Below are 141,754 nucleotides of genomic sequence, written 5' to 3'. Positions count from 1 at the left end.
AACTGCATACCATTCTGTGTGGGCTTACCAGCCAATGCAATTAGATGCTTTCTGAGAGGAAGAAAAGATTATCATCCAAAACCTTGTGCCTTGCTCAATTCATGTGAAAAAGGGAGAGATGTTTATTGTGAGTCAGATTTTGCCTGTCAATAATCCACAACAGATCTTAGCTAAAGTCATTCTGATCACACCTCTGGGATCTGGGAGAGGAAACAGGCAGAGTGGAAAAAAATTGGCCACAAATCCCATGGGAATCCACTTCTGCAGAAGTGTCTACTGAATCACCTGTTGCCCTGGCTCTCTGTTAGTACACCAACCTCAGTGTGTTGCTCAATGCATACACACACATAGAGAAAGAGAGGGGGGAGAGAGAGGCTTTGAGCTTCAATCTACATGTTTCGGTCCTGTGCAAACATAGACCAGACCATACTCATTGGGCCGTGTCTCTGGCACTCATCAGGCTGTTTGTACTGCAATTTCCTCCCTGCTCTTATCCGTGTTTTGTCCACTGCCATTCCAGCGGGATTATGGGATGCTTTCATCATGCAGGAACATCAACTGAGGCAGTGAGAGAAATGCAAAGAAGGCATGTTGTTTTGTGCCTCTCATCAAGCATAGTGTTATCATCACATGCTGCAGTCTGGAGTTATCCTCGGAGCTAATTATTATTTTGCAGGTGCTCTCCTGTCCATCTAAACAAGTACAGTATTTAAAGGAAAGCGGTTTTCATTCCACTTCTTCAATATTGCAAATATTGCACACAACATATGACTCAAGGGCCAGTATATGTACATCTAATAGATGGTATTATAACAGCTCAATGTGAAATACTGGAATAATATTATAATCTCAATAATCGGGCCTCACTGAAGTTTGTACATAACTTCTAATATTTTGTGGGATTCCAGCGTGCAGGGGTGGAGAAATGCTGAGTAGTTTTTTAGTTTGTTTTTTCATTACAGTTTTTATCACCCTTACCATATGTCAGTCTATTAACAATTTACTTTTGCTTAGATTAATTATTTAAGTGACACATTAAAGTCAAATGAGTTAATAACAATCTTATATTAATAATAATATATTTTAATAATAAGAATTAATATTAATATCTTCTATACTTTTGTGACTTATTAAATGTAACCACTTTGATGCAGGCCCTTGCTGATTTTGAGGTACAAATTGTTTTAATAAAAGAAGAAAAAAAGAATTAATTATCCAGCATGACCTAGAAATTTGTAATTGTTTGAAAGCAGATGTCATTTATGGAAAATCACTGCGCAGTCGGCTCAGTTGAGAACTTGAGAATCAGCTTTGAGGTCTGTGTAGTTCTGACACATGCCATATCAAAAAGCTTGAGGGTCCTGAGGCACACCTTTAATAGCCACTAGATTTAAAACAACATATAATCTCTGCTGCACGTCTTTTAAATTAACTGCTTGCAGAGCTCAAAGCTGAACGTGTGTAAAAACAAACAAACAACCGTTTTCTTCTGAAAACTGTTCATTTTTATTGTCAACATTTGTTTTTGTTGTCAGATAGTGTTTTTTCCCTACTTGTCTAATATTTTTAACTTTGCGATCCAAATAAACAGTTTTTTCCCCATTCAAACATATGTGTGCCTCTCGGCATTATATACTTATGAAACTACACCCAGTGATGTCAGTACACTCGTTTGCAAGTCCTTAGAATAAGTCATCAGAGTTGATTAAGGCTCTGTCTAGACACAATCTGTGGTTAGTTTAGTGTTTTCTCTTCTTATTAGTTGAGGTTCAGATTATCCTATTGCTTTGAGGCTTCAGCCGCTCGTGGTTCTAATCTGTGGGGGGACACTTTAGTTGATTTAGTCTTTGATGAGGTGGCCTCCGTCTCCAATACTGATGAGCTGTTAGTCGTCACCACTGCCCAGCCTTGCTGATGTGGTCTAGGGCTGCCGCCTCCCTTCCATCCAAGAGCTTCGTTCATCCCAAGACAAACACAGTCATTACAATTAAGCAGCGCTATTAATGGGACAGGCTACTGGCAGATTAAGGCAGGAGAAATGAAGTGGCTTTTTGTGTTATTATAAGCAGTTGACTCATTAATGGCTGGGAGTTAGGGAAGTTTTGTTTGTTGTCCGTGCGTCTTAACATACTTAAAAGCTTGCACATGTAAATGTATGCACAAAGCCACAATACTGAAAAAAAAGAGGTTTTTTTTTTTTTTCGAAGTTAAAATTTCGTCACTTTTGCAGCTTAGTGTCTGAAGAGCAAATGAAAACAAACCAGACACCGAGGGCTCAGACTCAGTCCCTAAGGGGCCTTGAGACTTGAAGGATTAAGATTATGGGGGAGGTACTTCAAATGACTGATAGCACAGAGAGAGCGAGCAAGGCAGGGCAGGACAGGAGTCTGTGTGGCGGACCAGCAGCAGCTTTACTCTTCAATCAGTGAGATGAAAATTGCCACTCGTCTCAAAGTAGAGGTGTTTACTGAAAGGAGGACAAGGGAGAAAAAGAAATGGAGAGAGACCTCTCAAGAGGGAGAGTTTTGCAACCTGTATGGTCCATTTTCCCGTGGAGTACAGCAGCTAAATTTGACCAATCACCCTCTCCAAGTGTACAGGCAGGAACAGCAGAGGCGTGCAGGATTAGGATTTATATTATAAATATTATCTTGAAATTATGGTTAATGATAGGAAACCAAACTGTACATTTCTGAGCTGTAGTTTTTCTGGAAATAAAAGTGAGATTTCAAAGTGTTGGGCAGGTAAAAATTTATTCTGGACGTCTTCGAGAAAGTAATTTTACAAGAAATCGCTGACAGTGGGGTAGAAACAAGTATAATGTCACTCATGGCTTCAGCTCTTTATCAGTTAAAGGAGTTTGAACATAAGTTTGATCCCTTTAGGAGTTGCTTATGGTTTGGTAGCATGGTGGTCTAACAAGTAATTTATGATACAGTAGGACGTTGCAGAAATGTTGCCCACAGTGCATTTTGTACAGTGTCTGTTCAGAATTCACTGATTGCTCCTGAGACGGAGATGCTGTAGTCAGGCCTGTTTTTCAGAGCTGGGATGTCATTGTTAGGGAACTCCAGCGGTGATGATGATTCGCAAAGTTTTACAACCTCAGTGGCCTTTGTGATTTGTTGTTTGTGTATATTTAAATATGAGTTCCTCTCAAATTTAAGCTTTCCTACTTATTAAAGAATGTTGTGGCGGCCATAATTCAGAGCATTTTGCAATTTGATGTCACCAAGAAAGGCCGCTACATTAAATGCTCATCCATTCTGCTTTTTAGGGAAAGTGGATCAAATTTTTTGCGGAGTGCATTTTGACATCTTCATAAATCAGCTTAATCATAGGGCTGTGGTACACCCCTGCCTTGTTTATGTCTTTGTTAATGCCATGCACATGTGACCAATGACATGCTTGCATAGATAAGTAAGGACAAGCGCACTGTCTGACCCAGTAATGTGCGAGGCTCGTGCCAGACATTGTTTGGATGTGTGGGTTTGGGAATAAAGCATGACATATGGAAGCTTGGAGGAGCAATTTTTCTATAAAATATAGAATGTGTTTACAAAATGTTTTAGTTTATCTCGCATTTGAATCTCTGACAAAGTTGTTTATTTTTTTTAAATGTTACATATCATGCAGTAGCTATATTCATCGTAAGCGTCTGTTGTGTAGATTTTGCTAAATTTATACAGCTGAATGTGAGTACATCCTGATAGAAGAGCTCGAGGAACACCTTTGTTGCAGTAATATATATTTCTAGGAAAGTTTGGACTTGCTTCAGGCTAAACACAGCTGTGCACCACATGCCTCATATCCGCGTTCTCTGAACCATTCAGAGACAAGATATTGCTTCCCACTTAATTTCACTTCACTGAGCAGTCCAGTCCAGACTGCAAGTGTATGGATATTTGCACTTTTTTATTTATTTATTTACTTAACTTTTTGTTGTTTTGGGCATGTGCTTCAGTAAATTCAGTTTGAAAGGCTTTAATAGGAGTAAGTTAATATCAGTACTGATAGAATTGCTTGAAACATATTAGCATTTTTACACACAGTGGTCAAATTGCAAATTAAAATATGCTAGGTTAGTGATTTTGTTCAAAAAGAGGTCACATGTGGCTCGCCGTGTAGTGAGAGTTTCTGTTTAGATTTGACTGTGCCTGGCTGTCATTATGATGAGGTAAAAGGTGACCATGTAAGAGAACAAGATAATAATGAGGTTCATAGTAAAACACAGCTTGGAAAGGGCAAACCACTTTATAGATTGAAGAAAATGAGTCATATGATGACCGAACCAAAATGAATTAACTGGCACTGTTAAGAAGAAGAAGAAGAAAAACAGACTTAACAGAACCTTGGATTATACAGAACAAGCTGCAAACCAGTGATAAGCCCAAAAAACAGAAAGGCCACACAGCAGTTTGCAAAAAACCCCAAAACAAACAAACATAAAAGAAACAGGTGGGGTTCTGCCACCAACTTATGAAAATAGAAATGATGGAAAGAACAAAATATGTGGAAAGGACTGCAGTTTGAGACCCTGAGCACCGCCTCATCTGTCAAATATAGCGGTGATGCTTATGTGTGTGGAACGCTGGCATTTAATGAAGACCTCATTGCGGACAGAAGCAACACAGTGAATGGAGAGATGTGAGCGTGTGCTGAGATTCAGTCAGTTTTGTCAAAAAGACACAGGACACTTCAATGACCAGCAGGACGATGATAAAACAGGAAAGTAACTAGATGAAAATATTTTGACAGGTTAAGTCAGTCACCCTACCCTAGGACTCGCTGAAAACCAGATGAAGAGGGAGTGATTCCACATGCGGCTGCGGTGAAAGCTTGGTGCAGCATGCCGTATCTTTCTGTCATGAAAGACACAAAGCTTCTGCTGGTGAAAATACGATGACACTTTAATGTGCCATTCTTGTTTTATTGGAATGTGCTTTTCATAAAATGTCAAACAAGTGAAGTGCTTTTATCTAGACAGTATTAGTGCTGCTCACTCTTATCCTGAGACTTACATTAGTATCTGTATCTCCAGGCTGCGACCATCATCAGACGCTGCATTTAAGTTCGACGTCCCTTTAAAGAGATGCATGCTGTCTAAAGTAGAGACAGGCTTTGTTCAGATAGCAGTTGATGAACGCTGGAATGCTTTTGGTCTTATCATGTTGTCATCAAGATCCAACCACAGCAGACCAAGTTCAGGATGTAGGAGCGAGACACACTGTCTTCTTCAATAGTTTACTGTATGTGAAGTCGTCGTGCTGCATATATAAACACTTTATCACATGCAAGAAGCCCTTGTGAGAACAACTAAGTCTTTTTTCTTTTGTAATTGGATGTAGACTCCTGTTGGTTTCCTGGTTCCTGATCCAGTATGTGAGCTACGTATGCATTTAAAATGTCGTGCATTTTAAGGATATAATCAAGGCATTTTTCCTATGACATGCACTCAACATTCAGTCGAATGTTCTAGCATACTGCTTGTATTTCTCCGTTTTTTTCTTCAACAGAATTTATTTTTGTATCTGCATTTTATAGGGGATAGTATTATAATTGCTAACCACATAGTATACTAAATAAAACAACAACAAAAGAAAATCCAGTGGGTGGATACACTCGAACACTACAGTCCACCATCAGCCCAGTCCCTGAAGTATGTCTAGTGTTCCTTGCACGCTCAGAGCACTGGCGGCTCAGGCGACAACGGTATGACTGGCTGGCTGTCAACGTTTCCAGCAGTTTGCAGAAGTCTACGGTGAGCGCAGATCTGGTTGTGATTACTATAACGGAGACAGTAAATCATGACGCAGCATGAAACTAATTTGTGGTGGGAAAAAAAAAAGAGAGAACTGGCCGTCCTTTATGGAGTCACAGTCAACTACAAAAGACACATTAACATGTGCAAAAGAACGGTTTAGTAAGCACCAAGGCAAGGCATGAAAATGAAAATAAAAATTTACTATTGTTTGTGTTTATGAAATATGGGCAACAGATTAAGACAAGCAGCTCCATGCGGCGACTCCATTGGGTAGTGTGGTAGTTTAAGATGCAAAATTAGCTTCAGCTTCTATAATTCCTAAAAGACAAATTAGTCTTCTAAAAGGCATTGTCTCACCTTATTTAAATCTGGATCAGTAATTGCTTTAAGGTTTTATCCCCTGTCTGGTGCTGGTGACCACTGTGGTTTAGCCCAGTTTGGGACCTTTGCTACATATACCCTCCTTTATCTCTGATTGTGTCCTGTCTTTTCATTATCCTCTATCCAGTGGAGGCACAAAAAAAATCCCAATTGCCTGCACAAATAGTGCAGCTATGTGTTAGAGCTTTAAAAGATGCAGAAATATGACATGAATGTTGGACTTTCTTGTGCATTTGCATCCCTACTAGAAAAGACTGATGGAAGTGAAGACAACATGAGACACTGAAAGGTGCAGTGAAGTGATTCTTTTTTTTTTCCAGACGTCTAACAAGCACCATTTGTTATGTTCCACCACTCATTTATAGTGGAACATAAGCTGTCCTTTAATTTGCTGCAAAAAACCACAATCCATTACTAGACTAAGTCCACTTAATTGCACTACAAGCAACAAGAAAAATTGGAAAAAATGCTGGATGAGTCATTTTTGTTTCTTACCTCACCTGTGTGGCTGTTGTGTCTTTAAACAGCAGTGTTCCTGTTTCCAAAGCATGCCTAATAGCATTCAAGTCAGAATTTTCCATTCTGGTTGGAGACCATGTGAGTCAGCATCAATAACATTTTTAGGGTAATCATGCCCTGTGTGAACCGAACCCCAGGGCTACAAGCAGAAGCCAGATAAATTGGCATAGCTTTGAATATCATCTTTCCAGGAGAGCCTAGAACGGGTCACTTACTTTTGATTTGTTTGTTTTGGAGCAAAATGAATTTTCTTTTTTTTTTTTTTAAACCACAAAATGTTTGACATGGCCCAAATGAGCATCCTTCCAGAGAGGCTACAAAGATACCTTTGTAGGTATGAGGGAAACTAATAGTTGTTGTAAAGACTCTTTATTTTTAAAGTCTCTCATGCAAGACAAACAATGTTTAAAAAAGTGCTTGGTCTGTCCCTTAATCTTTGCTGTTGAGATGTTTTTTTTTTTTTTTTCCCACTGGCCTGCTTTTCAGTTTAACTCCTTTGAATCTACCTCTCTGGGTCAAATGATTCCCTGGCTTCACAGCAGTTCTGTGGTGGCTCCACTAATGGCGCTGTAATTTTGCATCTCTTTGAAGTCCTCCCCGACCGTTGTGTTACCTGAAGTCTGCACTTCTCTGAGGTTTTGGGATGGGGCAGGCTAGCTACCCTCTGCAGCCTAATTAAATGTAATTGCTCCATTTTGTAGTGGTGCCCGTGTGGAGAGGGGAAGCCTTGTAATAAGGGAGATTGCGTGAAGGGTCCGAGGATCACAGACGCCAAAGAGGAGCCACGAGGAGACGATCGGAGACGCTTCCCCCTCTGCCGCCTCCTCTGTCCTGAGCAGACCTAGTCATTACCCCTCCACTCATCTCACTCTGGCTCTGTCTCTCCTTTTCTCTGTTGCTCTCTTTGCCTCTGTTTCTCCTTTATCCTCTCTGTCATCATCACTCTTCCTTCCATTCATTGTCATGCAATGTGCATAGAAAGAATGTTTTGTGCAATAATCCACTCAGCTTCAAGTGCAATTACTTTCTTTTCACCCCTGATCTTAAATTCTGACATCTGAAGATGAAACTGCGGGAAGATAAGCCATGAGTATGCACAGGAAGTGTCTGGTATGATCTGTATGGCATTCCCTCAGGTAGCGTCACAGTTGTGGGTGCAAATGCTGGAATTCTTGGAATCCTTCAGGCACCTCTGAGAGTCTGTAGCTGAGTCAGACACTGAAATGGGTTGTTTTGCCCCCCGACACTAACTGGTAGAGGAACAGGAGGCACATTCTTTCCGGGAAAGAGGAGAGGAAAAAAAAAGAGGAAATTACAGAGCAGGAGAGAGACAACATGACACACAGAGATGGAGCGCCAGCTTGACCGTGACCCTGCGGGATGACAGGCTGACAGGAGATGTGTGATGATGTGTGTGCTGTGGGTACAAAGGTGACTTAGATCCAGGGATAAGCATCATGCTCCCTCTCTCTTGTGTCTTTGTTTGGGGAGGTGCCAGAAAATCCAGTGGGGATGATGACATTCCTTCCTGCTGCATAAGCTCCATATAGTCCTCCTGCGTCAGACCGTCGGCCGGTTGGCCTCCCTCATCTTCCTCTGAGTCCTCCTCCTCCACCCGTCTTCTCCACTCCGTGGTGCCAGTGCGTCTGCCACACGGCCCGTTAAGGCTAATGCGACACAGGCTCCATATCACATTTCAGCCTCACATGAACAGCCCCCCTTCTTCATTTCCCTTATCCTCGTCCTACACCCCCCATTTCCTCTCCTCAAAGCTGACTAGACTTGGCCCAGGTTATATACATTTGATCGGAGATCACAGATCAATAAAAGCTAAGGATCCCAAAGCCATCATTTGGTGTTTTATGATCCAGGAAAGTGTCCGCTAAATGATTTCTGTGCTTGTTAAAATAGTTGTGTAAAGCTGGAAATGGGCGGCAGTAGCCAAGCTTCTACTTAGATGGAGAAAGAGCAGAGGGAGTGTGTGTGTGTGTGTGTGTGCGTGAGTGTCTGCTCTCACTGACAGTGAGAGTAAGGGTCTCTCATGGAGCAATGATAAAAGTTGAGGAGAGAAACATCAAAAGTGTGGTGGAGAACGAGTGTGGTGGGATCACACACAGCGCCTGGCCTGCTGTCTTTCTCATGACCTCCCTGTCATGTGGCTTCCATGAGAACCAAACATCCAGCCGCAGTTGTTTCCATACAAAACCAAGCTGCTTTGGTGATCCAAATGCTTTCTCTCTCTTTTTTACTACCACAAAGCTAATCGTTTGGATGCTTCTGCAAGCCTGCTTTTTTTCCCTTTTCATCTTTATCACGTGTGAAAGTCTCAGTATCACACAAACAGTGGCAGATGTCACATCCCCATTTGTTTTAAAGGCAAGATCAAATGTCCTCAGTGCAAACAAATCTATCTGTTCAGCCCCTGTAATACACACTACTCACACATATTCTGGTAAATGCAGTTGAAAGATGGCCCCAAAAAAATGCTTCTTCAAAACATCAGTGTTGTGTCGTGCCACTCCATAAATCTGCCAACCTGATCACACTCCCGTTCTAAACAGGGGGCATAACCAATTAACGAGGCCTACACAGTAATTAGCTGTCTGCATGTTGAATAACTCCACACTCCCAGTTCCCATTAGTGGCTTATAGCTGCAGAGGTTCATAATTATACCATGAATTGTATATGCGCTTGATTCATAATTATACCATCTATATAATTATAGATTCATGCTTCCTCTGCGACCTGTTTTGACACATATTTTGTGAACTCTTGTGATCAGAGCTATTGGTGTGTAAATGTTATTGAGTCAGGGATTGCAGCAGATCTTTTGGCAAATGTTTGTGTTGTTTCCAAACATTCTTAAAAACTGTTTTGGTATTAAAAAGTGGAAACCCTTCAATCCCTTGTCTCAGAGGAGACTATCCATGCATGCGATAAAATCTAATAGTTCTCACTCATCAAGAGGCCAATTTGTTTCATGTATTTTGCTATTCTTAACAAGTACATTGTGTTTTTTTTCCCTCCTCTGGGCTGATGCAACGTGAAGTATTCATAACATGAAACTGCATATTTTCTAACCAAGTGCCTGCTCTATGATTAGCGCCTTAAAGTATAGTAGGTGCCCTGGAATTAATGTAATTGTTTGAAGTGTAAAGCATCAGATGGTGTTCATCTATGGACTTATCGAATCCAGATGGAGACATATTTTATTCAGCATGATTCAAATATCCATCTCTTTGAGTCTGCTTGCAATTAAACCATTCAGTGAATGTTCAACAGCCTGGGAAAAATCTGGTCTTTTGGAATCAGCGAGACAAAAAGCAGGGTGAGCTGTTAACATCAGGAAAGACCACCCCTGATTTTGACTGTTAATGATATTAAACGTCCGTCAGGGCTCAAATCCTACATCAAAGGAAAGGAAACAATGCAATTGTGACTGGTTTTTGCCCTGTGTGAGAAAATCAGGAGTGTTTTGAGAGCTGAAGACTTAATCTCATCTTTGGATACACAACAAGGATGGCATTCCTCGGGAGATACACTTAAGAAACACGTCCAATCAGGTGAAAAATAGAGATAGAGCTAGAGGACCAATAAAAAGTGCATTATGGGAAACTCCAGATGTTTGGTTAGATCCAGAATAACAAGTCCCTGTCAGAAATTGCCCTCTGGCAACAAGGGGTTGTAATTTCAACCCCATTAAGATACATTACTGTTCATTTGTTTAAAGACAAGGAGCTGTTGTATTGTGAGAAGAAGGCCTATTGTGTTAAGAATGGGGTGTGGACAGGGCAAATTAGATTTATCTGCAAATGTTGGCAGATGAAAACATCAGTTCATAATGAATGGAAAATATCTGTGCGCAGTTGATTAAAAAAAAAAAAAAAAAAAAAGCAAACACACAGACAGAATTGATTAAAAATGCTGTGGCTAAAGAGAAGGAAAGCAAAGAAATATGTACAATTTCAATATTAAAGAGTAACTAGATGACAGAATGGGGACAGCCTGTGATACAAATGCATGGTTTAACCACATAATGAGATGGTTTAAATGTTTCTTTGGGGAAGACATGGCTAATCCTAATGACAGCAAATCTATTGTGTATCTTTCTCATGAAGTTCAAAAGGTAATGCTCCCGATCAGGTGATAGTTCCCTCGGAAGCCTGCGCTGAAATCTCTCTTTTATTTTCTTTCCATTACTTTATTTACTCTCCCAAAAGTAGGAAAAAAAGGGTAGATTTACTACAGCATGCATGAATGAATGAAAAACTGACAGTGTAATTTTCCTGTTTTTATCCACTGGTATGATTAGAGAGAAAATAATCAAAAATTATGATAACAGAACCATCAGAGATTTGAACACAGAGGACCGGATAGCTTCGCTTCGGTCAAAAGGGCAACGTCTAAATGAAATAAATAAATATAATGCGTTCTGACCTCTTTCATTAGAGTGCAGGCACCGTGCGGACTTCCTGGGTTAATAACTGGGATGAGGTTTGCAGTACTTTGTGTCTCAACAGCAGGAGAGGAACACAACCCTTTAATACAGCAGCTTCAATTACACCACATCAGGAGAATGATGTCCCCTTAGATCCCATTAACAAAAATAATATTCAAGCAGTTGTGCATGTGTGTGCAAGTGTCTGATGCTCTGTGTGCATTCGTGCATGCACGAACTTTAAGTATCTTTTGGAGGGTTGATCTTCTGCTCCTGGATTTATAAATTTGTTAGAAGTGCCCTTTAGTCTGTGCTGGAAAGACTGATGTGTTTAAAAGCTCTAAATGTGCACTAACATCTGTTAAATTGCTGCCATTGATAATCATCACAACTACTGGCAAATTGCTACATCTTATCTGGGCAATTAACAAAATACGGAACTTCTAAAACACCCTCCGGCTGTCTTTTTTCTTCCTGAAACTCTCCTGTTCTTTCTTTGTCCCTCCGTCAGCTGCTCAGACTTATGTGGCCTCATGTCAAGGGATGCTTCTTCTACTGAATGCCCATTGAAGGAAGCTATTTTGTCAAATGCCAAAGCCATTGGGTTGCTTCATATCCTGTCAGATAAGCAACCACAAAGAGCTCCCTTTTTTCCCCCCGACTTCTAACTGCTCCTAACATCTTGACATCCTTCTCTCTTCCTCCCTGCTCTCTTCCTACTCCTCTTGTTAGTTGATAAAGAGTGTTGTAATGTCAGGAAGGACACACATTCCTGACAATGTCCTCAAGGATCTCTGAGGAGCTGGGGTTCACTTCCTTGCAATTTCTGTGACAGATCAGAGGGAAAGTGAAGCGGAAGAAGAAAAGGAAAAGGCATGGGATGATGAGAGGAACAACTCAACTTTTTCTTTTCTTTTTTTTAAAGGACTGAACCGCAAAATACAAGTGGTAAAATGAGGGACAGAAACTTGAAATATTGGTTTCTGAGGACAGACTTGTATAAATATAAGAGACTGTCCTCCCTTAATAAGAAAGTAAGTTTGACTGAAGCAAACTAGGAAGATTACATGCTTGTATGGGGGAGGTCAGTGTGGATTGATGGGCTGGCAAAACACTGACTTTAACACAAGAGACTATTTTCACAAAAATACACTCCGCTCGCTCCATTTGCAGCTCATCTCAACATATTATTGAAACATTTTTGGAATTTGGCCTCTGTGCACCCTTTGATTTTAAATCAATCAATCAATCAAGATATGACAGAAGTGGAGAGTTAGCTTTAATTCAACAGTTTAACAAAGGTATTGCAGTATTTGTTTAAGAATTGCCGTCATTTTTGTGAACTGGTTTGTAGCTGTTTGCTGAAGCTCTCAGTATGGGATCCAAAGAGCTGCTGATGCAAGTGAAGTTCATCATTAGGCTAAAAGACCAAAATAATCCTATTAGAGAGATAGCTAAAGCTCTCTAATCAAATCAACAGTCTGAAACATTCTTAAAAAGAAGGAATGCACTGCAACTCCAACTTAGCAACACCGGAAGTCCCAGAGGAACGTGTAAGACAATTAAAGTGGATAACGACAGAATTCTTTCCTTGGCCAAAAAAATAAATAAATAAAAAATACCTTTACAACACAACACCAAACTAAGTCAAGAATACTGGTGAGGAGGTAGGTATGTTATTGTCAAAGTCTGCAATCAACACCTTCATGAATTTAAATACCAAGGGTTCACAACAAGGCACAAAACCAGGAGTAGATTCAGGAGTAGGAAGGTCAGATTAGAATGAAAGAATCTAAGAGATCCTGCATACTTCAGGCTTGGATTCATCGTTGGCCAGATTAAACAAAGTTTAACTTATACCTGAATGAAGTGAAAAGGAAAACATGACTTTAAGCACACCACATTGTCTGTCAAACATGGAGGCAATGCTATAGCATGACCATATATGGCTGCAAGCGGAACCAGGTCACTAGTGTTTATTGATAGCGTGACTGCAAATAGAAGCAGCAGGATGAATTCTGAAGTGCACAAAGCTATACACTGTGCTCAGATTCAGACAAATGCTGCAAAACATGAAGATCAGTCTTCACAGTGCAATAACCCGAAGCATACTACTAAAGCAACTCAAGAGTCTCTAAAGGCACAGAAATGGGGTACTCTTCAACGGCCAAGTCAATCACCTGAACTCAGTCAAAGACAGCATGCTTTTCAGTTACTGGAGACTAAACTGAAGGCAAACAGAGCCACATACAAGCAACAACTGAAGGCAGCTGCAGTAACAGCCTTGCAGAGCATCTCAAGGGAGGAACCTCAGCTTTTGGTGATGTTCATATATAAAATAGATATAAAATGTATGTAATTCTTAAAGAGTTAAGTTAATACTTTTGTTAAATCCCTTATAATTAAAGCTGAAACTTTGCACTTCAATCACACCTTCATTGTTTGTTTAAAATCAGCTGTGGTGATGTAAAGAAGCCAAACTAGAAAAACTGTTTCTTTGTAAAAATATGTGATGTGAACTCGTAGGTCACCTCATTCAGATCAGAGGACTTGATGCAAAGTAAAACGTGAGAAAGGAAATGAAATGAGAATGAACCTTTATGTGATTGCACTGCAGGAGTCAACAGTAGCAAGTTTTCTTCGTATATCAGCTTGATTGTAAATTACACATACAGCACAACAAAAATGCCTCTCGTCTCCAGCGAGCCAAAGTTTCCACACCTCTCTTGAGGCAAAATTTGGACGCTTCACAAGCAGAAGGCTCAATAAAAAGCAGGCTTGGTACTTGGCCTCAAACCATTAGCAGTGAGCTGAGGCGCTCAACGCAGTACACAGGCGTTAATTGCCTCGTCGCTTGTAACGCTGAATCCTTTTTTTTTTTTTAATGCTGGTGTTTTTGTAAACAAGGCCGTTTGAAAACGATTGTTAACACCTGTGTGCTGGGAAATATTGTATGGGAGCAGGACACTTGATGCTGAAGAGTCTGTCCTTGGCTGATAAGAGTAATGCTGCCCATGTGTTTGCTCACAGACTGGTGATCTGTGTTATCTCACACAAGCTTGTGGTTCTTAATGTCCATTTGAAGATCTTTCATCACTTAATACTTTTTCATCTTTTTTGCAAGGCTTTGGTTTCTTACTCATCCTCTCATCCAAACTTGAAACTGGTCTGGAAACTCTCTCCAAATGCCCTCAGCTATTGTCAGTGAAAACCGGAAAACTACAGGAAACTGTGTGATAATGATGACAAATATGAAAACAACAAATCTATTATAGTCTCTTCAAGCAGATTAAAAAAGAGCTTTTTCCCCTTTTTTTGCACAAGAAAAATAAAACTTGTTAAGTAGAATTACTTTTTCTAATACTTTAAAGTCCACAACTGAATTGAGTTTATTTTCATTTTATATGCACATTTTCAGCTTGTCAACATGAAATATGTCAATTTAGCTGCCCTGCTGATGCTGCAGAAAATGCTGCTATATGTAGGACGAACAAAAACAGCGTTGCATATGAAGCCATTCCCAGTTTGGCTCCTATCAAAATGGCTGAGATGCTTGTGGCTTTGTGATTAAGCTGCTGCAAGCCACACAGCCCAGGGAGAGTAAACCCAACATTTAAACCAAAACCCAGATACAGGCAGCCTGGGCAACAACAGTGGCATATTAGTAATTACCCCAAGACAAAATGTCCGTCATTTGTGTGTAACCCACATTCAGGCAATTCAGCTTCTCAGCACATGGAATTATGTCTGGGAGGCTTGGAGGGGAGGGTTGAGGTAGTATTATGCAGCCATTTGACAGCCCTGGATTGTCTGGAGGAATTAAGATGACTTGTTGTAAAACATGCTTCTGTGATTAATGTTAGAAGTTCCAGCTGGGTTACTGCAATGACTTTTTCATGTTTTTCTTTGTGTGTGTGTGTGTTTCACTGCTCTCTCTTCCTTTTTACCCATCTGTCGCTCTATCTCTCATCAATGGTCAAATACAGATCACCTGGTAGTTGGACTTCAAAGAGAGCAACAATTGGATATCAACAACACCATTACTTACCGTGTCCCTGTGAATCCCTTTCTGACCAGTGGGACCTTGTCTAGAGGGGAAAAATACCCCATCTGTCCAGCAAATGCTTCCATGTGGACACAAAGAGCGGGGCACATTCTTGTGGAAATGAAAGCAGGTCCTTTAATCTAAGAGACATAATCAATAATTGATAAGGTCTGTAGCTGCAGGGCAAAGTGGTAGTTTGAAGATAACCTAAGACGAGATTAGTGATGGGACAAAATGGGGTGATGGGGTTTATGCTGAATTAAAACATTATGCATGGAGGATTGGCTTTGTAATCATGGGTTCCTATCAGCTCTTTAAATCACTTCCTGCAACCTTAGCTTACTCGTAGTCAAGTGATCATTGTTTAATCTGGAAGGAATGCTAATTAGAGTGGTGGAGAACCAAACCCTTGCCGACGTCACCAAAATACACTGTGGTCAGCTTAAATGAGACACAATGAGATGCCTTCACAACAACTATTATGCAAAGGGGTACCAATTCAGAATGCAATATCTGTCCACCAAATATTTACCAACACCCAATGACAAGCGGAAAAACAAGCCAAAGAGACAGCTAGAATGGGAAATGTGCATAGAGAAGGGCTGAAATGTACATTTCAGAAACAGGAGGCTAGACTGAGGCTTCTGAGCACAATTCAAGCCCCTTGGGAATGTGCTGAGTTGGACCTTTGATGCGCAAGATAACCAAAATATTGTGCATTTTCAATCAACATGTCAACCCGAATTTTAGCAGAGTTTCAAAAATAACACCAAGGATAGAGGGAGGTTTTACGCTTGGTTTTGGTTTCACAGTACTACAGACTTGAGAAATGGGATCACATCTGAGTGCCAGGAGAATTTGTTAATCTCTGGAGCTCTTTCTAAGGATATGGAATGACCCAAAAGGGTGCCACTGCTTTTAAAGTCCCTAAAAATAGAGATGCTTATTTGCAATACCGCACGTGGGCCATGTGTACAGAGAGTGGCAAACTGTGACACTAAGCACAGTTTGCCACAGTTGTTTTTTTTTTGTTTTTTTTTAACATATAAAAACAGAATGCAATGTAAATCTCATAAACCCATATTTTATTCACAGTAGCCCACAGAAAACATATGTTTAAACTAATTTTTAACTAACATTTTGAGTTGATGGCAGCAACACGTCTCAGAAAAGTCAAGACACAAGCATGTTTACCCCTGTGTAACCTCCCTTGTTCTTGATTCTAGCTGCTCAGACGTACCGGGTCTTCTTTGTTGTATTTTTGCTTCATGATGTGCCAAATGTTGAACGGTCTGGACTGCAGGCGGGTCAGCTCAACACCCAGACTCCTGTACTCTGATGTGCAAGCTCCCATTTGCATAAGCACTAATACATCCTCATACTATCAGAGAGCCAGGTCTTGTCCTTTGTGCACATCTTACAATGACATTATGAGATATTCACATTTTAAATTAGGATACATTATTCTGAATTTATTCACAATTTGTAGAACTGGTGTTTGTTGTTGTTGTTGTTTTGTTTTTTTGCTGAATAGTAACCTTTACTTCTCTGCCTTTCCAAAATTATCTTTTTATACCCAATCATGTTACTGACCTGTTACCAATTAACCTAATTAGTTACTAAATGTTCCTCCAGCTATTTCTTTTTAGTACCACTTACATTTCCAGCTCCATTTATTTCTTAAATGGTGCATTTTCTCAGTTTAAGCATTTTATGTTTTCTGTGTTATACGGTGAGTAAAATACCAGGTTGTTTGATCTGTATTTTCTCTTAAATATTCCCTGTTCATCAAATTAGGGGAAAAGATGTCACACATGCTAAATTTAACTCTTCGTCTTTAGCTGCGGCTGGGAGTGGGCGCTAGGGTGTTTGTATGTCTATGATTTATACCTTTCTCTTAAAGTCAGCTGTGAGAGTGACAGTAATATGATGTTTCCCACCCACAACGGAGGAACACACACAGTCAGCAACCTCAACATGGTTGTTTGCTATATCTATAGGGTGTTCCCAATCATTTCCTTGCCCACAACATAGACAATGAGCATACTGTACTCTTAAGATTTGGTTCTATGAATGGAGGAACCAGGCAGTAAATAACAAAATAAAGCATATTTGAGGCAGGGTGTAAATTATGGAAATTTTAATGTTTCAAATTAACACTGGGTCTTTTTAACTTCTCCACTCTGGACAGTTTTAATAGTAAAACCTTGCAATGTGGAAGGGAAGAGTTGTCACATCTACAGAGTAAAGTGTACTTAACTAGTTTGCTCATTTACATTTGTTTGGTGTTTCCTTTTGTTAGACCATTTAGGTGTCCTTAGATGTTGGTGTAAACAAATCAACATTTAGATAGCGTACTAATGTGCTGCTGAGAAGAGTGTCTGAAGATAACTACCTTTGATATGGCCCCCTGCCATTCTCTGTCACCAGCTTAGCCCCACCAACAGAGAGGCAAGACAATCCAATCCATTTGCCCCCTAGAGAGATCAAAGTCTGTACCTCCTCCACATCTTTATCTATTACCAGGGACTCCACCTTTGAGAAGTCTCTACACAAATTAAATTGTGCATCGGCCTTTGTCTTTGGTGGGGTTGAAGGCAGAGTTTTTTGAAAGGATGGAGAACAAGCAGGGACGTTAAAGACTTTGGGTGTTGAAGCAAATGAGATTGACTGGGGGAGCCAGGGTGGTATGAAAGGAGGTGGCGAGTGGCAAAAAGCTCTGAGTAAGGCCTGGCGACTGTTAAAGGGACAATGGTTGAACCACTGGGGTCATTATTGTGCCTTTGTCTGATAAGATGCTTCCCCGTTGAGCAAAAGCATGCCATTACAAAACAACCGAGGCTTTTGATGCTCCTGCTTGGGTACAGAGATATTTTTTCAGGACTCATAAAGACATACTGTTCCCTACTTGAAGATTCTTTATGGAATGAACTGAGGGATGAGAGACATCTATTTCCTGCCCCTCATAAATGTCTGTCTGCTGTGCGCATACTGGATTAGACACGGTCACCAGCAGTACCTACAGTTACCCTAGTACTTCGGTATGCCAGTCACTGGTTAAACTGTCTCTCCTCAGTACTGTAATTCATTTTTCAAAGTATGGGGTTTCTGTGGTTACCTTCATTCAATCAGCTGTGCTAATTGACTGTGACTCCATAAGCCTGCCATATTTCAGCGTTATATAACTAGATATAATTTTATTCTTCACTGAATGGCAACTCAGTCTGCATTAATTTTCCACCAGCTCACTCAACTGCAATACTTTTTTTTCTGAATTCTTTAAAAACTTTGTAAATAATGAGTAAATTATATGTGTGAAGCAGCTTTGCACAGTGTGGTTGTGACTGAGGCAGACTGTACACAGCAGCCAGGAGCTGAGCCAGCTCTGGCCCTGGCCCTTGTCCTAGTCCCAGCCCCAGGCCGCCAGCAGCAAGCCTCTGGACCAACCATAATGAAGAGTAGGCATTTTTATCCCCAGCTGCAATTCTACCCCCCTCCTGGTGCATCTGTTCACCGCCTGCTTGTCTGGCAAAGTGGGTAGATATTACATATTGGGATATAATTTGTAAAAACAATGGGCAGATTATTTGTTTACACTGAAGTGGTCACAGCTGCGCAAGCTGTGGATATGCTGTGCATGGGGAGAATGGAGAGTGAGAGAATACATCTGAAAGAGACAGGTGGTCGAGGAACCACTGTTCTTTATTAAACAGCCAGTAGCAAGGGGAAAATAAACATGTGCGTAGGTCCAGAAGGCAGTAGAGCCAAGCAAAAACACTGGGTATTGTGGTCAGGTATGTCTCTTCTTGCTTTGATTCTTTCATGTAGTGTTACAGTTACAGACAGCAATGTAACACAGCCACTTGTTTCTGGTTCAGCCCAACACACTTACAGATTTTAGGCCTTTATAGCTGAAGTCAAAGGAGAGAGGTTACCTTCATGTGGTAAATGACGGACTCAAAAGTAGTATGACTTCATCACAGAAGGACCTGAGACCACAGCAGCAGTAGCAGATGGAAGGAACACCAAGATGGATCAAACTAGTCATCCATTAGCCTCCCTGGTGAGTACACTGTCTCTCACAGCAGTAAGAAACAGGCGCCTTGGTGTCACCACATACACTTGCCTACGCAGATCTCTGAATAAAGTAAAAATAAGCATAACAAAGATATTACAAATGAATAATTCAGCTAAAAATATGTCCCTACCCTAAGAGAACCTTGTTTCAAACCAATGTTTCTTTCTGAAAGGCTGCAACTATCTGGTTAGCTTATGTAAGACCAGCATGGGGAAGCATAGTAGGCAGGTATCTAAAAGTAGGCTACATCATGGCAGTGAAGTTGATCTTCTCATCTGCATCATCGGAAGATAGCTAATGAACCTACTTCAAAAAATGTGAAATTATGACTTTTGGTGTAGAGCTAGGATTTAGCCTAGCTTAGCATAAAGACTGAAGGCCTGAGAGGCTAGGGTGAGTTTTAAAATGGCTCAAAAACCTTGATATTTGAGTATTTAACTTTTTATATTTAACAAAACAGCCGTTTGAAATCCTGTGTTCTGCTTTGTTTTTCTCACTGTTATATGCCAACTGTGCAGAACTTTATGAAGTCACCACAATACCAAATTTAGGCCCACAGTGCTTGTTCAAAGACCAGAAAAAAAATCTGTGTTCTATCTGGAAAATTACACTATAGTCTTTAACACTGCCAAGAATAACTGAATGAATAAGCAATTAAAATTTGGATGAACACATAACTGTTCCTACATTTATATATATGTATTAAAAAAAAGAGAAAAGCTTTCTGCTCTGTAGACAGACACAGGCTAACTGGTTCCCTTGCATCCACGCATGCTACAGTGACTCTAGGGAAAAGAGTAGTTGGAAACGGCAGCACGACCAAAGGTCTTGTGACCATGTGCAAAGAACGTATGATCTTGGTGTCTTCAAAAGGTTTGCTTTGAAGACATGGATAAGGTCTGCAGTACAGTCAGCCTTCACAACAATTTTAGTGGATCAAAACACCAATAAAATGGGAATAAGATGGACTAAGTTTGTGATGGATCTGCTTTGAGTTTGCAATTGAATGGGGAATTGAACTGAATTAAAATAACAAAGAAAAGTAAATCTGCTTGTGTAATAATGTTAATATTTGTAATAAATCTGCAAAAAATTGCAAATCGCAACTCCATACACAGAAAACTTCAGTTCAAGTAATACTGAATTGAATTGAAAAATAGGGACATACACGCTGCAGGATGTGAATTTAACCTAAAAAGACATAGGCACACTGCAACCTTGCTTTTATATAGTAATATAACTAATTAGGAACCAGTTGAGTTGTTGTCTCCTGCTGCAAAGAGAGGCTCATGGATTAAGATTAGGATTGACTGCAACATCCTGGGAATCTGCATTTGGTCTTCAATGGAAAAACAAAAAGTACAGCAACCACCAATTTTTCCTAGTCGTAAGATAGTCAGTGTCTTACTTTTACTCCAGCTGGACTGAGCCATTATACAGACTGAGCAAATCAGATCCTCACTGAACATTAACATAGCAACGTGAGTAATGGTGACCTTTTCATCTCACTCGCTGAAACAATGCTTATGCTTTTAAATTAGGTTCAAATCCATGCCACGGGGAAGATCGGCTAAGAGAGGTGAAACGCAATATATAAATAAGTGAGCGAGAACAATTGTCTCCGGTAAATTACCTGGAACGTAACATGAAACCCAATCAAAGAACAGCATGTCATCAACTCACTCTGTGAAAACCCTTGTTTCCCCTGCTGTGTTGACATCAACTAGGAGTTAAATAAGTGGAACAAACCTGCTCTCCACCTGCATTCACACACTCACCACATTGTGCTGAATGAGTTGTCTTTTGTTTAATTATTATTTCCCAAGGACAGGGAGATTTCCACTTATTGCTCAACTCGGCTGATTGTCATCCCACAAAGATGAATAGTGAGCATTGTGCTTCTCTCCTATGAAGTGATCAGTGCCAGCACCCAGAAGTTTGACACCTCCCTGTGAAATGTTGTTTACATAAGAGCTTGGGTTTGATCCGAATGCTCATTCCAGAAGTATGCCATCTCTTTCATCTGACAAAATAACATGCATTCCGTCTGTGTACTCTGCTTCATTTCTTTACCCTTTCATCTCTTGACGGTTCACTCATGAGTTTGTTAACTCGGGGATGTCTGTCGATGGTGTTTGGCAGCAGAGCTAGAATAACAATGGTTGATATACCAAATACTCAGGCAGATAAAAGCTTTTCATACTTTTTAGATTGTGACGGTAGATAAGCAAATCATTTCTGTTTTTATTGCCCATGAAGTTTTATTAAAAGACTTGAAGAATGTCTATCTGCCTAGATCATGCTCGAGTTCGCTTTATGTTTGGGTTGTGCAAACACACAGGAACGCGTAAACAGAAATGAAAAGTGTTAATCAGTATTTTCATGAATTGCAGCCTGGATTTGTTCTGTTAAGATAAATGTTTACTGTAGTTACTTGTTTCCAGTTTTTGGAAGCATACAGTAGCATGAAAACGCATGCCAGTGGACGTGCTGATTCATTCTTGTGGTATGACAACAGCAAATGTTGTTGGTTAGGATGCCGCGGCGTGGGCGAGTGTGCTGCTACGCCAAACGTCTCACACCCGAAATTTCACCCCTACAAGGTTTTGCGAGTCTGTGTGTACATGTGCGCTGCTGTAAATGTGTACAAACTGTTCAGCTGCATGTGGGGACATGACTGTGTGTGCGTGTGTGTTTGTGTGTGACAGTGTCTCAGCGCTGCTGACGTTGAGTTTGTTTCTCCGGACTCCACTAAATGTTCCTTAGCTGCCTGTGTAAAGTGAACACACACACAAACAAACACACACAACCTGGCCTTCCTTGAGTTAGGGCACATGCCTGTGGCCTGTGTAAGTCTGTGGTTGGTGTAATGATGACAGGCTCACACACATACTCACAGATTCCAGGACCCCCACAAACATGACTTGGCTGAGCCTGCATGGTATATTGTGCTGCTGACAATGCTACCATTATTCTTAATTACTCTCAAGAATGGACGCTAAATTATTTAAATGGAGTGTGTCTCTCTGAAAGTCTGGCTGCCTCTTGGTCAATGTGCCTATCCTCAGCAGTGGTGGAACAAATACCCAGATCCTTTACTTCAGCAAAAATGGCAGCACCACAAAGTTACTATACCCTAATCATAGAAAATGTGAGTAGTGTAGTTAGTAGGTAGGATTATAAACACTGTTCTCGTTATGCTGGGAAAGTGGCTTCTGGCTCTGTTATACTATCTTACTATTATTAATTTCCATCAAAATGAGAGCTTTCTCGTGTTTTCTGATGTTTTTTTAAATACATAAAAAACTGTTTTCCAAAAGGTTGAGGTAAATCTAAATTAAAATTAAAGTAAATAACTAGAGCGAGCCACACAAATACCTTAGTGCAAGATTTGAGCCCATGGTTTTGTTTTTCCACCACTAATCTTCAATGACAGCCAGAGTAAACCTCACCTTGTCTTCTTTGGACAAACTTCAAGCTAATGTCTGTGGATGTAAACAGATGAAGAGGTTATCTGGCTCGGTCAGATATCAAGAGTGTCTTGTGCGTCTTTTGATCTGACAAGAGAATCAAACAAAAAGTATAGTAATTTCCTCACCATCTTCTAATCTAAACATGTCTAATTACAGGTACCAAGGTGTATTTGAGTGGATTCATAGCCTACATATTAGAGCACATCTATTGCGCAACAGCCAGGAAATGGGGTGTGCTGTGCAATTGGAGAGACTGAGAACTTTTTTTGTTGTTGTTGCATCACAGAAAAAGTGCTGTGGTGCACCTCATTTCATGAAGCCTTGTGTAGATTGAGTAAGATGAAATAATTAAAGGCTTTAACTTGGATAGCCAGCTATCTGCTCTGCTGCACATGAAGGCAGGAGCATCATAATTAGAAACTAGCCAACACCAAAGGTGTAGGTGGCAAACACATTCGTCAGGACACAGATACTTAGTTATTACCTCTTTGTAGGCATCATTTGATATGGTGGGTTGCCTTCATCTGATGATATAGCCTTGATTGACCATTCTCTGCTTTCACAGCAGGACCTGACGTGTTGAGGCTCCAGTAGTAACTCATTACAGTTGTATGTTTGTTGTAAGTCTTTTTGGGTCTGTGTATTTCTTCCTGTAACAACTGTGTTTAGTGATCCTGGGCCAGGTTAAGCACCGCAGACATCCTTCAAACAACTTTTGCTTTTCAGAAGGGGACAGTTGTTACTTTTCTGTGTACCAGCTACTATATGAAGACTAAATCATTTATTTTTTAACTTTTGCAAGAAACCTCTACAAATCCTACATAAAGCCTCCCCCCCCCTTTTTTTTTTTTTTACTGCAGTAGATTCAAATATAAAAAAGAGGAATATAAAGACTGCGTTAAGATTATCACGTGACATTTAATAAAACAAATATATTCAAATTTTCAATAGATAACATTTCTTATAAAACTTTATATATAACACATTTACAATGCATGCAGCACCATGTCTTTATAATACTGGTGTTGACAGAATGTAATAGCTCATTTAAGTGCCACATCCAGGGAAATATGTACAATACAGTAATTTACTGCAATAACCGTGGCATGAAGTTCCATAAAAAGAGAAACAAAACAGCTCTGCCATTACCAATGACATGCATTGATCTTCCTAATACTTCTGAAATGTCACTTCCTAACTTCCGACTCCTCATCTGCTGAAAGGGAATTGATTCAGTCCATCTTGCACTCTTGTATCCCTCTGGGTGTATCACTTTTCCAGGAATCATGTCTACCCTTTCGGCTGATGTGTTTTTGTCAACAACTTTGGCAGGAAAGAAAGTCTTAGGTGTCTGTGTGCATGTGTGTGTGCATGTGTGTCAGCATCTCTTGTGTATGCAAGTGTTTGTCAGTGTCTGTGACTGAGTTGTGGGTTTTGCTGGGCGTGTGAATGTGCAGGTTTCTCTTTCTGTGTGCGTCCACTCGTTCATGTCAGCGTCTCTGACAGGTGTGTAGGTTCCGGGCTGCAGTCCTGCTGACAGTGTGATCTCGCTCTCCTTTCTCTGGTCGGCAGGCCAGCCCTTCGCCGCAGTCACAACGCTGGAACAGCTCCAAGCCATGGTTGCCTTTCCTGCGGTGGCGCGTACACACCTGGCCCTCTGTCAGAACAGGCTTACAAATGCGAGACCAGAAGTGTCTGGCACAGCAAAGACCCTCGGAGCAGTCTGCAGATCTCAGGCAGGCATCCCCCTCTTGGCCTGAAGATGAGGGGGGGAGAGAACAAAGTGAAAATATGTTACATGGAACAGACCTCCCTGAAAACTTCCTACTGCTGCTACTTGAACCCAACAGATAAGACCAGTGATTTTTAACAGCACACTTACCTTTGACAGCATGAGGCTGGTTGCTATGGGCAGTGGGAGGCTTCTTGGCTCGATGCTCCATGGTACTGTTGTGTGTGTGCCAGCCAGTTGTGAGGGCTACATCTGCGACATCTAAGTCATTTGCCTGGCAAACACCTGAAAAGGTAAAAGAGGAAAATAAATAACTGCATTAAGGGTTTGCAATTAACACTACAGAAAAAAGCCCTTAGTTAATTAAGATATAAATAATAAGTAAAAAGTGAAATTAAAAACAAAAATACAGATACAAGATGACTAAAAGAAAACCAAAAGTCATTACTGATTTGAAATGAGCTCACCGTTGCTGCAGCGGTTTCCTGCACAGCACATCGAGTCCCTTGCGCAACGCTTTCGGTTCTTACGGCAGGGTAGGCAGACGCCTCGAGCATCGTTGCAGAATTCCTCACCTCCGCACTCTTCATCATCCGTGCAAACATTTGAGGTCTATATATGATTAAAAACAAAAATATTATTTCAGGAAGTATATTGCTATGATTTCTGTGACAACGTATACAAGCGAACCACTATTGTGGTGCACAGACTTGACTTTTACGCACGGCTGAGTTAATTACCTGCAAGGTGTCTGCGGGTAATTTGTGTCCCATGCTACCAGAAGGTGATGTTCGAGGACTCGGACTGACACTATCGGTATCTTTAACAATCGGGGCGCCGGGCAGGTTTTTGATCGCGTTGGAGTTCGTCAGGACTGTGCCCGCGTAAACGTCCCCAAGGTATCCAAACAGCGTGAGATACACAGCCAAGAAGCCGCGGACTGAAGGCATCTTCATGATTCCTTTCTTAAATTCTCCGGCAAACACACGATAAGAATGTTCCTTTTGTTTTGAGAAGAAGAGTGACAAAGTCCAAAACGGCCTTGAATCCAGAATCCTAAAGTTTCCAGAGAGTTTCGGAACGATGTTTGGAGGTCTCCTGACTCGCAGTCCTGGGGTGATCTCTCTTTATACATGTGGACCTGTTTGTCTTCCCGCCCCTCGCTGTGCACTACAAAGGCGGAGGGGTGGAATTTCAAACAGAGACCCACTGTACGGAAATGGCCATCTCTGCTCCCTGCACAGGACAACGTTTCAGTGTTTGTGATGATAATGACCTGCAAAGTCTGTCTGAATACCCATCACACAGTGTCGTACACGGGAAATAACCCCACCACCACCAGTCAGTACTTACTCTATCCAGTCAGTATAAAATAAATAAATAAAAACATAAAAAATACAGATGACAAATAATGTTTTCTTTAATATTTTTTCGATGTGTTTTAAAAATATTACTCATAAATTCATCACTCTTTGTTTAAACAATCACTCAACAACATTTGACAAAATAAAAAAATATATTTTAAACACATAAATCACACATCGGGAAGAGTTTTTTTTCTCCATTTTATTGATCACTTATTTTAATTTTCGCAATTACTGTGAAGTTATCAAAATAGGCGGGTAGTATATTTTTCAAACTATTATAGGTATACTTTTAGAAAATAAAAACAATGACGTTTTTCTAAATGTGTAGCACATTTGATTTGCTGTTGACAACTTACCTGCGCATCTTTGTAGAAGCCGTTTGCTTATTCCAGTTTCTATGACATCCTTTGGCTGCCCTTTGGCTGTGTGAATACAGCGATTGAAGTTACTTAAGTCGATTAACTACTTCATTTGATCCCTCTGATTGCAAAGGGGGCAATTATCCCCCAACGTGTGCTTGATTACACCAGTTGCGGACATCAATGTGTAGGATATGCAGACCATTAAGGGGTGTGAAAACTTTGCCGAATTAATGGACTTCCGTGGAGAGGCCTTTCAGGGTTGACTGGCACTTTGAGATTAAAGGGGACTCTGATCTACCCTGCTCTTTGACCCTTTAGGCTCCACCACTTCTAGAAGGAGAAATGTATTTGAGAATATTCAAATTAAGTCTCAATGTTGTTTTTCCACGTGAATCTGCTGATAACCCCACGTCGCAGTAGACTTGTCTCCGTGTTTGTCCTTAAGTTGTTATCTCTCGTCCCTTTCCTGAGAGACGTGAGCTCTTATGATTTATTTATTCACCTTAAACCTTTAGTGACACTGATTTCAAAACTTTTTGCACTCTGTGTGTGAATAGTCAGTTTTCGCTGTGCAAGAAGAGCTCCCTTCAGATGCTGAAGTGCGTAATAAAAAACAAGAACTTAAGTTTCTCCTTGTAGATATTTTAGCACTTGGACGTCATCTGCTGGTCACGGAGCCTTTATCCGAAGTTTGAGTGTGAGAATGTGTCTGCGTATGTAGAATAAGCGATGCGCCATAGACACCTGACAAACACACTAGCACTTTGCGCATTTGAATTGCTGCATATCTTTTGAAGTAGAGCTTTTATCTCCACTTTACTGAATGTCAGTACTGGTAAGGTGAGCTCCTTTGATGCACTTTGATCCCCTTTGATCTTACAGAAGTGTCACCCTGTTGTTATGGCTGAAGCCATTTCGCTGTGCCCCAAACAGATTTGTTGTGCGAACAACACGGAGGCCAGAAAAGCTGAATCATCCGCACTTACCACTAAGTGGATGACATTAAACTCTTGGAGTGATTATTAGATATCTGGGAACTTTAAGCGGTTCACATGAGGCTGAGGCACTTGCGTGAAGGGACGTTTTAGTCTTACCATTAGCTCCCCCTTGTGGCAACTACAGCGAACTCTGCACAGCACAAGTTTGAAAGAACACAGCACACACGACTCAAAAGTATTGTTTTTACTCTATAATTTTAAAAATCGTACACGTGGCACTCTGCAAAATAACTTACAGCAGAAAAATAACAACACAAGGCAAATATCAGGTAACTTTGCAGAAGGCAGTCAATAAAAACTGAAAACCAGTGGTTTGGTAAGATATGACATACATAAGGCTTTGTGAAAACATACCGCCCCACCCTCCCCCGACACAGTAAAACACTTATGGTTTAGAATTAAGATTTCTTCTTGTGTTTAGTTCTCCATCAATAGATTCATATAATATGTATGTTTGGCTTCCTGGGGTGAATGCACATAGGAGAATTTTGCCTTCAGAACTTTCTGCCTAGAAAGGCTTTGCAATACATGTTTAATATCATCAAAAGGATGAATTTTAACTGTTTCTTCAAGCTTTACCACATAGATTTGCTGCCTAGACACAAGCAAACAATGACCGTAAACTACAACGGATAAGAAAGCTTTTGAAAGGCAAACTTCTCCTGCTAGTGGGGTGAAATGTGACTTGAGCTTTTGAGCCAAACAGTGAAAAGAGAATTTGAATCGTGATGAGATATGATTAATGCTGACGTTCTGTCAAAGACTGTCAACAGTGATAAAAATATTTCCATATTTGTATTGGCAAAATATTCATAACTGCAAATCATTCTTGCCGTCTCTAAAAGCTCAAATTTACTGACTGAAACAAGTGATGGATGGTCTTTCTGAGCCATGGTTAATGCTCACTGGTGTTTTGTATCAGGCCAGTAGTGATTGACTTCAAAGGATCACATTAGATATGTGGAGAAAAGCATGTCATTGCAGCTATATCAGGTAGGATAGCTTTTAATCATTTTAAATGTTCCCGTGACATAAATCAAAGGCGTAAGCAGGAAATTTATTTCATATATTTTGTCAGCCATCAAATGACTAGAAATTCTTTGTGGTGATTAATGTATTTATTAGATATAAGAAAGGATGAAAAGCAGCCATCTAAGAGGACACATACGTTTTTGAGGTGTATATGTGTTCATGCAGCATCGAAAAGGTCTTGTGATGTAAATTTTATATGCCATTGACTTAAGGCACTTACATTCCTTTTGACTTCATGTTCTGATTTTTGGACGCAAGAGGTGACGAGCTGGGCGAGAGATCATGGTGATCAAAGTTGAGATTTCACAAAATATAACCTTATTTATTTAGCTTCTTTTTGCCTCTAGGAGACACGTCAAGATTCCCACACGATTATGTTAAGTCAAGATAGTCTTATGATAATGCAAATGTGGTAAATCTGAGTTCCAAATAAACAGAAGGATGATTTTTTTTTTTCCCATGGCTGAACTCAAACTGGTGAAACCTGTTTAAAAACCTCGACAATACCACAAGTGATAAATCATCGATCAAGTTCACAAATTTATACAAGTCTCCAATTTTCTCTAAAGAATGCTGTCAAGTACGTTACAAAGTAATCAAGCACAAAAGAAATCACAATACAAAAACAAAGAACCAGTACTGTCATCTCAACATCGCTTATTATAATTTATCAACAGCACCAAAGACATCAAAACCATGTTCACAGTTATGTCAGTACTATACAGGAGAGGACATCCGGTTTGGGTGGATTCAAGAAGTGACTGAAAAACAAACTGAAGATGGATGTAGGCAGAGAAGCATTCGTATGCATGATTTTTTTTAAAGCCTATTATAGAACAGAAAAGTGTGACCTCGACTTAAGCTTAAAATGAGCTATAACTGTGGATTTTCTCAGTTAATGGTCTTAAGTGCATAAGGACACATTGCTTCATGGAAATACTAGCTGACATTTCACGTGTGCCGGTGTGTGATTCATTAAAATTTTAAGGAGGGCACTTTAAGAGTCACATCTCTTTCCACTGAATGCACTGTGTTTGTGCTTTTCAAGGTAGATTAATCTCACATAAATTGTACTAAGTATTTGATTTCAGCCCGGTAACGTTCATGTGTGACAATAGATCTCGTAAATTCAAATACTATGTACCATTCATATTGTGTTTTTTCAATAAGAAGAAAAATCTGTGACATTCAGATTAGTCGTGAGCACTTGGTACCAGTTGCACTTGCCATCTGTAGTGTGTAGATGTCTACAAAGCATTACAGATTGCAGAAAGCAGCTGCATGTTGATAACCAGGGACCAACTGCAGTATCATCATATCCCCTCCCAGAGTCCACCAAATATTTCACTAACTATAGCGGAAAAATGAATCTATAAAAAAAGAAAAACCAATAACCATCCCCTTCCTCTTTTGAGCGGTTGTCAACATATAGTTCCTTTTTCTAGTCGTCGAAGCAAAACTTCGACAAACTTTAAAACATTCATCCATCCACTAAGCATCTCTTCATGATACATGGGAAAACCTGGCTCCGTTATCAGCCTCTGTTGTATTTGTGTGTGTATGTGTGTGTTTGTATCCCTGCACTTTCTTTGCCTTTTAGACCCAAGTGTAAAACAACACCGGAGAAGTGCTACAGCAGTCCCGTTATAAATGCTTGATCCAGAGCCACAGTGAAATAAAGGCATATCGGTGACCCAGAGGGTTTGCCATCCAACTATTAATCTTCTTTTCCATATCTTCTCTTTCATTTTTAATGCAGTTTTGTTTTTTACAACACAGCCATGTCCTCCATTAATGACCTCCAAACCATTAAAAGCCAACAAAAGAAGAGTTTCTTCTGGTTTCAAGAGAAGAGAAGGACTTCAAAAATCAACGTCCCAGCCGGAGTTGTCATCAGGAGGTGGGTCTTCATTGTCCTCTGGGAAGCTGTCAAAATTACTTGTGTCAACTGCTGATGTGACCTGGTAGAAACACAAAATAATCTTTCACATAAAGAATAAGCAACAACTGAGTGGCTATAAAACAAAACAAAACGGGCACAGCGTGCACTTACATTAGGGATAATAGGTGGTGTCAGTGTCCCCTTCTTCAAACCTTCCCAGTTAAAGCCCTCAAACCATCTAAAAGAAAAAATAGCATTACTTCATCATTGTGCAGCGAGCAAATTAATACAAATGTCTGGACTGAGTAATGCGTTTTCTCACTTGTGCTTTTGGATGTCTTTGACACCGTTTTTCAAGTTTCCCAGTCTTTCAGAAGGATTATCCCTGAAGTAGAAAAAATAATGTATGATTCAGCACGCAGACCACTTAAATGAATTACTATGTATAAATGTCTACAGGCACAAACACTTACCTGCATAGCTTTTTGATTAGGTTGGCAGCATTTTTGGTAATTTTCTTTGGAAACTCAATCATGTCGATTCCTCTCAAGATGATGTTGTAGGTTTTCATAGGATCAGGGCCAGAGAATGGAGGACTACACAACAGAGGCCAACATATTACTTTGAAGTAAAACGTGCTTAAGTGTGGACAATTATGTAATCTGTATAAATTGTGCAATGAGCTGACACATTTTAATTTTCACCAGGTGACTCAACATTTCCAAAAAGTTTTGCACGTATTACCGCAAAATAAGTTTGTTAAGGACAAGCCCGGGCCTGTGAGTACCTGCCAGTTAAGAGCTCAAACATAAGGATTCCTAGAGACCAGTAGTCAGCTGAGATGTCGTGGCCCTTGTTCAGAATGATCTCTGGTGCTACATACTCTGGTGTCCCACAGAAGGTCCACGTTTTCTTCCCAAACCCAATCTTCTTGGCAAAGCCAAAGTCCACCTAAAGAAAACAACGATTTTGTTGTCAGATTGTAATAATCAGGCAAAGAAAAATTTGACTTAAAATCCTTCTCGTGGTATTTTGGTTCCTATCAGATCATGTTCACTCTTATGCATACTAATGGTGGAATGAAAATGGTGGAAATAGTGGCATTGGTGGGTTTGGAGCTGAGCTGAGTAGCTGCTGGCTGCTCTGCCAAAAGAGACAAGCTGGTTTCTCCATGATGAGAAAAGGGAATGTTGGTGTACCTCAAAAAACAAAACCTAGCATAGCCTTAGTTATACTTCTCTTCACACTGTGATTACTCTTGTATTTAAAGCCATTGTGTGGCAGTATTCAAAATGATTTTTGACATTTCACATACATCAGAGAAAGATGGCATTTGTCTTTTCTTGCATCATCTCTCAAAAACACACAAACATCCAAGTTAGAGGTTTCTGTGTTTCCATGTTGATCTCTTACCAGTTTGGCATAACCCCTGTGGTCCAATATAAGGTTCTCTGGTTTAAGGTCTCTGTAGATAATGCCTTTGGAATGCAGGTAAGCAAAAGCCTCAACTACACAGGCTGTGTAAAACCTGGTGGTCGAGTCCTCAAATGAACCCCTGTAAACACAGCAGGACAAAAGAAGATGAAAATTGTAACTTACATCAAATAGTAAAATGTGATACACTTCCTATAATGTAGCTATAAAATCACTAGATATGTTGGTCAAAGCGGGACTCAAATATCATTTTACCAGAATTAACTTAACTGCCACACCTTTCTTTGCCATATAATTGTGTGTGTGTGTGACATTAATCCTTTATGAGTTTACCGATCTCTAAGAATGGTCCACAGTTCTCCGCCTAAACATGCTTCCATCAACATGTAGAGGTATTTGCTGTCCTTGAAGGTTCTGTACAGTCTGAAAACACACAGAAGTGTTTGTTATGACAAACTGCTGTAAAATTCATAACCACACAATTATTATTTGGCAGAAAAAAAAGCAATGAATTCATCTTCTTAACCAAAAATCCTATAATCTATTTTGAACACATGATAATACTGAAATAAAGCAGTCTGTTGTTGGCCAGGGATTTCCTTTGATATAATTCAGTATTTAAACCGTTTGTTAAAATATACACAAATAATTTTAGTAAACCACAATAAACGGTGTACAGCAAAACACTCCCACAGTGTTTAATTGGATTCAAGTGAGGGGACAAACCTCTCCAAACAAAGTGTTTTTTAAATTGTCATGTTGCTAAACGTCTCCCGGGCCACGCATCTCAAGCCTGTGAGTTATCTTGTCATTCAGTATTCCAGCACACAAATTAGCATTCGTCTCTATTAAAACCTTCCTGAACTGTTTGTATCACCTTATCAGCGCTCTCCCACCTTCATGTTTTATAGCCAGTACCAGGGTGCTCCTGGCCACAAGCACACCAATGAAGCTGGACCGAAATTGGCATAAATAAATGTATTTCATCCAACTAAAGATTGCCCTGCCAGTGTTTGTCATGCTCCTTTTCATGTTTTAACTGTGCAGTCTTGTGCCACATCATCAGAAAAATGACTTCTGAAACACTTCCACAGATAGTCTCTGTGCCAAGTCAGAAGTACTTAATAGAAAGCAAATTGTGCGTGCCCTCATTATTCAAGGGTGACTATTGAACCATCTGTTATTGGTAGCACAGTTTCCCTAAATCTCCTAACTACTGCTGCAGCTGTGTTTTGTTAGCCTGCTGATGCTTGTATCACCCATCTTTATTCTTGTTCAGGCAGTTCTTTATTATTGTTAAGCCACGCCATATTACATACAAACCAAGCCAAAATGAGAAAGCCGTGATGATGACAGGCTCTTTTTGTGGCCACGTTCATTAAATAAGTCTTAATAGGGAATGTCATTTTTAATAACTCTTACTTTGATCACCAGAATTAAACATTTAGTAAGATAAGCAAACTTTATTGAGCATTTGAAGGAAGCTAATGTTAAGAAGCTACCTAACAATGAAGTCCGAGTGGGCCTCTTGCATGATGAGCTTTTCTGAGCGAATGTGCTCTTGCTGTCTCGTGTCGACGATGTGCCGCTTCTTGAGGATTTTCATGGCAAATGTTTTGTTCTCATCACTCTTGAGCTGAACCTGCAGTGATAGGGAAAGAGAGAGATTCATATAGCAACGTGTGCAGCTTGTCAGACAAGTCCAGAATATTGATGTTAATGTCACACTGCAGCGCTTCATACCAGCTCAACGCGTCCAAAGCCACCAACCCCCAGAGTGTCGATGATGTTAAAGTCAGCTAGGTTTAGATTGAAGAAAAACGCATTCTCTGCTTCATACCTGTGGGGCCAGGAAAAAGGGGAGGAAAGAACGAAGGGGAACAGGATTAGAGATGAGATGAAGGATGAAAGAAAACATAATCCACTTTCAACAACCTGAGACAAAATATCCGTCTCTCCTTGAGCTCATTTGTTTGCAAATCTTAGAGGATTTAACTCATAGTAATCTATCAAGGATGTTGTTGAGGATGTGGAGTATAAATATGAGCACATGAACAGGATGTTTTTGAGTTTAGTCTTCTGGCAAATTACTTTGACCTCTCTTTGATCACAGACTAACTGTCCCCAGCTTGTCCCCATTCTTTATAGGAAAGAACAAAGATGGGACATCCGTGACACAGGCTACTCACTACTCAGTTGGCTCAGAAGACATGCCTTGGCTCTGCCACTGAACTCCACAACATGCCAGCATGCTGGCAGTAGAGATTGTTTCCACGTGTCCACCCCTTATCCCCAGATGCCCCGTGTCTTCTTTGGTTATTGTTTGATCCAGACAGAGTTTCATCAGCTCAGTTTCTGGATCAGTGGGCTTAGGACAGATCCAAGCCTGGATAGGCCTTTCTGGGTCACTCATAACAGACTATCGCCTCGACGTCAGGCCTCTTCTCTCTCAAAAATATTTCAGCTGTATGTTTATGTAGACAGCGTCTTATCAAAAAACACCTCCACAGAAGACGTGTTTAGATAAGTCAGCAGCCTTCTTTCGCAGAGCTGCAGGGATTAAGATTATTTACAAAAATGTAGGTTAAACACTTTCAGAAAAAACTGTTCCAGGTTTGAATGTAATCAGTAAAATGTCAAATTATGTTTGCTTTATGCCATTCTAGCTTATCTGGCTATTCCAAGTGTTAAAAAACCAACCTAACTGTACTTGTTTCAGATCAGTTACACTGGAAACCTTTTCCCTAAGCTACGCAGCAGTGGACACTTTGGTGGCACGTGTTGGCAGGTTACTGAGCACGATGTTTCTCAGAAACACATCAGGTTACCAGGACACTCATGGTTTATTTGTGTATATGTATACACTATCACTATCATGGGAGATTTGCAGGTTATCCTTTCATCTTTTCTCCCCGACCCTGACCTGGATGCAGGCCCAGAAAACACTCCAAATCCTAAAATAAGTGCTGCTTAAGAAAAGGAGACAAGTAACCAAGATTACATGTTTAGTGTGTGTGGTGCAGTATTGTTAACCCTTTAAAGCCTGAAATAGAAAATAATTGCAGGAAAATTACAAATTTTTCAAAATTAAAGAGTTTATTGAACCATCTGACAAATTTGTTTGAAAAATTATTACATTTTAATTTCAGTATATGAATTTTAATTTGTATTGTAGTTGCTTTTTTATCTGGCTTTTTGAAAAATTGCTTAAAAATGTACAATTTATTTAGGTTTTTCAGGTGGGGGGGATCACTCTGATGATATAGACGTCTCAAAAACCCACAAAAAACTGCACGCATCAAATATGACACACTAGGATGTGTCTGGGTGCAGTTAATTAAGGAGTGTTTTGCAAATTCTGTCAAGATATAGAAGAAATGAGAGTAAGGATATAATTTTACACTTTAGAATTTTACACTTGCTAAAACGGTTGACTAGTAATAGAAACATACAACCAGCAGATGGCAGTGTTGCTTCATTATAAGGAGTCAGTATCAAAGCGCTGACGAACAAAAACTGTGCTATTCACAGCCGAAGCACAAAACGAGCCCCTTTTCTATTAGATAAGCAATGAAAGAATAAATGTCTCTTCTATTCTCTACAGATGATGAACATTTCTTCAAGCGGGTAACAATACAAAACCATTAAGCTACTTTGCAATGTAATGAATAATTTTGTCACAGGCAAAACACAATGTCTCAATCAAGGACACACAGTCTCTGTAGGAATCAATGAATGGTGGAGATATTCACTAAAGCAGCGACACACAATACAGTTTTTTCCAGATAAGCAGAAAACTACACTCGTCTGTCGCTATAACTGAGCCATGATATGCTGGAAACTGGAATATGATACCAGAGAGAAGATCCAGTGAGACTGAAACCATACATCCACCTTAAATAGATGTCTAAACCATGACCTTGAATAAAAGTGAACACAGAGAGCTTAGCAGCATCTGACACAGTTTCCTGGACAGCATATGCATTATGAGGTTGCAATAAGATGTTACTTATAACTGCTAACATGAAAATCCATTACAAGCTCAGCATTACAAAGTGTTCCTATGCAGGTCAAGTAGCACCCCAGTGGGTGATAATCTGTATCACTGAACGAATGAGGTCATAAAAATGATGCAATCCCCGTGTGTCTAAAGTGTGTGTCAGTATTTGTGTGGGAGTGTGTGTACGATTATCCTCATTTACTTTGCCCCAGTTCTTCTTCATCAGACTGACTCAGGGGAGCAGAAAGAGGAGAAGAAAGCACTTCTGACCTTAAACCAGACTTAAATGTCACTTTTATTTATGGGTGATTCCTGTTTATTGAACATCTACACTCCCAAAAGACACAGGACCCACTGAGTCATAGTGGGTCATATTTTCTCATAGATTTTTAGTTATTCAGGGTTTTTTCACCAGAAGGGCCCAAATTGCTGATTAAAGGTAAGTGAAAATAGCTGCTTGAAAGGGCAATTAGAACATTTTAATAGCAAAGAGTGGGGAATAAAACTGGTGCATTTAAATGACGAATATAATTTTAACGACAAGAAGCAGAAGATTATTTTTAGATGATTTTATTCCTTTAAAAATAAAGGGTAAACATAAAGCTTCGGGATATACAGGCAACATAATTTCAGATTTCTCTATAAGACATTTTCTGTTAAGTCTGCATCGCTGGAGAAAATCAGCTTTTTTCTTTTACTTTGTCTTATCTTTAAATTCTCCCCTCACCTCAGAATACATAAAAGTTTTTATGAATGCAGTAGCAGTGTGCAGAATGTAGCATCTCCTTCTCAGAGAAACAAGGCCTTGATCAAAAACAATGTGTGCATATACAGTAGCATGTGACAGGGAGCTAGTCTTTGAAGAAAAGACCTGTCAGCCCCGCAGAGAGCAGCTGTAATTTCCTGTACAGCAACAGCACTACTGAAATATGCTTATCCACTGTGACCAATTAGAGACAGTTTCCATCTCAGAGGGATCCTGACTCAGGCTTTCCTCAACAAGAAGCAAACGTGCTCTGCTGAGTGGGGAGTGCCAGCAAGAGACAACACAGCACGCAGCAGGGAAAGCTGCCCTAATCAGGGTGATGAGACAGATTTGAGAGAGCAGAGAAGGTGAGTGGGTCTAATTTGAGTTAAAGTTCTGGCTCGATGATAAAGTTATAAACATTTGTCATGCAAAAGTACAACTTGTTACTCCTTTGCATAAAATCTAACTTGCTTAAGGAATCTTTTAAGCTGTCTGCAAGTCGCACTGTGTGACATAGACCTAATTAACTCGGGTACCTTATCTAGGTGATAGAATGATAATGTAGAACACTGTAATTCTCTCCTATCTTTTTATTTTGCCACACAAGATGCCGTACCCTTCATGGTGGGTCATTGTAAAGGCTTGGATCGTAAAACCAAGGCTTCTGCTAATACAACACAACAATATTTTGTTGATCATCATTTCATGCTGACAGCCACTGGATATTATGTTATCATATTATCATAGATCTACTGGCAGGCCAAACAATCATCAGTGGAGCCATAAAGTAGATCTGGCCAGGGCCGAAAGCCAGAGGTAGGGCACTATACGCCCCCTGTTATACCCATCGGTTTCTTGTTGCCTCTTTCCAACCCGGGTGGTATGTTTTGCTCTTGACTGCTCTGCTGATAACATGCCACTGACTTGCAAAAGATCACTGGCACTCTCAGCTAGAAATCCACAGCACCGGGCAGACGTCTAGTCTGTTTTGTCACCCTCTTGTTCTCTCTGTCTCTCTAAATCTATCTACATATGGGATAAGCTGTTCCTGCTCTCTGGCTCCCTGTAAACTGTCATTACTGGGTTCTTGTTTCTACTCACCTTGACTCTCAACATAGCGCTGAATCAGTGGGGTATCAGATTATGCCAAGAGATGGCTAAAAGAACCTCTAGATTCCCACCTCAATGCCAAAGTGCCTTCTATAGAGCCATTCTCTTATTCCCATAGTGAAGATAAAGTACATATTAATTCCTCCAGAAATAGAGGTGAAGGTTATAGCACATTCTTTCTGTTTCCCACAGAGTGTTGCATTATTATATAACAGAAGTAACGGCATGAAGCATTAACAGCCGGCCAGCATGTCTCTTTGCAAAACACTGCAGGCGCTAGGCAGTCACATTGAGTATAAATGATTTTTTTCTTTGTCTTACTTGGCTTTGGCATCAGCATCCTCATGGCCTTTGCTGGATACATCCTCCAAACTCCCAATCAGGTGCTTGAATGAACTGAAACACAGACAGTAACAGTTAAAACAGCACCTGGTGAAGAATTTTTGACACTGTTTTGCTTGAAAATCTACAGACAATGCAGGTCTAAGTAACAGAGCATAAGTGTAAGGAACAAAGATACATATATTCTGATTCGTTCTATGAGAATATTTGAATCTGTTACTGTTAGCTTATGTTACAGGGAACAAAGCACCTTATATCTGTATAAGAAGCTGGCACACAGTATGACCAATCTGCCATACACACTCCCAGTTAGTATTAAATATTCATCAGTCTGCTTTTAGAGACAAGCCTCTAAAAATCGCAGACGAGGAGACAGATGAGAAGACACATCTACCCCAAAGAGGTGTAAAACAGTGTGATAGCAGATGGTGGGTGAGAGAGATTTTTGAGACAAAAGTAGACGCTTTGCATGAATATTTAGAGAATAAATAAAAAATTTAAAATGCACTGTGTTGAGTGATAAAGAAATCATTTGATATTATGCAAGGTAAAACTCCTCCCATGACAATATTTTATATCTTTTTCAGTACTAAATAAATCCGTTATGTGATTTAGGTGATAGAAGCAGAGCAACAACATATTTTTATTCCTCTGTATTTCTAATTATGATAAGAAGAAAAGTGCAAATTCTGAAAGTTAAAGAATAAGTTAGAGCATATTAGATGGATCTACAGAACAATAAGCTTCACAGCATAATAACTTGCTGAAATAAAATCCTCCAAATTTCTTGAGAGGTTTGGTACATGAAAAATAACTCCCGTGTTTCGCCTCATTTCTCCCTGAAGTATGGGTTTCTATGCAAAATAACGATTCCAAACATCCTGGAAGAACAACTAGCTGACACTTTTCAAGCAGGGCTCATCAAGCTGTCAGCTAGAAGATGCACTGCATCTGGTGTTTTCTCCTGTTGAGACCATAATGCCTGCTAGCTAGGGCTGTTTCTGAGCTGAGCTTTTCTCTAAATTTTTTGCTGCTTACAGTGTCTATTGGACTGAGCCAGTAAATCCCTGCTGCTTCTTTTTTTTATTCTCTCTCGCTTTCCCACGGCTCCTGTAATTATCCTTATTTTACCTCTTAGCGTGCACACTGTTTGATTTCTAAGCGTCATACATGCACGGCTATCAAGAAAATAAACAGAAGGGCACAGAATACCAAAAGATTCAAAACCAGCCTGATTGAGGGACACAAACACACACACTGAACCACTTTTGTTGTGGGCCGTGGCAGCATTAGCTGCTTGCATGAAAGGCAGCAGTAATCACCTGCACTGGATGACTCACTCACTATCCCCTCTGCTAGCTTTGAGGATGGCCCATTTGTGCCTGCTGTGTTCCCTAAGGCAACAGGGAGCCCCTTGGAAAGCTGATACCATTTCCTCTCCCCACACAGCCTGTCTCTTTTTAATGCAAGAGACAGCGATGCTACTAGACAGGCTGTTTCCTTACAAAGTAAGCGGTTATGAACTTTTTAAGATATACAATAGCTTAATCTTATTATTAAACATTATAAACACTGTAATTAAATGTCAAATTGCATTATTGCAACTGGGGGAAAATAGCAAATGTTTGAGCTCAGACAAACATAGTTGTGCTGTGGGGTGATTAGGTAAAAATCAGTGGAGAAAATAGCAGCTGTTAGTCATTCCTGCATCTAGCATATATTTAAATTCTTGGATTCTGGACACGTTACACCTGATTTTCCAGCATAACTGAACAAAGCAAATGCAAATAAGTTAATTTCTTTGTTCTGTGTGTGGAAAATATTTACATGACAATCAAGCTGAGCCCTGAACATAGAAACTGAACAGGCTTAGATGATGGCGTGATTACATTTTTGTAACTTTTATCATCTCTAAAATTTAATGTAGAGCAGAACTATTTAACATCGGCTGACATGCAGTGCCTGTAGAGACTAAAATCGTACATTTTGGATTGCAGTGTAATGCAATAAAACAAGAAAGGAAGACTCATGAAGTTAGCAATCTTAAGCAATAATATTTGTATTACAGAATACAAATGCTTGCATTATGTAACACCAGCTAACATAAACTGGTCATACCAAACCAAATATGGCTGCAACAGCACACCCTCTGAATATATTAAAGTTTGTAAATGTATAATTTAATGTTTGTCGTTTAAATCCACCTTTTAAGCTCTAAAATATAAAAGAGATACCAATTAGGCTGACTCATGACCTAGTATAGGACCTTTTTACACATTTATTGAATTTATTGAATTTTGGAAAGCCTTGATGTTTTGAGCCAAACACCAACTAAATGTGTCGTGGCCACTTGTAAAGGTTGATACGCTAGTTAACTTGAGTCATGACCCAATACACAACCTCCTTCTCAAATTTATTGAATTGTGCATAATGCACCAGAAACACAACCATAAATGTTGATGACGATGTCAGCCGCTTACGGTTACGTCAATTGGCACTGCAAAGATTCATTGCAATCTAAAGTCTAAATCAGTGGTTCTTAACCTTGTTGGAGGTACCGAACCCCACCAGCTTCATATGCGCATTCACTGAACCCCTCTTTACTGAAAATAAAATGTGATTTTTTTTACTGGTGCACAAAATGAGCTATGCATGTCATGGTGGAGGCTCTGCCAAACCCCTGAGACCGACTCACTGAACCCCTAGGGTTCGATCGAACCCAGGTTAAGAACCACTGGTCTAAATCAAGCGTACGTCTGCCGTGGTCACTCACAAATGAGGAGAAGTGGCCTCAGATTGATGTTTCAGCAAAATCAAAATTTGTAGGTTTGTTTCATTGCTGCTTCCATTTTTTTATGTAAATGAGTACAGACGGTGTAGAAAAGTCACTAGTTCCCTTGAGGATTGATTTTATTGATACTCACTCTCGATCGATGACTAGACAGGTGACTGCGCCCGCAGCAATGACACTGGCTGTCCTGATGTCCTCCCTGGAGAAAATGAACACACAACACAATCAGGCACAACTTCAAAACTAAAACTTTGATCAAATCCTAAAAAAGTGTGTTGCAGTTATAAAATAATATTTTCATTCATTTTAAAGACCATATCATGGAGGTGATTGAAATCTGTCATATCACTTCATATGCAAACTTGACACATAATAAAAATACATTAAATTCACTGTCAGGAAACATATCACTGCAGAATTTGCATTACTCTATATCATATTTGACATCAAGCTCATCTTCCTCTGATGACAGTCCTTCTTCGGACGAGTCACCCCAGTCGCACGAATCCTCTGAGTCCGTATCCCAAGACTCCATCCTTTACTGTGAAAATTCTTTTCCACACCGAGCCCCACAGGGATTAGCTCTAAATCTGAACCAGTGCACTGCCCAGGGCACCCCCCTAACAAAGGACACCTGTGTAGTAATTCTGTAAAAGTTTCCAATTTGAGGATAGTGTTATCCACTTCAGTACAAACTAAAAAATGTAAACCAGATGAAAAATTCTTCGGGTGGTTTCCCATAAGCAGATTAGTTCAAACTGTATCCATAAGTAAAAAAAGTAATAAAATAAAATAGAAAGAAGATTTGAAGATTTGGTTATAAGATTGTTATAATATCCCAGAAGGGAGCAAATCAAAAGCCAAAAACTGTCTACTTTCTAGATTTAAAAAGAGTCGATTCATTTTAGCTGGGGCACTAACAGAAGCTAGCCTGGGACAAACACTGTCTGTGCCTGGTCTGAACTCAAAGACATATGGCAACCTATTTCAATGAAGTGAGGTGACAATTCCTCCTCGTGCCATGTGAACTCCCACTGCTGCCTTCCCTCGTCCAAACTCACACATCCACAACCCCCCCTCGCCCAACACACATGCTCACGCACATGTTCACACACACTCTGCCTCGCTCTTGCTGCTGACCCATCTGAATAAAGGTCACAGCTGGTGGAAGAACAAAAAAACACTGAAAGGTGAGGACTACAGAGGAGAAGGGAGGCTAGGGATATATTAACAGACGAGAACTGAGGCTCTCAAGCTAGCTGTGTTACAGAATTTCATTCACCTCTGTTAAGCTCCAAGGACCTCCATCCATGCTCTTAATGCAATACCCTGGCCAACACTTCTCCACCTGTTCTCCTGCTTGCCCCCAACACTTTTCAAAACAATTGACATAGACATACTTGCAGTATTAGCAAGCAGTTTAATGGGTAAAAGAATAGTGGTCTGTAACTCAAACCGCCAATGATTTGAAAACCTTGAAAGTATAATTATTTTCTTCTTCTTCTTCTGTCTGCTCCCTTTAAGGGGTCACCACAGTGGATCATCTGCCACCTCCCCCTATCCCTAGCATCCTCTTCTATCACACCAACCCTCTGCATGTCCTCCTTCATCACATCCATGTATTTCCTGTTTTCTTCCTGCTTGGCACCTCCATATTCAACGAACTTTGTCCATTATATCCAACTTTGTCTTTAAAACATTTGATCTTTCTGTCATAGTGCTACAAAGATTGATGCTAATATTAAACATGACCAAAGTTTCAAATAATGAGGTCAGCGTCTGTGCAAGTAGTCCCTGTGAGCAAGCTCCAGCTTCAAACTTGTCTAAACACAGTTTCTGAACATGTATCCTTAGTATGGCTTTCTCAGTGCTCTCTGCTCTACCTTAGAACACAAAAGCCCCACCCACCTAGTGTTCAAACCTTCTGTTTGAGAAGACGAGCCAATCACAAGCAGTTTAACAAGAGCATGAGCAAAAATGAAGAGAAACCTGAGTGGATGAAGTCAAGGTAAGATAAATGAGGTCAACTCATTAGAATTACACACAATTCAGCAGTTATAACGAGCAACTGTACACAATGTTTTACAAAGGCTTGTCTCATAAAAGGAAGTGTACAATGTATGCGTCATTCACTAACCATGGTGATACAACGAAACAACATAACGCCACGGGCTATATTAAAAAAAAGTGTTTATGTAAGCATGAATCATCCTTCAGAGACCTCAAGGGTTTCATATTAGACGAAGCATTTTACACCTGTCCCCTGCTGCTCGACTATAGCTGAGGAAAACAACTTTGTGCGCCATGGTAGTGATACTGGCAATGTTCTATTTGAAACACAATCCCTAAACAATATCTGTCAGTGTGATTCACACTGCTGAGCCTAAGCTGAGCCTAAGCCAAAGATGGCTCAGTACTTGTTAATTGTGGCACAAGAAGAAATGCACTGGAAAGCAGCCACACACACACATTTCCACAAGTAGTGTCACACTAAAAGCAGCTGCATGCTGTGTCTGGAATGTCCTTTGGACTTACACAAGAGCCTGTGGTGTTGATTTCCAGTAGACAGTTGAAATGAACATGGTAATTGGACAGTGATCTGGTGTCCTGGGAAAGGGGTTATGAAAATAATTTATGGTTGGAGGCATAGAGTGGGGCAGTAGCTATGGGCAGGGTGGGGGAGAATAAAAGCCAGGTTAAGACTGGGTCAAGAATTAGAGGTGACTGTGGAGGATGCAGGCACTGGTTTGTGCTTAACCCTGCAACACCAAATGTTCCAAGTAAGACCTCTACAACATCAGTGTGTGTGTGTTTCTTTTAGTGAAAAACCTGAATAAATGTTTAAACAATAAATTGCACAAAAATACATGTAGTAAAAATGACTTAAATTAAAAGTCATACATGCAGAATAAAATTTAATGCCTTCTCTAAAAGAAAAAAAAAAAACACTGTCAGAATGTTCAATAAACACTCCAGATTCATAAAATGAGAATTTTGTGACAATTATTTAATGGTTCAGGCTTTAATTTCTGTGGCTGAGGTATTTTTTGAGATATATTTATATATCTATTTTAATTCAATTCAATTTTATTTTATTTATACAGTGCCAAATCAGTCGCCTCAAGGCGCTTTATATTGTGCAGTACATCCTACAATAATAGATACAGAGAAAAACCCAGCAATCATATGACCCCCTATGAGCGACATATTTTAAACTAATATATATATATATATATATATATATATATATATATATATATGTGTGTGTGTGTGTGTGTGTGTGTGTGTGTGTGTGTGTGTGTGTGTGTGTCTATTAAAGTTAAAAAATAGATTTTATTCGAATAATAAAAAGTCTCACTGTGATTAAAGTAGCAACTTCTTTTGCAGAGGAGTCAGGCAGAACAAGTGGCAGGCCAAATACAGCATCTATTTATCCACATACCTCTAATCTGGGGAGAGCAATCTAAGCAGAGATACCTAGACCTCTCTCTCCCCTGCCACCACCTCCAGTTTTTCAGGGGTGTTCCCTGGTGGGTGTGGTCCTGGGGCTTTGACATGCATGAAACACATCACCTTGGAGGCATCCAGGAGGCATCCCAGCCAGGTGCCTAAACCACTTCAGTTGGTTCTTTTGATGTGAAAAGTGTCTCTACCCGAAAGATCAAGCTTGTCACCCTGGAGCAAGTTCCAAAGGGTGTCTGCCAATTATATTGTTAAATCTTATTCTTTTGGTCACCTCCTGCAGTCCATAGTCATAAGTGAGGGGAGGAACGTGGATTGATAAATAAATTGTCAGCCTTTCCTTTGCGCTCAGCTCCCTCTTTACCACAACAGCTGTCTGTACCGATTTAAATTAAAAAGAAACACAAAATCACACAAATACCTGTATCAGTGGTCAGACAGAACATTGTGAATAAATCGAAACATATACATATGAATGTGTCTGCTTCCAAATCAACAACAAATACTGGGCAGAACAAATGCCTGGTTGTATGCCGGGTGTCTCTTTTGATGACTTAAAAATGCTAAATTTAACCTGGATTAAGAAAAAGTTGTAAGTCACTTGCATCTTAAAACATAGTGTGTGTGAAACTCCAAAAGCAATTTTCATTATTCAACACTAAATGAGTCCCACAGTATCTGTGCAGCTACAGTACTTCCCATTAAGTACAAATTGCATAACAAAGACTATACCTACTTTCAATGCATGCCACAACTTTTACATTCATGAATATATTTTCCTAGTATTCCAGGACGCTGCTCCTCAGTTATTGAAATCAAAATATTTCTCTGAAACACTTCCTTATTGGTGCATGAATTGTCTCCTTTGAAGTTATATTTCAGTCATGGGCTACAGTATTCTGTTATTAAAAAAAAAAACACGGACCACACACCCCATGTTTGATTATTTTAACAAAGATAATGTGGGAAGTCTCAGATGTCTGAGCTTGCCATAAACACACTCAGAGCTTGTGTTTCTCATACAGAGCATTTATTTTTGAGGCCTGTGCAAAAATAAACCTTTTGTGGTTGGCCTTCTATTTATTATTTCACACTGTCAAATCTCTGCTTGGACACACAGTTTGCCAGACTGGCACATTCTTAAATATTTAGTCATTTTGTTGTCAGTGCAGTGCAGTGCAGGGATCCAGCAGCAACTGAGTGCTTCCTTACCTACACCCAGAACAAAATCTGTGGCCTGTGGGAAATAACAAAAGAAGCAGTACTATTTTTTTTTCTTCGTATCTGCACTGCTACACAACAAAGGGATTTTCCTCCCTAAAATAATGATTTAGAAATAAAAGCAACATGGGATTTGCTTTGATAAAGTGCTTCTGAAGCAGCAGCTACAAAAAAAGTATATAGTATAGTTACCAAAATGTGAAAAATTTGAGAGAACGTAGACAAAGCAATGTAAAATATTCAGAATTGTAGTTAATACTAAATGAATGATAGAAGCTAAAGCGGTGACTCGGGGGAAATCTATTAATAGAATGAGGCTTGGAGTGAAGGGAAAGTGATGATTTTGTGCAATAGTGGCAACATATCCACACTATTACAAACTCTCACAGTGAATTATCAGAGCGCTATTGTTGGTCTGAAGGTGTTCTGACACCGATACCAATCAAACTTCTCCCAGTTACATCAGACTTCTTTTTTTAAATAGCACCTTCAGCTGGAACATTCCCACAACCATACCCACACAAAATACACTCAGGAGTTGGAGGTCAGGTCACACATTGTCTATGCAGGTGATGGTCCAACTCCTCCAATGAAAGTTAACACATCACAGTGACATGAGGAATGTGATATCAGATATGTTCTCCTTAAGTACAAACAACATATCACCCTCGAAGTGCGTCTCTTCCCGGAACATCCATCACTGCGAAGAGGTACATATATATTGTAGTCATTCAGGGCCTATAGATGTGCAAGCCCCTTAGAGAATAATTTGATATTTGTTCTACTGCCTTAACGTATACACATCTCACGCCAGCACTCACACAAGCTCTCGCAAACCATTATAGCTGGCAGGGGAACTGACTTTGATTTGTAAATATGTTGTTCTCACAGATCAAAGGCAACGTCTTCAGATGGACAGAGTAGCCTTTGAGTATAGGCTATTGAGTTTCATGAGCAAGGACATGCACAGTTAACTCCTAATTAGAAAGATTAGAAAGCCCAGCAGAAGAGCCCTCTGATCAAAAGCCTAGTTCCAAGATGGCTAGCATCTCCATCATTTCAATTCGCGAGACACCCTTGACCATCAAAGGTATAGTCAAATAAGCTTCTCCAGCTCAAGACACTCTAAGACAAAAGGTGTTTATAACAAGAGACAGTGAGCCGGAGATAGCAGTTTGTTGAACAAAAGTGTTTCTCTTGATTAAACAAAGCACAAGATGCTCTTAAGCATGCTTTGAAGAGCTTTCAAAACTGCACAACATTTCAAAGTATATTGTGATAACCACTGACTATTTATCCTGCTGTATAGTCCATGTGCAAAACCCTCACTCCCAACAAATGAGTGATATGAGTAATGAATCATGGATAATATTAATGCTAAGCATATGCTGCACTTCAATTAAATCCTGTTAAATTAATTTAAAGTTACATCAACAGTCACCTCAAGGTGCTTTATATTGTAAAGTAAAGACCCTATAATAATAGAGAGAAAACCCCAACAATCAGACAGCTCCCTATGAGCAAGCACTTGGTGACAGTGGTGTCACGGCCAGCGGGGGCAGACCGTGTGGAGAGTGTGTGTGGTGGACCCAGGCGCGAACACAGGCGAGGAGACGGGAGTGAACTTAAACTGAAAGCGAGCCTTTATTTGGGCTGATGCAGAATGGAGTAGACAAAACATAACAGGGAGAGACTGCAACTAACCAAAAACCTAAACTGGAAAAACACTAACCTGACTGAAAGGAAAAACTATGACCACCGTGAACAGAACGCTGTGCAGATGCATGGAAACTGTGAACCAAATGGCGTGACGAAAACAGACATGAACATGACCTGCACGGAACCTCATCATGCGGCTGCATGAAAAACAACATAAACCAAATGGCAAACATGAACTGCACAGACTCCTGAAAAACACCTAACTTGACCAGAGGGGAGGTACACAGACGACACGACAACGAACAAAGGAAGACTGAGGACTTAAATACACACATGAGGTGATCAGGGGAAGTGGAGACACATGAGAACACACAGGGGAGAGTAACACTAACTACAATGAACAAAGAACACCAGACTCTTACAAAATAAAACAGGAAACACGGAGACATAGACATGGAGATAAAACATGACATGAACTTAACATAACCACATAGACATGAAACATAGACGCAGGAACCACGGAGACTGAGTACAGGCAGAGATGACAGAAATAACTAAGAAATAAGGTCTGAACAGCAACCTAGAATTTAACTAGATTGAAAATGAATACAAAAAAATAAATAAAACTCAAACACTGGGTCACACGACCCAGTACCGTGACAAGTGGGAAGGAAAAACTTCCTTTTAAAAGGAAAAACTCTCCAACAGAACCAGGATCAGGCAAGCGAAGCCATTGACTGCGACTGTTTGGGGTTGAGGCGAGGAGACGGGACAAAAGACACGCTGTGCCAGAGACCCAGAGATTAATAATAACTAATTATTAAATGGTGAAAATCATCAGGGTGATTAAACTTTTTTTTTCCATTACATAATTTTAGCAGCACTTAAAAGAAGTCGCCGAATTCCTCAAAATCAGAATAGCTGCTACATTCATGATGTGTTAGAGCTTTGTGTTTGATTCTTACTCAACAAACAGCACTTTTAGCTTTAATGCATGTGCGTAAAACATTAAAAAATGTCTACTTCAAAACAACAACAGACGTGTCCCTCCCCTAAGAAATCAAGCTTTCCATGCCTAACATGTCCCACATGCATTTTAATGCTCTGTCATCTTTTATCTTTTAGTCATTAGCTTTTACATTTAGGGAAAGCCCAACCATCTGTGCAATTCAAGCTGCTGTCTGAATATCATCCAGCAGCCAGTGTTCTCAAAGTGCAGCCTGGAGGCCAATGACAACCCTTGTTAACTTGTTATATGTCTAAAAGAAAAGACTTTTCATTTAAATTTAAGTTTACATTAATTTATTCACAGGTCATGTGATACTTTGATAAAGCACGGGATCAAGGCATCTTCAATTTTAACTCCTCTGTTCTAGCCACGATAGAAACAAATGACAAATGTGTGCAGTCAGGAAAACCCCCTTATCTTTATATGTTGGCACACCATCAAAACTCATCAAAACCTGATTGAAATTATTTCTTTTAATAATAAACATTATATTTATTATTTTGACATAAAATCTCTTTTCCACAGCACGCTGCTTTGATTCGGTCTGTGTTTTCAAGTGCCGATGAGTCTGAGCGCTGATTTTTATGTGGCTTTCACATTCAGCAGCCACAAGATGGCAACATCTTCATTATTTTTCTAACTCTGCTGTCTAAGTATGGACACACTCAAATGTGCATGCATGAATGCATATCTTCTCTGTTTCTACCTGACCCTCATAGACATAATACACTTCAGACTATTTTCCATCTCTTCACTCCCTGATGTTAAATAATCCATTGTCCATGGAGAGGTGCAATCCTGACAAGGAAGAGCAAACAGCAGGGTAAAAATATCACTTCAGCACAACGGTCTTGACGCCAGGTTTATAAAATACTGTTATAACATCTAAGTGTCTACAGTGAAAGTATTTGAGCACTTTGAGCAAACCAAATGTTAGAAACAGACATGAATCATTTTTAAATATAGTTACTTAAAACTGACCTGTGGGACATCTTCACAGCTAGAATCCACACTGCTGGTTCAGACTTATAACGTACAAAGTGGTGTAATGTTAGAAGTGTGTAATCTCGTTTTATATCTGTTTGTTCCAAGTCGACATACACTGTGTGAATTACAGCTGCTAATAGCAAATGTTCACGAAAGAGTGCAGAAATTCATTAATACAGCCAAGGACATCATGGAGATATCCTTGATAACAGAATGGAGAGGAAAAGAAGCTAGATAATACTGTTCAAATGAAATGAGACTTGAATTGGTAGTGCATACTTTTGTGACAAACACCACCCTACTCCCAATAAATGATTTTTCCCTGTTGTTTTTCTGAGTGACATCAGTGTGTGCAAAATAGCACAGACAGGCTGTCACTCGGTGTTGTTGTGAGGGATCTCCGCTGTCACTTAAACATACCCCCTTCTCGATTTAGGCAAAAATAGAACTTGAGAAACATGAATGTGCCACAGTCACTGCATGTGCGCTTATTTATATGGTCTTCAAAAAAGGGGCTGGAGGTGAAATAGCTGCATCTGCAGATAGTTGTTGCTGTTTACGCAGATGGGAAAATTATTACATAACCAAACAAATTAGAATGCTCACAGTAGCAACTGTGGATCAAAACGCGCCTTAATATAGACTGAAATTTATAAAAAAAGACATGTGGATTTAAACTCTTTCTCATATCATATTTAACAAGCTTCCTTCGGTCCAGAGAAATAATTCTTCTTTCATGCGTGGAAAATTTGCCTTGAACAGCTAGAGTAAATCAATTATCATAATATGGCCTAGCTTTAAGCAATTCCAAACATTTGCCAAGTTATCAAGGCTGTTCAAAAGAGTGAGTTGCGGAAAGAAAGGAGATTGATAGGAGTTGGAGGCTAAGTGCCAAGTTAACACTAAGACAAAAGATATAAAAGACAGGTTGGGAGTGAAAATTAGAAGGAAAGCAGTGAAAGAATGGAAGACGGGAGATATAAATTGGAAGCGGCAGAATTATTAGGAACACTCTTACCCTTGCAGTGCTTTCTCTCCAAACCAGTCTCCTTTTCCGAGGCTGCGGAGGTAGACAGGCTCTCCGTTGGGCAAGTCTTCTCTGGTTACATTAACCTAGCAAAACAGAAAGGAAAGTTAAGGAGAAGAATAGTGAAAATGTATGTCATGTAGATGTGTAGCAAGAAAAAAAGATGGATAACATTTTAATTTAAAGACAAGACAGGGAATCATGTCTTAAAATGTCAGGTTCATCACATTGCTACAAACAAAAAGGAAGCACTACTGTAACGCAAGTCTGTTTCAAACAGGTAACTGTCATCACCATGAAGAATCTGGGAAGCGCCACGAGCAAGAAGAAACATGAGTGATGGGGCTCTGCTGGGCCGGAAAACTTTACAAATCAAAGTGATGGCAGCTGAGTAGATTTTAGAGGAAGGGAATGAAGGCGATTGTTTCGTCAATTGAAGGATCTTGTCTTCATCCATTAGTCAGCACAGATGTAGCAGCAAATCCTGCACCGGCGCACTGTCTACACCTGAGTGACAGCGTAATTATTCACGTGGGAGCAGGCACAAAACAAAGAAAGGAAGTACAGGAGGTACAAAGTGTGATTGTGTGCGCGCTGGGTGACGTCCAATCTGGATGAAAGTCCTATAGGTAAAGTAGACTACACAGAGCCAAAGTGAGCGATGTGGAAATAACTAAGCAGAAAGCATTGACAAGGTCAGGTGTGTATGTATGTATGTGAGTTCATTCCTGCACCCACACATCCATGACCATACTGTTGTGCAACGTGACTTTACTGACCTTGTGAAATTTACAGCTTTTGTTTACTGCCAAAGTAAGGTACAAAGAAAAAGGACACAAAACAGGACGGAACAAAAGCACTCACATCTCACATATGTGAACTACTGGAAAATACTAGGATTATAAAGCACTAAAATATTACTAACACATTCTTATTACAGCATTACCCAATTTATAAATGATACAAATGATGTATAGGTGAGATTACAAACCATGTACCATCTACATTTTGTGGATGTAAGGGACCAGACGAAGGAAACATAATTGGATAAAACAAATTCTACCAAATTATTAATCGAACCAAAAAACAAGGTGATAGTAGGGGTTAGAGGACGCGAACTGTTGGACGAGCATTATAAAACCCTGTCAGGTGTCACTGATTGATCAATTTGTGGTCATACCTGCTGAAAACAAACAGCATGCGAGCTTGTGGATGTAACAGACAGGAAACAAGCTGTGAAGGAAGCACAGGAAATGAATGGAGAAGATGAAGACAACAAGCAGAGAGAAAATGAGGAGGGAGACTTGCAGCCATCCTGGCATCAAAACATGTTCACGAAAAGTATGTGAAAGCACTCCAACAGTGTTGAAGCCAGACAGGACAGTGCTCAGTGTGAAACTCAGTGCTGATTACTGAAAAGTGGAGTCAAATGACTCCATTCTCCTTCCAAGATACCCCCGTCGCTGCTGAAAGAGATGATGAAAGAGGCAGCGCTTCTTTCTGACTTCTCCTTTAACCTATGGTGATTGATGACAGCCAACTTCCACCCAAAAATTCCACCCCATTCTATCAAAAAATAGGGGTCTTTTATTCTCCATGTACCACGATGCCCTGCATTGTGATGTCAGCTGATGATTGTTTTGGTGGTAGTCTGGACCGCACTGTCCTTACCTTTCCTTTACTGATGATGAAGAAGGTGTCTCCTCTGGCCCCCTGTCTGATGATGTACTCTCCGTCTTCATAATGTGTCTGTCAGAAGAGAAGAGAAGAGAAGAGCAGAGAAGAGAAGAGAAGAGAAGAGAAGAGAAGAGAAGAGAAGAGAAGAGAAGAGAAGAGAAGTGAAGTGAAGTGAAGTGAAGTGAAGTGAAGTGAAGTGAAGTGAAGTGAAGTTCAGGTACAATGTAATTAATTTGTCTCTTTTCTTATACTGGAAGTGAAACACTCTCACCAGAGACAAAAAGTACTCTTCAGAGGAGGAAAACCTGAATTGGGTGCAGTGATATAAATCACAATTAGATATCTTTTTTTCTTGTTAAAAATCACAGATTGGCAAACTATCCAGGGTATTTTGCTTCTTTCCACCCACTACTTGCTTGGATATGCTCTGTGACCTTGAATATGAAAAAGCAGGTAAAGAAAATGAATGAATAAATGAATGTTTCTGCAGTGAATATGAAGGGAAATCACATTTCCTTCCTGAGAAAAAAATTAATACAGAATATCCGTCCATTAATCACATTTTTTCTACACCTGGTAATCCTATTCAGGGTTGTGGGTGCTGGAATGGTTGCAGCATGAACTGAGTAGGCTCCATCTCACACATGTAGATAAGGACTTTCACACTCACGTTCATGGCTTGTGTTGAAAACCTCTAGAGGAAGATAATGCTTCTTCTCCAAGGCCAGTTTCTTAGGTTATACTAAATACTTTATATAACAGTTGGCATCATGGAAATAATTGAATATCAAATTATGATGTTTGCTGTATGATCCAGAACAATAACAGAAGGACAATAAACTGTTTCTCCAGCAAAATACACACAATGCTGCACATCTGGCCACAAGTCTAGACAAAAGACAGAGCTCAATAGTTCCTGTTAGATCATAAATAGACTCCACAGTGGGACTGACATTTGCCAGATTTTCATTCTCACACAATTTTACCCAGGAAAGGTGCCTAACGCCTTACACTAAGCAGCGACATTCCTGTCTGCTGTGTATTATTTAAGGAAGAGACATTCCTGTCTGCCGTGTGTCATTTGAAAACAGTTTGTAGTCCGCAGCATGTTGAAGTCGTTATGCGTCGGTTAGTTCAGGTTTATTTATTATTGTTGAGATGAAAAAAAGAAATAGATCCAAATAACCAAAGCTCAGTCATGAACCAAAGCAATCTTTCATAACTAGTCTAAGCGGTAGGGCAGGATAATTGATTTAATCAATATGTGACCCAGTGAAATATGATATTTGCTTTGGCCTGAATGGGCCAAATGAAATATGACACATAATTTAAAATGGTAGCAAGACAGTTTGTGCCTGTTACATAGTTGTGATTTGATCAAAGAGATGGAAAGGTTCTTTGACAAGGCTGCGTGGATCACCACAGATGTGCCACCTGTCACCACATAGGCTTGGTTTTCAATTTAAATATGGTGTAAATAACTACATTTCAAAATAGTTATTCTTGATCAAATCAAGACTGCTGTCTGTAGCGTTAATCCTAGCAGCATTTCTTTCTGTTTATACACTGTACACTGTAAAAATAAATAAATAAAACACAAAATATTAAGTTGATATGATTCAATAGAATTTCGAGCTTTCTTAACTTGTTGCTAGCTTTGCTTTAGAACCTGATTTTTTTTATTGTTCACCTAAGTACAACATTCCTGCGAGGTTAGCCATAAAATTCTGTATCAACAAGCAGAAACGTCTTTCCATGTGCTTTTTTATTTCCAGCAGCAGGCTGATCTGCATATTTGATTTGGCACATATCTTTACACCAGATGAAACCCTCCCATTTATCCAGGCTTGGGACAGCCTGGGTTGTACACTAGCTTGTTACCCCCTGCACAAAGTTGGCTTTGTGCTTCCTCCCAACTGTGAATCATACCTTTTGCTTATGAGGTGAACATGCTAACCTTTTACACTATGGAAGCACACAATGTTTTTGCCAACTTTCACAGGTTTCCTCACCATTTTATTTATCCAGCATTCCTTAGACAAAAATATAGCAGCATAAATAGACGTGAAAGTTGAATGTATTTTGATAGTTAGAATGTTTAGCTAGCACATAAAAGGTCCCAAGTTCACAAACAGTGTGCTCTGACTGCTGGTGCAGGCCAGATTAATAGATAGCATCAGGAGGGGTGTCTGGTATAAAAATCAGTGCCAAACCTAAAATTTTATTAGCAAAACATTTGTAAAGTCAACAGCTGCAGTCACAAGGGAAGAAAACTCAAAACCGTACTGGACCTTGATATTTTCAATTTTTCCATCTTTTTTTTCTTGTAAACTATAAATTCGTGCAATATTTCTTATTGACTTTGCTGTCGTAGACAAACTGTCTCCTTACTCTTTATTAGAGTTTAATTTATCCCTGCCTTTCATCTTGTGATATTGTTTCGGAGAATCTTTTCCCGTTACTCTCCACATATTTCTGAACCTCCAGAAATGTTTTGTTAGGACTACAATCCATTCAGAGTCATATATCCCACCGGTTTCTTTATTTTGGAAACTGGAGGTTCTTATTATTTATTACATGAATATCTATTTTATGTTTTTTTTATTCATGAGATATATTAAAGTGAAGGAAAATATCGCTGATGTTAATGTTAACTCACAGGTGCATTCTCATCTCATCGTCTCTACATCTTTATTTTCCTACATTTCTCACTTGTAGAGGTCAGTTTTAGGTTTAGAGGTTATAAATTCTGGAATGATTTTTATCCCATCTGTTAATATTTGCTTTGTAACTGCTTTGCAGGGCAATGTTGTTCATGTTTCAGCTATAGCAACAAATATCATTTCTACTGAACAGCTATCAGCTGAGATGCATGAACTAATATTTCTGTTATCAACACACATACCTACAAACAGTTATATACTGTATTTTATTTTCGTAATTGTTGCTATATATTTAAAAAATATTAATTATTCTTATTATTCTTAGCTTGTTGTCGCATATATTAAGGCATATTATCTACTGTATGATAATTTTGCGTTTCTGCATAATATTTGCAAACATTTACATTTTAAGTAATAACAACAATGACTATAATTACAAATGAAGTGGAGGCTTCAAAATAAATACAATGCACTGTTTATTTGTTATGTTTGTTATTTTTAGTGAATTTCAAATGGTACGAAACAATAAATTGACACTGATATTAAAAGTAGTTCAGTGTTTGACAGCAATTAAACACGGGTTTAAACAAAAATTAGTCTGTGTGCAGCGCTACATGGATGATTGCTTGTCATGTTGATTGGAACTAATTTCTAGACTTCATAAACAAATGTATAATTGTCAGCTTTTGGATGCTACCCAACTAAAAACTCTACTAAAAACTCCAAAAAATTCTTGCCCATCCCTTTCTGTGCCCCACTCATGTATTGACCCATGTGCCTGTTCATCTTAGCCGCTATGATGCCTGACAGGAGCTTCCACGTGGTGCTGAGGCAGGTTATTGGTCGGTAGTTGGAGGGGACCGGTCCCTTCTTGGGGTCCTTGGGGATCAGGACCGTCCGACCTTCGGTTAGCCATTCTGGGTGTCTCTCGTCAACTAGCAGCTGTTTCATTTGTGCTGCCAGACGCTCGTGGAGTGCAGTCAGCTTCTTCAGCCAGTAGGCATGAACCATGTCGGGGCCTGGTGATGTCCAACTCTTCATATTGGAGACCCTTTCTTGGATATCTGCCACTGTGATGGTTACTGGACCCTGTTCAGGGAGGTTGCTGTGGTCTGCCCTCAGATCCACTAGCCACTGAGCATTGCCGTTATGTGTTGCATCCTTCTCCCAAATGCTGTTCCAGTATTGTTCCGTCTCCCGCCTTGGTGGTGCTGTTCTCATATTGTTCCCCTGCCACTGAGAGTACACCTCGGCTGGTTCTGTGGGAACAGCTGGTTTATTCTCCTGCCTTCTATCTGTCTGTTGTACCTCTTTAAGCGGCTGGCAAAGACTATGAGTCGTTGCTTGGCAGTTTCCAAGGCCTCAGGTATGGACAGTTTCCTGTACTTCTTACACACCTTCTTCATCGCACCTTTCTGCAACTCCAATAGTTGGCGAACCTCCCTCTGTGCTACCTTGATCTTAGCCTCTAGCCTCCCTCTCCATGGAGGGTACTGCCCCTTGTGGCTGTTCAACTTGTAGCCAAGCATCTCACTGATCATTGCTGCCGTATTGTAGATCAACTTGTTAGTCTCGGTAATGGTAGCTGTAGGTATCGTCCGAAGTGCTGCATTAACATCATCTAGCAGACCTTCTGAGGGTACTTCACGTAGTCTTGGTAACCGGCTATGGGGGATCCAGGTTTCAAGCTTGGCCATGATCCTATCCTTCAGGTCAGCTCCTCTCGCACTCAACGATCCTTGGATCCTCCTATCCTTCTCATATATATATATGTCTTCATGTGAGAAGACTGAAATGGTTTCTACTGGACTGATTTCCAGAAATTCCTCCCCTAGTAAGTGAAAAATTTAGATAGTCATCTCACACCGAGCAGGTACCAAAGAGCAGCAGTACTCTGAAGTCCCAGCTGTGTACAGGTTGTCCCACCTAGCACCCAAAATAATCTCTATTGTGCACATCCTCTAGAATCATTTTCACCTCCCCCCCTCTCACCACAATAGGAGAGTCTGAATGTATGAAAATCATTTGACATGTCAGAAGTAGGCTGCAGATGTCACACACAACAAGGTACTTACCTCCTCAAGGACATCAGCGAGCTTGCTCAGAATATCTTCCTGTAGGCCGTGGAATGAGGGGACGCTGCAGAAGAAAAAAGAAGGGCTTTTATATGAGAGAATACACAGCTTCACGCATAGTGAATATTACTAATTAGCCCTCTGTTTTTTTCTAGATAAAAAAAAAAGTTGTAGGAAGCAGTGTAGCTGGAGGCTTAGTATAAAGCTGAGGGAAGAAAGCATATCCTTTTGGAAGCTGTGAGCAAAAATAAATAATAAATTTGAAAAATCTTGATCCTCTTTGAAAAAAAACCCCCTGAAACATAAAGTTGTCATTTTCATATTTTACATGTCTTTTAAAAAAGCAAGAACTCAAAAATTTCATGAAACATTTGACAGGTTTGTTGGTTGCATGTGCCTACAATCACAATGAGTCTGCATAAATTTGCATTAACATAAATAACATTAGAGAGAAAAGTCACTTTAACTTAATGTTCCTGAAAGGTTTATTCGGGCTCATTCAGACATACCTACACAGTCAGGAAGAGCACCTGGGATCTCCTATAAGGGCAATATTTGCTAAATGTACAAAAGACAACTTGCACTTGGGGCCTTGAAAATCTCTTACTTTTATCACAAGCTACAAAGAATTTGAACAATGACGTTTTTAGTGAGCTGTGCAACTCATATTCATCATTTAAGGTGATTATGTGCTGTTCAGACATGCTGAAAGGGACACAAAGTGTGAAAAAGTTGAACTGCTCTCCTGACTTTTACAGAAAAGTGGCCAGGGTGCTCATTCAGACATGAAGGTGACACATTCATATGCTGTAAGGGGATTGAAAAAGAGTGCAGGTGTTTGGGTACAGTGGATACGTGTCATGCAGCCCTAGAATGTTCACAGAGAAAAGCTGTCTATCATCTTTCAAGCACAGTGTTGAAATTGTTATGATTTGCTTTGCTGCTCCAGGGATTGATTCACTGATTCAGTTTTGCATCAAATGAAAGAGTGCTTTAAGATAATGTGCTAGGCCATCTGTCCAAAAGTTGAAGCTGAAACTGCCCTTTTCAAGAGGATGCTTATCCTAAGCACGCTAGCATATTCACCAAAGAAAAGGTGAGTTATGGAGAGCCTCAGTGAAAGATCAATTGTGGGTGTCTTGATTCTGGTGCATGCACACAAAAAAACGCCTACTTAAATGAGTTATTTCTGTTTAAGAAGAAACTATTGTAATACTTCTTAGGCCAAGGGTGTACTTCCTTGGCCACAGTATTACAAATTATAAATATGACTTGTTGCCAAAGCTAAATGTTCTATTAGTGTTAAGTATTTCATTTTATCTGTAGGCTCCTTGTCAAATGTTTGTTCTCCAAATATGTCATATTGTTTCAACAGTGGATATCAACAAAAGTTCACCAGAAATAGAGGATTTGAGTAGGAGTACTTCCAGGATTCAGACTGTTTTTGTTTGAGGTGCCCTTTGGATAGGATACACATAAGCAACCAAAGAGCTCAGAGACACTCTCTTTCAACTAAGCATCAAAATGTCTTCATTCTCATGGCATGATTCGGTTTAACCTAGAAAAACAAAAACAAAAATCCATCTTGTTATACAAGCCATCAACTAGATGTTAGTTTTCCTGGAAAGAATTGCTTTTATTTCTGCTAGTTTTTCCACCACTTTAAGCAGAACATAAAACAGCTGCATTGGTCCAACACAAAACATGCACTCAAATAAAGGCTCTAAAATTGTTAGTTGTCAGCATATTTTTTAATGTTTTATTCTATTGGCTAAATGCTATCATGTGACTGTCAAGTTTTTGCTTTTTATTGCTTCCTGTGTGGTATCATTATTTTTTTTCATCCTATTTTTAGACATACTTTGTTCAATCACAGCATGACTTTGATCTGAGAACCAACAAACAAATTCAGATATAGGCAGCAGGAACACTCAAAATCTGTATTTTTCTATTGTATGGCCTGTATTTTAGTACTATTTTCCAGCATAAATGGGCAGCATGAGTAGTTACACAGCTGGGCATCACATCCTACGGTTGAATACGCCAGTATGAGCCCGTAGTGTTTGTTCCATTACTTCCTGGCAGCCTGAATGAATGCTGCCTGCTATCAACCCTGCTAAATAAAACTAGCCTAATGTTTATCAAGGAGGAGAGAAAATAACCCCGCGTTGGTGAACAAAGGGCTTATCTCCCCGTATCGTCTCACTCTCTCGCTCTGCCTCTCTGTTTCTCCATCTCCCCTCCCCCTTAATTTTCCATGCTTTATTACAGTAATCTAAACCATCTTGTCACGGCCACTGTGCTGATCCTTGTGTTACTGCTTCCCCGACAAAGGCACTAGTTAACCAGCTCAGCAATGAACACATGACACTTACTGTACATGCAACAGAGAGAGTTTCAATCCCCCGAGCTGAGAAGCTGTTGACACAAACAAAAGGCGTCTGTCGCAGTAAATTTCTGATTCAACAGCTTAATTATGTTACAGCTGAGTAATTACACAAGGCCTGTGGGGAAGCGTGGATCTGCCATGCTTTAGGGACTGTGCAGTTATAAAGCATACCATTTTAAACAATTTTCTATTAGAATCCTGTAAACACCTACAAATAGGTACTGTTTTCCTGATAGCTGGACTTTTATCTGAAGTGAAAGGGGACAGAGATCTCAATAAAAGCCCACAATACATCAGTTCATAGAAATGTGCATTTTCTAAAGCTGGGCGAGTTTTTCAAAAAAGCTAAGCTTTGAAATTACTTTTCCTGGAGCGACTCAATAAGAAACTTAAAACACAGGCAGGTAACGAATTAAAGGGCAAACTCACTTAGGTTGAGAAATACAAAAACACTAAATGGTTTGATGGGAATAAAAATAATTAATGTACTATGCACTTCATAGTTACCAGACTATCCACAGAGACTAATATGTTAGACAATGCTCTCTATAGCATTATTATTAAAACATCAAAAGGAATTATCTTCTGAAAAAATGCAGCTCATCCCTTCAGTAAAGTACCAGAGATTCAGAGTTGTTCAGAATCATTATCAATGCAGATTTAAGCTTTTGGCTCATCATCTTACTTAAACATATCATTTTGTTTTTCCTTTCATTTGTCACCTGTCTGTACATGTAAAGAAAAAATAATAAAACAATCTTCACAAGCGCGCTCAATTCCCCCGTGCACAACGTGGGGCTTTCTTTGCCCGTTTTTCTTCTTCTCTGTTTGTCAGAATAATTCTATAATTTCACAGCAGTTAAACGGGTGGGCACAAAACTCACGGTGACCAATATGTGTTTATTACTTTCATTAGATCTGTTTCTAGGAAATTAAACAGGAACATAATTATCTGTGTGCTGTGAGTTTGCAAACACTGTTATAAATCTCAGATTTCTCCCCCCAGGTATCCCTTTACAAACCAAACACACCAAGGGATCCCAAAACAACCAGTACGTACACCTATTAAATATTTACTTAGTCTATCAGTTGGACTGTTACATAAGTCCTCCTGACAGGCAAGAGCTGTTATACTGAACAGTGTGTGCTAATATACTCAGCAGAGGGACTGCAGATGTTTGCGGTCTTTATTAGTAAACGATATCACTAAAATAGATTACATCTTAGATGAAATATTAATAGGGCTCCATATGTGGTTAAAATAGATTCTTGGTTGTGTTTGTCTTAAAGTCTGGCTTTATCATGAAACTGCACTCCAGATAAGAAATGAATTTATTCTGAGTGACCAGCGGGAGACTGTCCTTAAAAAAAGAAAAAAAGTCATGCTCTTCAAAAGCTTTGCTGACTTGCAATATCTTTGTGACTGCAGGGATACTGACTGTCCTATTTTAAGCAGGGAAAAAAAGCAGTCGTTACAGTTAAGCTGCAAAATGTTTTTGGTTTAACTGAAACTATCAAAGAGACTTCCTGTTCAAAAATTACATTTTAAATTAAAATTAAAAAAAAGATTTCTTCAAATAATTATTCACTGAGGAAAATATGCTTTAAATAACCTGAATGTATACCAGCATTGTGTCTATGTTGCAAAATTTGCATCTAATTAAATTTGTTAAAGACAACATTTTCTACCTTTTTTTAAAAAAAAAAAAATTTGTTTGTTTTTATCCAAAACATTGAGCCTTAGCTAAAGATTATATTTAAAGTAACTATACTTCCATTACTGTACACTGTGAAGTTGCACAGTCATAGTTGAGTAAATTCTACAATAGCAGAATTGATTGTTTTGGAACATACTGACATACAACTTGCTTTGCACTTGTTAGAAATACCTTGTAAAAAGCTTCCTTCCTGTGCACTGTGCCCAATACTTAAAATAGCTCGTACTGCATCTCTCTCAGGACTGACAGAACCTGATCATGATCACAGTGATTCACAAGGTTTCCTCGGGAGAAAAGTCTTTTAGAGAGAACATGTGCCTTCGTGATTTGGAAGATTTATACAAAATTGTGGCAGAGTGAATGGATGAGAGGACACAGATCAAATACCAACTCTGCCAAAAAAGTCATGATAAAAAAACAAAAAATAGTGTGGGGTGCACGCAGCAGAGTGAAGGTATGATATAATTTTAATAACTGGGTTGATGAAGCTCAAAGTGGATGACAGTAAAAAAGAAGCTGAATGCAGAGAGAGTGAGAGATATTTAAAAGGCAATTGCATCTCATGCATTTTGATCATTGGCTGTCTTTTGATGCCTCTTCCTTTTATCCTATACCTCATGCAGGACCCCGAAAAAGCATGCGCAGGTCTTTTAAGTGTTAATAGGTTTGGCAATAGAGAAGTGATTATTGGTCAGGGCCCTCTGATACAGATAAGTACTGAAAACGATGATGGTGATACAGTTACAAGATATTTTTCTAGTATGTTGAATGACATTCCCTATGCTGCACTAGAAATAATTGCTGAGTTATATAATTATTGGCAAAATGGAGGAGTAAGGGATCATCTGCGAAACAGCTCACACACATTTTCCTGAATTCATTTTGGTAATTCATTCATTGCTTTGCAGATCAAAGACCTGTTCCACTCTTCTGCCGCTGCTGGAAAATTTGCCTTGCTTCCTTACCTTTTCAGAAACTCCATATACTCTGTGTGCTTGATTAAACCCGTCCTCATCATGATCGTCTGAAAACATTGTCGGTCAATGGCCCACAATTTCACATTTGTTAGAGCTGGAAAGAAGAACACACATGATTAAAATGAACATTAGCAATGTCGTGGCAGACAGTTTTCATCCTCCAGCAATTAGAATAATAAAACAGCACACATAATGCAAGGCCTTCAAAAGCTTCATGCTCTGTGCGTGCAACATGATTATCACAAATGTTGTATTCACTTGAAATGAGGAAGGAAATGTAGGTGTGTTGAGGTATGTGTTGGTAAATTTTAACTAGCTATAGCAATTTATCGGTTGTTAAGCTTAGTTACCTTAGTGGAAATAATCTTCATCCAAATGTTTTATCTAACCTCTAATCTAGAAACAGCAAATGGCAGCTATTCTGCACAATTACTCTTTACTCAGCAATTTGGAGTTAATTGGTATTTTTGGAATGCCTCACATGCATGGCTTGCTTGAGGTCATGCTGCAGGAATTTAATTGGTTTAAGGTCAGGAATGTGAATGCCCTTTTTTTTTTTTTTTTTTTTTTACTTTAAGAGTTACTGATTGCTCTTTGTGTTAAGGGCAATTATCAAACTGTAAAACAAAAGTTACAACTTTGAAATTACAAGCAGCTATCCCAATACCCTTCCTACCGAAACAGTTTAGACTCAATTAATTGTTTCCGAAATGATTGCAATATGCGCAAGCCCTGAGGCTTCAATGCATGGAGTGAAGGTGACATGTTGGCATGCAGTTTTTTCTTAAAAACTTTAGAAATATGCTTCATTTGACCACAGAGCTCTGTTCCACAGAGAATCCAGCTCTTCTGAGACTAGGATAAGGTGAGCTAAGATGATTTGTCTTTGGATGGCAGTGGTTTCAGCTGTTTTATCTTTCCATGGGTACTCTGATGTGTGTAAGAGATGGCACAAATGCAGTACAATGCAATGCTTTTTGACACTTTTTTGAATAATACATGCAACCTGACAGAACTTTTGCAGAATATCTAGACCTTCAAAAAGCAAAAGTAGCATCAAATTGAATTTTTCTCCACTTTTTCCATGTTTATTCCTGGCCGTTGATTGATTGAGGCCTGGGTCTTTCACCATTCCTGTCATTGACATTTTCAGTGCTTTGAGCTTCAACGCTTCTTTCTCTGAAGTCCTTTGTAGACACTTTTGATCTGAATATGTTTTACTTCAACAGATCCCTGTCATGAAGAGGAGTCTCTGTTGAAAACCAGGCCATGAGGGATTTCATCACAGCAATGGACCTCTAACCCAATGAATGTCATTATATTTTACCATTCAGACCCGTTTCACAGAAGAAATGAATTGTTGGGCCAGAAAATTAATAACAAAAACTAAAAAAAAAAACCCCCAAAAAACACAGATTTCATCTAGCTTGGCCACATTGTGCAGTCACTCTCAGGATTCAATACTTCATTTTGTAAATAGCAGTTCCTGATAATTATTTCACAACTGGTTTCTCATGATTGCAAGTATCATTATCTTCTGCAAGAAAAGACTTCAGTGCTTCAATTGTGCAGCCGTGCAATTGATTATGAGCACTACAGAGAAAGAAATCCACAATCTGGCCCATCCAGAAATAGTGTAAATCTCCAGGGAGCCCTCCGGCCACAGGGACATGTGGTAACATTAGAAAAGAATACATCAGATAACAATCGGCTTAGTATTTTATCAGTGTGTATGTGTGTGCCTGAAAATGCAGTGTGACCCTTCTGTGCAGAGATTTAAAGATATAAGATCAAGTTTTGTTAATAACGGTGTTGTGTTTATTGATTAGAGACAAAATACTTTTCACTTACTGGCACTAACAGAGAAGTCAGTGTGCAGGCTTAGCTGCAGAACAGCGCGTCTGCAGCTAATAAGGATTCAACGTGTCACTGCAGGAGTAGTTTAACACGTACAGTGTATGTGTGACACTTAATAAATGTGATATGCATTCACTCACACACACAGTCACACAGACACACACACACAGGAAACTAACGTTTTGTGTCAACAAAACAGTGTGCTTTTTTAGGGGAATATTTTATAGATTTTAGTGTTTTTATATGAGGAAAATTGCTAGGGTACACATCACAAGTTAGGCAAGAACTGCTGAGAATGATTATTAGGATGATGAAAAAAAGTGACTTCAGTACAAAGGCACTTGCAGCAATACAACATCAATCTTTGCACTGCTGTTGAACTGTAAGTGATAAAAACATGTAAGTTTATGAATTTACTGACCCAAATTCAGATTTTTATACCCACATTCGAGCTAGCATACTGGACTTCTCTAACAAATTAGAAATTAATAAAGCATAACCTTTAACTAAAATTAATTTGTCTGTTCAAGAATGGAAGAAAATCACTGTCAATTTACATATTAATCAAAAAATAATAATGTATTAACTGTTTTTTCTGCTTTTTTTAATGAATAGCAACAATGACGATGTTTTTGCATCAAAAATATAATTTCAATTAAAGAGCTCACTGGTGGATTAACCATTAGGGAAAGATGAAAAATAATTTGGGTAATAATCAATAATGTTACTTTAGTTAGGGCATCTCTTTGTGTGTGTGTGTGTGTGTGTGTGTGTGTGTGTGTGTGTGTGTGTGTGTGTGTGTGTGTGTGTGTGTGTGTGTGTGTGTACTTGTGGGGACCAACAGCGTTATGGGGACAAAATGCCTCTCCCCATGAGTTTGAAGGCATTTGTGGGACTCACAGTGGGGTTTTAGTGTCAGACTTACAATTAGGTTATGGTTAGGGTTAGGCCAAGGGTTAGCATCAGGCATTCATTTTTATTTTTGAGGGGAAGCAGCTTGGGAAAGCATTATGTCGATTAGATGTCTCTACTAAGAAATTAAAACACGATTGTGTGTGTGTGTGTGCGTGTGTGTGTGAGAGAGAGAGAGAGAGAGAGAGAGAGTTGACTGCTCCTCACACCTTAATTTCTCTCATTAACATTAGACACCAATTGAGAGGTCACTAGTTTGATCCCTGGCCCATCCAGTCTGCATTTCAAAATGTCCTTCGGCAAGATGCTGAACCCCAGGTCGTCCCTGATCCATCCATCAGATCAGAGTGTGAATGTTACACAAAGCTCTCAAAGGAAAAAGCCTGTCTTCATTTGTGTGCCAACGGGCGACCAAGTTGTGTAATGGAAAGTGATTTGACTGCTCTGCTAGAGAGGCAAGTCAATATGTAAGTATCTGTCCATTTATTATTTACCATATATACACAAATGTATAAACTCTCACATTCACCACCAATCTGCAAACCAGGAGTTTAGCAGCCATTTAAAATCGGGCCAAACCACAGGAGAGGTGCCCTCATTACAGAGCCTGACACTTTTTTACTTCGAGACTTAGAAACTGTTTCTACAAGTAGAACCCTCCTAAACACACAGCGTGAAATAAAAAAATATATATAGAAACACATGTCTATAATTATGTAACCATACTGTGCAAGAACAGATTAAACCTAAGATGTATATACTCAAAGAAACACACAGGTATGTCTATTTATTAATACACATACACAAATGCAGTACTGTTCACATAGATGCAAACACACTCACATAAACACGTACACTTTGATAAACTTTTGGCATCGTGGATTTAATCCTTGATGGCAAAATATAAACAGAATTTTTTCACAGCACTGCGATTCTTCTTGTAAGAAGAAAGGTGTCACTATATAACATTTTAACCATATTTGGAAGAAACTGTGTCTTATCCAGATGGTAATGTGCTCATGAGGTGGGGACAAATGCCTCCAAAGCAGACCGCAAACGGGTCAAATCTGGCATATGGAAATAGGTCAAAAGAGAAATTATTAGAATAGCCTTCTAATCTGACCCATAAGCAGCAGCAAGAGTGGGAAGTCTGAAATCATTGCCCACTGTGCAATAGAGTGGTTTTGCAGTAAGTGGGAGTATAGGGCACTGGGAAATAAGATATGTAAGAGGCCCGCAGCAGACTGCAGTAGGTAAACTTATTATTTGAAGGCTTGGCTAAATTGCGGTGAGACTGAGGGAGCTAGTTATCCTGTACTCAGGGTGAAGATGAATGTCTTAATGCTCATGGGTGGTCGACCATTAGCTTCACCGCTTTCTGGATGCACAAAGCTCCCCAGGCTGTACTGGAGACATGCAAGGATGATATCTGGGAATTGTTTAGAGGAGTTTAGCCGCAGCTCACCATGGCTTCAGCAGTGTTTATTCAAGAGGTGGACAGCTGAATTCAATTCAGTTCTCTGACCTGACAAAAATGACTGCCTATAGGTAAATTTAGACTGTACATCATAAAAGCCTGTTGCTACAGTCAATGCATTGCTGTTATGTCATCTGGCCCACTTATTGTGATCATAGTCTTGGATTATATCAACATCTGTGAAATCCCCGTCTGTTCTCTTCTAGTTTGCAGTGGATATAGTTCTGAGAAGTTTAAAATATGGTGTCTAAGCATCCAAAAAAAAAGCACTGAAAACATTGTCTTCAATACACCACAAAGGCGGTGTTTGTGGACTATTTCATGTGTGTCAATTGACACCCAGAGCACACATGCTGTCATGCAGACAGTGGAGGCACAGTTTCCAGGATATGCGGATGTGGGGATCAAGTGTGGTAAAATTTCTGCTTTTGTGAAAAACTGAGTCCTGTCAACACTGTGGAAGTGGCCTCTCAACATGCACAAACCTGCAATCTGCCAGTGTGTGGGTTTACACAGGGGGGGAAAAAGACATATTTGCTGGTGCAGATCACATATATGTAATATACAGCTGATTTGTGTTGCACTGTATCTAAAATTATACAGTAGCTGGCTTTTGTATGTATTGATAATTTTTTGAATTAAAAGATTTTAGATTCTATATTTTTTATTATTAAACTAAACTGCTAACCTCAGTATAACATACTGTTGAATATTGCTGAACACATATCTCCTGTGGAGCAGGGAAATTATTTTACTGCTATTGTTAAATAATTGTCATTATTACCATTGCATTAATAATATAATCTGGAGTTTATATTGCATTCAGGGGTTGAACAGTGTGTGTCTTTCAGAAAGACTAAGTTGCAGGCTGACAGGAAGTTGCAGGTTTGCAGAGTGTGCCTTTTGCAGAACTGAAACCGAAAGCAGAGTCTAAGTGCAGGTTATTTTGAGGAGCATTTGAGGACGAGACACAGACAGTAGGTGAAGAGGTGACACAAAGAGCATGTGAGGTCAACACATACACACACATTAGTTAAATTTATTTAGAGGAACCGTCCTTGTTGTCTCGGCAAGAAAGAGGAACAATTCATTTTAAGATAAGAACGGAAAGTACCAAGCCATGAAAATAGAAGATGATTTTCTGGGTGAAAAGTCATGATGATGTTGATCTGATCTATGTATAAAATGTACCGGTGACGCATGAAGGGGCGTCAGTAAACAAACCCTGATGCTATAAAATATCTGTTCATGCTTTGATTAAGTCGAGGACTACTGGCTGTCTGCGTATAGAGTGTCTTCCCACACGTGTGTTCATTAAAATCATTGTTTGACCAAAGACCTTCTGGACCATGGGTGGTGTGTACTCTCCTTCCTCAACTTTGAACCTTAACACTCCCTTTGCCCTTCAAAGCTCTTCTAAGCTGAATGCAATCCGACCTCAGAATAAAGGATGACCATTTACGCCCCTCCTGGCCCACAGCTGAGGACGTTATCATCCGATCATGCTCCTCCTTTCCTTCCTGTTCTTTGATGGAGTGATTGTAATCCCACACCCTTCAATTATTTGTGATAACAGATGAACAGTTTTGATTGTGAAGATTTGCAAAACTGGCTAACTACCTCCTCTGGCATGCATAATCCCAAAAAGGTGGATCTGTGCTTGAAAACTCTGAGAAACAACACATGTATGGATACCGCCAGTAAGATAGAAGAGAAAGCACATAAGCAGCGGAGAGACTCATTCACTTGGCATAGCCATAATTCAATGTAACTGAATTTCAGCCTGGGGCATTATGCAAATGCTCCATGTGTGTTTGTTTGGGTAATCTTTTTTTTTTTTTTTGCCTCATTAAATTATACATAAACATATGATGAGAAATCTGGTCATGAATCTGACCAATCCATAGCCAGACAGTCTAGGGTTTGGGAAAATCAGAACTCTCCATTTCTGTGAATGTAGTCTTGAATTGTTTTAGTATCAAGTATAAAGCATTAGCTATTGGCACTGCAGAAAATCCACATTCCTGTCCAAAAGCACCTCAGGACTATAAGAAAGTGGTACTTAAAGATTAGACCAGAGTTTCAAGCAGTGAAGTGTGACAGGAAATATATCTGCAGAAAGCACTGCTCAATGTAAAGGGCCATGTAAACAGCACTGGACAGAAAAAGAGCTAAAATTAGCTTTCTTTCTTTCTTTCTTTCTCTTTCTGTCTTTCTATTTCTTTCTTTTTTGTGTTAAATCTGCATTTATAATCTACACTTTCTAGCCATATTAAGATCAGGACAGATGATGATGATGTGTATTTTGACACAACGCTCATGTATACACAGACACAGATTTGTTTGCTTGTCCTTCTTGCAGTTTCACATCGCTACCATACCTATAATCAATTTATTGTCACACTGCAAAGAAACTGTGTTGGAAAACCTGGGAGATAATAATCATAATATGGTTTTGCTTCCATGTGGGATATTAGGGCGTGCTCGCCTGCGATGTGTCATTTTAGCACTTGTAGATAATCAACCTGGGGTTATACTGCTCTGAGAGAATAAGCGGTGTCTCTAAACTAATTAGCGAGAGCACCCACCATAAGAATTTCCACGCAGGAATGCTGTGGTAATGTTTGGGTTTGAGGGCAATCGAATTGGTTTTCACCATGACTCTAAAAATGCTTCTGTCATTGACATTTTCTCCTTAACTCCCTGTCTTTGCATACCCAAACATGCAGATTAATGATTTTCTTTTCACTGACTCACACGTAGTCACAGGCACAGTTAAAATCCCAACATGACGTAAGGTCTACTGCTTATGTCTTCCTACAAGTCTTACGAGAGTAATGCTGTTAAGGCTTCAGGGTGGAAGAGTGTAATCTCTTTCCCCCCCAAGTCATTAATAACATCAGCCGAGTCTGATTACATCTAGATGAGCTCTTTAGAGCGTGAGAAAACAGGACAGGTCATTTATGCCAGACAATGTCACTGAGCCTAGGGAATAAGAAAATATTAGAGGAATTCTACTCATAATTATGGTTAAAATCCTAGTTATCACTACAGTGGCATAAAGGAACACAGCAGTGCAGGAGAAGCAGGAGTACTGTGTGTCTGTACTGCAGGCTGACACTGTGTTTTCAATGAATCTCAACACAGAAAACTAACTGGCTTGGCGACCTCCAGCTGCCAATTCTGCCAATAGTCGCGTCATGTGGGAGTCTATAGACTTGGAGCAGCAGCTGCTTGAGAAATATTGAGCTCATTCCACCTGCCATCCACCCACAATGTTCACTCACCCCATGCTGTATAGAAACCAGAGGAGAGCAAATCTTTTTTTTTTTTTTTTGTTCTTTTTAAAAGAACGATACATTTATTTTCTGCTATCTCTGTCTTTTATTAAGATAAAAAGTACGTCTGGCACCTAAACATGTGGGAGTCATGATATTGAAGAGGAGTATTCTTAAAAGCGTGACTTTATCTTTCTCTGTTTTACAGAGAAAACATTTACCACTTCATCTTCATAACAAACCTCACCTCCAAGCTTTAATCCTCAGGCACAACTGATCACGTTTGTTTATCATTTAAATTAAAATGACTGGCGTTTCTTCACTTTAAGTATTCTGTTATATCATTTTAAAGTTGTCTCTCTTTTTGCAGGCTTCCTGGTATTTGTGCCTGAAGCGAAGCAGTAAACCTTCTGGTACATACACTAAAAACTTTGACATCTTAAACTGGAAGCCTGTGATCTCATCACCTCATCATACTCTTTGAAAGACGTATTACAGCTTCTAGATGGGCTGTGCTGTATATGTGGACAGTCAGTCATGACGGATGACACTGTCATTCCTTACTATTTCCAAACCATGTTTAGATTAATCAGAGGAAAAGAAGTCTATATTTGTTCCAAGAGCTCTGTGAGCACTTGGCATTTTGTTCTGCCCATCTAGCAGCTATAATGTTTCACTGATTTTGAGGGTATTTGGTAATAGAGCATAGTATTGGCCAATATAAACCTTAACCACGCGATAGCTCTAGATAAAAAGTTGAGAGAAAAGGTTACTACTTCCTCGTCAGAAACAAAGGCAGAACAACTTCCAAAGCTGTCAAGATAATATTTCCATTAATGCATAAATGTTTGTAATAAGGAAAAGGTCAGGGATCACTGAAGGCTTTGGAACATAACTGCTAGTAGCTATACCTGAATTTGTGTCTTTCCTTATGGTTGACTTTTGAATTTTCTAAATATTTAACAAGTTAATGAAGAAACTTTCTCTCTGACTACAGAACCACAGTCCACAGACATGCAAGTGAGTTTAACTGGTCACCGTAAATTGGTGAAAGTGAATGTGAATGGTTGTCTGTCTCTCTGTATAAGCCTTGCAATGGACTGGCAATGGATTGACGGATGGAAGTCAGATCATCACAGAGATGCTGGAACTACTTAAAGGGCTACCTGCATATACTAGACAAAGTGAGAGGATTTTAGAGGAGCTTACTATGGGATGAAAGTGATGATATGAGTCATATGCTTGAGCTGTGCTGACAAACATCACTGGTGGCAGGTGTGCACGGTGGAGGCCGAACAAACATGCAGTAACCTTAAGCCTGCAGTGAGGAGGAAGCAGTGCCTTCAGAAAATGCAAAAATGAAGTATCTCACATAAGAGATGAAAAACCCCATCAAATTTAAGATCTGTCTGCTGTCTCATACACATTCTTTAAAATAACTTCATCGCCTCTTTTCTACACAGATTTCTCATGATGACACAAGTGCTGTTACATAAGTTGCAGATGTCACTGCATACATATTTATTTTCATTCCCTCACTCTGAACTCCGATAAAAGGAAACAACCTTTTCTGTGTAAATTGCTTTTTCGTTCGTTCGCGATATAAATTTTAATTGTTTGTTGCCTTCGTCATTACAGACAATCAACCATAAATTATTCGCCGCAGAGGAAATCAGTTTGAATAACCTGATAAATTTCAGTTGGCCCCGCTGCAGAAAATCAAATGGAGGAAATGAAGTGTGTTTGCTATTCATCAGCAAGTTATTTTTAGGCAGTTGTCCAGGTTGTATCAGACACTTTTCTCTATATAGCTAGTTCTCTGAACTGCACAATGGAATATCTTTTTTTTTTTCCAGGCAGCAAAATATCCTGAGAGAAAGACATAACAATAACTATTTTAGTCATTTTACAACACAGTATAATTTCCCACTGAATGAGTTACAATTTTAGAATGTACACAAAAATTATTACATTAGCTCTGACAACAACAAGGAATTCATAAGGCTTTCTGTCAGTCGAGCCTGATGTTTTGCATCCCACTGAGGCAGGAACATCGACTCCCTGCACCCAAAAATATCAATCGAAAAAAATACCAAGTGATAATCCCCCCACCCCTCTCAAAACCCACCCCTCCTTCTTTGACTGAATGTTGTGATGAGTACTTGTATGTGTTTGTGTGTGAGAGACTGCCTGAATGGCAGAAAGTGTGTGCGCAGTCTGCCTTGTGTATTTGTGAAACCATTCGTCCTCCTTTTTTTTCTGGATGAAACTGCAATTATTTTGATAAGCAGAGTCTTTACTCTGCAGGAGTCCTGCTCACGTCCTGTAAAATCTCTGAAGAAGTTGTTCATTATAGGGGGAAAAGTATAATCATACAAACATTAGCCAAACTAATGAGCTGCCTTAAGATTATAAATGTCTTTCTCTGTTTGGGCAGCCTATCTGAAAAAAACAAAAACAATTATCGTTGTTTTAACTGTTATAACATCTAAACATTTAAATGACAGCTTTACTCTCTACAACTCTGTGTGTGTAATTATCTTGCCCTCAGTCCTTTGCACACTCCATTTGCGCTGCTATTTCAAACATACTGGTAAACTCATAAGATGTATTATCCCTCTGGTTAGGTTTATTGCGATGCTAGTAGCAGCCAGGGCAGCTTTAGTTCTTACACTGTTTTGTTGTATTTCTGATTAATCGCCCTCTTTAAATGCACTTGTTTACCTGCCATTGAAAAAAAAAAACCCAGTAAGCTCTGTTATAGAGAGATAGATATCTGTAGTAGTAAAGAATGGATGGATGTATGTATGGATGGATTATTAGCAGCACTTTTCACATGAAATATATTTGGGCCAAATGAGCCAAATTTCCAACTAAATGTTAATCATTACATAACATACATAATCATTTGCCTAATTAGAAAAGATATAAAATTCCTTAAAATATAAATTGATTGAAGCTTGCTGGAGAAGACATGTTGGCTATGCCTGTTTACATGGAATAAAATCTAATGAGCAAATTAAGCTTATGGGTGAAGAAATGTATAGTCTTCATGTCCTTTATTATTATTACTATTATTATTTGTTTGGCTCTATGATTGACAAGTACATTTGCTACAAACCTCCGCTCACCCTTCTTCCATTTGTCATTATAACCTATGAATTGTTTTTAAAAATGTAAACGGTACATACTTTTCAGTTTAATATTTAATTCTCATCTTCTACCTCTTCTACAAATTTTTGAATATCTTCCAACCAGAGACTAATTTTCATGCATAGATAAAGAACTTCAACTTTGGTTCAATAATTCAAAAATGCCTAATAATGTTTTTACTGTCCATCCATTTTCTTTTACTGCTATCATGGGGCGGAAACAGCCCGTGTAAGCCCAGAGGGCGATAGGTGGGGAACATCCCAGACAAGCTGGCAGTCCATCACAGGGTTAACACAGAGAGAAACACACCTACACCCAATTAAGAATCATCAGTTAGTCTTTGGACTGTGGGAGGATAATGCATCACCCAGGGGGAACCCATATAGCTTAACTCCACAGGTTGGCAGCACACGGGGGCAACAGATGCATCCTCTCTTTTTGATGGTTGTGTTTAATCTGGGCAGATACATATATTCAAATTTAGGTCATTCACTTTGTCATTTCCAAAATGTTTTTCCCTCTCTGCATAAATCACCTTTAAAAGCAGAATTTTTGCTCCACACTGGTCGGCTTTTATTTTGTAGACCGCATTTATTATTTTCTTTTAAAATTTATTTTCCATAGACAACATGCTCATAGAACTACTTAGACCATAACATAAGCAAGGGCATGAGTCATATGCTTTGGTTTGCTCTGAGAACAATTAGCTTTTAGGTTTCCCTAAGTTTTGTGCAGAGAAATAAAAGCAGCAGCTTATAAATCTGATCTGTGCTGTGATTTTCTGTGCTGATAATCCATCTGAAGAAACTTTTCAAAATGCCATTTTTAGAACTTACACTGTCATACAACTTCAGCAGCAAATAACTAATTTGGTAAATCAAATTAGTTCTTTGTATAATAAAGAGAAGTGATGCAAATGTGACCTGATAACGCAAAACAAGTAGAAGCTGTCCTCAATCAGCCAAAATTCCCTGGAAGCAACACTGACGCCGCCTGCCTATAATGTCACAGGAGACTATTAGGATAAAAATGTTCAAGAAAAGCAGCTGTCTGAAGTCACACCTGCAGAGCTGTTTTCTTTCTGACTAAATGCTGCTGTCTGAGGTTTCCTCTCTGGGCGTTTTAACCTTTTAAGCCATCTAGAACCCAAGAAGAGCATCTAGCTCCGGGCTCACACCTGCGCTCCAACAGAGAGTCAGGAAAACAACACCAGCAGGGGCCCATAATCAAAACACACATAAAAACAACCACAAACTCCGGGCGTCCATTAACACACTGTCCGTCAAAATTCAGAGGGCTTCATTCAACTGAAAGAAGTCACGCTGTCAAGTTTTGGATACAGACGTCAGGGTAAAACTGCACACAGCGCCCATCGCAGCAACTGTGATCTCAAACAGGTAGGCGGGGACTTCCCAGCCAGCCTCACCATTTCACCATCACGTTTCTTGCTGCACTCTGGCAACAGTGTTACCATGGCAGCCATGGAAACAGAGAAGATTTTTCCCCACACAGTCCCACAGGAATTTTATCTGCCAAAGCCATTCTTTCCATCTTCTTCTCAGTGTCCCCATTTCTTCCTTTTCTTTCATTTATCCAATGAAATGCTTTATCCCAGCACAGTGTGGCCTGCATACATTGCCATGAGATGATAGCGCCTTAACTTTTACAGAAAAAATAATTTGCTTGACGTTATTATGAACATGTCAGTCTTACCCCCTTTCATTTCATTATTAATTGCCAGTCACAATTATTTGTGTTACGTTTTTCTGCCTGTCTAATTGCTTTCCACATGCCTGCATAAATTATACCGGTCATTTACCATTTCTTTTTACATTTCACGTTTTTATTTTGATTTATATGCCTTTGTCAATGGATGCACCTTTAATTAGTACTCTGAAGCACAGAAGACAGGAAAAACAGCAGCACAATAGATGGCACTTCTGCGTTCCTTGTTAAGAACGTGCTCACTTGCTGTCCTGATTCAAAGGACCCTTGTTATCCATCCTTCTCTTTCCAGCCATGCCTAATGATGGTGCTCAGGCTCAACACCCTCCCCGTTTGTTGTTCCTCTTAAGAGGTGTAGCAATTCTTCATGTTATAGATTGAATGCATATAAACATACTTCTATTGCTCTCTGAGGTCACCTCTGTATTCAACGCAGCGTGTAGCATCTTCAGCAAATGTGTGTCTCTCCTCACTTTCCAATTTCAAATACTAAAGTGTGAAATAACTTGGCAGTGGACCAGGTCCATATTTTACCCCATATTTCGGTGCACTATAGGATACATAACCTCAAAGCGACACTCTGCCTCAGAAAACAATGTGGAGCAACATATTTTAACAAACTTTACATCACAATCTATTTTTAAAAAAATCCCAAGAGCCTCTTCAAAACAAGATAACAGGTCATATTTAACTAATTCAACAGTATCCTCATGTTCCGTCAAATACATTATATTGCCAAAAGTATTCAATCGTCTTTTGAACTTGACTGACACTGCGTTCTTAAGTCATAGGGTTTAATAAGATGTTGGCTGACCCTTTGTAGTTAAAACAGCTTCAACTCTTCTGCGAAGGCTTTCCACAGGGTTTAGGAGTGTGTCTATGGGGTTTTTCAGTGTTCTTCTACAAGTGCATTTGTGAGGTCAAACACTGATGTTGGATGAAAAGGCCTGGCTTGCAGTTTCCACTCTAACTCATCCCAAAGTTATTTTCTCAGGTTGAGGCCAGGACTGTGCAGGCCAGTCAATTTTTCCCACACCAAATTCGTTCATCCATGTCTTTATGGACATTGCTTTGTGCAGCGGTGCAGAGTCATGCTGGAACAGGAAGGGGCCATCCCCAAACTGTTCCCACAAAGTTAGGAGCATGAAATTGTCCAAAATGTCTTGGTATGCTGAAGCACTAAGAGTTCCTTTCACTGCAACTAAGGGCCCTGCCCAAGTCCTAAAGAACAAGCTTACACTATAACCCTACCTCCACCAAACTTTACACTTGTCACAGTGTCGACTTCTCCATCAGGTTGCCATCACGTCTGCTCCAGAGTCCAGTGGCGGCATGCTTTACGCTCTGCATTGCACTTGATGATGTAAGGCTTGGATACAGCGGCTCAGCCATGGAAACCTATTCCATAAAGCTCTATATGAACTGTTCTTGAGCAAATCTGAAGGCCACATGAAGTTTGGAGGTCTGTAGCAATTGACTCTGCAGAAAGTCGGTGACCTCTGCACATTATGCGTCTCAACATCGCCTAACCTTGCTGAGGTGTAGTGTATATATTGTGTGTGCTTATATTAAACATAACCAAAGCCCGAAATACTGAGGTCAGCTTATATATGCTCAATCCCTGGGAGCCAAAAGCTGAATTTTTATACTAAACACTTTAAACACTCTCTTCCAAATTTTTTTTCTACTCTCAGTTCTGTTTGATGCACATATGAACCAGCTATGGCTATGAGCAATGCAACCCATCCCACATGCTGTTCAAACCTTCAATTTCAGAAAGTTGCCTCAAAGGGAAATGTGTCCTTAAAGGGGGAGAAGCTAAAACAGCTTGTTTCAGACAGTGGATAAATGGAGGGGTTGCACCAAGGCCCAGCATAAGAGAAAGGATTATTTCAAACTTTTATCATGAAAAGTTGTTGAAGCAGAGGCCACGGATAAAAGTGTGAAGCTGGAAGTGATTAAAGCTTCATGTTTAGTTTCCTAATGCGTGCCACCACATAAACATGCAGAGGATGCCTGTCCTCCTGCAATAAATCCACAAACCCCATTAACGTCTTCATCATTTCCTCCTGCCTGGCAGCTCCATCTTCAACTTCCTTTAACAAATATATCCACTATCCCTCCTTCAACATCCAAACCATCTCAATCTTGTGTCTTTTTAATTCTGGCTCCAAACTCCTCAACCTGAGTGGTCCCTCTGATGCCACACTCATGTGTAATTTTGTCCATCCCAATGAAAATCAAAGAAACTTCAGCTCTGCCTCCTGCCTTTTTGTTATTGCCAACCTCCCCAAACCACACATCATAGGCAGGTCTCACCAACATCTTCCTTTTCACTCACGCTGTGACCCTTCTGTCACAAACTGCCCCCGACACTCATCTCCACCCTGCCCGCACTCTCTTCTTCACCTCTCTTGCACACTGTTGCTTTGGATGTTTTGACCCAGGTATTTAAACTCATCCACGTTCACTTCCTCTGCTTCTTGCATCTTCTGAGCTTTATTGCAACTAATCTATTATCATATTTGGAAATTATATTTAAACCATAATGATATGTCAAATTTAAAATCATGGCTACATAAGACAAACATTTTAAGAGAAAAAAAACCAAACACTTAGCCCTCTCAGTTAACTGTGTTTCTTTATCTCACACAACAGAATCATAACCTCACTGGTTACTAGATACAAGCAACTACTAAAAATAGGCAGCCTCGATAGCAAAGACTATAACAGCTAGCTGTGTCTAAACATCCGCACAGATGAATGAGGTTATAGTTTGTCCTGCATCGAAACCTGTCTAGCTCACTACGGAGAACAGAGTAGCACTTACATCTGCCTTATAAACATTTGGGAAAGGGAATAAGAGAGAAGCTATGTGCTACTACTTCTAAAAACTAATGACTATGCTTGTAATATATCCCCAGAAAGACAAAGCTATTCACTTAGATGCCAAATATGGCTAATGCTGTTAACATTTGTAAGAATTATTGAAAAGCCAACGCTAACACTTGGTCCAACATAATCTTTGTATTAGCATGCAAACATACTTGCCGAGTCGACTGATCACAGCTGTGTCAGTGTTTTAGAATTAAACAGGACTTATAGAAAAATTACCATACATGAAAGCACTCTCACTCTTGCTCTCAAAATGCACACCAGTAACGATTTCTGTTGCACGGGTGCTTTTAAATCCTGCCTCCAGTTGATTTTAATCACAACGAAAACACACTGAATAAAGACGAAATGAAAACAAGTGATGCCACGCTTAATATTCCGTGCCATGTGGGAAATGTTTAAATGCAGCGAAAGCATTGTTGGTATTTCTCTGTGGTGCACAAAAAGAAATGGTGTGGAAATATGAGACGAAAAACACAGGAAACAATTACAGAAGAAGTCAAAATACTCACACACTGTAAGCTATCTCATTCTGCCAAAACAAGAATCACTCACCTTGGAGAGGGTGATTCCTGAGACTGTGCAGGCACAGTCTAATAAACACACACACTCACATGCAGACTGATTAGAAGGACAACTGTTTGCTCACTCGAGGCGGAAGGAAGGGCTGTTATACAGCTAAGCTATCACTCTTTCACAAGATTCTCAGAAGTCTCTAGAAAATTGCCCCCTAATATTTTATATGTAATTCCATTATCATGTGCTGTTTTTAGCACTACACATAAAACGGGTACAAAAATCGCTAATTATTAATCCCCTGCTGACTGTCTTGTTTCGTCTGTATTGTGTGCAGACAGTTTGACCTCTAACACAGCACCTGTAAAAATGCACACTAGAATTTGAACACCACTGAGTACACTGTTAGGCAACTCTGTGCTTTTTTATGTGTTTAAAGTGGCTTTCAGAAGGTCTGCACACAGAGATGAACCCCACAGAGTATAATTCATCCACTTGTTGCTGAAAAATAAAATGATCAAGGACATGTAAACAGGCTTAAACACCTAGCAGTAAGATCACTGGAGTTCTACATTCAGAAGTTATTGGTGAGAAAAAAAACAATCAAAGACCCACAAACCCAACACACAGACATGTGAAAACTGAGCCTTTAATCTTAAAGGACAGATTCAGGCTTGGCTGTCATTCATGAGGAATGAAAATCTTTTATCATATTATGATTTGTGCTTTTATTTTTATTTTTTCATATCCACATTAGCCGGGAAGAGGAAAAAATCAGCTAATGAAGATTAAGTGAAAAGAAATGTCACTTTGAGATGAATATCTAAAGCCCGGCATATAATCTACACATATGCATGTAATACATTTATACATTAGAAAGGCAGAGTGCATCAGTGGTTATTAATCCTTTTACTCTAATGCCACAGCTGCTTCAGATGAGCCTTTCAGTATAAGTCTTCATTATGTGTTCTTTTGAAATGATAATAAGCAGTCTTATTTTAAAGTGGCTGGATTTTCTTGTAATGGTGTTTGTAAAATATAGATGAGCAAAGGAATAACGTTGGAATACTTAAAGTATGAATAAATTAAACCAGAATAAAATACTCAGGTTTTAAGTCTAAAGGTACTCTGCCTGGTGGGCAGGAGGGACAATTATATTTCTATAGGGTTGATACCCCCCTGTGCCCCCCTTTTGGATCTGCCCCTGCTTGGGCACATTTTAACAGCACTTAATATAGTATTTAAATAACTATAGCCAACATCAGTACATTAAATGTCAGTCACGCCTACATAAGCACATAATAACTAAGGTCTCTTCCTCTTCAAAGACAGTTTAGCTAAGTGCTTGCTCATAAGGGATTGTCTTATCGTTGGGGTTTTCGCTCTAATATTGCAGCTCTTTAACTTACAATATAAAGCTCCTTGCTGTTTAATTCAATTGAAACGACAGGATTGAGTCACCAAAAGACAGCAATTTTACCTAGAGGGGTTTGTCAGACAGAAAGAAAAAAAAATAACAACACATCCATTTCATGTGTCATCCCCGAAGGTAGTGATGTCTCAGCCTGGTCACCTCTATAAAAAATGTCAGGCTACAACTCTGCCCGGAGTTACTGATGTCCATGCTCTGTTTCAAATTAGAGCTTAAACTACAAGCACTTGAAGCGGTAGCAGTTGAGTATTTCAAAAGTGTATCCTCTTTCTTATGAATGTCTATTTTTAACTTTTTGCACGCCTATTTTAATATGTAGTTCACCATGTAGATGTAATAATAATAATAATAATGGATACTTTATTGATCCCCATGGGGAAATTACTTGTTTTTCTCTGCATTTGACCCATTCACTCAGTGAAGCAGTGGGCAGCCCACTAAGCAGGCGCCCGGGGAGCAGTGTGTAGGGACGGTACCTTGCTCAGGGGTACCTCAGGGTAGCCGTTAAGTGGATTCGAACCGCCGACCTTCCGATCATGGGGCGACCACTTTACCTACTGAGCTATCCCTGCCCCTTTATCGGGGGCAGGGATAGCTTGGCCCCTTTATGTATCGGGCCAAAGCTCTGACACTTTATCATGGCTGCTAGTTAGTGATGTGCGACACCACTGATTTCCTTTCCGATCCGATACCAAGTAAAATTCAGAGTGGTATTGACGATATTGATCCGATAGCGATACTCTGTACAAAAACTTAATGTTTCATTGTATTTGTATATAATTGTATTATGTAATCGTAATAATATAGCTTCATAATGATTACAGGACATCAGACTACTTGTTCATATTGCTTAATAATGTAGAATTATCATGTAGAAATTTAAAAAAAACCGTCATATGACTCACATGACTCCGTTCACACTCAGCCATTGTTGTGAGTGCGCATGCCAGGGGCTGTGACACATTTATACATTTATATTTCGCATATGAATGTGAAAGGCGTAAGAGGAAGTAGTTCCTTCCAATTTAGACGATCCGAATGATATAGTTTCTTTCCACGGTGTTTCTGTTAATGAAAAACTACAAATTTACCCCAAAGTACTAAAATATCTATATTTTAATATGAGAGTCAATTCTAGAACATAAATTACTGGTATCGGAAGAATCAATATTTCAATATCGATCCGCACACCAGTACTGCTAGTTACTCTGTTATTGTGGATATATATACAGTCACATTACTCTGTTTGTTTTTAAATTTTCTAAGCATTAGTTTAAACATTAAAGTACTGTCTTGTAACTGTGAAAGTATCCACTGGGGTACACAGCAAATCCAGCATGTCCAAATTAACACTGTCGGATTTGATTTCAACACTATTAAAGTGTCTATATGGGTCCACACCAGAGAGTGTTAATTTAACTCTTTTTGGAGAGTTGGTACGTTAACTCTGATTTAGTGTTAAACACCAAATCTGTCTGGAGTTGATAATTTAACACTTGGTGTTAAGAGTTTATATATTAACTCTCAAAGAGTATTTTAGTTTAACTACGTAAGAGTTATCTTCTAATTCATTCTAAAAAGCGGGAATTTTACTGTTCTGAACTTCTAGAAATTTCTTTTGGAAATAAACATTTACTAAAAACATGCAATGGTTTTTGAAAAACATTTATTCTGAACTGTGCACCACAATTTCAAAACATTTTCTGAAAGACGTAACAGTATACATGTTCTCACTTTCATTAGAATTTTGTTTATCAAAAAGGTCTGACATGGTAAATGCAAATAACAGCATTCTCAACACTTATTTCTTCAATACAATATGCATGTCCTTCATTCATCACTTTGTGGAACTTCAACGCACTTCTGCTCTCCCCCATATTCCATCTTCACAAGCATATCCTGTGCGGAGATCGAATAAAAATTAGTTGAGACTAATTAATGGCACAAATAATCCAGTAAACAATTGCAGCACAGTAAAAAAAAAAAAGGAATCCTCTTTGAGCCATTACTTGTGTAAAGTATTTTCCCAAAAGACAAGGACACAGGCAACAGGTAATACTGAACTAAATGTAAAACCTCAACCTTTTTAATTTTTACCTAAACCGTGTGCACAAAACTCTGGAGGGATCTATGCTAACGTAGAATCCAGTCAGGACATCTGCTACTGCTGTTTGCTCGTTTTTTTTTTTTTTATGGGCGATCGTTTTCATTATACCAACATTTCACATTCTAGACATTGTTTTAGGTGTATTTGACCAAAGATTTGACTGAAAATTCACATGCAAGCTTTTTTTCAAGGCTGTGGTATTTGCCCGCAAACAATACCTTTCAGCTAGCTAAAACAGAATATTATGCTATCAGCGAGCAACATGGCTAATGCCTTTCACACAGCTTTGTCTCAACTCCAAAGAGCCACAGAAGTAAAAGCTAATAACAATTGAAACAATCTTTGAAAAAATGACTTACCAAGCATGGCAAACAACTCAAATATGTAGAGTAAATGTTCTGAAACGGCTTCACTTCAGCTTCGATTGGAGCCGTGCTGAGGGCGGAGTCTGCGAATTTACTCTGTTGGTGTCATAGCCCCTCTAGGAGTTCAGAGTTAAGAGGTCAAGAGTTAATGTTTCCATTTTAACACCTCCAGATTTGACAGAGAAACACTCATTTTTAACACTCGATTTTAACTACTATCATTTTACACCTCAGAGTTACATTAAAAGAATGTGACTCTACTTAGAGTAAAATTAACTCTACTTTTGCAAGGAGACTATTAACGCCAAAAAATTTAACACTTTTGAATTTGCTGTGTACAGTTACCCGCTTGATGGCAAACATGAGGCCTATATATTTAGTCTTTAAATTTATTTAGTTCAGCCTCACTGGGAAAGTCTATGCCAAGGTGTTGGAAAAGACAGTTCGTCCGTTAGTCGAACCTCAGATAAAGGAGGAACAATGCAGATTTTGTCCTGGTCATGAAATACTGGACCAGCTCTTTACCCTCTCAAGGATACTTGAGGGTGTATGGGAGTTTGCTCAACAGTCCACATGTGTTTTGTGGAATTGGAGAAGGCATTTGACCGTATCCCTCGGAGTGTCCTGTAGGAGGTGCTCCGGGCCCCAATCGGGTGTTTGGCCCATTGCTACGGGCCATTCGATCCTTATACAACAGTTGCAAGAGCTTGCCGAAAGTAGAGCAGGGCAATATGACCAAAAATATTTATCACGATATACATTTGAAAATTTGCGATAACGATATAACTGACGATATAATTGACACTAGACAAAATACTTTACAACTCCACAACTTTATTAGTGCAAAAAAAAAAACATCAACGTATTTTCACTTAAACAGTTTTTTATGTGCATTAAAGTTATATAAAGATTTAACAGTGCAAATGCAAATTCCTTGCTGACAGTTTAACCACAACGCGTTTCCAGCGGAAATTGGCCGACATATCCTCAGCATAACCATGTATAATATCCACAAAACGTAAAAAGAGGTTATACTGTCATGCGCCGCGGCGCGCGCGCACAAAAGGATCCAAACGCAGAAAATGACACTTTATTATAACAACAAAAGGCGACCCGGGAAAATCACGGACCATGACATATACACACACACAATACTGTAATACTATGCTGAAGCACAGTACATATCACTCCGCGAGGCTCCTGACTATGGTAGCCGTAATGCTCTGACAATCCATCAAGCGGTGCAGGTTCGTAGCTTAGCAAAGTCGTACTAAAACATTTGACAGATTTTCGAGCGCTGTGTACCACATAAAATCATTTCAAGGTCAGAAAACATAACCAGAATTCATACATAAGGCACACGGGATTATAAGGGGCACTGTCGATTTTCAGAAAAATCAAAGGATTGATTTTAAGTGTGCCATATTTTCCAATAAACACGGTAATAACGATGGCCCGCTAGCATGCGCTACCAAAAATAGTGCTTTGTTGTGTATCTGACGGACGAAAGCTAAACCAGTTCCACACCACTAAAGCATTTTTACAAACCAATTCTGGTTCATCTGTTTCATTCAACGATCCGCTTTCTCTCTTCTCATTCTCTGTCGCTGGCACGCTTTTTCCACCATGTGCGTATGAAAACAAAGGCACTGCGCATGCGCGTTTTACCCATGTTCTATCGCGATATTTCATTTTCTTATCGTTGCCCAACATTATGATATGGCCCAGCCCTAGTCAAAAGCAATAAGTTGGACTTGTTCCTCGTGGGTGATGGGCTTTGCCAGGAGTGCCCTTTGTCCCAGATTCTGTTCATAATTTTTATGTACAGAATTTCTAGGCACAGCCAAGTGACAGAAGGCTTTCACGTCAGTGGTCTCAGAATTTCATCTCTCCTTTTCATGGATGATGTGGTTCTGTTGGCTTAATCAGGCGATGGCCTCCAGCTCTCACCGGAATGGCTCGCAGCAGAGTGTGAAGCAGTGGAAATGAGAATCAGCACCTCCAAATGTGAGGCCATGGTCCTCAGCTGAAAAAGGGTGGTGTGCCCACTCCGGGTCGAGGACAAGGTTTTGCCCCAAGTGGGGGAGGTTAAGTATCTTGGGGTCTTGTTCATGAGTGACGGAAGAAGGAAGCGAGAGATCGACAGACGGATTGGTGCTGCCTCCTGGGCGCCTCCTGGGTGAGGGCATGTCCCACTGGGAGGAGGCCCCGGGGCAGACCCAGGACACGCTGAAGAAATTATATCTCTCGGCTGGCCTGGGAACGCCTTGGTGTTCCCCCAGGACAAGCTGGAGGAGGTGGCTGGGGAGAGGGAGGTCTGGGCTTCTCTGCTTAGGCTGCTGCCCCCGCGTCCCGGGCCCGGATAAGTGTAAGAAGATGGATTGATGGAATTTATTTAGTTGTATCTTTAAATTATTATTTCTCAAACATTAAGAAGAAGCAAAAAGGAAGGCAGAGCCAATGTAAAAATGGCAGTGCCATGTTTGAGATATTATTTATATTTAATATTTATATTAATTATATTTGCATGAGGTATTTTAGAAAGACATATACTATGGCGGCAAATACGCACCACTGTACGTATCGTTCCTTGCACACATGCATTGTTCTGCACCCTTTAAATGATTTATGCACCCTGATACTTCTCAAAATTAGTTATTATATAACTGTTATTTGAAAAGAATGATATTATCCAGTGTTATGCAAAAGCATTCATGTGCGTTATAACTGTAAGTGGAGAGCACAGCTGAGTCTTTGAGATGACGTCTGATACGGCCTTTTCCACCAGTGTCATTAAGATGGAGCATACAGATAATCAGTCACACTGATTATGTTAGTAGTGACCTCACTCTTTCAGATGACTGGTCTGAATCAATTTCAAGATTCCCAATAGTCTTTTAGAGCCTGAATATAGAGCACTTTTGGCTTTTTTTTCTACTGAAAATCAACAACACAACAAATAAACTTTAACTAAGCTATTCCTGAAATCATGCTAAACAGAATGTAAAAACTCCTGTGAAAATCTGAAGCTTTTTTTTGTTTCATATCATCGTAAACTGAATTTTTGGGGTTGCAAACAGCAAAACATTCGATGTCACCTTGAACTCTGCAATCAGTTGAGAAAGATTGAGACATATTAATCAATACTAAGCATAGCTTTTTGTTGCAGTCTTATTATCAAAATATTTTGACATCGTTTTCAGGCATCCAGTTTTGAATATTACAGATTAATTACGCATTTTCATTTATCTGAGAATCATAACAATTTTCCTCCTGAGTTTGCCTCCTCTTCTTTTCAGTGCTGTACTGTTGAGCTCTGCAATTTGCTCAATTGTTTTATGCCAAACCATGGTGAATGGTGTCCTGTTATGCTGTCTTCAAGAAACACTTACATTGTTATGCTATAAACATTTTTTTCCAATTCCTCTCTCCTGTCTGCAGACACAAGATGAGAATTTGTCTAGCCTCCTTGAAGTGGTTCCTTCATTTTACTGTCACTGCTGCCCTGCGTTTATCACCTGTCTATTCTCTCACTCCTAACCCTTTCTTCCTCTATTTCTTTGTCAGCCAGCCTTGGCCCAGCCTTGGCCCAGCTGCTGTTATATATATATAAATGTGATATAGAGTTGATTGCAAGAGGACTGTTTCATAAAAAAATTCTCAGGCAACATTTTTTCTCTCAGGCTGCATGTGAAATCCCACCTCATTTGTCCTGACTGGCAGAGCCAAACCCCAAATGTGGCCATAGCTCCACACATAAGTGTCTGTATCCTGAAAGTATACATAACATATTGATTTTAGCAGTTCATTGGGGCACTACAAAGCCTGGGAGTAAGTGCTACTTGAAATGCTCAGTTTACAGGATCCATTTTTTATTTTTTATTTTTTTGTAGGGGTGGGTGAGAGTGCCACTGAGTGATCAGAAATGAAATCACCTAAAGATGCAGGAGGACTGATGGAAATATCCTCATTGGCCCTTCCGGGAATATGTAATCATGATCATACAGCAATAAAAACAAAATAAACAATGCTATTACTTGGATACGCTTACAATATTGTCCAGATTTAGCAATAGATCCATATAATTATCCATAACTGCACAAATGGCTGCCAATTAACGTCACTTCCCCTCATATTTTTATATATTTTTTTCTTTAAATAAAAGGCAATGAATAAAACCTGTCCCATTGATTTTACTGAGTATTACTGATTTGCTCCTATGAGTGTATGTAAATAGGCTTAAGAAAAAAGCCCAAAAGGTATTTTGAAGTTTTATTCTCAATTCCGAATTGAAATTCAAGTGAAATTTAAACACGTGTCAGTTTTATTGGAAACTCATGCAAAACTAAATGCAGCTAAATTCCTGAATAAAACATGTGCAATAATTTATTATGTCAGCGATCTTAAGCAATCCTTGGGTTTATCTTGACAAGTCTGACTGTGATGAAAGAACTGTCATAATTGCACACATTTTCTGTAAACGAATCATTGCACCTAATGGCTCTTAATTGTTTCTGAAATTCTTAATAGGTGCCAGACTCTGGGAATCTCTTCATTATCACAGTTGGCAATGGTGTCATTATTTTGTGAGTTAGCAGTAACAGTAAAAGGAAAGAGGTGTAGACAGTTCATGGATGAGCTCCCATGAGTCAACATTAACAGGTTCCTCAGATAAATTCTGTTAAGAAGTAATTAATCATGCATATGACTTAGGAGACCAAGCAACGTAAACTGAAATTGCTTCAAGGATTTATCCTCCTACTGGGTTCCATGCAATGATGAAATTAAATCTGCTGATTGGAAGCGGGATCTCCATGCGCACTAGCAGGTGCACGATTTCCAGTCGAGTCTGTCGGCTCTAATAGCCAGTGTGGCAGCTGAATTCCTCACTACATTCATGCGTAGCGACATATATTAAAACAAAGACAGCAACTCTCAGAGACAGTACCAATGACCCTGTTAGACTGTAAACACACTTCTGTCTATGTAGACAATTACATCATTTGTTCCATGTGTGAGTTTTTATTGAGCAGCACTGACGTACATCTCTTAAGATCGTGGCAGGAAGTACAGTCCGGTGGGCAAGAGAATATATACAAAAGGAAAAAAAGCAGACACTCTGTCGCCAGCAGGAAGGGGAATATTTTAACCCGTAAGAGATGGCTCATCTTGCTATGGGCACTTGTTCCCATAGCAACAGGAGCTGGGAGTTTCATCAGGTTGGCTGGTTAGAAATAGGGGATCACGGGACATAAGAGGGGTCAGCACAGGGCGTGCAACCTAGTAGCCACCATCGTCAACCTTCTTTCCTTCACACTTGAACTCTCAAGTACAAGCCTGAGTAAACCCTTGTATTCATTCATTCATTCATAAATAAATGCACAGGGAAACATCAGCTAGCCTGCAATTACTACAATTACTGCATTTTCAAGGTAAATAAAATGATTTACCATATCTGAGCAATAATACACTATATTCCTTTTTGCTAGATAAAGCAACTATACACTGTCTTACATTTATTTATTTAAATTTAAACCGTCTTTATGTGGACGCTAACTTTAACTACCAGGCCCATAAACGGTAAATACAGTTAGGTTCGTTTGGAAACTTGTAATTTTGCTTCCACCATTATGGCTTTTAAATCAAACTTTCAGGATCTGATTGAAGTGTAGACCTTCAGCTTTAATTTAAGGGGTTTAATAAAATTGTCGTGTTAACCGCTTAAGAATTACAGACATTTTTATGCATAGTCCCGTATTTTCAGAGGCTCAAAGGTAATTGCAAAATTGACTGACAAGCAGTTTCATGGCTAAGTGAGGCCTGTTCCCTTATTATTCCATGACAAATTAAGCTCTTTATCAGCCTGTTTCCTTTGCCTTGAGAAACTCTTGGGTTGCTTTTAGAATGTGCCTTGGGTCATTAACCATATCTGCTGTGAAGCAAAGTCTGATCAGTTTTGCAGCTATATCTGAAAAGAGAGTATAGTCCTGTACACTTCAAAATTACCCTGCTACTTCAGTCATATCATCAATAAATGCTAGTCATCAGCTTCCACTACCAGCCATACATAACATAACATGGTCTTCGCCAGTTTTGACAGAAAACGTGATATGCTTTAAATCAGGAGTTGTTTCTCTCTCTCCTTTTTTCTTCCCATCAGCCTGATACAAGTTAAAAATGGTTTCAGCTATCCAAAGTTTTTCCAGAACTATGTAGGCTCTTTAAGATGTTTTCTGGAAAAGTCTTCTTCTAAACCTTGTATATTTCCATTCATGTGCATGTTTTAGTTGTAGTCTTTGACACTAAAAGACCTCCATGCTCCAGAATATGCTTCACTTGGCTCAATGTTTTGAGCGAATTTCCTTAACCATAGAAAGAATTCTGTGATCCTCCACTTTAATTGTCTTCTGGGTATTCTAGACTTTAGTGTAACTGTGCTGCCAGGTGCATTTATTCTTTTTAAGATTATATTGATTTGGCCACTCCTAACATTTTACTCTCTCACTGTGATAGGCTTATCTGAGCAGCTGGATAGAGTAGTGGTAAGACAAATGATAAAGCTTATTTGTTGTTTGTTGGGGTTTTCAGTCTCCTTCACTTGGATTGACATCTTATTGGACCTCATATCATATAAATTAAGAATTCCAGGGGACAGATACAAAATACAAGTTCAACACTTGGAATAAACTCCCGAATCTTTTATCTTCTTGATTTGTCTTGTAATAATCAGGGAACAGGTCTCACCAGGCCATTAAACTGCTTGCCAGTCGATTTAGTTTTGGGCCTCTGAAATTGGAGGACTGTGCATAGGAACAGCTCATGAGTAAGAAGTGAAGAAGTGACTCAGAAACTGAGAACACTGCATGCTCATGTAGTAGCACCTTGTCAAAGTTAAGAAAACATGCCTGACAGCATACACTACTTTATTGCCTGTTTTAGTCTAGGCTTTAAACTGTTTCTGAGAAACTCATTAGGAAACTGTTTACTGAGGTCATAGACTAAGTGAGCAGATGGGTTGTTTTCTCAAATGTACTTTTTCACTTCAGCTCTGCACATTGTTGGGAGAATCAAGTTTGGGCACTATCCAAAGTTACCCTTTTGTACCAAGAAGATACACCCCCTGCTGGCCATGAGAAAGAATCAAGGTTTAAGGAATTCCTGGAATGGGTTCATTTTTCAGCCTCAGAGGCTACGTCCATCATTCAAATACAACTTATAACAAGATCTCAAATCAAATTTTAATAATCTATAATAATCTGTTTCCTACCCTACTTAAACACACAATTCATCCTGACACACTTTTATAACACACTAATTCTCAAATGTGATTAAACCATCTATCCTGTCTTCTCTCAGACACCAGTCTTTACTCTTTTAAACTGAAATTTCAATCACGAGTCTGATAGACCACCTACTCACCCCCTGTGCATCCCTCATAGCTGGAGCTTTGACACATGAAAGAGCAGGCTCGGTAAACCCTGACATTTCACTTCACCTGCTTCACAAGAAACTTCACTGGAGTATTGTGAAAAAAACCCACTGCTGATATTTCACTGTAAACAAGGCACAATGCTGTTGCTGTGTTCCAAACATTCATTCATATCGTGACAGTGTGATACCTGTCTATATTTCAACAGAGGAATGACAGCTGGAAGCAGAAAGACCCCTAATCCTCTAGAACAAGCAAACAGATTTCAGTGGATGTGTGTAGATGCGTGTATTTGTGTGAGAACACGGGATATTATCTGTCACCTGGGCAACAGGTGTACACTGAACACAGACACGTTCAAGCACTTTGGCTGTTTTTACGGGTGGTCTGTGGAGACTCACTCTTGACAGTAGCAGTCCTGGTGCAGTTGTACAGAATAGCCAGCTCTCCAAACACCTTTCCTGGCCCCATGGTGCAGAGCTTCAGGCTCTCCTTCGTCACCTCCACCTTCCCATCTGAAACATGCACAAAAATGGAAATAAACCATTAGTAACAATGATATTCAAATTTGACACTTATTTTCTTGCCTGACTACCCAAATCTGTAAGTCCAATACTACATTAAATATGTGCTGCAAATAGCGATTCAGTGATGAAATGGAGTGGCTGATAGATGTCTAAGGGTTTTTATCACATTTTTTAGGGGCAACCAGGCTGAATGCTCACTCGGCTAGAAAAAAAATATGATTATTTTGCAGTGCATGCATCTCAAACTACTCCCGGACTCATGCCAGAGCCTGTGGATGAACAAAAACAAAAAACTCTACAAACCTGTCAGCTTATGTTACCACCACTAACAGAATCACAAATAATCCTGTATGTAAGGATTAGTATGATCATTGTCCAAATCTGACCTCTCATCTAGTAGGATTAATGGTTAATTAAACAATGGTTGCATGGTTGGCTACAAAGCTTTCTGTTTTTCTATTAAATTTTAGGTGTATACTGTATCTCATCCTGTAGTTTTGCTTAGTACTGTGTTCTGTGAACAAGTGTTCTGCCAGAGCAAAGGAAATTAATCAACAAACATGATGTTACTGCTAATCACACTATTGTCTCATTCTCCAGCATGTTAAAGATTGACCATGAACATGATTCTATCAAGTTCATTTCAAATGCAGAGGTTTGGTTAAACTGTTGCAATAAAAATTGATTTCAGTTTCCTGAATTCCTTTTGATCTGTTTACACTAAGGTTTGCTAAATGTAGCTCTGCTTCCTACTATTTGCATTGATTTGTTTTAGTAATAATGAGAAAAATGCTTGCTGGCTGCATGCAAAAAAAATTTGGATTTGGTAGTTTTCTGTGAACACATACTTTTCTACATGAGTGGCACAGGCTTCATGGAAAGACCCACAAAGTCACTTCACTATCACAGTTCACAGGACAAAAAGACCAAAACACAAGGACTCAAAAACAGGCAAGATAATGGCGGTTAATTGTAGTACAAAAGAGTTCAAAGAGTACAAAGATTGTAAGGCAAAATAACAGAGAAATTGCAGGTTCGCACAAGAATGACAGAGTCGCTCAGAAAAAAGCAAAGTCGGGCTATTTAATACACACATGAGGCAATAAAAGGAAGTGGAATCATCAGGGTAACAAGACACTGCTGAAAAAAATCAAGAACAAGACAGGAGGAGAAAAACTAAATACTAGACACAAGAGAGTGGTAAAATAACACAGGAAGTAACATAAAAGGGAAACTTTCTATACCTAACACTTACACAAAGAGTAGGTGACAAGATACAAGGAGGCTAGATTAACTCTGAGTAAAAAGAAACATAAATAACAACAAAACTCAGGATACAAAAGTAACAAGGCAAAGCATAGAGGCATATTATGTATACAAAAGAAAAGACACCCCTAAAAACCAGGAATTCCAAACATTAACTAATAGAGTACAACCAAAATATAAAATGGTAATAATAAACCAAAATTCAGAGGCAAGAAAACACCCCACAAAACATTGGGTCCAAAACACAGGAACACTACATTTCCAATGTCCAAGACATTTTTCATGGTGTATAAACAGCATTATTTAAGTGTCAGCACTCTGATCTACACCATTACTCCATGACCCAACCCTTCACTCAGTAGCTCCTTAGTAGGTCCTGTTTAAGAGACCAGTTCGAGTGACACCAGTGAGCTTCAGATTTTTCTAGCCACTTAATTTAAAAAAGTATTGTTGGGGAAGGTAAAAGTGCAAAACCGTATGTCCACATTTGAAGAAAGTCTGAAAATATGAAAAAACTATATATATTAATTCACAAAGAACACTCATAAACTTGTAGCTAACTGGAACATTCAACTGCACATGATAAAAAGCGAAGCAGGGGAGTATATATGCACAGAGCAATGACTGAATTGTCATGCATTTTAAAATAAAACAGGAAGTAACTTACACAAAATGCCAAATGCTGTATATTACAAAACAAATGCATGTTTTAAACTAACATTATCATGAAAATTAATAGCACCCTATTGCTTTAACTGTATCAAATAAAGATTTCTAGACAACAGGAGACATAACTACCAGCTTCAGATAAGTGAACACATTTTTCTTTCGCACTGTAAGAGCCTCTGTGCCTCTGTGACTGGAGGGGTTTGCTCCTGCTTCTGTGTTTAGACAAGCCTCATCAAGGATGTATGTTTTCCTGAAAAAACTCAGCATTCCAGCAGGACCATAACTCTGATTCACAGAGCAAAAGCCCAGAGAAAACATCTAAAGTCTGCTCTAGGCAACTGATGAAATACAGCATGACGATGAGAGCAAGCACAAAGATAACCATTTGACACGTTATCTTGTTAGCGGGCCATGACCGCATTTGACAAAAGGCCTCAAAAAACACCTCTCATTATTCCAGGGCTCATTCTTTTTTTCATTTTGTACTTATTCCTGTCTTATTGGTACTATAGCACACATTTTCACTATGGCTAACAATACATTAACCATTAACACCCAGCATGAAACTACACGGAGAGAAAATCTTTAGCTCTTAAAATGTGTCACCATCTTAATGCCTGCTCCCCTGCTATTTCCAGTGTCCCTGTTTAACAGCCTTATTTTTTCAGTCAGAGCTTGCAGTAGCACCCTCCTTGTTTTCCATTCAAAAGAAGAAACAGCTCGAAATGGGGGGAAAAAATGACATCTTGCTTTTAAAGCCACATTTATATTTTTTAACAGTGCAATGCTTCATTATAAGCAGCTTAAGAATTCATAAGAGGATTCTTAGACTGACTGAAAAACAAATGTGCAGAGTTTCTTTTTCAGAGTGAATTCATGATCTACTTCCTGTACTTCTCATTTTCCTAAATGTATAAACTGTGAATTTCACAGAGAGTAGCAGGCACAATTTTTGATATTAAGCCGACTGCCTGATCAAAAAATTGCTTGGATTTGCTTAAAAATGTTTTGTACAAATGGTGTCAAAGTAATGTTGCTCACTGCCAGACTTTTGAAATCTGATTCTCAGCACACATCTACTCATTTCCTTAGCTACCTATCTAAATTCAGGGTCACGGAGCGGCTGGCGCCTATTCCAGCTGACATGGGCAAGAGGTGAGATACAGAAACACACAATCAACCTAGCATGCATGTGTTTGGACTGGAGCACCAAGAGAGAGAATAAAAAACCTGTTTTGACCCCAGAATCTCCTTTTTGTGAGAGTGTGAAGTGACAGTGATAGTGATAACTGTGCTCCCCAGTTAGCACACATGAAAGAAACGACTGCTTCTAAAGTACTGTGCAAAACTCTAGAGCCACTGCTCGTTTCTTTATATTTTAGTAGGAAAACAGGAAATAGCTGTAGCGATTTACTCAAACACTGGCAAAATCTGAGTTTGTGCGATTCTAACAAGCTCGAAAGAAAAGTATTTGGTATCACAACCTTTATTCTTCAACCAGTCTGAATTCCATTAGGTAAGTGTTTTTCACAGGCAAGTGAAATTTCTTACAAAGTCTTCAAGAATAGTACTCAAGGCTTCTTAAAGGACATTCAGAGCTCTTCTTTCGATGTTGGCTGCCATTTATTCTGTTCCCAATAAAGATGATCCCACACTTCTTCAATAATACTGAGGCCTGGGCTTTGGGAAAGCCAATCCATGACTGACCTCAGGAATTCGCATGATAAGGTGGGGCCAGGTTTCACAAAGAGCTCACCTGAAACCCTGGCTGATTGGGACCCACACCCAGTTTCACACCATCAGGGGGTCCTTTTGTCCCTCTGTGGGGGGACACTCCCACTAGGTTTAAATCTGGGACTCCCCACCATTTGACCTTAGAACTGAAGAAGCTTCTTGGATGAGAGGTGAAACATCTTCAAGCAACTTAAAGAAGTCCAGACGCTTTTCTTTGCAAGCTCCTTTGACCCCAATCCATGACTGATAGTGTTGTGTGTTTTTTCTATCCAGGTATGCACTTACTGCAGGGGCAGTGTGTTTGGGATCACTGTCATACTTGTAAATGAAGCCATTTCCAGATAGTATTGCATGGCAGATCCAAATTCTGATGGTACTTTTCTACACAACTCGATAATTTTTGACAAAATGCAGCCCAGAGCTGACATACAGCATTGCATTTTACAGATGCTTTACACACTCACTGTTGTACCTTTCTTCTGAAAATGTTCAAATTTGGATTTGTCACTCCATCAGACCTGCTGCCACTGATTTCAGTCCAGTTCTTATGTAACTGGGCAAACCTCATCCTGCTCTCTCTGTTTCCTTAAGAACATCTTACTGACAGCCAGACTCAATTTTTCCCCCCTATTTCTTAAGGACATGAAATACAGCTACTTTTAATTTGTTGTAGAGTTTTAGGTCTGTAGTGTTTAGGTCTCCCATTGCTTCTTTTGTCCTCCACTTGTCCAATTTCCTTACATTTGTTGAGGACATACTGCACACCATGCCAAGTTTTTGTCTAATATCTCAAGAAATGGTACAAAAATAGTTTATGTCAGTCATACTGTGCTATATTTGGCATTTTTTTAAATTAACCTAAAGAACTGGAAAGAAAATGCATAAAGATACATTTTTTTCTGTTATGCGTCATCACAGCAATAGTTTACCCTCAATTTAAGTGCCTTTCTAATGCCTGAATGAGTCATAGGTCGGTGTTAAGTGGCTTGAAAAACGTAAAACATTCCTCTGAAAATGGTCACTTATAGGGACTGGGCTAAAAATGAGTGCAAAAGCAGCCAATGGCCGAAGAAAAACTTTGAAAGACCTTCAAAAAAAACCCTGGAGAATTGAGGCTTCATCCCACGAACTTAGAAACTCGCAGTAAACATTTATTAACTTAATTTGGCTGAAATAAGTGTTTGTAGTGTCAATCTAGCCCTACAAAGTCTATAAAGACCACAAATAATGTGCTTGTTTCTGTGTAAGAGTTACGTCTGGAATAAAGCCACTGAGGATCAACCGAGCTTAACAAAACTGTGCCAGACTAATCAGTGAACTGTGCTGAGGTAACGATGACTTGTCACCTCTCAAAACTCCTAAGCCCTTATTATACCTGGGTGTCAGAGATAAGAAAATGGAAGAGGAATACTTTAGAAGAAAACTGCTAATAGTTTCACAGCAGCTGCCATGTCTTTCGAATTTGAGAAACGTAAGGGAAGACCAAAGGCAACACTGTGTTTGTTACCTCTATCTTATCATAGAAACAGCTTATCTTGGTCTCTGAGCGAAGGAGGGATCTGTCTGTTATTAACCGCACACACCTTTTAAAGTATCTATTGAGCCTTGCCACACGACAATACGTGAAGAAAAATCCCCTGGTTTTTGATCCATCAGCAGTAGAGGAGGCTAATGGAGTTCAGTGGGAAGACACTCTGTGCTGGAGTGCAAACAAAGAAAGTGTCTGCAGACGTGTATAGGGAGAAAATGATGTAATAGGTGCACCTGTACAGATAACTAGTGCTCTGAATAAAAGGATGTAAGACACAGAACTTTATTAAGTGCAAATATGGGCAATCTGTGTGCACGTCTTTTATTGAGTAGTGCATGTAAGGACAAAGACAAGCATACGTCAGGTAGCAAAACCTCCACTAAGGATAAATCTAATAATTTCCTGTGAAGAACCATGTAATTAATTCCTGAGAAGGATGAGCAGTGAAACACAGCGTTTATTTTGGACAGCTCAATAAGTGAGGCTGTGAGGGACTTGCTACAAAATTAAGTAATTCAATTATTCATTTATTGGAAATACACAAATGATTTATTCTAAGAAACCTTTCGTTCCAAGGGGCCCCTTGCATCCCAGTGTGCAGACAAGCACACTGTCCAGCTAACTCCCTGCATTTGTGCGTAGTAAAAACTTGTCTTATCACACTGCTCTTTCACAGCAGCTCCAAATACACTTGAAATTCACCTTTCTCATGCAAGTGCTACTCAAACCTCAATCAAATAACACCACATGCAAATACACTCTCCCACCAGACTGGCAATATCATATCAATGTGGTACTCCACAATGTCAACATACTTGTTGACATTCATTGATCCAGTGTGCTGTGTGGAAAGGCAATCAAATATGGCATGAGGGGACAATGAGTTAACTATCATTAGGTTTCCCCCGAGTGTTGTCTGTGCTTTCTTATCTGCATCTCCATTTATTTATGTTTATGTTGTGTCTCTCTCTCTCTGTTACAGTAACTTCCTGTTTGAGCTTGTTAACCAGTTTCCGTGTGTGTGTGTTTTTATTTATATCCTCTTTTTCCTTGTTAGATGTCAGCAAGTCTGCTTTTCAGCCTCCTTCCATGCATGTCTCTTCGTGTCCCTTTGCACATCGCAGAAGTTTTTTTTTATCATTAATTTTGCTGTTTTTACATCTGTTGGACATTTGCTTGACTTTTCTTACTTGAACTATGCGACTGAAACCATTGACTTCGAGTCAGCTGTTTACATGGGAGCTGATTTAATACGGTCTGGCATTTACACGTGCTAACGAAATTAATCGGAGCAGCACAGCGCGTAAAAGTGGCAAATATGTGCTTCGCCCGTCTTCTTCAACAGATCTCTGTTTCTGTTTGGCACAAGTTTAATCAGCTTCCTGCAAATTGATATCTTGTTGTCTTTTTGTCTCGCTCTTAATTATGTTTATTACAAAGAAACTCTCTGCAGCAGAGGACCTGTTTGGCTTGGAAGCTGCCAATTTTGGAACGACCAGTGCAATTAGGGAAGGCTGAATCCAGAGTGCAATTTTTCTTTTGATCGGTTTACGAAAACTCTGCTTTCCAAACCCTAAACTAGTTCAGCTTGGACATGTTTATTCAGTCTGGGGTGTTTATGTGCATATTTTTCTTTTTTCTTCTGGCAAATCTGGACATTTTTTATTTCAGCCCTTTTTTTCTTACCTTCTTGTCTCAGATCAGCATTTGGATCATCATTTTAAACTTACTTTGAGCACAACAATCGATTTATCGCAGCATGTCTTCTTCCCTTAAGGCTCTGTAGCTGTGGTAATGGTTGTTCATTTGAATGCACACAGCAGTGCGCTCCACATAGCAGGGCATGAGGACAGACCTAGGAGCACACTTCCCTCTGGCTCAAGATCAGATGGGATTCTGGCTGCTTTTCAAATTAAAAAGGTGCCCCATCTTTTAGACTGACTTTATCTCACTCTGGTGACGAAGACCTCACAGATAAAAAAAGAAAAAAAAAAACACAGCATGAATGTGCTCCTACGAACCCTCTAACAGGAGTGATTTAAATTGTCCCCTGTGGTCTGCAAAAATATCTGACCAAATTATAGACCATTTATATTAAGAAATGTGTCTTTTGGCGAAAGATAAATGCATTTCTGTAATAAGCTGACTTGCCTGTGCACCTGTAGAAAACACATCGCACACACTTCTCTATTACAGCATTTACTCGAGGACACTGAAGAAAATGAACATGTGATTGTTTTCACATGGAGTTTTTCACACCGAGGACAAAAATAACGTTGAGTTTCAGGGGTCAGGCGCAGGATACCGCTTGACTTTTTTTTTTTTTCAAGCCACGCAGAGCGGACATTAAGAAACAGGATGTGAGGGAGTTCAAATCCCAGTGAAAACAGCATACAACCACCATCCTGTCATGATGGGCCTTGTTCTTCCGGCTTTGCTTATGGGTCAAATTACACAGTGCTTGCCTGTCCATTAGAGCAATGGAGGAGCACTAAGACTAGTTTCAGGTGGTACAACACTCAAGTTGTCACTTCGGTCTTCAGCTGGGCAATAATGAAAAACAGCCACCATGTGCCTGACGGTTTTAATGGTCTGGTAAAGAAACAGCCGCGGGAGAAACAGGACTAAAGCGAAAAGCTCTCTTTTTTGGTCAAGCTTGGGATGTATTCAACAGAGAATGAAAGAGGTTTAGAAAATTCCAGGTTTTTAAAAGACATCACCATCTGCTTTCTATTTGGAAAAAGTTCATAATTTGCAGTTCACTGAAACGGCCTGAAATGGTAGCCTTTAGTAGTGCGTCAGCTCTGAGTTATTTATTTTCACCTTGGTTTTTTTATTTATTTATTTTACTTTAAGCCCGTATCCTGAAATCTTAAAAAAAAAAAAAAACACCAAATGCCTTCTTGTGAAAAATAAGACAAAAAAATCAATCGGAAAATAGAGAAATGCAAGAAATGGACTTCATTACTAAAGCTCTGTTCCAAGAGAAAAAGCTACAAGTTAAAGTTATTGTGTTTGCTTTAAAAGCTAATTAATAGCAGGCCTAATTAATTAAGAAATAACAAGCGTAAGCTTTGTTTCGGAAAATCGCTGCGTGTATAACTGTCGCTGAAAGAATACAAGCAACGGGATGATACAGAGCGAGTGCCAAAAACAACAATGCAGGAGGTAGAAAGAAAGATGCTGTTTTTGTAAATGTTAAGATGTTTTTCAAAAAATGAGTGGTTAACTGTGCCTTCCACCTGGTGATGTTGTAGTGCTGTATTCTGATTAATGAGCAAGCTGCAACCACAGGTTCCACAATGCTGGAAAATGTTTGGATGCTACTTTGTCAGGTACATCCACCTGTCAGCCTTGTTGCATACCAGAACAGCCTCATGCCAAACACATTTCCCGATGGCAGCAGCCTCACCCGGCAGGACAATGTGACTAGAGAAACACGATAAAAGGCTCCAGCTGTTCATCCATCAAATTCATGAGATCCCAATCCAGCCGATAATCTGCAGAATGGACCAGCTCAAGCCTGATTCTGCCCACAACCCATCGAACCCAAAAGAACCGGTGCCATCACCTCGTTGCCAGACACCACAGGACATACTCAGATATCCTGTGTCAGTGCCAGCTGTTTTGGCAGCAGGAGGTAGGCAGGTGGGTTTAACACTGTGGCTTATCTGTAGATACAGAGTGTACAAGAGGTCTGCGCACACCCCTGTACAATATATCCTAAAAATGAAATTCCAGTACTGTTTATCAGTTAAAACAGCTTAGACATATTAAACACATGATTCACAGTAGAAAATCAGCACTCCAAAGGTATTTTTTTTTTTATTATTCACTACTGTGCATGATCAGCTTTTTCTTTTCTGATAACAGACTCATACCTCCTCGGCACAGAGGACACCACAGACTTCTGGAAGGATGTTCTGCCATTTTTTTCAGCTGCTTTCCTTTGGATGGGGTTTGTTACTCTACTATTTCTTTTTAAAATACCAAAGAGTGCTCTATTAGATTCAGCCAGCCGGCACACTTGCCAGGTCCTATTTTTCACTTTTTTTCCTCCTTGTTTGATTTTGGCAGTCTTGTGTTTTTGGATCGCTATCAGGCTCCAATATTACTCTCCTGCCAGGCTTCTGGAGACTGCGACTCAGTTTGTTTGCCAGTATTTTGGAACATCCGCAAGCATTCATGCTGCCCTCTATCAATTTCATCTCCCCAGCACCTTTCCCTCTCATGCAGCCCCGTATCATCACACACAAACCTCCGTGGTTCACTTTAAAGACGATGCATTTACTGTGGTAGTCTCAGCCAGGTTTATGCCAAACATGTTTGACCTATGTGAAAGCAATGATCCACTTAACATTCTGCTTCCTTTCATGTTCTTTTGCAGCTTTGTGCCGAAGAGCAAGGTTTTTGTTGTTTTTTTTTCTTGGATGCCATCAATAGAAGCTGACGTTCTGTATGTCCTTCACACTGTTTGAGTTATCCAAGAAACTCCATTTCCATTGATAACTAGTCTACAGCCCTTGCTTGTCAGTTTATTAAAGCTATTTTGTGAAAGTAGCACACTGTGTTGACTTATTCTAAGAGGACACCACTGTGACTTTGATTTACTGGAATATGGCTCGTTCTATATCTCCCAACCCAAGCCTGTTTTCACTTATTTTTAGCTAGTAACCACAATCTTAGTGGACTCCTCATTGTTTTTGTTATTTTTCCCAGTAATTTACTTCCATCTGTGCCTGTGATACAGATATGCATGTAAGCAAAGTCCACATGAAAAGTCCAAATTTCATAATTATATTCATGCACTTAGCCTAACTGCAAATAACAGTATTCAAATTTGTTTCATTTCATACCGTATGTGTCGCGGGTGTTTTTACTTTTCTTACATTGAGTTTCTACTATAGGGCTTCAAGCCCTATAGAAACCTTTTTCTGGTTGGAATCAGGACCTATTCAATTTGAGTAGTGGAGAGAAGTAGGGGATTGACACTTTAAACTGGTCAGGTAGCCCGGTTCTATCTTTTACCCTGGTAAAAAATACATAAATAAATAAAAATTTAATCTCTCCATTATTGCCAACTAGGCCTTCTTGCTCATATGGTGACATGTGGATTGTTATTTCTCTAGCCACTTGTCAAGTGATGACACATCAACCCTGTTTCTGGATCCAAAAATCTGATGATTGAGACTGTTTTAATGTTTTTTTTAATCCTCTGTGTGTTGTTTTATTTAACAGAATAAATAATAATAGAATTTATCTGCACTGTTCATTTGTGACACATCCTTAAGTAAAGTTTTTAAAGGCCTGTTGTTGACTATAGCACATGTACTCACAGTGTCCTGGATACAAAATATTTATTTGATGTCTTCAGAAAAGAACACTTCACTTCGACATTAAGCTTGGGATCAAAACCTACATGCTAATGTATTTATATTAGCCTAACCACAGGAAAGACGTTTACTTACTACAACAGCCCTCCAAACATTGCTGTTTATTAGCCTTTCATCTTTCTTTATGTCAGTCGTAGTAGAGCTGTACATTTTAGTTTTGCTTTTGCTTTTTTTACAAATTCTTCCGTCAGAACATTTTTTATCATTCTAAGTCAAAACTAGCTTAGCTAAATTAGCTAAACTAGCTAATTTCCTGCTGATTTGTAACTTTGCTAAATGTAAATATTTTTTTTCACGCATGCCTGGACATTAAACTTTATTGTAACACGTGAGATAACAGCCACACTGGTCATTGTACTGGAGGTGAAACAATTTCTAGGTAGTGCCTCAGAGTTTGTTTGATTTTAAAAAGTGATAGGAGTTTTGGACTCGGAAATAGCTAACAATGTCAAACTGTATGGTTTCTCTTTTTGTTGTTGAGATCTGGTGCTACATAAATAAATCTAAATTGGAAAATAACTCAACTGAAATTGGTTTGAATCCAGTATGAGAATAAACAAACATTTAAAAAAACATAAAAAGAAATAATAATATTAGAATGGTCTGAAGAGTTGATAGTCCAGCTCTGAAAAGTACAACATAATTTTGGTAAACAGAGAATTCATTAAACATGCTAACAAGCATCAAAATTCTCTCTGCCTATTCCACTCACAAAAGATAACAACTGTCATTACATCACAACTGATCTAATGAAAACATGCGAAAGGAAAGGGGAAAAAAAAGGCTTGTCAATCAGACCAGTCCCATCCCCACATATGCCCCTCTTTAGGGCCTAATATTTACCTAATTATGAAAATTTACTCAATACTAATGCCATCACATAGACAGGGAGTGGATTTATCTAATGATATCACAACCACCTGTGGAAACGTATTAAAATAAGTATGTAATGAGAGAAGATTGCAAAGCACTTAGCGATCCTCAGTGGTATTTATAGGGGTCCAGACTCTATGCCTTGTTTTTTGCAGCTTGGCTGAAGCTTTATGCTTGACCTTACTAACATGTGGCCAAATAGATCCTGCTGGGATCCACTCCAATCGCATCCTGAAGCTAAATAAAAGAGGTTGTAGCTGAAGAAACTGTGAATGGCTGGCAGTATAAGGGTATCAGGACAGCTAAAATATCTTATACGCTGAAGAAATGTTCAGTACTTTGGAAGTATTTCAAACCTGCTACACCATCAGCTTTTGGTTGTATGTTGGCAAAGGGTTTTTTTTTTCTTAACCACAAACTGCGGGCAATTTAGAGATAAAGTTTTCCCTTTCTTTTTCTTGCTTGCTCACTTGTCTACTTTCATTCCTCATGCTGGTCAGAGAGGCATTATATAAGATAGTTGTTCAGGGTCAAGGTGGGGATCAAACCTATCCCAGCTGTCATAGTGCGAGAGGTGGGGTATACCCTAAAGAGGTCACCAGTATTTCACAGAGCTAACATAGAGAGGCGGTCACACTGGCGACAAATTTAGAATCACCAAGAATCTAAAATCCATGTGTTTGAACTGTGAAAGAGTGAAAGATACTCTGAGTATCTGCGGGGAACCCACACATGAGAACCAACCTGCCATCACACCACACCACTGTGCCACCATTTCAAACATTTTGACTCTTGGATGTATATTTCTTTCCGATTTTATTCTACAGATTTCAAAAAGCAATATTAAAGTCAAGCATGACGCCTTACATGAGGAATACAGCTTATTAAATATTGCTAGAATTTCTTTCTACCATGCTGTAAGCTAGAAATGTGCAGTAAATCTTTAATACAGTTCAACTCTGACAACACCTTTAAACAGCCTGTCAACTGCCCTCTCTCTGTCATTGCCTCCAGCTGTCACGTCTAAAAAGCTTGCCCTGAATCCTACAGCCTTCTTTGGAAACTACATCATCGACACAAACGACGCGTGTTGATTATTATCAGCCTTCTTTCAGCAAACTCGTGCTGCGGTTTCCTTCTGCAGCTTTGGAAGCCTTAGCTTTGAAAGCGGAGGGTGGAGATTGCAGATAGCAATCCACTAATGCTGTTGTTGTAGGAGGTGATGCCAAAATCAGCCCTGATTTGAGACGCTTTGAAAATCACAAATCTAGTTGCATAAGGTGTTTTACTTCAAGACTTCCTTGTTCTCCGTTCTCTTGAAATTAGCTAAATAGGTAAAAAGAAATTTCAAGTAAAGTTAAATCAAAGCTCTGCTGACTAACTCGCAGCTGTTGAGGCTGAAGTACACTCAGTTCACCTTCATTTTTATTCATCACCTTCATGATGCATTAGTTAACAGCTTTGCACTGCTATTTGGATCATATTTGGGTACAACCTACTAGAGATGGCACGATACCACTTTTTTATGTCCGATACCGATACCGATATCATAAATTTGGATATCTGCCGATACCGATATGAATCCGATATAGTGTTTTTTAATCAACAAAACTGTTTTTTTTAATATCTTGCTGCATTTTGTATAAGTTCATACTCAAGTTTAAAACAACAACTACACTAAAGCTATTCTGTTATACCTGTATGCAAAAAAAAATATTTCATAGTTCAGCAATACTGATCAATCTAATAAACTTAAACCTACACCATCCTCCCTATTCTGGTATTTTAAAGAGTACTTAGCATAAATATTAAGCAGCCTAACTAATAGGGTTCCAACTCCCAGCAACAACAAAAATAAATAAATAAAAAATAGGGAACCACCCCTCACGCTCCACCTCATGATGCTTAATCAACGTAATCAACCTTAATTTGATGCAGTGTGAAAAAAAAATGCACAGAAATCAATTATTTTTCAAGAAATATTAAATAGATTCAACATCTTTCTTCAACAAAATTGCAGACTGCACAGATGGTACCTTCCCAAAGGAAAAAGTACTATAGCTTACTAGGGTATATATATTAGACTTAATAGTTACTATATACAGTAATGGACTTCTATTTATTTTGCATCAAATTAAAACTTTGGGTGTCAGATAATTATTTATTAAAAGCTAGACATTTTAAATGAGAATAAGAAAGAAAAGTATGTCTTTGTGCCCCCTTTTCCCAGTTAATGCCCTATCGGCCCCCCTGGCTAAACTTTGCTAGATCCGCCCCTGCACAGTTACCAGCGTCAGCTACGTAGAAAAAGATCCTCGAGTAGAAAGTAATAATAAATAAATTCTAACAACAGCTGATCAAGCTTAAACGTGCTGCTGTTGTTCAGCCGCTGGTTTCCTCTTTCTGGTGCAAAGTGGGCCAAAAACAAACCAGAGAGACGGACTCGCGACAGAAAAGCCGATCAGCTGATCGTTAAGCAGTTTCATGATTGAAGTAGCAGCAAGAAGAGGCAGTCGCTCCATATATCGTTTGTTAAGCTTAATGCAGGAATGCTTTACAAACATTCAGAGATGGACTTACACACTTGCTTTACTTCTCTCGGGAGAACTTTGTCGGAGATGAAATGCCGGGTTGCTAGCGAAGCTCCAAATGCTATCCAGACCACCGACAGGTCCCGCATGCCACAGCCGCTCTATCACGTGATGCATACTGCCCAGACGTGCTAACGTTCTGAGGCGAGTTACGGCGTGTTGCAAGTTTTGTGAGGTGCTTTCGTGATATTTAATGGATCGGATTACATTTTTTATTTTTCTCCGATATCCGATCCAGTAATTTAGGTCAGTATCGGACCGATACCGATACGTAATATCGGATCGGTCCATCTCTACAACCTACACGATTTTTGCAACAAGAAGAACAAAAGGAAATGACAAATGGAGAGGGGGGAGCAGAGAGAGTTGGTTGAGAATGTAAGAAGGCAAACACAAAGAAAGCAGGAGAAAACAGAGGCACAGCACGGGAGAAAGACTGGCACTAGGTGGGGGGTTGTTTCTCTAAAAATATGAAAACATAAGGTATGTTTTTGAACATACAGAAATCTTTGAACATGAGCAGGAACCTAAAAGTTTTTAAAACATTTCAGACCTTCTACCCCAAGTGAAAGATCCCCCAGTCACCAGTGCTGAATCCTGCTTATTCTGTGTTACCTACATTTAAGGACCAGTTGGATGCTTTTGAGTATATTATAGTTACTGAATCACATGAGGATATTGCACCTCAAGCATTCGGAAGAAGTACATTGTAAATGTCAGGACATAACAATATAATTTGGAGTGCATTTAGTATTTTTTGCTGAAAATTACACTGCAATTTTATATTTGACTAAGAGGCCTAAAGCCACTAAAAAGTGTGTTGCCAGCATGACATGGAGGACAGTTGGTTTCACCCTTTTTACATCATTTTACCTTGGAGACGGAGATTCTGCAAGAACATACTGTAATGCCACATGTCTACTTTCTTAATCTTGCAGTCTCACACTGAAAGTTACTTTTATTCAGCGGTAATAATGGGAAATGTGAGCTCAGATATGACAGTTAAATCCACTTGTCTGGAGCCCCCTTCTGTGTTTTCATTAAAACATAATAGCCCTGGTTCCATCCCTGCTACTCTTCTACTCATCAAACTGAGATTATTGCAACTATGTTGACAAGCTGATTGAAAGCAGGGGTTAGTGACAATGATCATTCTATATTCACACACCAAATCACCGCCTTGTAATTAGCAGTTAGCATCCTTGCCGTGTGAATATACTGTAGCATTTCTTTTATGCAGACTGGACTTAATTAGACAGCTCTGACAGCGGAATACAGATTAATATGGCATGCAAACTGCTACAATACTGGGCCCTTTTCATTTCCACGGTATGCTCTCATTTCAGTAGCTTGCCGTTTCACCAGACAGGAGACACAAGCTATTTAATGTGGATTCATTGTAAGTCTCATTTGGGTGTTAGACACACAAATGCTTAACCAAATTACACATACTGTATCGCCACATGTACACGTGCATAAAAACCTGAGACCTGACATGGGTGATGGTACAAAGATAAATATGCTTTATTTTACAAAGACCCCATGTCTTTTGCCACAGATAAATTGTCAGGGGCTGCATTTTGTGTTAGTTTGTATTGTTGATTTCTCATGTTAATATTATGTTAAATTCATGTGGTATTCTTAAGGTGAGGGCATAGTTGAGTTATTTTGTATTGTGTATTACTTATGTGATAATGTTAAGTTCTGCTATTTGGGTGACCGTGGCTTAGGGGGTTGGGAAGCGCATCTGTAACCAGAAGGTTGCCGGTTCAATCCCCGGGCTTGACATCCTGGTTGTTGTGTCCTTGGGCAAGACACTTTACCCTACTGCCTACTGGTAGGCTCATCTGTGCTTCTGTCAGTCTGCCCCAGGGCAGCTGTGGCTACAACCGTAGCTCCACCAGTGTGTGAATGCGAGAGTGAATGAATAGTTGAGTTTGGTTTATGTTTCTTCTATGCCTCCTTGTTTTTGTAGGTTCCCCTTGTGTCTCTCTCCTCTATGTTCCTCTCCCTCTCTCCCTCCCTCCCTCCCTCTGTCTGTCTCTTGTGTCAAACTTGTGTTGTCATGTCTACCTTCCATTATGTTTCCTGTTTTATTTTGAAAGGTCTTGCGTTCCTTGTTCAGTGTGTTTAGTTGTACTTCCCCTGTGGCGTTAAGGTTTATTTGTATCAGCTCTTTTTCCCCAGGTGTTTTCACTTCCCTCATTACCGTTCTGTATATTTAAGTCCTCTGTCTCCCTCAGTTCAGTGTCAGGTCGTCTGTTCACCTCATGTTCCATGGATGTCATGTTTTTCTCGTCTCAGTTTTCTCATGTTCTGGTCATGTTTAGGTTTATCAACAGAGTTTTTCCATATCCTGCGTTAGTTTTTCCCCAGTTTAGGTTAATGTTTAGTTTTTCACCTTTGTTCGTCTGTGCTTTTGTTTTTGGGCTAGTTATCAGCCAAAATAAACAGCTTGCTTTTTGTTAAACTTTAGTCCTCGTGTATGTGCTTTTGGGTCCATGCTCCTCAAACATTCCAGCCGTGACATAAACTTTGCTGTTTTGCAAAACACCTGAAGTTTCAAAAAAGTTGGAACATGGGGCTTGTCTCTTCCTTGAACAAATTTCTGCCAGCATTTAGAATCTGAGGACACCAATCAGTGTAGCCTTGAAAAAAAATGTTTTCCCATTGCTGCTTTATGTGATCCTATTTTTCTGGTGCCATGGTGCACCAAAGGTTTTTTCAGTGGATAACAGATGGAGGCCTTTATGTGTTGTAAAATTTATGACCAAATCCAAAAACCACCATTACTGAGAGAGAAAGAAAATAACTGACTCAATAGCATCAATTTCATGGCTCACTGCTATTCAGAATTTAATGTTAATTAACAAGTTGTCGAATCAAAACTCAGCCTGAGTAACATAAGTAGTTTTCTCCACTCTGCCTGGCTGTGACGTATTCCCTATGTCTGTTGTTTAACTCTTTTGTTAGAAAACTGCATAAGTAATACACACCTTTTCTTTTAGCTGTTCCCTTTAGGGTTTGCCACAGCAGATCGTCTCCATCTCACCCTATCCTTAGCATCGTCCTCTGTCACACCAACCTCCACATGTTCTTCTTCACTACATCCATGAATCGTCTTTAGGGTCTTCCTCTTTTTCTCCCGCCTGGCAGCACACTTCTGAAATCAACCTAAATGTCCGGTTCTTAAACTGTGACTGGTTAAAAACATGAAACCACTTTTATTTTTGCCTGACCTGGAACCTGTAGGGAATGCAAATCTTGGTCTTTATCAGTCTATGCAAACCTAGTCTTTCTTGGTTTTGCATGACTGATGAAGACCTCTGTTATCTGTCTGGACTGCTGTGTGGCCAGTTTACAGAGAGTATTTTATTACAGTAAAAAATGCAGTTAAAATTTGTACAAACAGGAGATGGAGCACATGCGACTCCATTGTTCAGCATTAATGGTGACTTTGCAGATGTGCGGATAACTCGTTCTTGTGTTCCCATGTGCTCCACTTGTTAGCCAAGTTGGAGGCGCTCTCTGTAATTTTTCAGACAGTTTAAATATGCAGAACAAAGCCCAGTTTATTACTGCTAGAGCTCAAAGCAGATCAGGGCCAGTGAAGGTGGCTTGAATTCTGGATGTTGATCAGGTGGATTCAGTGATTGTGTTCAATGACAATAGTTTTTAGAAGTGTTCCAGAGCCCGTGCATTGATTTTCACTTCAAAATCATTTCTGTTTTTATTGCAGTGCTGCCTGAAGGTCATGGCTGTTCAGTGTTGTATTTCAGCTTTGGACCTTGTGTGCAGAGATTTCTCCATATTCTGTCCCTAGTAAAGACTCAGCCTCTCCAGGAGACTATTTTTACTCTTAATATCCAGTCATGTTACAAATTAAAGTGCTTTTTTTGTATTCTATGTTTTTATTACATAATTTTAACAGCCTTTTGCACCCCAGTCAGAGTTTCTTCAAACAAATTACTGATATCACAGCCACATATTCGCCAGCATTCGATGTAATTGGTTGATTGTGGGGTTTAAAATATTTTGCAGATCATTGGATTCTGTTTGTATTTACACTTTTAGATGGTGCCTGTTGTCTGTTGGGTGGCACTTACTAAGATTTTTCTCGACCAAAGTGGTGGACGAACAGATTTTTATCTGGTTATTAAAAGATTAAATGGCATTTGATGAGCTGTGAATTGTCTAATCTCCTTGGCTGATAAAATACTTTGAAAACATCTTAGATAATCTACAAAAATGCTTTGTATTCAAGTTTAAAACTAGGCTTTTTTTTGAGAAACTGCCATTTGCTTCTATCGTACAGAACATTAAAGCTCACAAACAGACAGAATACACACAAAGCTGGTTTGTAACACTGCTTTGTACCTTGCAGAAAACCACTGGGAATTCCCACGTCGAGGCAGAGGGTAATTGGCAAAAGCAATCAAAGATCAAAAGGAGAACAAAGAAATAAATTTTAACTCAGGGGAATCAATAAAAAAAAGTTTGCAGTGAACCAAAATTTTAATAAACCCTTTACTCTAAGTCCTCTGAACCTTGACTCCACCAATACCGACTGATGAATCTGCCTTTCCTAAACTCACAGGCTTCTTCATGTAGGTGAGTTAACAATGACACACTAGAGAGTGATACAATCCACAGGTGGCAATATGGTTGACAGTCGGAGAGAGCCTTTTCTATATACTGCTTCAGTGTGGATGTGTGTGTACTCACAGAGACACCCATGTGTGTGCATGTGTTAGTCTCGGGGTGATGGAAGGATTACTCTGTCACTGTAGCAGAGCAGATTACTGGTGCCCCATTTTGTAACCTGATTCTGAACCTCGACAAACACAGCTTATCCTGTCACACTCAGCATTACTCCAAGACCACCAGCGGTGAAATGTAACTAAATACATTTACTTGAGTACGGTACATAAATAAAAACTCTGATGTAGTCATATTTAAAGTTTTCCACGTTATGCCAATGTGTTCTTCTACTAAAACGTCTTACTAAATCCTCAATATTATTATTGAAGCTACCCATAAGTATATGAAGTGATTAAAATTAGCTCTATCAGTAACACTGAACTGATATCAATAATCCAAAACAGTTGTGTTGATTGATTTCATCCATAAAATGTCTAAAAATCTAAACTGCTTTCTTTATGGTTTACTTCTGGACTTGCAACTCCTACAAACTGAATTCTGTGTTGGTGAAGATAGTCGGAGAGAGCCAACTCGAGTAAGTGGGTGGAAATCGATGATTGCTTTGTCAGCCCAAAAAACTTCACTGTGAGTGAGCACAAGCGATGAAATAAGAATCTGCATCACAAGTAAGGTTTGCAGCAAATATTCTTTCTGAGAAGCCGAAGAACATTACAGTAGTATTGTACTCTGTCAATCTATAAATCCATTTTCCTAACCTTTTATCCACGGCTGCAACAAGACTGGATCATGTCTCCGCTTTTGCAGTGTGAGGGGTCATATACACCTTGGACAGCTCACCAAGCTTACCCTGGAGACAAATTCATAATGTGCAATGCCAAAGTAAAAAAAAACCCACCAACAACGACTACTACAAGTAATCTTCAGATTTCACTCCTTTAGGCAGGGACGAAACAGGCTTTCATATTGAAGAATGCTGTTTGATCTACTGTTTGCTGTGTGGGAGACCTGGATCTTAACACCAGTGATAAACCCTCCACATCAAGTCTGGGAAAGTTTGACACATAAGTTAATATTTCTCTCTGTTAGCTCTTTTATAGCTGTAGTAAAAAGGCAAATCAACTACTGCAATTAGTCAGAAAAGGGCTTCCAGGAAACAATCCAGACAGAAGCAGTCCAGAGGTGCACAGGGACACAGCCCTGAAGGGGGTAGCAGTTATTCAATCAGTCCATCAATCTGTCAATCAATCTATCATCCATCCATCCATCCATCCATCTATTTGAATGGCTGGAATTCACATGCCTTGGGAGGCATTCCCAAGCCACCTGAAATAAAATCTCTATAGCATGTCCTGGTCTGCCACAGTAGAACATGCCCTGAAGACTTCATTTAGGAAGCACCCAGGAAACATCTTAGTCAGATGTCTCCTACCAATGTGGAGGAGAGCCACAGCTATTAAATAAAGCAAGGTTTTTGCTTTTTGTGGCAACGTTTTGGAACTTTTAGACTGAGATGGTAAAATTATAAGAAAACCATGATTATGCAGGCAAACGTTCAAACTTTATAAATGTTAATAACCATCTCAATAAAGTTTAAATAACTATTAAAGTCTTACTTGAAGTACTTGATGGTAATACGTTTGCTTAAATCGCAGTACTTCTGCTCTCACTTTTATTTAAAGCTCCACATGCTTCTTCCATCATTGATGACCACCACCTCCCCATGCACTCTCAAACATGGACATCCTTTTACAGCAACAAGTTTACAGTACTCTGCCTTCCTTTTCCCAACATGAATGTAATTTCAAGCACTTGCATAATATTCATCTCATCGGAGGCTTTCAAGCCCTTTTTCCTCCCTGTCTCTGTCAGTACCACCTGGTTCCTTCTCTGCTTCTCTTATGTCACACACAGACTCTGCTTTCATCGTCTTTCCAGATGAGGAACACTCGAAGCGGGGTTGGCCACAAAGGGGATAAAGGCTCAGAGATCATCCACAAATTATTCACTAATTCTTTCTCTGAGCTGGATTCATCGGCCTCAGCGGAGTTAAAATGAGGATCAATTCCTATTCTAAGTAGGGAGAAAAAAACAAAGGCTTTTACAGACTAATCGGAAAGATAACAAAAAACCCAGAGAATATAGAGGGAATGGCTGAATGAAAATAAGGTAAGATGGACAGAAGGGGTGAAGAGTAGCAGGGAGAAAAAACAGTACAGGAAAAAGAAGCTGTGGACAAGTGGAGAGGCGTAGTGACAAGTGGACAGATTGGGGTCAAAGTTGGTAAAATGTGAGAAGGAGTGATAGAAGGAAATGTGCATGTGTCTGGTCTCTTGTAGGAGCATTTGAATAGATAACTTTTAGCAGTGTGTCTGTGTCTCTGTGAGAACACGTGAGAATGAAAGAAAGTGGCAAAGGGAACCACTTAGATGCAGGGAGGGCAAATGAGAAAAGACACTTGCCAGAGAAAGAATATTTTCATTTGGTGTTCAGGGCAGATGGTGCTCAGCTCAGCGCAGATGAGATTATTAGTCTGTAACACACTCAATCGCACTATTTGCACATAAATTACACATTAGCCAGAGTTATATTCTTCTTGATAGACGTATTTCAGATCATTAATCTATTGTATGTTAGTAGATAGACACCGTCCTGAAAAATCAGCAAGCCATCTGAATTTTGTGCAGTTTTTTAAACCCACATCCGTGCCTCTTTGCCCTCTCCTTTCACTGCTTTTCATTTACAGTGTTGCGCTGCTGTATAGCAAGTTTTGAATCTGCTTTATTCACCATTAAAATGTCAGCTTTTAAATTATGAATAAAATGATGTTTGTAAGAGGAATACTTTTCTGAAGGCTCTTTCACAGGACTTGATTTTTCATGCCTCGCTATTGCATCAGCAATGCCATCCGTGAAGTGAAGAAGCAAAATAATACATAATAACACAGCAGTCGCAAAGAATATTGTTATTACACATATATCGTGCAGCATACTTGACTACACTTACTTCTATGCCTGTATTGATAGGCGGGGGGATTTGGGGGATGGTTTAAATGTGCAGGTACAAAGCTACAGGACTGACAGTTCTTTTGGACATTATTGCAAGTACAAATCTCTAACCTTTTCCCCAGATGACGCCTTATTAAACCTCCACTGAGAGCCTCATTAAAGTTATCATGAGAGCTGATAGCACATATGTGCAACTCAGTCTCCTGTCAGTGATTGCATTTCACGTCGTGCTACAAAAGGAGGGTGCACATACACCCAAATGGTTGAATATTGAGTTTTGAAAGACGCCTTTTCAGGCTGTGCACGAGCCTCAGCAGTGTGTTATGTTTGATTATTAACCTACTACTGGCTGCTTTTCAGTGTAGCAGTTGTTGCATCAAATATTAGCTTCATGCTGTATTCTCAGGGGGCAATCAAACCAAAATTTGTGCTCCTCCACATTTTACTTGGCTGAGCTGCCCTCCCTCAAGATGCACTGACAGCAACAGCGGCAACAATTTTAAGTCTGCATTATTTAAGTTGCCAGGCAACAATGCAGTGCAATGGCTTTGTGCACTTGTGTTTCTGTGACCAAATGCATTTGGTATTTTCACATTACGTCATTAATATGCAAATAATTAAAATGACCAGAAGTAGCCTCTTTAGTCATTACTGAAGGTATTGGCAGTTGTAGGGAAAGCACTGAAAGCAGTGGTAATACTGAAAGTATTTGCCCTAGATCTTGTGTCCTCTCACACCTGTGACACTGAGTCACACTCAGGTGCCCCTGGTGATTACGTCTCTAAGCCCTGCTCAAAATGAAAGAGGAGTCCATCTCCCTCATCTCTGCCTCATTGGTCAGTTAGAACAGAGAGCAGCTCTTTGAGGACCGCTGGCTATCGCGCAGCATAAAGTCACCTAAACCGTAACATCTGTCTAACTTTCAGACAGCAATAATAATTAATTGAGAGTCCTACAGAAATTGGCCAGCATGTTACTTGGTTAGCTGGTACGCTGGTTGTTTCTTACGTCCATTCATTTTTGCTTGACTTGCTTGAGGAGACTTGTTTACATTGCTTCTCACAACAGATGTGCTTTTTTTCTTGTTCTTTTTCTTGTTGGTCATTATTATTACTCTTGTTTACGTTTAACTTATCTTTAGCCCAATTTTGCTTCAATTTGGTCATGCTGTTTCTTCTGCTTGCCTGCCAAAGCGAGTTATGAAACAGATGTTGGAGTGATATGTTTTCACGTCGTGTTTCAAAAACACAGCATGTGAGCTCGTGTGCCAGAGAGGCGATAAGGTGTCAGTAGAAGCTGAAGGGAGGATAAAATATGCCATAAAATTAAAATGCAGACAGAAACCTGTGTCTCTCATTTTTCTATGCTGCTAATGTTTCATTAACGCTACATGCAAACAGATCGATTTCCAATGTCACGTCATAAGGAGTGATAAAGCATCAGATGCTTCTACTGTAGAGAGAAACTAGTGTCTCGCCATAGCAGTAAACATTTCTGTTCATTGTTATTCTGAGGTATAGCTCAGTAAAAGCAGAAGAAAAAGAAGTGACTGTCAGAAGTGGTTCGGTATAAGCTTCAAAACAGCACATTGTTCATTTCTGTCTTATTCAGGCTTTCAAGTATGCCACTTAAACTTAAACACATTCTTTTTTTCTTGATCTGTCAGGATATTCTACTTGCCTCGCCTAACAGCAGGTCAAATAAAATAATTGGGAGCGTAACGTATTTGTGTAGAGAAAATGTCAAATCCTGGGTGCGCTGTGAAATCCCCTGAACACATCCACCTGAATAAAATGGCACACGGTGCATCAAGTGCTGCCTTGACTATGTTAGCTTGTCAAAGTAGCTGTCAGCGTACCATGAGCACTCCAGGTTTGGAGCTGAGTCTACTGTAACGTTACCTCTCCCCTCACTTTCCTCACTTTTCTGTCTGCGATCCATGAACACTCAGTAAAACTAATAAAATATACAGCAAGGGCAGTCATCTAGTTGTACCTAAAAGATGACAGATAGAGGAAAAAAAATACATAATTCAGATTCTTTGCCACGTATGTTTCAATTTTTCTTCGTTCTCTTTTTTTCATTTTTTTTCCTTGGATGCGCTTGTTTCTCAGACAGGGTGAAAGATGCAAGACCAAGAAGGAATGTTAAGTAATATTCAAATATAAATGCAAAGTTGGCAAGATGAAACGTAGTAAGGAGAGGTTGAATATATTTTGTTGTCTTAATAAAAGCTGCCAAGTGGAGGAAACTTGTTCTGGTTTGTAATTCAATTCAAATAGTAATTATGTGCAATCACAGAAGAAAAACACAATTCTTTACCATTCCATTAAGCACCAAACCATTAAATGTAACCATGTTAAGACTTATATCTAAACTAGCGCACCTGTTCAACAGAGATCTGCAACAAATTTGATAATTAATGTCTTCTTTTAGCTATTCTTTGCAAGTCTACAGATTTTTGGACCAGTGGTGAGATTGGACTTTATGTCACCTTTTGTGGCCCGAATGACAGATTGAGACCAGATCTGACAGGTTAGTCAATAAATGAAAAAAATAATCATTACTTGCAGCCCTGAAAATATCTTTAATCTTAGAAACCACAGGTAACCTTCAGATTTGGCAGGTTTGCAACTTCTCGTGATTCATGTGTGACCTTTGGTGAACAACACAAAACCATTTACTATGTCACTTTGAAGAATCCCTCACCTGGCAGCTGAAGTAATCAATAGTCACATTGTAAGCCAGTCATGTGATCTTAATAGTCTTTGCTTTAGTTTTGCTGTGGCCCACTATTCAACTGTTTAATTTAACAATTGTATTCTCGAAATTGTACAAAATGTCACTTTTTTAAAGTTTTTGGTGATGTAGATTTCATCTTGTCTTTTAGCAATCCTTGTAAAGGACCCATTGGAGTTATATTTAGACACGTCCCACAAAAGCATCATTTGTCAGTATGCCAGAACCACATTTTAACCCCAAAAATTACACAACAAAGCAAAAACAACACAAGTCTTTTTTTGTGCCCAGTCTCAATCAAAGTTAGACTACGAAACATGCGCTGGAGTGTTCTTGGTCCCTTAAAAGAGGGCCGTCACCTCGCCCACCATCTGACAGTATCTGATAATGTGGGAATAAAATGCTTTTAATGATTCAATCTCTATTCTGGAAACTAGAGACTAGACTCTGTTCCATTTTGCATTAGGCGATACTTGAAGTCCTTGATCTGCATCTGTTTAAAAGTTTCCACGTCTCCACCTAATAAAAAGACAGACAAAACGGCAATGCAAGAACCTACTTAACACTGCTTCCTACTGCAGCAAACACATAGTCATTAGATTAAGATGAATGAAATCTATGAAAGAACTCAAATGGCTTTTTTTCCCCCTCTCAAGTAAATACTTCATAGTAATTGGACGTGATTGTGCGAGTTATTATCATTACAATCCACCTGTGTGGGTCTTTGCGGGTGACACAGCCAATCAAAAATCTATCCCATCTCCATGGAAACACGAGCTTTTGTCTCTGTTGCAATCACTGCTTTTAAAAGAGAACTGATGTCAATTATAGCCCGGTAGATGTGAGCTGAGCGCAACAAACATTCATGAAGGCAGCCATTGCTAAGCAGGCAGACTCATCATAGAGGCAAGCCAATGCCAGGATTCATTCTGTGTCTGCAGCTCTTATTATTTTCGTCTCATCTCAAATTATCAGGTGCATCTGCAACAACAGATAACTGTCCTGTTGTTGTTTCAGCTGGGAAGCTGTGAAACTGTCTGCAATTTCAATCTATAACTAGTAGGCGAAACAAGTTATGCGCCCTCATAGTTAAAGCAACTATAAACTAGGAGTGACGTTTAAATGCATCATTCATATTACCACTGTTATTATTGTTATTATTGGCATAAGAGTTGTTTACTTGTGCCTCATATCCCTATATGATGCATAATGGATATGTCAGCCCTGTGGCAAAACATTAACGACTACCCTGCCAACTTTCAATAATAAATGACACAACTGCCTGAGCGGCGAACACTTCATTTGCCAGGAAAATGACGAACAGCGCTGAGTGGATGCAGCTATGTGTTTGACATAAGACACCGACATCCCGTCAGCGTGGATTAAAATGTCACCAACCGTTACGGGCTTCTACAGATCTTGGTACAAAGTCGTCCGCCTTGAGCTATTGGTTTCAACATTTGCTTTTATGCAAAATAGATCAAGGACAGGGACAGTCGGGGTGAAAGCTGCTGGCAAAGGACTCGCTGGGACACGAGAGAGGGGAACAGAAAGGCGATCATAGAGCAGAACGGAAGTCAGAGAGAGGCAGTAATGTTCACTAAAGATAAATATGTTGAGCCTACCCTAAGGATTCAAAAATGCAAAATAATTTAATTAATTAATTAAATAACATGTAATATTAGTGTGACACCGCTGAACTGAAGCCCTTCTACCAATTACATCGCAGCTTTCGCCTCTATCGCTGTCAAAGAGGAACCCACAAAGCCCCTTACAGATTTGTATCTTTCTTTTTTTTTTTTCAGTTGTGCTCGACAGGAACCTATTCATCAAGTCAGTGTGGCGCTTGCTCATTTGTGACCTCACACCTTTGGCACGCAGCATTCGTCAGGGACAGAGTGAAATCTATTGACTGTGACCGCAGACTTTTGTAGACCTGTGTTCAGCAAGGCCACAGTGGTTTATCACACATATAGTTTCTTTTATTAAAGGTAAGAGAGATGAAAAATTACAATTCCTAATGTTGTTACAGCAACCCAGCCCTTTCCCAGCACCACTGTTATTTCTGGTTACCAGTGTATAGTCCACTGTTGGGTTTTGCATATGTTTTGTATGACTCTTTACATATCAGAGATACAGATAAGGGCAACAAGTGGTGTTTTTTTTCTCATGACGGGGGTGTGAGCTAGGATAGAGGAAGTACTTATGTAAGCTCGGCATCAGTGAAAAAATACTCTATTTTATGTTGAAGTCACCATATAAAACTTTGGACAGTACACAGCTATTATCAGAATCATATACAAAGAGAATCAGTTTAGTTTAGGTTGAATGAAGTAAGTAGGGTTTTATTTGTGGGAAACAGAAGGAAAGTTCTGTAAAAGCTGAGGTATTTCTTCCTGACATGACAAATCCCACCTGCCTGAGTTTTGAGACAAACAAGCAGAATTATAGATTTGTGGCATAATTGAATTCTTTTCCATAATTCCTTCTTTGAAATACCGCCTTCTTATTTTAGTCCTCCTTTCCCACAAATCTATTTTTAACAATGTTTGGCCGAATGGGGATCCGGGAAATGTTTCTCTAGCACAATTATAAAAGTCGGTGGCCCACAATAGAGCAAACAATCAATTTTCTAGATTCATTCTTCATAGTTAAATATTATCCTTTAAATGCCACAGTCCGCACAAGCCCACAAGACTCATGCTCACTGCCTCTTGGTTACTGCCTCGCTTCTCACTGCTCAGCCGAGTTTTAAAGTGAAGTTACAAGGAGTCGAGCGGTTAAATACTAATATATTCATTCTATAGTTCAGCCTTTGAATGTCCAGATTTACCTCTGCATTGGAATGAATTATATTGGGCAGGCACTAACTGAGGCTGTTTTCCCTGAGGTCAACTCTATTGTAAAGGATGATGGCTCCCTGAACGTTTCACCGCTGAATCGCTTGCCCTTTCACAAATCCCATCAGCGCCACAGTGGACGCTGTGTTGCTGTTGTTGTCACCAACTCTTAGTTTTATGAAAGAAAAAAAAGAACCACATGCTGGTCAGTACTACTAAAAAGAACCTAATTAAACGGACTCGGCAAGCACACCAGAGCACACAAAATGACATCGATGTGACATGAGTGAATCATGCAACATAAGTCCCTTTCATTTATCCTCTGTGAATGCTATAATGGTTTATAAGATGTACACTTCTTCATAGATTAGGCAAAGTTTTATAATAACGGTCTTTTTAGAATCATTGTACCTGTGGTTTCACAGTATTTTAAGAATACCCGTTTTAGCAGCGTGCATGTGTGCGTTTACCTTCCATGACGTACACCAGCGAGCCTACATCGCCCTCCTTAATGATGCAGCTGTCCTTCCCGTACTCGACAGGATACATGCAGTCCACGATCTCTTGGATCTGCGACAGCTCCAGGTTCTTCATAAAGTCATTGTCCAAGATGGCCTCCTTTATCAGTTCCTTGGACCTGGAGGCAAAGCCAAGCAATGTGAGACAGTCACTGTACAAGCACTGACTTGTGCATTCTTCATTGCAGAAGGACAAAATGAGACACAATAAGAGGTTTTGCAGGCGCACATCTCAAATAAAAACTGTTCAGCATGTCTCTTATTTCCAAGGCTATTTCATTCTAGCTTTAACGGCTCAGCGCCTTTTCAAAAACATACCCTCAATTTAAATATGTCAAGGTGAAACCATCTCACCCGCCTCCCTCCCCTGAAAATTCTGAGGAAAGTCAATAAATAGCAAAATCAATGCCTAATGGATGCAGATTATTTCCATTCAGGGATTTACTTCTGAAAGCCAACTCGGCTTTCGGTTTGCAGAGTCATTAGGGCATTCCGCAGGTAAATAGTTTCTGCATTAACTATGCAACTGTCGGGAGAAAAGGTAATAAAGTGCAAAGCTAACGCGTGGTTGTCAAGGTGCAAGAGTGCTTGTCAGGTGGGCTGAAAGGAAACACAGGGCAAACGGAGAGGCAAGCGACATTATGAAAGGAGACCTGATAAATTATCTTCTAAATCTAGCAGCAAGCAGTGGATGCAGCGCCAGAGGAGAGTAGAGATATTTGTTCAACAGGTGATAGCAAATCTGAAACCTGAAAGCAAGCATCAGTGTGACTGTCTGAGAAAGGTAGACGCGTTGAAAGAAGTCTGACGCGGGCCAGATCGCGAACAACGAGTCAAGATCACTCATTCACCGAAGCATCGCCACAGTTCCATTTGCTCAGCTGCACGCTGTGTATGTGCTTCTCTGGCAGCTAAATGAATGAGGTTATGTACCAGGGTTAAACCATTAAAGAGACCTCTTACACTGAGAAGAGAGGCCAATATCCTAATTCATAAAAAAAATCCACAAAAGCAGCCCACTATGCCCCGCAAGTAGTATTCAAAGGCACTGGGGAACTGCCTCTTGCCTTTTTTTGCTCAGTGCCCTTTTCAGAAACGGATTTCTTAGTGCATTGTTGATCACCTGGAGAGCTCATTGCTAAAAGGGCAAATAACCTAGAAGGCATTTATGAATCAGTGCTCCCACAACACGCAGGCTTCTCTTCTCCACTGCCAGCCTGCAGCAAAGTCCTCGCCAAGGAACAAAAGTGCATAAACAAAACTTCAAATTACAACATCAACAGTGCCCTTTTTTTTTTACTTCTTTCAGATTTATGTTTTTCAACCTGTCTGTTATTTTGGAACAGCAAACTCTACAAACCTCCTCTGCAGATTCAAGTGTATATGAGGCCATGTTTCACTGCACAATGAGTGTTTTATTTCTCTTTATGCTGAACTTTTAAGGTCACTCAAACGCTTCTTCAATAAATCCTCAAACACATTATTGAGTCTGGGATGAGACAGTGGTGCTGTTTCAAATTTCTTTTCTTTTTTTAAATGCCAAAACACTTAAAAGAGCGATGCCAGTCTCTTCTCAGAAGCAGCTACCATTTGAGCTTTCACCAACATCTGCACATTTTATTGCACTGTTTTTACACCAGCTGAATTATTAGCAGGGCTCTAATAAATTGTGCTTTTCATTCATGACCATGAATACCAAATTAGGGTCTGAAGCCTGTGGATTCCGACCAGCGATGCTTTTCACACTCGCATATAAACGTGAGAAACTAAATTACCAGAGAACAACATTAGCTACGTGTCGTATTTCACTGGAAAACCCAAATAACGTTTTGGGGTTTTTTGAAAGCACACAAAAGAACCTTAATTCTCACATGTGGCCTCTGGATTTCTATAATCTTAAAGACAAAGATCATGTATGTGCATTCCTATAGATGTTCCACGATCCCTATACGTGTCATCTCTTCTCAAATTTTAGATCATTTACAGAATAACAAGAGCAACCAACCAACGCGAGAGGCTTCAGGCTAACAAGCTTCCAAATCCACTGGATTTTTTAATAGACTTGAATCGTAAATGGAGCTGCTCTAACTGAGCAACCTGGATTATAAAGAAGTTGTTTCTGCCCTTGAGAGTCTAAACATGCTGCTGTGCGAATTTTAAACAGGGAAGATTGAGGTGTTGCACTTATTTTTTTATTCCCACTCCACAATCTATGTTCAGATCTGACTCCTTGCTCCTTGAGTTGTAATTTTTTTGGGGGGGAGTTGTCTGCAGGAAGAGAAGATCTCATTAGTTTGAAAGGAGCATAGTAATGGTGTGAAGCGCAGTTTTTTTGGACTGATATTTCATAATAGATTTCATTTTATGAAAAGACAGCACACTTTACGCATAATTAACTCGAGGCATTTTCACAGACTAACTTAAACAATTTTAGGAGAATCGAGCCAGGATATTGTCCAGCTCACGTGTAGCGTGCAACAGAAGATGATCTGCTTCTCAGAGCTGGCAGCACTCCTTTGTATTAGGTGAGGATGCTGCATGAGTAGGGTGCGCAGGTGGCAGGACATATGACAAATGACAGTGGTTTCACTATGACCTGAGCTATTCTCACCTGGGAGCAATTAGACGCTACATGGCCTTTGTGAGCTGGTAGAGACCACTTGAGGTCTGAATCTGACATTTTCACTCACACATACAACTGCACTTACCTGTCAAAAGTTTGGACACACTTTCTCATTTACTACTTTCTACATTGTAGATAGATGCTGAAGACATAAACATATGAGGCAAAATACAGTATATGGAATTATGTAGCATACAAAAAATGATAAATAATTGTAAATATGTCTTATATTTTAGATTCCTCAAAGTAGCCACTCTTTGCTTTGTTGACAGCACTGCAAACCCTTGGCCTTCTCTCAATGAGCTTCATGGTGCAGTCACCTGAAATGGTTTTCACTTCACAGGTGAGCTTTGTCAGGGTTCATTATTGGAATTTCCTTCCTTGTTAATGGGGTTGGGACCATCAGTTGTGTTGTGCAGAAGTCAGGTTAGTACACAGCTAACAACTGTTAGAATTCATAGTATGGCAAGAACCAATCAGCTAAGTAAAGACAGACAACAGTTCATCATTACTTTAAGAACTGAAGGTCAGTCAATCTGAAAACTGAGGATAAATTCATGGAGTCAACAGCCTCAGAAATACCAAGTTAACAGCACCTCAGATGAGAGGCTAGATAAATGTCACACAAAGTTCCATTAGCAGACACATCTGTACATCAGCTGTTCAGAGGAGGCCTTTATGGTCAAATAGCTGCTACAAAACCACGACTAAGAAAAAGCAACAGCAGAAGAGATTTGTTTGGGCCAAGAAACACAAGGAATGGACATTAGACAAGTGGAAATCTGAGCTTTGGTTTGATGAATCCACACTGAACCAGCATGGCTACCACAGCATCCTGCAGCGAGATGCCATCCCATTCGGTTTGCTTTTAGTTGGACCATCATTTATTTTTCAACAGGACAGTGACCCCAAACACACCTCCAGGCTGTGTAAGGGCTATTTGACGATGAAGGAAAGTGATGGAGTGCTGCGCCAGATGACCTGGCCTCCACAGTAACCTGACCTAAACCCAATCGAGATGGTTGGGGATGAGATGGACCTCAGAGTAAAGGCAAAAGGGCCAACAAGTTCTCAGCATCTCAAGGAACTCCTTCAAGACTGTTGGAAAACCATTTCAGGTGACTACCTCATGAAGCTCATCGAGAGAATGCCAAGAACGTGCAAAGTAGTAATCAAAGTAAAGGGTGGCTATTTTGAAGAATCTAACATATAAAACATGTTTTGAGTTATTTCACACTTTTTTGTTTGCTACATAACTGCATATGTATTCATTCATAGTTTTGATGCCTTCAGTGAGAATCTACACCATAAATCATCATTAAAATAAAGAACCATTATATGAGAAGGTGTGTCCAAACTTAACTTGTAGTGTATGTCAGTTACATCTACCATCTACAAAAGTCCAGGCCTGCAGTACATGTGTGAAAAAGGCTCAACAGGAACTAGCTGGAAATCTTTTTTTTTTCCAAGGCTGACCTCCAGTCCACTGGAAATGTGCCTCATTGACCCTATTTCTGTTCGATTTACACCCAGGAGATTTAGGGCAGACATGATCGTGGCCATTCTTGAGCAACATCTTCCAAATCCAACCCTTATGAAAACATCTGCCTCCGTCTCCTTTGTGAGAGCGATATATTTTCTTTCATCCACTACAGAAGTTTAGACTGAGCAAGTTCAGTCTTCCTTAAAAGGAGAAACTATGCTCTTTAAGGAGGAAAAAAAAGGCATGGCAGAAAAGTGGGAGAGGCCAGGAGAAATAAAAGTCAGAAAGAGGGAAAAGAATGGATAGCATACGAGTAAAGAGTGCTCTATGGGCCTTGTAAAGAAGATAAAGAGAGGGGAGAATGAAAGAAAAACACAAACACTTAGCCAGATCTAACAGATATTATCAGTAAACTTCAGTAACAAAGGAAAATAAAGAGTTAGTGAACTTGTTTTAGCCCACAGTATAAATTAACATGCACAAAAAAACAACAACAACAAACTCAATCTAAATGAACTGCTTTTCTACAGAAAAATATAAACTTCTCCAAATTACTCAGGCAAAGATGTCCAACCAGTTTGGACATCTTTGCCTGAGTAAGATAAGAACAGTGCTCAACTAATAAGAGAACAAGCGCAAAAACACACTACAGTCATATGCATTCAACACTGGCTGTTTTTCAATTATTATTTTTTTCATCTCTATGCTTATTAGAAGAGCAATATTAGAGAAAATGCCATTCTCTAACAAATGAGGAGTGTGAAAAGGTGTGGCAGACGTTTAATGGAAAATTGAAGCTGTCGCTGAGAGAGGCTTGATGGAAGTTCAAACAGCCTCATTGTAATGAGTTAATTTTTAGCTTTCCTTTGAGGATCATCATCAGAAATTATTTAAGAAACCGCTGCCACTCATCTTTTCTTTCTTTTGAAATCTTGAAATAGTCTTTTCCCATCATAATTGATATTTTCTTAACTGGAGATTCTCTCTGATCTGTTCCAATATTAAATCACGGGGTAATCAACCACTTTTTGAAGTAAAGTGCTAAAAGTCTTGACAAGAGTCTCAAGAAAATCACTTAATGAAGTCTCAGAATTACGCCAGTTATTAAAAGAATCGGTCACTCTGGTGTTTTCCTCAGCTAACCTTCCAAACCAGTGTTCAGGATCTCAGACAAACAAAAAAATACACATAAGAAAAGAGCGTTTTGTGTGCTTTCACAAACCCAGGGAGCTGACAGGTATAACAAAGACTAATGGCTTTTTGCTGCTCAGATAAATAAATCCCTTCATTTTTTGAATCTTCTTAGATGAAATCTTTGTTGTTGAGTTTGTTTGCGTGTCAGTCGAATAATGACATTCGTATCTGACGTGACTGATCTCACTGTAAAATCTGAAGGCTGTAATCTTTTTTCCTCTTAGGCTTAAAACATCAATATGAGAATAGAAAAAGATAACTTAGCTCCAGGACTCGTAATATTCCAATCACTTCCATAGGAATGATCCCTTTTATTTATTTTTGGGAACTCGAGTATCCCGCTAAGCATTTAGGGCAATATTTTCTTTTCATTAAATTCAATATGTGCAGTTTTTAATATGTTTAAAGAAATGTTAGGTAAATATTCTCCCTGTCAACCAGGGGAGTGTTGATTCATAATAGCTCAACCTTTAAACCAACAGAGAGATGGATTACTTCACAACAGAAGGCAAATTTAGTGCCAGCCTACATTTAAGATCCAGACCTCCTGTTTCAGACCACGTCGAGCAGGGGAGCCGTATTTGCGTAAGAGTTTGGAAAGACAGAGGGAGTGAGAAAGACAGAAATCATAAGGTAAACATGCACAGAGAGCCTGTTAAGACTGCCTGTCACAGGATCACAGCTTGTATAAAACAGGCACTGATACATTACACAGAGTCCCCACCACCAGTTCTCCAAACCGGGATGGCATGCAAATTCTCCCTCATATTTGACTATGATCAAGTTTATGTACAGTCAACTTTTGATCGTTATGTTGCTCATAATCCTGCTCATGGGCGTCACTAGGGACAGCTTCACGGATTCTTGAGGTTTTAATATTTGTCTCATTTTGATAGTTGAAGATATCGTGTCATTGCAAAAACATCCGCTGTGTGTGTGTGTGTGTGTGTGTGGGGGGGGGGGGGGGGGGTCTTGGTGCGCGCGCATGAGTACGTGGAGAGCACTGCCTCATTATCCCAGTGTGCGCTACAGGTGAAGTACCTGCTGCGCCACAGTACCTGCTGCGCCACACGCATCATTACGCACAAGAATCGAAAAGGTGACAAAGACTGAATCAATTCAGACGGAAGCATGACAGTGAATGCAAAAATATCGAGCATATTAAATATAAAGACTGTGGGTAGAATTTGAACACCTACTGCTGGCTTTTGGGGTAGAACGGTAGGGTGACATGGCTAAGATCCTGGATGTCGAAGGCAGTGGGTTCGGCCGAAATTGCCTGCCTCTTCGTTCGCTGCTGCTCTTGCAAGTCGTTCTGCTTGTGGACCTGCTGGGTCGCCGGTTTGATGACGGAGCGGTATTTGTCCAGCTCGTTCTGTAGTCTCTGTATAAGCTCGTCTTTCTGGTCGAGCTCCAGCTCCAGCTCGTCGATGAGGGCATCCCTTTGGCGCAGCTCCTCAATCTTCTCCTGGAGCGCGTACTGGAGGTCGCGCAAGGTGCCCATTTTAATCGGCGACAATGAGCGACTTCCCAGGAAGTTTATCTCAAGGTATGCAGCCGAGTCTTTATCCTTTCTGCTCTGCCACGCGGCTCACAAACTTTATTCGTCATGAAAAGCTTGAGAGGAAGGAACCCCTGTCTCTGCTGTGGCTGATTCTGTCTGTCAGAAGCAGATGTTTGGGGATTAAAAAGAACGTGGCACGCGATCGTCAAGGTAAGCACAGAAAGCGTCTCAGCCACAATCATGCAAAGTTTACTCTCTCCCTCTCTCTCGCTCACTCCCTCCCTCCCACGGTGCTGTGACAGCGGAGGACCGTCCTCCCCGAGTGCGTCAGGCTGCGACCCGGTGAGAGCGCATGGCGAGAAGGGCGCCTACAGGAATCTGAAGCACAGTGCAGTCTGCCACTCCAGAGAGAGAGAGAGAGAGAGTCTCCCATGAAGCCACTGCTCTAAGAACCATGTCATCATACCTCGGCATCTCACCCTGAGGCTGCGTGTAACAAATAGATGAGCACAGGAGCCTTAATAGAAGTTGAAGGTGATGGAAAACTTAATGAACCTCGGTGTAAAAATATGAATGAAGATGTTTTCAATATTTCATTTGAACCTGAATGTTGTTTTTCATGTTGTGTTGGGTGTGAAGAAAATTAAACTTTCCCCAAACCCTTTTCTGAATTAAATTTTGTTGCAAAATGGAGTCAGTTTGCTAAATTTCATATTTTTAAAAAAGTGTCAAACAGCAGCAGCAGAGACACACAAAAAAATGTCAGAGCTAATGAGGCGCAGCTCCGCGTTTCTCATCTAATCTGGTGTTGTATGCACTCCGAGCGCCGCTGGTGCCTGTCCACATTATCCCAATGACTCATCCGAAGCTCAGCGAACAGCATTTGGCCTCCTGCTCTCTGGACAAATTCAGAAGAGGATAAAGTGCCAAGAACAATCTGATAGGATGAGGACTTACTGGGGCTGAAATCGCAATTACTGTGCTGAGAGGATGAAGCGTCACCGGCTGACAGTGAGGACAAAAGCGAGGAGATTTCTCGGACTGCAGAGATAGGTGTTTTTGGTGCGGTGGTTTAAGACATATTTTTCCCGACAAAAAACATGTAAACAAACCGAAATGGAGACAGATGGTCTAATAAAAAGATCTCAGCTGCCCTCTTGTGGCGGCTTAAAGGATCAACGCAGACAATCAAGAATGAGGCATGGCACTGCTCTCCAGGCTGAGGATGATTGTGGACATTAAATCAGCATGTAGTGAGTGATACTGGATCATGAGAGCATTAAAATGTAGGATTTGGGGGATGTATGCGATTAATCGGAGGAATTGATATTAGTAATATCACTCAAAGTAATAACATGTAGGTCTGTGATTTTTAATGGGTAATCGGGGTTTACAAAGATCAAATGAAAATGTATTGAAACTGCATAGTAGCATGAAAAATGTTCTTCAGACTGTGCTTAAATTGCTAAACAGAGGCTGTTAAACTCGCCTGCCATGGAGAGCAACTTTGGGTCTCGTGCCTTGTAAAAGCACGAGACCCAAGCATAGTCTGGATGCTCGATATGAAAAGCCATGGAGTGAACCGTGAACCCTGCTCTTCCTGCTCTACTACCTGAACCGCAAGCTACAAAGCACAACAGAGGTAATCTGTGAAAGTTGAACATGAGAGGAAGACCTGCTCAACAACCAGCAAACCCAACTTTCTGTTTAAGTCATTCATTGAACCACAACAAAAGAAAACCATACAAATAATCCAATGTAGCGCAGTATTCTCTGAGCTAATTAAAAAAAAACATGGTTTATATTATCTTTGTTAAGGGATGGGGGCAGACCACAGAGCTTAAGCAGCAGCAAAGTTTGCTTCATAGCACCTGAAACTGCAGACGTCCGGAGATTTCAGGTTCGATGTTGGAGCCCCGCATCTTCCCATCAACAAAAAGCCCTCCCACTGTCCTTCAAAGCACCTCTGCGCTTTAAATTTCACCTCTCTAGCCATTCAAGTGAGCCCCTTTCCTATGCGGATCAATAGAAATAGGATCCGGAGCTCCATGCTGCAGTAATCTGAGGAGCGGGGCGGGCCGCCGCCTGGTGCCACGTCCTGATTCAGTGGGGTGCGCGTGTGTGGTGGTGGTGGATGAGGGGGGTCACACCGTCTCCTACTCCTCTGCGGCGCACAGAGGGGTCAGAGACCCCCAGCAGCTCATGTGGGCGCCTTCCACCAGACCCCGGCAGCACAAAGACTTCATGTCACTGCCGTTTTGCACGTTTTCTAGGTTTACTTCCGGTTTATCCTCAGAGCGCATGGGCACATTCCCGTCTGTCAACTCCTGCAGCCTTACTGTGACACTTACTGTTACTCAGCAGCTGAAAATAAACTCATAATTTGATCACTTTGAGACCGAGCCATGCTTCCACTGGAAGGCTGACAATTTGATGGAGATACTTTATTTTTAACTTTAATGTAGCTCGTTTGCAACTTTTTCATCCCTCTAAAGTTGGGCTGTCTTGTGTTTGTTTGTCTGGGGGCTCTCCCTGCGGTTGTTTGCCTTTGAAAGCGCAGCGAGCATCCGTTGATGACTGCAAATGAGGACTTTCCTGCCTGCAGTTTATTAATGCAAATGAAGATTGGAAATAGTCTAGCCATGTTAATATTATTAACCCCATTGTCTCTTGCACTAAGCGAGTCAACAGGCTGATGTCTGCTTGTGCGTGTGTGTGATGTCAGTGTAATAAGTAATTTATTCTGATGGGGTTCTGATGATAGAAAATGAGGTGAGAATAAATTAAAAGAAAAAGTTCTTTGGCTAACTTTTTGGTTTTTCGAGTAAACACAGCAAAACCAAACTAATCAGAGTAGGACTAAATAAAAATGCAGTTTCTTTTATCTATACAGACATCATACCTCAGATGAAATCCTCAAAATAAGGATTGTGAACCTAAAACGAGCACCTGAAGGTGATGAAGGAAGCATATGGCCAAACAAAGCGTTTTCTAATGGAGTATTAAATATCCTCAGACATGCACTTCGGGTCCTCAGCGTCCAGCTACTAAAAGCCAATAATGCATCGCACTTCCTCCTGTCTGTGTCCCGTGGGGCTGCCATGATGGATCTGATCAATTAGGAGCTCTTTCTAAAGCTTGCCTTGGAGCTGCGTCATCGGCCCGCAAGAATGGAAGTGCTCGTCCATTCATGGCAAAACTCTGAGTCTCCCATTTAGAAAAAAAGAAGATCATAAAGAGACAGAAACACTATGTGGAGACAAAGCACAGAGGAGCCTCAGTGAGCCGTGTGTGTCTGAGCCTCTAGTTTTTGTTTTTTGTCGCCACATGTATTCTCCTCTCGAAACAGAGTTGTACATCCTCGTAACGAAATGCTGATGAATAGTTTTTATGACCAGAAAAAATAAACTCAGAAGAAAAACACCCAGAAAATCTTTTAAGACGGGACACAAAGCAGACACATGGGCGCAATAACAGAGCAATAAAGTACGACCGCCTGCGTAAACTGTCTTACCAGTCGGACTTGGCATATTTTCGAAACGCCTGCCTTGACAGGTCCTGGTGCGTTTGAGGTTCCGCGGAGATGCCCTGCGCCCTGCGGGTCCTGGGTCCAATAAGTTGAGCGCTTGGCAGAACAGACTGACATTTGTGTAATTTTCTCTTCAGTTCTTGAATCTCGTCTTCCCGATCGGCGAGCCGCCTCTCCAAGTCCCTTATTCTCTCCTCCTTTAGCAGCAGGATCTTGGCAAAGTCGTCCTCCAGATCACTCATGGCGAAAATCTGCGTTAAACTTTGTCGATATTCTCCCCGAGGTGGACAGAACGATTAACTCCCAATACTCGTTTAGCAGGTTTGGGGGAGGAAAAAAAGAGATCACAAAAGATCCCCGTCTAAAGCGCGCAGGGTGATGATGCTCCGACAGTCCCCTTCACTGCGCACTTGTTTATTTCAGAAGAAAAGAGCAAAGCAGCGTTCAAATCCGGGAAACGGACGATTGATGGAGCAGCGCTGCGCTACAGTCCACCAAGCCTCCGGGGAGCTGCTGATGATCCTTCATTGAGAAACCAATTACAGCAGCTCTTCCTCTCAGAGGACGCAGAACTGGGCACTGGAGAGCCGAGACAACTCCTGTATAGTTCAGCCCGCTCACCCTGCAAACACACCACAGAGGAAGCCCAGTGCTGCTGCTGGCTGCTGTCAAATATTTGTTTACCATCTGTCTGCACAACCCCGACCCTCCCTTTGCGCGACAAAAGCGCACACATCACCTCCTTGACCTAACCTATTTCAAAAATCAATTGTCCCACACTCGCTTCACGGGGCAGTGGACCCGGTATGATCGATCTATCTATCTATCTATCTATCTATCTATCTATCTATCTATCTATCTATCTATCTATCTATCTATCTATCTATCTATCTATCTATCTATCTATCTATCTATCTATCTATCTAAATAGCAATTGATTCAATGTTAGATATGAATAAAGGCTTTTTAAAGAGTTTGCACCTAAATTAAAGTTAATTACAACACACATTCCAAAGTGGGTTGCTCTAATGATGAGAGTAATCTGTAATTACACACTGTGGCACCACTGCTTATCACTTTTATCCTGGTTGCACTGTGAAGACTGGGAGTTCAATAATAGATCATCACTTCTCTCACTCTAATATTAATCACTGAAGCTGGACAGCCATTTCTAAGCATCATTTTTCATCTTACTGCCTGAGCGTGTTTCAACTGAATGGATTCATTGAGTGGGAAAGAAGAGGGGAGCTCATGGGTGCTAGGGGGTTGTTTCATTAAGATTCTGAGTTAAAAATAGCGCGAACAGATCTTCACTTTGCCGGCACAGTTCAACATGTCTCACCCTTGACTATTGCTTGCCTTCTTATTATTCCAAACGGCTCTTAGGGGCTATAGCAGAGTGCTTGTTGCTGGAAAGTGTGGCTCTGCAGAACCTTTTGAGGAGTTTTATTGCGCATTATTCAAAAATTACTTTCCCATCTAAGCTGCAGCTCTTCAAAGGAGTCTTGGAGCGGAATAACAACCACATTAACATGTTGCAAACCCTCATGTATCCATATGAGAGTTGTGATAAACCGCGTAAGTCCTGCCTGGCTTGATAACTATCCTGAGAGTTATCGGGCCCGATTGCAGTGGTTCTAACCACGAAGCACATATGATGCACTTCTGATTCTGAAGCTCTGTGAGTGTGTCACATGTTTCACAGTAATTGTGAGCAGCAAAGACGAGATGAGAACCAGGGTCATGCTGTTATCAATGTGGAAAACAGTGATCGATTAATTATGTATGCAGCAGATACTGTGTCCATTATAATAGTGGTAAAATAAGTGTTACCTTCCGTGCCCCTGAATGGAGAATATGACTGCACTGAAAGACTGCTACTGACCTCCTATTCACAAAAAAGGACATTCATGCATTTGAAAATAAAGAAATATGCAGAGCATCATCAATTAGTTTTTAATTAAAGTGTCTTTGATCTCATACTGCTACCATAACCTAATGTGTATAGACATCATCAGCCTGAACTGTGTAGGTTTTCTTGTTTGTCCCAACGCCACTTTTTCCATGTTTACATGGAGGGGAGCAATGCTGCATTACCAGTTTCAGCTTGTGTTGTCTGAGCACTACATGGGTCATCTCTCTTGGATGCTGTGGCTTAGGTAATGGAGGCCAAGTTGACCTTAAGGCACTCGGAGATGGATGCTCTTACGGCACACAAGAACGGCCGCTCATGGGCGTCACTGAGTTCATGAGTGCTGAGTGTGCCCACGCAGTAATAAAGGGTTCATGTGCTTCTGTCTTTGCAGCGTTTCTATAGCGTCTCTTGGAAGAGAAAATCCGGTGCCCTCTTGTCCGCCTCAGGGACAGATCAGCTTACGGAAGAGAAGAGGGCAGACATTAGTCACTGTTTTCCTGTAATACACTCGTGTGCGCGCGCGCGCACACACACACACACACACACACACACACACACACACACACACACACACACAGTTTGCACATTGAAGAATACGAGAGAAGAGGCATCTTGGGTATATCCAGACATATGCTTTCACATCATTATCACCCGCACACACACGTTTGCACAAAAAGATTGATGTAACTATTCACAAAGCTAAAATCCCTGCAGACACACAAAAGTGATCATGCCAGCAGCCTGTATGGAAACCTTAGAAGTGATTACTAAGTGCAATGGTAGGCGCAGTGTGTTGTTACATGGAGTGTCTTCCCCCTTGAGCCCCTTATGCTGTTCGTGTCTCTGCTGGTGGTCCCAGTGAGCCTCCACCAGCTGGCCGCCTGCCTGGGTCTGCGGTCCCGTGAGAGGTGGCACAGGCTCAGGGAGAGGATAAAAGACAGTGAGACATCATGGGCCGAGGACAGGAGAGATGCTCTAGCCCGGAGCAATCTTTCTCTGAGCATCTCCAGGCCTGTAAAATACCCCGCCAAATATACACTTCAGCAGCAATATGGCAACTTCATGTTGTATTCAACGTAGTATCGCAATGTAACATGATATCATGTCCAGAGCTGCAGATTGATCGCACGGCTCACACTGGAAATGGACTGAACCAGAGCGCAGGAAATTGACTTAGCAAACGCAATAGTGATACTTCCTTCCTGCCTTCTTGCATTAGTACTGTCAAAATCAGATAGGTGAGAAGGTGTGTTTCTTGTGTGTTTTTGTATCATTGCTAGGTCTGTAAATAAGGACTACTTTTAATATTGATCAGTGTGTCAGTGTATACTCAGTCAGGTGCAGTGATTTGTTTAAGAAATTCTTAAAGATGTTACAGTCAGTACTTGATATTTACAGTGGATCACATGACTACTTGCATGTGATCAACCCACAGAGAAATAGCACAAGACAAGAGCATTTTACAGTTGCTTCCTAACACAAAAGGAAGCAACCAAAACGGCAGATATGACCAGCCAGAGTTTACAGAGAGTTAAAGCCAGGCTTATATTCTGTGTGTGCACAGAGAGACAGCTATAATGGGGTGCTAGTGTTGAATAAGTGTGCCTTATCATTGTTTGAAAATAGCCTTATAGGTAAAGATAGTTCATGTTGTGTCTACAGCTTCTTTTCAGTGCAGAGATGAAAAAAACAGTTACTTGTTTAAGTAGTCCAATGACTTCTGACATCAACCTGTCAGTCAAATAATAGTGTAGTTAATCTTTTAAAGTACACTATGTTGCTAAAAGTATTCATTCACCCATCCAAATCATTGAATTCAGATGTTCCAATCACTTCTATAGCCACAGGTCTAAAAAATTAAACACCTTGGCATGCAGACTTTTTCCAGATACATTTGTGAAAGAGCGGTCACTCTCAGGAGCTCAGAGAATTCCAGCCTGGTACCGTGATAGGATGCCACCTGTGCAACAAGTCCAGTCGTGAAATTTCCTCACTACTTAATATTTAATATTATTTAATACAGAGTTTGTACAATACTTACCAGCCTGGAAGTCAATATTTGGTAATGCCACCTTTATTGTTCAACACAGCTTGAACTATCTTAAATTTCTTTCTTTAAGTAGTCTTCAGGAATAGTTCTCCAGGCTTCTCGGAGGACATTCGAAGCTCTTCTTTAGATGTGGGCGGTTTCTTCATTTATTCTCAGTCAAGATGATCCCACACCACTTTAATAATGTCAAATCCATGACTGATGGTGCTCAATTGTGTGCTTTTCAATCCAGGTATGCTTTTTACTGCATTGGCAGTGTGTTTGGGATCATTGTCATCCTGGCAAATGAAGCTGTTGCCAATCAGAAGCTTTCCAGATGGTATTGCATTTTAGATCAAAATCTGACGCTACTTTTCTGTCTTCATAACTCAAGCAGTTTTGAGAAGACCGCCAACACCACTGGCTGCAATACAGGCCCAAACTATGACAGAGCTTCCAGCACGTTTTACAGATGGCTGTAGACGCTCACCGTTGTACCTCCCCTAACCTCCCTTTTACACTTTTACAACCAAAATGTTCAAATTTGGCTTCATCACTCCATCAGAACTGTTAACTCCAATTTTCAGTCCAGTTCTTGTGTAATTTGGCATTTCCCTTCTTCCAGAATGGCTTTTGGATAGGCACCCTTCCACTGAGATGAGGTGTCAGTGCACAATAGATAGGGCCAGAGGGATCTCTCGGTTCCTATGTCAGGTCTTAGCCAGATATTTCTTAAGGACATGACTTTGGCATACATTTCACCTGCTGATAGTTTCTTTTAATTTGTTTATGCCAACACGTTTTTTGTTCTCCACTTTTCCTCAAATTAAGGACAGACTGTCACACCATGCTAAGATCCGCCAAGCTTTCTGTTAATAGCTCTTTGGAAATCACCTTGTTTGTGCAAAAATACAATTTTATGCCCATCAAAATGTGTTATATTTGACATTTTTCATATATCCAACTAAAGAAATGAGAACAAGTCATCTGTCTTTGCAACCAGCTTTTAGTAACAAAGTACAATTTAAAATGTAAATAATTCTTTAAGTTGTCTTCTCATTATGTGTAGACGCAGCACCGGTTCATCCCTTGAGTTAGGTGTCTTTTTTATGCTTGAATGATTCATAGGTCAGTCTAAATGACTTAACAGAAGGAAAAAAAACATTCCCAGAAAATGGACGATCCAAGGACTAGCTCCTTGTAATTAACATAAATAAAGCAACGAGGGGTGGTTCAAAACATCCGCACATACTGTAGATTCTTACGCTTGTCAGTTTGTTTCTGATCTCTCTACCAATAAAGTTTGAAAACTGTTAAAAACAGGTAACTGTAGTGCTGACATGAAGACAGTCACAATGCGCTGGGTGTGAAAAGACAGAAAAAAATGTGTACGAGAGGTGAACAGCAGGTCAGGAGTTATTGGCTGGAATGCTGCATTCCCAAGATCTACCAGGTGTGCTGGGTGACTAACACTGTAAATACTGATGACCCCAGACACATTTATGATGACTCTAAGAGTTTAAAAGCACTGTCCAAACAGACAGATGAAGAAAACATAATTTCCAGTTTGATATTGCAGAGAAGAAGCTCAGGAGGGAAAAGAACAGCTGTAAGTAGTAAAACACAAGAGAGAAAAGCAATCACACGTGCTGCATAACACTGAGTAACCCACTGAGGTCCTAAAATAATCAGAGGCAGTCTCATTTGTTTTTAAATGTTGGCCCCACGTGTCACTGAAACATAAACGTATGTTTATAATCGCAAAGACAGACAGTTAAGTTAAACTTAACAAAGTACCAAAACATTTCAGGAAGATAAATACATAATTTTGCTGCTGCGAAGGAAAAAAAAAATCAATTACTAGCAGTGATTTGTAACAGTTTTGTCATACAGGAGCAAGATAAAAAAGCACTTCTGTGTAGTGTTTTCAAGGTCATGAAGGAAAAAAGTTACCACAGAAATAACACACTCAGCAGCTACAGTGTAACAAATGTGTTTTGCTACACACATATTTGCTTTCTTGTTGTTGAGGCCAATCGGGCACCATTGCTGATTCTATCCTAAACCTCTTGACAGTGGAGCATCATCTATGAGAAGTGGTACTAGCAAACATCAAGCTAAAAATAATAATAATTTCTTCTGGTTACAATCTCTTACTGTCTGTTAGGTTTTCTAGTTGTGATAAATAAGTGGCTCTACAAGTGTTCACTTGAGCAGAGTGGGCAGACGGTACGAGGAGAAGACATACAAATATACAGACAGCTATTGTCACCGGTCCATTTCACCAAATCCACTTGAAATGACTCCTTTGTCAGCCTCTCTTTGCTGTGCTGCTCTGCTAACTCAGTCAAAACACGATTATTTTCTGCTTCTCCAATAATTCCCACTTGTAGCACTGACATGTCTCTATTTGAAAAGAAGGAAAAAAACACGAGACTTATGAATGTGGCTCCTTTTGCATTTTTCTCATACAACGTAAATGAGCCTTAAGTATAGTCGAGAGCTGCTTTCATGAGTAAATCATACAATGTGACATATAAGCACCATAAAACAAAGATATTTACTACTTGAGTTAGTTTTATTGCGTCTTTCTCATATTGCTCTTTATGCCAGTCTGACTTTAACATTAAGCAGCAGTGATAACAGTTCTTGTCATTACAGAAAAACTGACTGTGTACTTTTGAGTTTCTTCTTCTTCTTCTGTCTGCATCGAGGCATGTGGTGGTTTAGAAAGCAGATACGCAGGTTTTATCTGTTTAATGTGGAGCAAATGAAACAATTTATTATTGTTTTAAGGTCATCGCTATAAAACCAGAAGGACTGAATCCATGCACTCATCACATTATTGATATCCATCTAGAGTAATGGCCAATGAACTTGCCTGTTAGTGAGTAAAAGGAGACATATTACGTAAGCTGCTGTTTATGTCTTTGGCTTTAAAACAACCAATGTCCATCATTTCTCCTCGCACTAAAGCAAAATACAAAAAAAGAAAACCTAATATAATTGCAGAGGTGGGATGTAATTAATGGCTCTGTGTGAAATGAAATGACCCTACTGACATCCCCAGCTTAATTCGCATACAGAAATTCTGCTTCACTCTCTTTGCCTTTGCCTGTCTTTCTGAGTGTTTGTTTGAGTTGGTGTTTAAAAATGTCGTCACCTGCGTCACATTTGAGGTTGATGAATGCCTAAGCGGTAGACTTGCTATGACTTTTCCTTGGAGCTCGAAACATGTTTTACAAAGCGCAGTAGTTTGTCTCCAGAGAAGCTTCTTTCTCTTGTAGAGTAAGCTGTAAACACACCTGAGTGATGAGTCACAACGCTGGAGAGCTGGGACCTACTAGTGCCATTATCAGGCTGTTTGCAAGGAATGCGCTTAATGGAAACTAGTTTGAGAGACAACACGTTCTGACCTGAGTGTAAACCATAACATATGGGGGGCTTTATGTCAGGCTTTGGGCCAAACCATCTCTGTTATCCTCTTCGAGGGTCAGGAGAGAAGTCTGCAGCTGTGTGGACAAAGCTTTCACAAGCGCTGAGCTGAATTTACTGTGAAATACCAGAGATTTAAAGCATTGACTTATCCCCTTAATAGTCCTTTCAACCATTTCTTAGAGTATATTTGAAGCTGTGAGAGCTTGTTGAAAAATGAGGCACATTTTACCCAGATTAACCAGATTGATCATCTCTGCAGCAGCAAAATCAACACTCTGTATGTTTGTATATAAAAAATAATAAAATAATTACACAATTCTGTAATTTCACAACCTCCCAAAAAATCTGGCTACTTTGTAAAGAAATGTCATCTGCATCTCCATTAAGACAAAAAAAACACTACTGCTTATAAACACATGTCAGCATGACACATGTAATAGTATCTGGAGGCAAAAGAGCAAAGCTTCACAGTGTCAGGTCCCATTCTCCACCTCTTTGTGTCTTTTTTTTAATCACACCTCTGAGAAAAAAAGGCAGTATTTTTTTCTTCCTTTGATCCTAATCATACTTTAAGAAAAAAAAATAAGTCCGATTACTAACAAAAAAATTTAATTCCAGGGGGAAAAGTCATAATTCTGAGACTGAAGTCAGGAAAAGTGTTCATAAATTGAATTGAACTGAATTTGTTTGCCTCAAAATTCAGAAAAAACGTCATAATCCAAACATTGACTTTTTTGTTCAGTGGCTCACGGACATGCTTTTGATTAGATCAGTTAGATCAGGTATAATGGTTAGTTGGTGCACTGCCTTGCTCTTGTTGTGTTGTTGCTATTTTAGAAATCACCACAGAGGCGGTACTTATCTCGTCTAAAATGCAGAAAGTGATATATGTAGTTCCTATAAGGCCAAATTACTAGTTACCCATATTCAAATGACTACCTGTTACATAATTTCTAAATTGATATTTTATTGTGTATTTATTAGCATGAACTACTACTGTATTAGAAGTAGATTGTGTATAAAAACAGTCTACTTCTAATATATGAACAGGAGGCTGATCTCTGTACACTGACAGCATCAGAAAGAGTGTCTCACATGTTTTTAGTGAGATAAAAGGTTTTCTGTGCTCCTATAGATCCTTCTTGCTCTGAAAACATTACTGCACTACTTCAAAGCTTCCAGAGCAGCGTGAATACTTTCTCAGAATATTTATTAATCCTGACCTGACATGAGCTTGAAAGCAAACGTCCTCTGTGATTACAAGAGGATTGCATCAGCATGTTGATACCTTGTATTATGTTTAGATTAGCATATGAAGAAGGCAAAGGTGTCGGTAGCTACCGTTGGTAGTCGGTAGAGTTATCATTTTTAAAATGTTGTAATGATTTGGTGAACTATTTCATACCAAATTTTTTTTTTAAATTATTTATTTATTGTTTAATCACTGATTCAATTTTTGGTTTGCGGTCAGTGGTGTGAAAAATGGCCATCACCCAATCTACAGCCAAAGTGATACCTTCAAATTGTATTCTTGTCAAACCAAATACCCAAACTACAATTCTATTGTTTATTTTAATGAAATACAAGATAAAAAGTTCAACAACAAATAAATAAATAAATATACTATAAGCTCATCATGTCTTGTGAGAAATATCCTTGTCTTTAAGCTGCATTAACCAGACCTGTCAAAGAAATGTGAAGTAACACTTGCAATATTTCTCTTCTGATTTGAATTTTGCATATATTTGATTTGTACAATTAAGTAATCAAGTACAAATACTCACATAGAGCACGTGGCATAAGTACATTTTGCCCCACTGAGTAGAATAGTAGCACTTGTGGCCTATGGTAGTCTTAAAGACAGAGTTTCTGAAACCTTAAATTCCTCTGGCGCATGCCTATCTCTGCAGGGTACCCAGAAAACTAAACAAACTTCAGACTAACCTAAGGAAGGAGATAACGTGAAATCATGACGGCAGTTAACAGTGTCCCGGCATGCCTTCACTTCAACATGCTCATAAAAGTCAGGGCGGCTAAAGATAGACACAGACAATCGCATTGACAGCAAAAAATCGGTAGGAGACCCCCGGGGGGCCTTATGAGAAAGGGTCCTCAGATGGTATAGCTTAGCCTGCTTCCATTATGTTGATCTGTCATTGAGTTAAACCCCTCTTGTGACATGTTCTGTGACCTACAGACCTGGCTGTGTAGTATTTTGCTTTGCAGTCTGAGGCTCTAATGCAGACTATATTCCTTTGATGCTCTAGTCTAGACAATGATTTGTCATAGCTGTCTTGTAGTGCTACTATTAGTCAGAGAACCCCTCCACTGCCTGCATGGGCAATCCTGGCTGCTTTGCGCCCAAAGGGCCTCCACATTCCTGGCTCAGCTGGACATTCAGCAGGCCACCACCTGCAGCATGTCAACACACTACACAGACTTAACAACTCCCCCACCCCCCTTAAAACCATTTACTCTCACCCCTAACTGGAAGGTGCTGTAAAAATAGTGCCTGAAATTACTTATGGGACTTGTTGATAGGGCATTAAGAAATATATTGGAAAAACAGAAGGACAGAAAATGTGAAGGTAGAGCTGTTTTATGATCTTCTTAAAATTCACCAGAGGTACGAGTTAAACAAGCACATTTTATATGTAATTTGCATATTTAACATATATTTTGTCGTCAAAGCTTTCCATTTGGAAGTGTCAGAAAATTGCATTCAAAAGAAAAATACTCATTAGCTTGGCTTCCTGGTGGGTGTTAAGAGGTTAAAGATATGAATAGCAAGTCAAAGTTCTAAACAACAGACAGATTTGCTTGACATTTGCCTGTGGCTCTGTGTGTTAACAATGGGGAAAGTAGAGACATGGTGTCTTGTCTCAGCTGTCACTTGTGAGCATGTGGTGGGAAAACTGCCCACACTGTGCCTCTCAGGCTCATCCACACGCTGCGACTGCTGCGCCATCTTTCTAAAAACCGCACTGGAACATCTTTTGTTTTTCTCCATGGCTTTGTCTCCTTCCTATTGTTGTCATCTTCAGACTGGCATAAGTCATTGCGTGGCCATAAGGAGTTTGAGTGTTTTCCAAAGTTCTCTTGTTGAAAAGACTGAGTGACTAATTAAAAAAACATTGTCAATTTACTTTGGTGGCTGAATGTACCGATCTGCTTTGATGTCTGATTTAAGAAATCCATCCTTCATCAAGAAGGAGCTGGCTCATTGCTGATTACGTACAAAATGCAATTTCTGCATTTGCATAACAAAGACAAGACTGATAGATCTTATCTGAGGCTCCTCTTGAGTTTGTTGCTTGTTTGCCCTGAACTGCAGTTGCCTAGTAGCCACAGTGATGCCCTCTTCATTTCCAATTGACATCACATGGCGCCAGAGGAGCTCGCCCAGGATAACTGGACAGGCTTCCAGAGGCAACTCCTCACTAATGTAACATGCATAAGCTGAGTAGCCATGTATTTTTCAAATGTGTGATAATAACAGAAACACAGGGGCATTTTTTTTCCTCTTTATGGGTGCTTGGATGAATCGGTGCCAATAGCAGTGTGCCTTCACTCTGCGTTAGTCGAGAGAGACGTCTATGACTCTGCACACACAGTGAAAACCCCACCATGTTTCTTGGGTGTGAACACAACGTTTGTCAGTGGAAAATGACGGCCGAAAAAGTAAATGGTCGATGAGTCACCCTGATGGAGCGCCGGGACATTGCTACTTAAAAGTCAGACATGGCTGCTGGGAAACCTTCCAAGTTGTCATGTTCCAGGCGTGATCGCCTGGAACATGACAACGTGATTTGTGTGTACTGCGACAAATCAACCGTGTAGGTTTCCATTCTGGCAACCGTATGACCCCGGATATGCTCATCAAGACAAACAGCATCACACGATAGAATAGGTGTTTCTCTCTTTTTCTACTAATATCTCCTCATACGAGATGTGATTTTTCTTTGTTTGATCTGCATTATTTGGTTCTTCTCCCCTCTAAGGTTGGTATCATTCTTGTCTTTGTTATGCAAATACAGAAATTGCATTTTGTACGTAATCAGCAATGAGCCAGCTCCTTCTCAAGGTCTAAAGTTCGAAGATGATCCATAAAAACTGAAGGTAATAATAAATGTTGTGTTCGCAGTTTAGAGCCCAAAGTTTTCAAGATATCACTTCCAAATTCAGTGTGATGGTAGACATGAATAACAGCTCGAGCTGATTTAATTTTCAGAAAATCAGATCACTGTGAAAATCAGCAAAAAGTTTATATTATCTTCAGTTTTTATGGATCATCTTCAAACTTTAGTCCTTGAGAGACATGACTACCTAAGCTGGCTAAGCTTTTGATCTTGACCTTCATTGTTACCAGCCAAGGTCAACTGATGAAATAACAATAGAGCCTGATGTCAGCCGTTTGTAATAAAAATATCACAAAACATAAAAGTTTTAGTCTAGCCCTCGCACTTCGGGGGAGTTGCTCTTTCTAAGTGCTCTTGTTTCTACTGCTTTTTACTATTTTTATGTAGCTAAGGAAAAAGTAAAGTTTCCACAGCCACAAAAAAAGTAACACATTGGACCTGAGGGAATTTTTAAAACCTCAAGTTTTGCTGCAAGAAAACATCAAAATGGTGTTGTCTTTAATATCAGATGATTTACTAAAACGAACATAACAACGTGAAGATTTAAAGACTGCACATTGGGTTTAGATTCCCTTAGCCGTGTGCGTTGGTGCTCTACAGAGCCACATGACGTGAAGCGCAAACAGCAGATGCTTAGTTGCTTTTAAAGCCTCAGCAGTCTCTATATATGGGCATTACATTGTCTCTGCAATGATGCTTCTTACTGAACATGACAGTCACATTCAGTGTTACATAAGACTTTATGGAGTCTCTGCTTATTGCTGACATTTCCACGTTTAGCTGTCTGCTGACCAAAGCTTTGCTTCTCTTTTATATTGTCCAAATGCCATCCTGAAGCTAAAAAGTCACAGTCATCTTGGATCAAAGCGAGCTCTCTCCCTCTCTACTGGGTGTGTGGTTTATTTAAGGGTTTTTTGGTGTTTCAAAAAGATCCATGTGTAGTATTCAGTCTGATATGTGGTGCTTGACATCCTATGCTTGATGAAAAACAACTGCCAAGAATCTCCTTATATACACAACTCACCAGCCTGCTGAGAATCATCAGGAGAAAGGAACAGCGGAGCTACAGTAGCAGCTTTCTGTTTGTGTTGCAGTTGGCTGCCATACTTCAAAATCATTCTGTATTGATTCCCTGCTGATGGACCTTTCAAAGCAGGGATTGAATTCTGACTCAACATAAACTGATGGAAAAAGAACATTTTCTAGATTTAGATGCATTCACTTTTTTTGCAGTGAGCATTTACAGGAAGTCCTGACCCTGCAAGCAGAACATTGCACAAAGGCCAATATTAGCTTCTCACAATACCTCGAGCGTGGATGTGCTAAGGAGAGCTGGATACTATTCAAGGATGGCCTGCGTGTAGCATCTGGTAAATCCAACAGGTTATTTCAACACCCTGCTCTTTTTAGTGATTAAACACATGAGCACACTAGTTAAAAGGCCCAAAGGTCCAATATCTCTTGATTTCTTGGCTGCTTCCTTGTATGTTTTCTATGCCGATTAAGCCTCTAGTGATGGTAAAGCCACTCAAAAGGACTTGTATGGGTAAAGTCAGATATCCTGCTTCACTATGCCTGTGATGCAACTTTATCATTCTCCTGAATTCTTGTTATACTCATCAGCTGAGCAAACACACACATTTTACTCTAAACTTTGAAGAAGATTCACTTCTTCCTACTAATTCACCCGTAAAGTTGCTTTCAGCACAGAGGTCACTCTCCCCAATACTCTTAGGACAAATTTCGATGGTCTTTGCAGTCGGCCTATCATTAGTGGGGCCCATCAACCCTATTAAATCATTCAAAGGCCAAAGGTTTTATATATTTTCCACAATATTCACATTGCAATTAAGAAGTCATTTTTTAACATGCTTCATAACACTGTTATCCTTTTCATATAGAGGGAATAAATCTGCTCGGATTACCAGGACCCAGCTCTGAAGACCAAAGGACTCTGGAGGTCTAGCTTTGGACTAATGAGAATTCTCATTGTGACATAACAATTCGAGCTCAGGGGTTTTTAGTGCAATAATTTGATCCAAAATGTAACACTTGGTCACATGATTAAGGTTACAGGTTTAAATTAAGAGATTACAGGCTGTTTATTCCCTTCTGTGTAGACCTTTTTGGTTTGACAGAGGGATAAAAGACCACGTTTTATACATTAGCCACTTTCTCTCAAGAACTATGACTACTTACCAAGGATCATTTCTTTTGGCAACTACCAAACAAAAAATGTTCAAAAAAATCTCCATTTTCAAACAAACCTAAAAAAATCATCCTTGGATCTCATCGGAGATGTCATAAATGATCAGTGGAACTCCGTCCTAGACTTTGTACACACATTATCTTTTCACAGTAAACATGCTTTTGTGCAGGAAAAAGTGGTGTACAGAGTTCATTTCACTAATGCTACACTGGGAAGAACCTTGAGCCATGTTGTGCTCAGTGTAGAGGCCAGCACTCTTAATGTGTGACTTAATAACTGATCTGCTGGCTGCTCCCGAAGCTCTCGACGATCTAAAGTTCGAAGTGTTTTTTTTTAAGCCTTTACTACGATGTTTGGAATTCCATTAAACCCTGAACCCAGCACTCTTTTTTGGTTCAATATTAAAGAAATATGGTACTGTTTTAACAGTGGAAACCAGCGTGATCATTGCTTTCACTACACTCTTTTCAAGCTTTCTAAGCTTTTAAATCGAGCGCAACATGCTCCTCCATCCTTCTATGTGTTTATGCATAAATAGCAAACAACAAACAATCCCAGAGTTAACACAAACTACTGTATGATAGTTATTTGGGCCCTCATAATATCTTGTTATTAACTGTAGTCTTATAGTGGACAGTATAGTATTGTCATTTTTGATTAATAATGCCTTTCACATAGGAACTAGATTTTTTGAAGTCAAAAAAATATGTGTTTAGTATGTTCTACAATTTTAAAAAACCTGTGATTGGTAAATACATTATACCTAGGGGGAAAAAAGGCTGACCTAGAGGACTAGAGGAGAATGGATATTGCATTCAACAGGTGGCCAGAAAAAC

At 39.8% G+C, this 141,754-nt stretch overlaps 2 protein-coding genes across 4 annotated transcripts; both read right to left on the bottom strand.

The window, feature by feature from the left end:
• Nucleotides 1-23,604: 23,604 nt before the first annotated feature.
• LOC146655539 (dickkopf-related protein 1-like) lies at nucleotides 23,605-25,557 on the bottom strand. The gene is made up of 4 exons (XM_085427586.1): nucleotides 25,172-25,557; nucleotides 24,899-25,043; nucleotides 24,582-24,716; nucleotides 23,605-24,455 (listed from the first exon to the last, which is right to left on the bottom strand). Exons 1-4 carry the CDS (start codon nucleotides 25,385-25,387, stop codon nucleotides 24,190-24,192), a joined length of 762 nt encoding a protein of 253 aa, XP_085283712.1. The 5' UTR covers nucleotides 25,388-25,557; the 3' UTR covers nucleotides 23,605-24,189.
• Nucleotides 25,558-27,344: 1,787 nt separating this feature from the next.
• LOC146655538 (cGMP-dependent protein kinase 1) lies at nucleotides 27,345-127,852 on the bottom strand. 3 transcript variants are annotated; one of them, XM_085427950.1, is made up of 18 exons: nucleotides 127,174-127,852; nucleotides 116,808-116,974; nucleotides 88,909-89,022; nucleotides 61,350-61,455; nucleotides 56,278-56,341; nucleotides 51,534-51,611; nucleotides 49,854-49,948; nucleotides 40,631-40,696; nucleotides 37,686-37,760; nucleotides 33,250-33,346; nucleotides 33,009-33,148; nucleotides 31,840-31,929; nucleotides 31,486-31,627; nucleotides 30,860-31,023; nucleotides 30,546-30,668; nucleotides 30,395-30,457; nucleotides 30,244-30,310; nucleotides 27,345-30,151 (listed from the first exon to the last, which is right to left on the bottom strand). In XM_085427950.1, exons 1-18 carry the CDS (start codon nucleotides 127,428-127,430, stop codon nucleotides 30,053-30,055), a joined length of 2,007 nt encoding a protein of 668 aa, XP_085284076.1. In that variant the 5' UTR covers nucleotides 127,431-127,852; the 3' UTR covers nucleotides 27,345-30,052. The 3 variants fall into 3 exon arrangements, with proteins under 3 accessions (XP_085284076.1, XP_085284077.1, XP_085284075.1); XM_085427951.1 differs by lacking the exon at nucleotides 127,174-127,852 and adding an exon at nucleotides 125,531-126,163; XM_085427949.1 differs by lacking the exon at nucleotides 127,174-127,852 and adding an exon at nucleotides 123,355-125,501.
• Between the last annotated feature and the right edge of the window lie 13,902 nt (nucleotides 127,853-141,754).

This window comes from Rhamphochromis longiceps, linkage group LG13, assembly GCF_057381845.1.
Source record: "Rhamphochromis longiceps isolate RC_006_pf linkage group LG13, R_longiceps_female_GT1.1, whole genome shotgun sequence".
NCBI lineage: Eukaryota > Metazoa > Chordata > Actinopteri > Cichliformes > Cichlidae > Rhamphochromis > Rhamphochromis longiceps.
The sequence above is the reverse complement of the archived record's forward strand: the minus strand, read 5'-3'. Positions and strand labels throughout refer to the sequence as shown.

What these genes read in the sequence shown, in the direction of transcription:
- LOC146655539 (XM_085427586.1), bottom strand. Translation starts at nt 25,387, where the DNA reads ATGAAGATGCCTTCAGTCCGCGGCTTCTTGGCTGTGTATCTCACGCTG. An exon ending in AGGAAACCGCTGCAGCAACG is followed by an intron (nt 24,717 to 24,898) that starts GTGAGCTCATTT and finishes TTACCTTTTCAG; the next exon opens with GTGTTTGCCAGGCAAATGAC. An exon ending in CCAGCCTCATGCTGTCAAAG is followed by an intron (nt 24,456 to 24,581) that starts GTAAGTGTGCTG and finishes CCTCATCTTCAG; the next exon opens with GCCAAGAGGGGGATGCCTGC.
- LOC146655538 (XM_085427949.1), bottom strand. Translation starts at nt 123,659, where the DNA reads ATGGGCACCTTGCGCGACCTCCAGTACGCGCTCCAGGAGAAGATTGAG. An exon ending in CTAATCAAAAAGCTATGCAG is followed by an intron (nt 30,458 to 30,545) that starts GTAAGTGTTTGT and finishes TTTCTACTTCAG; the next exon opens with GGATAATCCTTCTGAAAGAC. An exon ending in CACCACCTATTATCCCTAAT is followed by an intron (nt 30,152 to 30,243) that starts GTAAGTGCACGC and finishes TGTTTCTACCAG; the next exon opens with GTCACATCAGCAGTTGACAC.